General features: G+C 37.4%; 1 protein-coding gene and 1 pseudogene across 1 annotated transcript; both read left to right on the forward strand.

The window, feature by feature from the left end:
• Positions 1-7403: 7403 nt before the first annotated feature.
• Positions 7404-82094, forward strand: Apool (apolipoprotein O like). The gene is made up of 9 exons (XM_042668593.1): positions 7404-7489; positions 49988-50092; positions 60178-60297; positions 64264-64318; positions 66681-66779; positions 71379-71470; positions 72481-72594; positions 72807-72924; positions 81544-82094. Exons 1-9 carry the CDS (start codon positions 7475-7477, stop codon positions 81630-81632), a joined length of 807 nt encoding a protein of 268 aa, XP_042524527.1. The 5' UTR covers positions 7404-7474; the 3' UTR covers positions 81633-82094.
• Positions 82095-115429: 33335 nt separating this feature from the next.
• On the forward strand, positions 115430-119626 carry LOC122098109 (annotated as a pseudogene).
• Positions 119627-144179: the final 24553 nt, after the last annotated feature.

A 144179-nucleotide genomic window follows, 5' to 3' on the forward strand; every position in this document is an offset into this window, starting at 1 on the left:
TAGACCTACTAAGTGAGGTAAGCCAAGCTTAGAAAGACAAACAGCGAATGTTTTCTCTCATATATGGAAGCTAGATCTAAAATACAATGGGACATGATAAATTACGTAGGACTCTAGACACACACATAGTGAGAACAAAAGAAAATACTCTTAGTGGAGGAATGGAAGGGCGCAACGCCTATGTGCCAATGATCATATACAATATTATTTATCAAAATGATCTCCAGCAAATGGAAACAATAGACTTTTTCTTTTTTGTTTTTGTTTTATCTCTTTTTGTCTTGTTTGCTCATTAATCTGTTTGGGGGAGGGGAGGGTAAGGCATAGAATAAAGGGTGAACAATTGTAGCAGTGGTACACGCTAGACCCTTTATTGAAAATGCACTATACAACTTGTGGATAGAGATGGGAGGGAAAATCTGGGAGAGAGCGAAGGAAGGGATGACATTGTCCAAAAAGAAAAGTACTCATAATCCCTGTGCTGGTAACTCATGCTTATAATAATGGCTACTTGGGAGGCTGTAATCTGAAGATCACAGTTTGAAACCAGCCCAGGCATGAGATGAGTCTCTCATCTCCAATAAACTACTTTTAAAAAGTTTGAAATGGTGCTGGGGCTCAAGTGGTAGAGCACTAGACTTGAGCACATAGAAGAAGCTCAGGAACAGCACACAGGCCCTGAGTTCAAGTCCAGGGACTGGCCAAAAAAAAAAAAGTAAAGAAAAGAAAAGTACTCATTACCAGATTTATGTAACTGTAAACTTTCTGTACATCACATTTATAATAATAAAAAATTTAAATTAAAATATTTAAAACATTTAAAATATATAAATTATATTAAATATTATATAAATATAATAGATTTATATATATATACATAAATTTCAGGAAAACAAATATTCTGAGTTCTTCCTTTGAACTTCCTTTTGCACTACTCAACACATTTACTTATAGTTTAGTCAAAATAAAGCCAAAGCTAAGCATATTATTTTCTTATTCTGTGCATGTATTTCGTTATCTAAAAGCTGACTATAAAACCTGAAAAATCAATAATATGTATGCTATTGTGAAATGAAGATGAAGATGCTTCTATTGGAACTAATAAATATAAGAAATTTAATACACTTACATTCTCTATCTTGTGCTACTTTATTTTTGCTGTAATTAGGAACCCAAATCATCTGCATACTTATATTTAGCCTACAGACACTAACATTGCTTAACAATTCCATTGTCCTATCAATACGACATTATTATTCCAGATGAGTCATCTAGGACTGTAAAAGTTACCAATAACTTTACTGTTCATTCCAGAAACATTCTGAAAGAAGCATAAAATATTCATTAAAAACATCAAATAACATTTAATACCTAGTATTTTGTTTGCCTCTAAAGTCTTACCTTGCTTTTCTTCAACAATCTAAATGATTATACATAGCATGATCTTCACTTCATCTTCACAAAGCTTTCTCTATAGAGAGAATTGCATTGTATTAAACAGACTCTTGATGAAATTACCAACAAAACAATGAACAGCCTACAGGGCATGAGTGGCTCACACCTGCAATCCTAGGTACTCAGGAGGCTGAGGTCTGAGGATTATGCTTCAAAGCCAGCCTGAGCAGGAAAGTCCATTAGATTCTTATTTCCAGTTAACCACCTAAAAGCCAGAAGTGAAGCTGGGGCTCAAGTGATAGAATGATAGCCTTGAACAGAAAAGTTCAGGGACAGTGACTGAGCCCTGAGTTCAAGTCCCAGGACCAGCACAGAAAACAAGCAAGAAAGGAAAAGGAAATATACTACCTGATAGTGCATCCCAGTCCAATCCAATGTGTTGATTGGCATACAATTACTCGCAGGAGACTTAGCCAAGTGATTGAAGGCCCTTTAGGCTGTATACAAGCTCACCTCTAAAAATCAGTGATTGTCAGGGTTTGAAGAATGGGGAGGGGATGAAAAGACAGAGTACATAGGATATTTAGGGAAGTGACAATATACTGTATGATACATTACTGGTAGATACCTGTTAGTATACATTTGTTAAAACATATATATATATATATAATACCTATATTGAACCAGTATTGGTGATGTAGCTCAGCTGAAAAATGTTGGCCTGGCCTATGCAGGCTTTGGTTTTGATCCCCAGGATCACAAGGAAAGAAAAAGAAATAAAATAGTGAATCCTCAAATTAACTATGGACTTTGAGTAATAAAGATTTGTCAGTGTAAGGTCACCAGTTATGATAAATCTACCACTCTAGAGCCAGATGTTATACCTGGGAAGGAAATGAAGGTATTAAGGGAGGGAGTGCAGTGGAATGGTGTTTTTTTCTTACTTTTGCTATGACCCTAAATGTTCTGGAAGAATCAAACTTTTTTTTAAATAGGTCCAGGCTAATCATGAGGTTCCATTAGCCAATGGATCAAAAACAGTGACAGTACCAGAGGTTGGAGTGATGTACTTTGATTATGAAAGAGGGCATCATACACCAAGAAGTATATTTAGTTATGGAAAGAGTCACGTAGTCATCATTCATGTGAATAGTATTTTCAAAATATATGTAATAGATGGTTGCAATTTGGATATCTTCACAAATTTCATCATTATTTTTAACAATCTTGAGTCAGGATCCAGGAGAATATTTCTTTTATCATCAACTACATTTGTAAATAAAATGATAAATTAATTTTGGTTCAAACACAGTCTCATTATTATAACAAAACCTTATTGTTGCTTCCTAAATATTTTTTTTCTATTTGTACACTGGTAGTTTACATCAGGTCCCAGAAATTGGTTTATTTTTGCTTTATATATCTTAATGGAGTCAATTGGAGTGTACTATATTTTTCTAGGAATTATCCATATCACCTAAATTTTCAGTTTATTTTATTGTACATTGTCAGAGTAAGATCTCTGTATTTTTCATTTTCTGAGTATCAATAATTAATTTCCCATTTTATGTCTTATTTTCTATATTGGTACCCTCAGCTAGTGTTTTGTTTATTTTTTTCAAAGAACTGGGATTTCGATTTGAAATATAATGTACTCTTTCTCTGTTCTTTACACATAAATTTAAACTTTAAATATGTTACACTTTCCTTCCTTGCACTTTCATTCTTTTCGTATACTTTGTTACTTTTCTAGACTGAGTTCAGCATTAAACTCAGTCTTGTTTCAGTCAATATAACCATGTCTATATATCTGCAAAAGTTGATGTTTATATTTCTGTTTTATAGAATGTGACCTAAAATCTGATCAATATTTGTGAATGTTCCATGTGCCTTAATAATATGTTTTGTATCATAAAGATGTATTGTCTTCAGTATATAGGTAATATATTTGTTGGTTATGTTGTGATATTAATTTTCAATGCTGAATCACAAATTACCACAAAATATCAGCATGGAGCAACCCACCATTATTAATCTCAGTTTCTGTGAGTCAGGAGGCTGAGCATTGCTTATCTGGCTTTTCTGCTTCGGGTCTCATAAGACATCAGTCAAAATGTCAGTCAAATTGCCTTCTCATCTAGAGTCACCACTGGGAAGGAACTAGTTTCAGAAGCTGATTTGTTTTGTTGGCAGAATTAACTTCCTTGTGCTTGTGGTTGTAGGACTCAAAAATCTATTTTTGTGTGTGTGTCCCCATCCCAGAGCTTGAACTCAGGGCCTGAGCACTGTCCCTGAGATTTTTGCTCAAGGATAGCACTCTACTTTGAGCCCCACAACTCCATTTCTGGCTTTGGGGGGATTAATTGGAGATGAAAGTCTCATGGACTTTCTTGTGTGGGCTGACTTTGAACTGTAATCATCAGATCTCAGACTCCTGAGTAGGAAGTGTGAGCCACTGGGTTCCAGTTCGGTTCGAACTGAGGGAAAAATTTTGTTAGTTTGTCAAGCCTATGTGGTTTTGTAATAGTTCTTACCTAGCATGCGATCAAGGACTTGGGTGTGATTGTCAACACCACAAAAAAATGTAATGTGTCATGAAGGAGAGGAACCATCCACTTTGGATAATTGATGAACCCCATTATTGAGGATTTAAAAATTAGAATAAATACTTCTTCAAAAGAAAGGTGGAAAAATAGCCAAGGGTGTGGCTCAGTACTTGAGGTTTTATTCAGCATGCGGAAGGCCATGGGTTTGATATCCAGCATTGCAAAAAGAATGACCATTTTCAAAGGGATGGTGATGTATCTTAGTGATAGAGTGCTTGTCTAGCATGAGGAAATCCTAGATTAATCTCTAAAACTGAAGTTACAATACAAATAGGCATCATCTAGACCAGGAGAAATGCTCCATTACTCTTTTCTTAAACTGTGTTGGGTAGGAGCAAAAACAAATATGGACAAGAGAGAGGAGGGCAAAGTATAAAGTAACTTTGTTCTAAGAAGATGACAAAAAACTATTTTTTATTTCTATACTTTGTATAAGAAAAATTTAAATTTTAGCTTAAAGCTAGTTTAAAAATGTAAGTTTAGTTTCTTTTTTAATATATATTTTTATTGTAAAGATACTGTACAGAGGGGTTATAGTTACATGAGTGAGGTAATGAGTCAATTTCCTATCTAGCATTGTTACCCTCTCCTTTGTTTTTCCCCTACAATCCCTTCCATCCCCACCTCCCCAATTCCTCCCTTTCCAACCCCCCAAGTTATAAAGTTCATTTTCAACATAGTGCCTTGTACATCTCATTGTTATAATGAGTCAGCCTTTATCCTTATTTCAGCATTTTGTTATTTCCCTTCCCCTCCCCAACTTAGAAAAATGTACGTACAAGATGCAGTGCACGGGAATCACATACACAGAAAACAGAGGTTGTACCATTGGGGAAGAACATACAAAAGAAACAAAAAAATCAAATAGTACATTAAAAACAACAGCAAGAAAGATAAAACCTCTTGTGTCCCTATCTTAGGGTTCATTTCATTTAGCATCATCTTATATGTTCATATGTACATAGCTTTTGACCTTTTCTGCTTGTCCTAGACATTTACTAGTTATTGCAGATATGGGAAACCATGGGACCTATGTTTCTTTGGGCCAGGCTTACTTCACTTAATATAGTTTTTTCCAAGTTTTTCCATTTCCTAACAAATGGGGCCATGTCATTCTTTCTGATGAAGGCATAGAATTGAATTGTGTGTATTAATACCACACTTTCTTTTTTGTTTGAGTGTGCAACTGTCTTTATCTTTTTTCTTTTCTTTAAATTGTTGCCTCCTTGGACTGGGAAGGTGGCTCAGTGGTAGAGCGCTTGCCTTGCATGCCTGAGGCCCTGGGTTCGATTCCTCAGCACCACATAAGCAAAAAGAAAAAAGTCAGAAGTGGCGCTGTGGCTCAAGTGGTAGAGCGCTAGCCTTGAGCTGAAGAGCTGAGGGACAGTGCCCAGGACCAGAGTTCAGGCCCCAGGACCAGACCCCCCCCAAAAAAAAATTAAAAAAAAATAAATTGTTGCCTCCTCCTTTGTTTTCCCATAACATCCCTTCCCCTCTCTACCCTCCCCAGCCCCATACCCCCTTCCATCCCTCACCCCCACACGCCAAAGTTGTAAAGTTCGTTTTTTGACATAACATCTTGTACATCTCATTGGTATAATGAGTCCACCTGTAACCCTATTTAAACAGTTTTTTTTCCTTCCCCTCCACAAATTATATTAATATCAAACACAGTGAATGCAGGGCTTATACCCTGGAGGAGGTACATACAAAGCAACAAAGAAATCATCTTATACATATGTTGGAAACAATCACAAGAAAGAAAAGAAACATTTGAATCCTTATTTTGGGGTTCATTTTGCCTAACATCAACTTGTCTGACAGTTTCTGTTTGTCTCAGACATATACTAGTCATTGCAAATAAGGGAAACCTCACTTTCTTGATCCATTCATCTACAGAGGGACATCTATGTTGGTTCCATATCTTAGTTATGGTGAATAATGCTGCAATAAACATAGTTGTGCTGGTAGCCTTAGCATGGCCTTATTTGTGATCATCTGGGTAAATGCCCAAATGCGGGATTGCTGGGTCATACGAGAGCTCTATGTGTAGTCTTTCGAGGAATCTTCATATTGCTTTCCAGAGTGGCTGAACAAGTTTACACTCCCACCAACAATGCAGTAGGGTTCCCTTCTGTCCACATCCCCTCCAGCATCTGTTATTAGATTTCTTGATTGTAGCCATTCTAACCTGGGTGAGGTAGAATCTCAATGTTGTTTTGATTTGCAAGAATGTAGTTTCTTAAAGAGAATTTTTTAATGATAGGTATCAGAAAAAAATATTGGAAAACTCTATAAGCAGACTGTACAAATTCCCCATGAAAAAAGTTTTAAATTCTTGATTGACGATTGGATCAGAAATTGTGGAGCTCACTTACTAGGCAATGATAATGTGAAGAAGTTGATATTGTGGTGTGTGGTGTGTGTGTGTGTGTGTTTGTGTGTGTGTGTGTATGTGTGTGTGTGTGTGTGTGTGTGTGTGTGTGCTGGTTCTGGGTCTTGGATTGAGGGCCTTGGCTTTATCTCTGAGTTTTTTCAGTCCAGGCTGACACACAACCACTTGAGTCACAGTTTTATTTCTGGCTTTTTTATTTTGGTGGGGATTGTTAATTGGAGATAACTGGACTTTCTTGCCCAGGCTTGCTTTGAACCACAATGCTAAAATGTTAGTTTCCTGAATAGGTAGGATTACAGAGTGTGATTTACCAGCACTGTGCTAATATTTTGAACTTTTTTTGTTGGTCGTGGGGCTTGAACTCTGGGCCTGGGTGCTGTCCCTCAGCTCTTCAGCTCAAGGTCAGCGGTCTACCACGTGAGCCATAGTGCCACTTCCAATATTTTCAAAATTTAAAGAAAAAGAAGATAAGTCATTAAAGAAAAAATAAGCTTGTCTGACATTGGCAGAACACAACTGAGCAATATGTGAATGTCTTCATCATTTATGCCAGGCACTGGACACGTTCTAAACTATGGATCAAATAATCACAAAGTTTCGCTCAGATACTTTTACTGAGAGTGTTGGTGTTCAGTAATACAGTTTTAAAATGAATGAAATTGCTCATGCTTTTTTTTTGTGAGTATAAAGTGTGTTAAGGCCATTGAACTTGTCTATTGGGTTCTAATCTATACAAATTGCATATGTCCCAAACAAAAGTCACGAAAAGTTTTTTACTCAAGGAAACAACTGTCAACTGGAGCGAGGATAATATTCTGCAAGTTGCAAGTTTTTTTTTTTTTTCATATTTTTGTTTTAATCACGGACAAGGAGAGCAGCCACAAGAACAAAGAATCTCTTGCAGAAGACAAAAACAGCTGCAAAAGCAGCCAGAAGTGGGGGGGGGGGGGGGTGAGGCCGCGGGGGGGAAGGCGGAGTCAACAGGCCTGAAGCAAAATGGGGCGGGGCTTTAGTAAAGGGAACTATTTTGTCCCTCTTCGCTCTCCGTCTGGAAACTTAGGACGTGAGGGTCTTAGACATGGCGGCCTTTAGGGTAAGTGAAAACAAACTTTTGTGTGAGTGTGTGTGTAAGTGTCAGTGCCGATAATATTCCAGTAACTAAAAAAAAAAGATACTCTTAGATTCTGAAGGGAGCCCCTCAGTAAGTAGTGTGGCGTTGTGATTGAGGCAGAATTGTTATCGGCAATATCTGAAGCCTCTCCACTAGAGTTTTCTCAGCCGGGGGCACTGCTCTCTCAGCCTCCTGCTATGGATTGTTTAAACAGGAGCGACATACAAACCAAAACTGTCGCGTGGCAATGGCCAGCCACACCCGGAACTGCTTCCAGGGTGAAAAAAGAATGCTTGGCATTTTTTTCTCCTTGAGCAGGGAGCGGCCTCATGACCCTTGTTAAAGGAGTTTTTTCAAACTTTATTTGTGGGCGAAACTGACCTGCAGAGAAATGACTCGGTGTCTGCCTAGATTGCGTGTTCATTTGTACTGTGGTTAGTCCACTAACCTGTTTCTTTTGAGTTTTATCAGAAAAGGTGCGTTTATTTGGAAATGAATCAGGGTGCAGGAAGTAAGTCAGCGAACTGTTTCAGTAACAGTGGTTTACAAATGCTTAATGTAGCGCGTTTTAAATGTACCATGTTTTGCTAGGCTTAAAGGAGATATAAATATGAATAAGTTCAGCCAAGTTGATTTTAAGTCAGGTCAGTAGCAGTCTTAATTCATCATTCTCACCTAACTTCTGCAGTTCTTGGAGCTCATACGTTATCTAAAGCATCGAACGTCCTCCAAACTGTCTTCCACTTCCTGCTTGCCTCTTGTATAAACAACTCCCGCCCCCCCCCCCCCCCCCCCACATACCCCTGCCCATGTACTTCCACTAAAAGACGAATCCTCCATTTAAGTGGTGGTGAATCCCCTACTTAAAAGTGTTTATCAGTACTTCATTATCCATATTCTAGGGTCCCAGTATACTCTTGTATCTAAGAAAACCTCACCATACTTGGCTTTCCAGCTTTATGTCCTGTCACACAGAATTTCTTCCCTCAATACTGAACTACTTGCTTCCCCTCTCCTTGCCTTTTTAATGCTCTTTCTGCAGGTCTTTAAGTGCCTTCATCCATCCTCATCTACTTATAGCTCCTTCATCTAACATGTGTATATACACTGTCCCCATTTGTTAAGCATAAAATACTTTTTCTGGGGGAAGCTTTCCCAATCAAACCATCTAATTTTAATAACTCCTATTACCTCAGAGCACATATACCATAATATTTCCTACACAGCAAATAATGCATTATTTACTTGTCCTTTCAACCATCCTTAATTCTAACCTTAACAACAGTAATTATGTTTTTGTGTTTTAACATAATGTTTGTATATTTAATTCCTTTCACAATAATAATACTAGTTACGCTAGTATTAAATATTCAGTAAGTTCCACATAATTAAATAAATGACAGGTAATGAGAATAAAAGACACTAAATTAAGCAGTGGAATTACAACATGTAACACAAACTACAATGATTCCAATTAAGAAAGTGCATTACCTTGGTGTACCTTACAGCCAAGGGTGTAAGGGACAAACTGCACACATTCAATTTGAAGAAAATAATGAAAGGTTTTGTGGAGGATATGCACAGACTGACAGAATGGTCAGTGGGTAAGAGCGAATCCTGTGTTATCAGTGAAGTCTAGACTAAGACTATTTTGTTTGGTTGTTTTCTTTCATTTTGGAGGAGTGTTGAGAATTGAACCTAGGACTTTGAATGCAAGGTGAGTGTTCTACCACTGGAATACATCCCCAGTCTATCAATTTTCTTTTCTGTTTTTTTTCTTATTTGTAGCTGTTTTGTATGTGTATTTGTGCTGGTTCCTGGCACTTGAACTGGTGCCCTGAGCCTTGTCTCTTAGATTGTTTACTCAAGGATACCACTTTACAGCTTAAGCTACACTTCCACTTCCAACTTCTTGGTGGTTAATTGGAGGTAAGAGTTTCACAGAATGTCCTGCTTGGGCTGACTTTGAACTATGATATTCAGATCTCAGATTCCTGAATAGCTAGGATGACAGGTGTGAGACACCAAGCATCTGCTATGACTATATCTTTTCATGGGTTCAATATAACTCTTTCATACATGCCTACATTGTACTACAATCATATTCACTTCCTTCCTGTCCCCTGACACTGTAGTCCCCTTGTTTACATTCTGTCATACTTTTATTTTAAAATCTAAATTCTGCATATAAGGGGAATTAAGAGAGATTTTTCTTTTTGAATCTGGCTTACTCAACTCAACATTATGGAATAGTACTATGCTAATACACTTTATATTGCTTTGTGTCGCCGATCCTGAGGAATAAACTCAAGGCCCAAATGCTGTACCTGAGGTTTATTTTTGCTCAAGGTTAGTGCTCTACCACTTGAACCACAGATCCACTTCTGATGTTTTGCTGAATAATTGGAGATAAGAGTCTCATGGACTTTCCTGCCCAGGCTAGCTTAGAAATGTGATCTTCAGATCTCACACCACTGTAATCCTATATGTGTGTGTATGTATATACATATATGTTCTTAGTGTATTCTAAACAACTTCATATTGCAGACATTATTGTTTCCCAAAGAAAAATTAGGGTTTAAAGTAATCAAATTGTCCCAAGTCATAATGCTTATAATATCTGAAATAAGATGAAGAGTTATAAGTAGTGTTGTCGATTGCAAGAAGTTAAGGAAGGATAAGATACAGAGAAGTGGCATGTATTTAGAACCTACTTTGGACCCTTGCTTTACATATATTTTCACTTTGCCTTCTTGATGGGTGATACACCCATTTCACAGATAAAAAAAACTGACTCAAAGAAAAAGTGCTTGTTCTTAGTGAAACAGCTACTGCTGGAATAGTTAGACTTGAATGCAGGTTTATTTACTTCTAAAATGCTACTCCTTGCTTCCTCTGGAACAGGGGTGTATAGGAAACGTTTAATGATGAAAGGAAGGGAAGAAATCTTAGGGTGGTAATTGCACATTTCAAAAAAGATATGTTAAAAAACAGTTAAGCAAGCTTGGAGACAAGGGAAAATGTATGCCAAGAGCTAGTATAGAGGGAAAGATAATTAGTAATAGTAACGAGAGTGAACTTGTTCTTGATCAATTACTAGGATGTAGATATATCACTAAGCATTTTATGTCAGTTTTCTCACTTATGTTGCGTAGTGGATCTGTGACTAGTTATTATTGCTACTCTCACATTTTTATAGGTGAAGAAACCAAATCCTAGAAAGGCTGTGTGACTTACTCAGACCCACATAGTGCTAAGTGGTAGAGCTAGATCTGAAATCATGTGGTCTGAATGCAGCACCTGGACAATTTTTCATAAAGAGATGGTAAAATCAAGAATATTTGTTTTGACAAAAAGAAGACACATTTGTAGGGTGTCAGTGGCTCATGCCTGTAATCCTAAACACTCAGAAGGCTGAGATACAAAGATCACAGTTTGAAGCCAGCCTGGAAAATGCATTTTTAACTGCCAAAAATCTGGAAGTGGAGCTGTGGCTCAAATGGTACAGCACTAGATTTGAGCAAAAAAGCTTAGTGGTAGTACCCAGGCCCCAAGTTCAAGCCCTGGGGCTGGCACCAAAAAAAAACACACAGTTTATTCTGAAGTCCACAGCCAATGGATAGAAAGTAAAGAAGATACAGAGAAATTCTGAAAAATAGGGGAGGGAAACTGTGGAAACTAAAATTGGATGTCTGTGTCATTTTAGGGTTAAGGTCATGTGCTGAAAGAAAAGAGGAAAAATGTAGAATGTGCCTTTTGGGATATCAGAATGGAAAATACTTGGGAAGAGCATTGCACATGTTCAGTAAGGCATCAGTAGACATTGAATAAAATAATTGATAAGTGCGGACCCAGCTGTTGCTATCTCTGCTGCTTTGACTTTTTCTAGCACTGATCACAGAGAGATGTGGTGAAGGAGACAGTTGGGGATGCTGAGACACTGAGTGCCAGCAAGGTGGAACTATTAGATAACATAGGGAATTTATCCAAATAGTAATCCAGACTGGATAAGAAGAAAGAAGGTGGAAGTGATGACCTAGGAGACTGATGAACATAGAGTGACAAAGAAAAGCAAGTTTCAATTAAGTGTGAGAGATGAAATAGTATTCGATTTTTACTTTTGTGTGTATATGTGTGTGTGTGCATGTGGACATACCTATGCATGCATGTATCAGTCCAGAGGTTGAAACTCAGGGCCTGTGCACTGTCTCTGAGCATTTTTTACTCAAGGCTAGTGCTCTACCACTTGAGCCACAGCTCCAATTCTGGCCTTTGGTTGGGTAATTGGAGATCAGAGTTTCATGGACTTTCCTGCCTGGGCTGGCTTTGAACTAGGATCCTCAGATCTTAGCTTCCTTAATAGCTAGTGTTACAGGTGTGAAATATTCACTCTTGAGGAAATTTCCCAACATTAAGAATGTTGGAGGTAAAACAGTTTCTAATGAGTACCAGGGAAGGTACCTATATTACACATGGCTGAGGTGCAAGGACCACTTGGGGATTAAGAAGCTTAACAAATCATTTATGAAACTAAAATATTAAAAGAGTAATCAGTGTTTATTTTTTAGCCCTAAACTTGAATAACAAGGATTAAGAAAATGGAAATTCTTGAAGGTTGGTAGATAACTGTGAAAATGGATCATACGTTTTGAAAGATGAGAGCTTGTTGAACAGATGTGATGGTGAAACACGATGTAGAATTCATTTTGAAGAGCAAGAATGGCATTGATCTCTCCTAAATTGTTGAAGCAAAGGAAATTGGTATAAGACTAGCTTGCATTGAAAAACATTGGAAGCCAGGCAAAGCCAAAAAGTTACTAAGATGCTTATGTCCAGTAATACAGTAAAAAGCTATAAGTGGAGATGTGGCTTAAGTGGTAGAGTGCCAACCTTGAGCAAAGAAAGCAAGCAAGAGTGTGAGGCCCTGAGTTCAAGCCCCAGTAATGGCACAAAAAAATTAAAAATGAGATAAATAAAAGGAATTGGAAGAATTTAGTAGGATTAAATAAAAGTCGCATTTAATTAGTACCAGAAATGGGTCCCAAAGACCATTTTTTAATAGAAAAAAAGGATTCTACTGGTGTCTCTGGCTGCTGGGTTCCTCCTGCTTTCTTTTTCCCCCAGAGGAAGACATTTTACCCAAAGGAATCCCTTATGTCTGACATACACCTACGGTAAAACTGGGATTAGGGTATTGGTGGTTGCTATGGCTTACCTATTGGTTTCCTTGCTGACAACTCATTTGGAACTTAATCTCGTGTGTTAGTATTAAGAGATAGGATGTTGCTAGAAGGTATTAAGTTATGAGGTCTCTTAATGTGATTAGTGCTCTCATAAAAGAGAGTGGAAAGATTGCCTTTGCCCCTACTGACTCTATAAGGACACTATAAAAAGATACAGTCTTTGAAGTGGAATACAAGCTTTCACCAGAAATGGAATCTGCTGATGCTTTGGATCGTGGACTTCTTAGAATCAGACCTGTGAGCAATAATAAATAAATAATACATTTCTCTATGGATAACCCTGCCTTAAGGTATTTTGTTATAGTATCATAAATGAATTAAAAGAGGTGAAGGGATATTGGGCCCTGATGCCAACAGCAGGATTTGTGGCACAAGGATTTTGAGCAACAGTAGGTCGGGGATCTGTAGGTAGTAGTGATTGCACAGAACTGCCTCAGTAACTGGGAACAGGGAATAGGCGTACTTGCTGTGGCAGTGACATCAGTGACAAAGGTATGGGTCTTGCGAGAGCATCTACAGAATACAGGGTCAGTCATTACAACAATGCCGAACTTTACAACTTTGGTGCAGGGGTGGGGGGGACGGAGAGGATGGGAAGGGATGGGAAGGGGAAACAAAGGAGGAGGCTACAATGTTTGATAAGAAATGTACTTATTATCCTGCCCATGTAATTGTAACCCCTCTGTACAGTATTTTCACAATAAAAAAAAGAAAAGATGCATTGTATTTATAAACTGATTTGTTGAATGGTAATCCCTTTATATAACTACTTAAACATAATAAACACATAATTAATTAAAAAAAAGAATACAGGGTCAGATATCTGGGGCATGCCATGATGACTGCCTTAGGTATATGACATGAAGTTGGCCCAAATCCAGCAATGACAAGGCCCAGCAGAGGCCTGGTCACTGAAGTGGGGAACATTGATAGTGCAGTTCTAAGGATAGCCATTTGTAGCCACAACTCAAATTTCTAGTGAACTACACACAAGAGTGTTAGTACAATAGCAGCTGTTGCTTAAGCCTTAGAGTAACAGATCTACAGCAGTGGCAACATGGCCCAGTAATGGTGAGACATAGCTCTAGGTCAAGACTCAAAAACTAGAAACAGAATTGTAGGAGTATGGCCTCAGAATTGTTATATAAAGGCCCTGAATCATGACCTGGAGATGTGGTACAAAACAGTGACAAAAACATCAAACAACTCTCCATGCACAAAAATACCTTCCTAAGAGATAAGGATTCTAAGTTTACAACCTCTGGCTGTAGCAGAGATTTAAGAAAAAGACTACTGAGGAGATTGAAACGGCAGGTTATACACATTACCCACATCCCCATTCCTTCAACTGCAGGCAGTAAAGCATAGAGAGAAATACCTTCCATATATGCTATGTCCTTCAAAGATTCATGCCACTCTTTTGCAGTAATGAAAATGGTAGAACCTTTAGCTTGTAGAGCCTATTTAAAGGAAGTAAGGTCGTTAAGGGAATGCCCTTGAAGGTGATATTGGGCCACTGGTGAGTCTTTCTCTTTGCTTCTTGGCTGCTATGAGGTAAACAGGCTTCCTTCTCAATGTGCTCCCCAAGAGACTGGACCGAGACCTCAAAACTATGAGCAATGCCAGCTGGACAAGAAGCCTAGACCCTATCTGAAAATATTTAAAGCAAAAAAGCCTGGGGCCTGGCCAAAGCAGTAGAGCACCTTCCTAGCAAGCATCAGGACCTGAGTTTAAACTCTATGTACTATCACATGAAAAGAACAATAAACAGCATTAATAGATTGCATACAAACCTACTCAGGATCCTAGGAAGTGTGGCAATGCCCTTTCTTGGTGATCCTGGGGATTCTAAGTTGACAAAACAAGGGTAGTGTGACCCCACTAATGGCCAGTCATGATTCAGGATCAAGAAATGTGATTGTAGGATGGCACCATGCATTTCTGTAGAAGCTGAAATAATATCTTCTCAATCCTATGTTCTGCTTTCCCAATGCAGAAGTCAGCACTAGCGCAGTTTCCCTTCTTTGGGATTTGGCAGCTTGCCATTGCAGCCACCTGTTCATGTAGCAACAGCAGCACCAAGTGAAGAAACCATGGCTTCATTGACCTCTGCCATATGGGTTGCAGGCAGATGAGGCTGTGGGCTTCTTTACCTGAGACACATCCTACTCAGGGAAGCCACTACTAGCCCCTGGTTGCTTCTGGGTGGGGTTGGAACAACATGGACAAATGCTATTATGTGTTGCCCTCTTTCAGTATCTCAGAGGGCTTGTTTATTTATTTATTTAATTTTCTTTTAGAAAGTATTTTGAGATACACCTACCCAACTTATGACTAAAATTAGAATAGATCCTATCAGATTTTTAAGCATTATTATTTTAACTGGTACAGGTTACAGCTATTTGTGTGGCAATTCAATGTCATACAAATATTCATCATGTAATGGTGAAGATTGTACCTCAGGCATTTATCATTTCATAATAAAAATTTTCAAAATCCCATTTTATAGCATTTTGAAATGTAAATTGTCATATATAGTCACTCTACAGTAGCACAAAGAGTTTCTTACTCCTGTCTGACTTACTCTTAAATCAGTGACCACCTTTTCCCCCATGCTCCCTCCTCTCCCCAGGTTCTTTTTTTTTTTTTATTTTATTTTATTTGAAAACATACTGTACAGAGGGGTTACAATTACATGGGCAGGAAAATGCATACATTTCTTACCAAGCATTGCAGCCTCCTCCTTTGTTTACCCTTCACCTCCCTTCCCAGCCTCCCCCCTCCCCCCCACCCAATCATACCGTCCCTCCCTGCCCCCCACCGACATTGTAAAGCTGGTTTTGACATGACATTTTGTACTTCTCATTGTTGCAACAGGTCCACCTGAATCCTTAAACGACTTGTTTGTCCCCCGTCTCCTCCACATGTTATACTGACATCAAATATAGTGAAAGCGGGGGTTACACTGTGGGGGAGGGACATACAAAGCAACAAAGAAATAATATTATAAATGCGTTAGAAACACATGCATGAATGAAACAAAAACATTAAAATACATATTTGAGGGTTCGTTTTCCTAACATCACATTCTCTGACTTTTTCCGCTTGACTCATACCTATACTAGATATTGCAAATAAGGGAAACCATGGGACCTATGTTTCTTTGGGCCTGGCTTACTTCACTTAATATAATTTTTTCCAAGCCTTTCCATTTCCTAACAAATGGGGCAATGTCATTCTTTCTGATGGAGGCATAGAATTCCATTGTGTATATATACCACATCTTCTTGATCCATTCATCTACTGAGGGGCATCTGGGTTGGTTCCATATCTTAGCTATGGTAAATAATGCTGCAATAAACATAGTTGTGCTGGTAGCTTTAGTGTGGCCTTGTTTGTGGTCATTTGGGTAAATGCCCAAAAGTGGGATTGCTGGGTCATTGGGGAGCTCTATATGGAGTCTTTTGAGGAACCTCCATACTGCTTTCCAAAGTGGTTGAACAAGTTTACATTCCCACCAACAATGAAGTAAGGTTCCTTTCTGTCCACATCCCCTCCAGCATCTGTTGTTGTTAGAGTTCTTGATTTTTGCTGTTCTAACTGGAGTGAGGTGATATCTCAATGTTGTTTTGATTTGCATTTCTTTTATGGCTAGGGATGTTGAACATTTCTTCATGTGTCTATTGGCCATCCTTCTTTCTTCTTCAGAGAAGCTTCTCTTTAGGTCTTTCGCCCACTTACTTATTGGGCAGTTGTTTCTTTGAGGATTTGTTGTTGGGTGGTTTAATTTTTTGAGTTCCAAGTATATTTTAGATATGAGACCCTTGTCCGTTGTATGGCTAGTAAAGATCTTCTCCCAATCCGTGGGCTTTCTATTGATCTTGCTAGCTATGTCATTTGCCCTGCAGAAGCTCTGCAACCTTATACAATCCCATTTGTCCAACCTTTCTTTGATTTGTTGTGTTTCCGGGTCTCTATTCAGAAAATTTCGGCCTGAGCCGAGGAGACCCAGGGTTTCTCCTATTCCATCCTGTAATGTTTTCAGAGTGTCTGCTTTGAGTTCAAGGTCTTTGATCCATTTGGAGTTGATTCTGGTGCAGGGTGATATATAAGGATCTAGCTTTAGTTTTCTACATGTAGTTAACCAGTTTTGCCAGCACCATTTACTGAAGAGGCTGTCTGTCTTCCATTCTATTGTTTTAGCTCCCTTATCGAAGATTAGATGGCTATAGGTCTGTAGGTTCATTTCTGGGTTTTCAATTCTATTCCATTGGTCCTGAGGTCTGTTCTTATGCCAATACCAAGCTGTTTTGATTACTATGGCTTTATAGTAGAGTTTGAAATTTGGTATTGATATTCCTCCCGCAGTGTTCTTTCCGTTGAGGAGCGTTTTTGCTATTCGGGGTCTTTTATTGTTCCATATGAATTTTTGGATTGCCTCTTCTATTTCCTTGAAGAATGAGGGTGGAATTTTGATAGGTATTGCGTTGAATTTGTAGATAGCCTTGGGAAGTATTGCCATTTTCACAATGTTAATCTTTCCAATCCAGGAGCATGGGAGGTTTTGCCATTTTTTAAGTTCTGTGTTGATTTCCTTTTTCAAGATTTTAAAGTTTTCATCATAGAGGTCCTTCACTTCTTTAGTTAAGTTAATTTCTAGGTATTTTATTTTTTGTGGGGCTATTACAAATGGAGTTGCTTTCCTAATTTCAGCCACACTTTTCTCATTGTTGGCATACAGAAAAGCCATGGATTTTTGGGGGTTAATTTTATAACCTGCTACTTTGCCAAAGTTTTGAATCAGCTTAAGTAATTTGGGAGTGGAGTCTATGGGATTCTTTAAATACAAGATCATGTCATCTGCAAAGAGAGAGAGTTTTATTTCTTCTTTCCCTATTTGGATCCCCTTTATGTCTGCATCTTGTCTTATTGCTGTAGCTAGGCATTCTAACACTAGATTGAAGAGAAGTGGAGAGAGTGGGCATCCTTGTCTTGTTCCTGAGTTAAGAGGAAATGGTTTTTGTTTTTCACCATTGAGTATAATGCTGGCTGTAGGTTTGTCATATACAGCCTTTATTGTACTGAGGAATGTTCCATGGATTCCTAATTTTTCCAAAACCTTCATCATAAAGGGGTGTTGGATCTTGTCGAATGCTTTTTCTGCGTCTATTGAGATAACCATGTGGTTCTTATTCTTGCTCCTGTTGATGTGATGAATAATATTAATTGATTTGCGTATATTGAACCAGCTTTGCATCCCTGAAATGAATCCTGTTTGATCGTGGTGTATGATTTTTTGGATGAATTGTTGAAGTCGGTTGGCCAAAATTTTGTTGAGAAGTTTTGCATCAATGTTCATCAAAGAAATGGGTCTATAGTTCTCTTTCTTTGATGAGTCCCTGCCTGGTTTTGGGATGAGGGTTATGATGGCTTCATAGAATGTGTTCGGTAGTGAGCTTTCTCTTTCAATTTCATTGAAGAGTTGGAGGAGAATTGGTGTGAGCTCTGCTTTGAAGGCCTTGTAAAATTCCGCTGTAAAACCATCTGGTCTCTCCCCAGGTTCTTGTAACTGATACTCTATTGTCAACTTCTATCAGATCACCTTTGTTAGATTCCACGTGAATGCCATCATGTGCCATTTGTCTTTGTGTGTCTGACTTTATTTATCATAGTGACTTTCAGCTCCATCCATATTGTCAAAGGATTTCACTTTTATGGCTAAATAGTATTTAATTACACATATTCCATCACATATACATGCATGTATACTATATTTTATCACATATGCATATATATTTTATGGAATTTTACATAGTGAGTTCATTCCTTTCATAACTTGCAAAGTGTGCTAGTTCTTTTGGACCCGTGTTCTTTGATGAGAAATGCACTATATTCACATGCTTTAAGGTGTTATAGAAGGTTTTTCATTCACTGCTTTTCAAGATTTGTATTGTTCTTTCTACTGACTCATTTATTTTCAAAATATTATTTGAAAGCTTGGTTTTAAAATAACTTGCTAGCAACTTGAACCTGTATTTCATATTGATATTTTGCACAGCAGAAGAAATGTTTAAGAAAATAATGGAAAATATTGTTTTGATTTGCATTTCTTTTATGGCTAGGGAGGTTGAGCATTTCTTCATGTGTCTATTGGCCATCCTTCTTTCTTCTTCAGAGAAGTTTCTCTTTAAGTCTTTAGCCCACTTATTTATTGGGCAGTTGTTTCTTTGAGGATTTGTTGTTGGGGGATTTAAATTTTTGACTTCCAAGTATATTTTAGATATGAGACCCTTGTCCATTGTATGGCTAGTGAAGATCTTCTCCCAATCCGTGGGCTTTCTATTGATCTTGGTAGCTATGTCCTTTACCATGCAAAAGCTCTGCAACTTCATGCAATCCCATTTGTCCAACCTTTCTTTGATTTGTTGTGTTTCCAGGTCTCTATTTAGAAAATTTCGACCTGAGCCAAGGAGACCTAGGGTTTCTCCTATTCCATCCTATAATGTTTTCAGAGTGTCTGCTTTGACTCCGAGGTCTTTGATCCATTTGGAGTTGATTCTGGTGCAGGGTGATATATAAGGATCTAGTTTTAGTTTTCTACAAATAGTTAACCAATTTTGCCAGCACCATTTGCTGAAGAGGCTGTCTTTCTTCCATTCTATTTTTTTAGCTCCCTTATCGAAGACTCCGAGGTCTTTGATCCATTTGGAGTTGATTCTGGTGCAGGGTGATATATAAGGATCTAGTTTTAGTTTTCTACAAGTAGTTAACCAATTTTGCCAGCACCATTTACTGAAGAGGCTGTCTTTCTTCCATTCTATTTTTTTAGCTCCCTTATCGAAGATTAGATGGCTATAGGTCTGTAGGTTCATTTCTGGGTTTTCAATTCTATTCCTCACACCAGTTAGAATGGCAAAAATCAAGAACTCTAATAACAACAGATGCTGGAGGAGATGTGGACAGAAGGGAACCTTACTTCATTGTTGGTGGGAGTGTAAACTTGTTCAACCACTTTGGAAAGCAGTATGGAGGTTCCTCAAAAGGCTTCACATAGAGCTCCCCTATGATCCAGCAATCCCACTTTTGGGCATTTACCCAAATGTTTACAAACAAGACCACACAAAAGCTACCAGCACAACTATGTTTATTGCAGCATTATTTACCGTAGCTAAGATATGGAACCAACCCAGATGCCCCTCAGTAGATGAATGGATCAAGAAAATGTGGTATATATACACAATGGTATTCTATGCCTCCATCAGAAAGAATGACATTGCCCCATTTGTTAGGAAATGGAAAGGCTTGGAAAAAATTCTATGAAGTGAAGTAAGCCAAGCCCAAAGAAACATAGGTCCCATGGTTTCCCTTATTTGCAATATCTAGTATATGTGAGTCAAGCAGAAAAGGTCAGATAATGTGATGTTAGGAAAATGAACCCTTAGATATGTATTTTAATGTTTTTGTTTCTTTCATGCATGTGTTTCTAACACATTTATAAGATTATTTCTTTGTTGCTTTGTATGTCCCTCCCCCACAGTGTAACCCCCGCTTTCACTATATTTGATGTCAGTATAACATGTGGAGGAGATGGGGACAAACAAGTCGTTTAAGGATTCAGGTGGACCTGTTGCAACAATGAGAAGTACAAAATGTCATGTCAAAACCAGCTTTACAATGTCGGTGTGTGTGTGGGGGAGGGGGGTATGATGGGGGGGGGAGGGGGGAGGCTGGGAAGGGAGGTGAAGGGTAAACAAAGGAGGAGGCTGCAATGCTTGGTAAGAAATGTATGCATTATCCTGCCCATGTAATTGTAACCCCTCTGTACAGTATGTTCTCAAATAAAATAAAATTAAGTTAAAAAAAAAAAGATTATTTCTTTGTTGCTTTGTATGTCCCTCCCCCACAGTATAACCCCTTCTTTCACTATATTTGATGTCGGTACAATTTGTGGAGGAGAAGGGGAAAAACAAGTCATTTAAGGATAACTGTGGACCCGTTACAACAATGAGAAGTACAAGTTGTCATGTCGAAAACGAACTTTACAACTTTGGTGGTGGGGGGGGGGATGAGGGGGCAGGTGGGAGGCTGGGAAGGGATGTGAAGGGTAAACAAAGGAGGAGGCTGCAATGCTTGATAAGAAATATACTCATTATCTTGCCCATGTAATTGTAACCCCTCTGTACAGTCTGTTCACAATAAAAAATAAAAATGAAAAGAAAGAAAATAATGGAAAATAAAGTAATACAATTTGTTACATAACCAATCTAAGCAGTACAGAAAACCGCTAACTAGGATAAATACCACAATACCATTCCCCCAGGTCTTATGCCTTTACATTACACACATCAGGGTTAAAACTGATGAAAAGAGAAAAATATAGAGAACATCCCCAGAAAAACATACATTTAGTAAAAAGGTATAGCAATAAGAATTACAAGATGTGTCTTAGAAACTAAAGCTATATAGTGTATCTGAAGGGGAGTATTCTTTATAATTTTACTGTGACTCAGTTCTGAAGTTAGACTTCCTGCTTTTCTTTTTTTCCTTGCTTTATTTTATTTATTTTACAGTGCTTGGGAATGAACCAAGGTCCTTGCAAATGGTAGTCAAGTGCAGTACTCCTGTGTCACATCCAACTGAGGTATCTTATTGGTTAAAAAAAATAATAACCACAATATCAATGTCTCCACCTTTAATTGAAAAGGATTTACTTGACGGCGATCTATTCTGGTATTGACACTAACTGTATGTCTCCAGATATTGGCATATTTACTTTAGGTTTGTGTCTTTAATAGCATTATAGGACAAGGTGTCTGATTGTCCTGGATTGGTTACCTTCAGTGTTAACTTGTATGTCAAAGTTTTTATTACATTAAGACTGAATTTTGTAGAGATTCTAGCTGTGTAAAATGTTCAAATTTCTGTTCCAGTGTTTATAAAAAATTGATTACCTTCTAAGTATAGTTAAGGAGCATAAAAAATTTTAACCACTTTTTAAGAAAACAAAATTTTATTGGTAGACAGAATTATGTACACATTTAAATGTTATAACACACACACACATATTTTTTAGCAGGCCAAGCAAAGAAAGATCCATGTATTATAATGCAGTAAGGACTTATAGAACTTGAATGGTGGTATTTAGACGATTAGTACAGAAGATATCAGTCAACTGTATGTCTGCATTGAGCATTGTTACTATATAGTTCAAGGACTTAAAGCAGTTAGGCAGATAAAATTACTGAAGATAGTTTGGGCTTGTATGGGATTGAATTAGTAAAGGCTAGATGGTGGAGTGCTTGAATATTAAAATGTATTATTTTATCTCACTTTATGTTTTTTGTGATAGGCTCTCACTCTGTAGCCCTTGCTGCCCTGGAATTTGCCATCCTCATACTTTAGCTTCCCTAGTGCTGGGATTAAAGTCACGTATCTACAAACCTGGCAGGAATTTTATTTTCAATGTAGTATGAAACCTTTAAAACAAATCCAGGCCAGGTACCCATAGCTCACACCCATAGCTCAATCCTAACTACTCAGGAGGCTGAGATCAGAGGATCATGCTTCAAAGCCTGGGCAGGAAAGACTATGAGATTCTGATCTGCAGTTAACCACCAAAAAGCAGAAAGTGAAGCTGCGGTTAACATGGTATAGCAGTAGCCTTGAGCAAAGAAGCTCAGGGGCAGCTCCCAGGCCCTGAGTTCCAGTCCCAGGATGGTCATGCACATACACACATGCACACACTCATGCATGCGTGCATGTGCACACACAAATTCGAGAATGGTTTATAAATTTTAAAACTTTAAGCCCAATGTAAAAAAGTACAGACATGCCAAAAGGTAATGACAATAGATTGAATACTTTAGCACAGTTGAAATATACAGATGTACCCTCTAACCCTTGTATTCTTCCTCCTCCCCAAACCCTCACATAGTATTGTTATGTATATTTTTAAATTTTTACTATATATACATGTATTCCTAAACCTTATATAATGTTTTCTAGGGGATTTGAACTCAGAGCCTCACACATGATAGGCTGATACTTTATTGCTGAGCCATGCCTGCGTCCTCTATGTTTTTGTATACTTTTAATTTTTTATGTTTTTTGTACTATATACATTCTTCTGCAACTTGTTTTCAATTGACATTGTTCATGATAATTCATGCTTAATGTGTATAACTTCATTAATTTTCATTGGTTCATAGCATTCATTTTTAGCAATAGAACACATTTATTTTTCCATTCCCTTAATGGATATTATTGTTACTTTCCTATACTATTTTCATAAAAATAATAATTTTATGAACAACCATATACATACCTCTTTGGACCCACTTGAGAGTTTCCCTATTTTACCACATAATAGGTACATGACTTCTGGTAGATAGATCACTTAATGCATGCAAACTTCAGTTTTATCTAAATATGGAATAATACTTTCAGAGTTAAACTAGAAAATACTGAACATTCAATGTACAATGTGTACAAGACTATGTTTGCAGTATTTCAAGTGTAAAACCTTTACTAGCTGTTGTTGCTGTGATTTAGAAGCATCTTTATATTCCATGCACCTTGTGTAATGCAATGCTAGTTATCATTCTCAGATCTCAATTTAAGTCTTACATCCTTCATGCTGGTAAAATGATAACCTCTATTTTATGACAGTGAGTATCAGTAGCCTCAAGCAAATAGAACAGGAATTTGTTGTATATTATCAGGTTTTTATTAAAGTGAATATTTACCCACTTGCTTCTTAGAATTATTCTGGTTTCTTTATAGCCATTTTTATTTATGTTATTCTCATGACAAGTAATCTTTAAGATTGTAGAATTGTATTATATTTACTTGGTTTCCATAACATTATATGCTAAATCCTACCCTTTTTTCATCACTCATGCACTAAGCTAGAAATTTGAATGCAAAGGTTACTACAGAGATTGTTTACCTCCAAACTGTCCTATGAAGCGTAAAATAGTTTTCATGGATTAAGAAAAGTATCTTTAAAAATAATCTAAATTGAAGGAGGCAAAATTCTAGTAGAGTAGAAATGAGAGTACCATTTTCATTGATCTTCTAGGAAAATCCAACTGATAATAGTATAAGTTGTACTATAATAGAGCCCTAATCTGTGAGCATTGAGATGCTAAGGATTTATAGCTTAGCTATTCCTGTAGGTTTTTCACAGAGTTTTGATCTCAGTATTTAATTCCTTTGAAGCAGACTGAAATGTTGATGAGCAAGAACCAAATTGAACAGGTACATTTTTGTAGTTTGGTTGTTGTAGTTGGGTTATTTGTTCTTCAGTACCACTATGTTTTCAAAAGTTTTGTAAGAAAACAGGAAAAAAATTTAATTTCCTCTTTCAGCAAAGTATCTGCTTTTCATATACCAGTACAATAAATAATACTGCAGCTGAAAGACTCAGCTGTTCTCAGTAGATTTAATAATACTTTATTCTCTTAGAGATAATCCACCTACTCATTTTCACAAGAAAATAAGTACTCATATATATATGTACATATGTGTGTGTATATATATATATATATACACACACATATATATACATATATATGTGTATACACACACACACACACACACACACACACACACACACACACACACACACACACACATATGTATGGCCCCTGTTAGTAACTCACTGTGATTACTCTAAAACAGGACACCCTTGTGTAAGACTTTTATGTTACTGTCAAGAAATAGCTCTTAGTCTGTATCTCCAAAATGAAACATTAACACCTTTTCTCTTTTCAATTTCAGCTAGAAAAATACAGTAGTATCTCAGTGAAAACAGAAGATGGGTTTATTGGTGCATGTTTATTATTAGAAACTTTATTATCCTTGGGAAACAGTATAGGAGATGCAGGAACACATTCCAGATTTCAGAAATGAAGATATGTTTCCCTGGGAAACAGAGGCAAGACCTGTTCTGTATGAAGTTGGACTAGTTACTAGGATCAGAAAAAATGACACTGGCACTAATGAACATGTTTCAAGTCAGTCTACTGAAGAGCTGTTAAACATGGAGGAAATGTATTTATCAAGTTTCCTGGGGAAAGCATTACTTGGTAATATGTTTTGAAAAGCATCTGTCAAAAGAAGTGGCTGGACTAGAAAATCTTTTATTTCTATCTATCTATCTATCTGTCTGTCTGTCTATTTACTTACTTATGGTCATGGAGCTTGAACTCAGGGCCTGGGTGCTGTCCCTGAACACTTTTGCTCAAGGCTGATGCTGTACCATTTGAGCCACAGCTCCATTTCTGGTTTTCTGGTGGTTAATTGGAGATAGGAGTCTCATGGATACTTTTCTGCCCAGACTGACTTGGAGCCATGATCATTAGATCTCAGCCTCCTGAGTAGGTAGGATTACAACAGTAAGCCACCAGTGCCTGACCAGAAAATATTTTGAGTTTGAAATTGGGAACTTGTGCTTGGTAAGCACCATGCTCCTAGACTAAGGACTACAAGATCTTTAAAAACTCTTAGCATTTTGAGACAGAAATTCTCATGCCGATTAGGTTGATATGTCTAATATACAACCCTTAAGTTTAAAACCAATCTCTCCTTTTACAATTTTTGTTGAACTCAGTAATCACTAGTGTATTCACCAGCATTTCTTAAACTTTTAGGCCAAATTCTGTTCCTTTTATCTATTGTTATCTCTTTTTTTATTGTGAAAATACTGTACAGAGTAGTTACAATTACATGGGCAAGATAATGAGTACATTTCTTATCAAGCATTGTAGCCTCCTCCTTTGTTTCCCCTTCCCATACCTTCCCATCCTCCCAGGCCCCCCTATCCAATCCTCCTCCCCCCCCCCACCAAAGTTGTAAAGTTTGTTTTCCACATAACGACTTGTACATTGCAGCAATGAGATGTACAAGTTGTTATTGTTATCTCTTATCTACTTTTATCTATTATTAGAAGAGGTTAAATATTATCAGTTTTATAGCTCTACCTCTGTTTTATTCACAAGTGTGTGTACATTAGTTCTACAGACTGTGAAATTACCAAGAAAAAAAAATCTTCCTTTATTGAGAAGGCAAAGGAAGAAAGAAAGAAAGAAAGAAAGAAAAGAAAGAAAGAAAGAAAGAAAGAAAGAAAGAAAGAAAGAAAGAAAGAAAGAAAGAAAGAAAGAAAGAAGGAAGGAAGGAAGGAAGGAAGGAAGGAAGGAAGGAAGGAAGAGAAAGAAGTAAACTAACAATTGTAAAACAATTTGGGGCAAATGACTGTAGAAAATGAAAATGTGGGGGGGAAAGAGTTGAAAGAGAAGAAAAGTAGGAGCAGTTAGAGATGGAAAGGGTGGTAAACTAAAATGTTCTTCTGTTCCCCATCCAAATATAGTGATCCAAGTATTTATAAATAGCTCTGTGGTGATGGTATCTTCCTATAGAACAGCTCTTCCGAAAGTAGTCACACACGGAAAGAGAAACTTCCTTTTTTTTTTCTTTCCCAGAACTGAGGACCAAACTCAGGGCCTTGCATTTGCCAGGCAGGCACTCTTGCGCTGAGCTAAACCCCCAGCCCCTAGAGAGAGAAACTTCTTTTTAAATCTTCTTCTGGATCTTTTAGCCTCCTCCACAAAATGAGATCTAATAAAAGGAATATTTCTTATTTTATTATTTTTTAGCACCCAGCTGAAAACAATATGACTTTTTTCTGTCAGTTGTGGGGCTTGAACTCAGGGCCTGGATACTGTCCCTGAACCTCTCTGTGTTCAAGGCTAGTATTCTACCACTTTAGCCACAGAACCACTTCTGGGTTTTGAGTGGTTACTTAGAGATAAGAGTCTCACGGAGACTTTTCTGCCAAGGCTGGCTTTGAACTGTGATGGTCAGATCTCAGCCTCCTGAATAGCTAGGATTACAGGCATGAGCCACTAGTACCCAGCTCAGTATGACTTTTTTATGTGTATGTGTACCACTCTTGGGGCTTGCAATGTTTCAAAGTTTGATACAATAATATTCACATTAATTTCACCAGGAAATTTAATGTGCAAAATAGAATGCTATTTAAAGTAAGAAAAAAAGAATTTTTGCTCTGTTGGCCACTTAGAGATAGTCTTTAGCCATATGCTGGTGCTCACACCTGTAATCCTAGCTACTCATCAGTTTGAGATCTGAGGGACATGGTAGAAAGCCAGCCTAGCTACTCATCAGTTTGAGATCTGAGGGACATGGTAGAAAGCCAGCCTGGGCAGGAAACTTTATGAGACTTTTCGCTCCAATTAACCAGCAAAATGCCAGAAGATGAGCTGTAGCTCAAATGGTACAGTACTAGCTTTGAGCTTAAAAGTTAAGGGAGGGCACCCATATCCTATGTTCAAGCCCCAGGACCAGTACAAAAAAAATGAAGGAAGGAAGAGAAAGAAAGGAACAAAGAAATTTGGGCAAAGAATATGTTTATGAGACTACTTGTCATTCTTCACTCTAGCAAATTTTTGTCTAAGATTTTTGCATCAAGACAAAATGTATTTGTGATCAATTGTGATAAGTTCATTTGTGGTGGGGCTTCATTATGTTCCTCAAATGCTTCAAAGTCTTGGAGCCTGTAAGCACATGCAAAATTTTCAAATATATTTTGAGAGAAGGTAGTTCATAATTTCCCTCAAATTTTCAAAAAATTAAGAACAATATGTCAGTCTTAGAATTTTAAATTGGCTTTAGGATCTTTAGTTTTTTGCCTCCACCAACACTTGTCTCATAAGCTTCCAATACATGTTATATAAAAGAACTTAATACATTCTCTATTTATTCTACTGAATTTACAACTATGGATTGTTTATTACCTAGTTTTCAGGTCTTCAGTTCTACAAAATCCTTTTGATACACATGTGATTACTCATATCAAATCTATATTTTAGTAGAAAAAGTTACACATATAAAATAGGGTATTATATTTGATAAATACCAGATTACTGCCTCATGCAAATAAGAGCTATATGATTCAGAGTAATGACTTTGAGTGAACTAGGCTTTCAGAGAAATACAAGGGTTAGTAAGTATATTTATTCAACAGTGATTTTTGAATGCCAGATATTTTGGATACAGGATTGAGAAGGGTATTCTAGTAGGGAAAATAAAGTTAGTGAGGAATGTGTGTAGACATATTGGGGCTGAAAAACACACTAATTTGCTAGTCAGAGGGAGTATGGACTATGGTCAGAGTGTGTATGTTTGTTGAGTTAGGAGAATAATGCAGTAATTTAGAAAGATTGATTCAGAGGGCTGGAACTGGTGGCTCACACCTGTAATCCCAGCTAGACTTAAACTGAAGTAGGATTGTGGCTTATAATGCAAAGATCCTTGAGTTTAGTGCTCAGTACAGTGAAACCAAAACAAGCCAAAAGATTAATTCAGAAGTTCTGTATTCTTTATTCATCTTGTTTGGAACTTTTATAGCATTTAAATGCTAAACTGATAACAGCTTCAAAAGCATCTCATTGTAGTTTTAATCACTTTTCAAGTAAATAGACGGTTAGATTGTAATTATTTTCTGAATATTACATATGTACAAGTATGCCTGTAAAAGGGTCAATTAAATGGTTTTTAAAAAATCTAATTATTGATTTTGACATTCCTCATTATTTGTCTCAACACAAGTAACATAGACTGACTAGACTAAAGATGAATTGTACTGATCTGATGTGCTGTCATTTCTATAGGATTGTAGTATGTTTATTTGTATACTTACTACATGTTTTATTTTTAATTTTCTAATTCTTAGATTTTTTTTGTTGGTCGTGGGGCTTGAATTCTGGGCCTGGGCCCTGTCCCTCAGCTCTTCAGCTGAAGGCGAGCACTCTACCACTTGAGCCACAGCTCCACTTCCAGTTTTCTGGTGGTTTATTGGAGATAAGAGTCTCACTGCCTTTCCTGCCCAGGCTCTCTTTGAATCCTGATCCCAAGATCTCAGCCTCTTGAGTAGCTAGGATTACAGATATGATCCACCAGCGCCTAGCCTTAGATTTTTATTTATGTAAGGAATTTTTTATACCATCAAGTGAGTGTTACCCAGTAATAATACAGCACAATTTTTAAATGATCAAAAGTTTACAAATTCCAAAACAATTTAGTTCTTTTATAATCTATCTTAATTAAAATAGTATTTGAAATATTTTATAGTATTCAGCAATTTAAAAAGACAGCCATATTAAGTGGAATAGTTATTTGTTCTGGCTAACTTTGATACGCTTTCTCTCTCTTTTTCTATTGTGAAAATACCTTACAGAGGGGTTACATGTACATGGGCAAGATAATCAGTACATTTCTTATCAAGCATTGTTGTCTCCTCCTTTGTTTCCCCTTCCCTTCACATCCCTTCCCCCCATCCTACCCCCAGTTCCCCCCCCCAAGTTGTAAAGTTCGTTTTTCGACATAACGTCTTGTACGTCTCATTGTTGCAATGGGTCCACCTGTATCCAATTTAAATTATTTGTTTATTCCCTTCCCCTTAACAAATTATACCACCATCAAATACAGTGAAAGCAGGGGTTATACCATGGGGGAGGGACATGCAAAGCAACAAAGAAATCACCTGATAAATATGTTAGAAACAATCGCATGAAAGAAAAAAATTTGAATACTTATCTTGAGGTTCATTTCACCTAACATCAACTTATCTGGCCTTTTCTGCTTGTCTCAGACATATACTAGTTATTACAAATAAGGGAAACCATGGGACCTATGTTTCTTTGGGCCTGGCTTACTTCACTTCATAGAATTTTTTCCAAGTTTTTCCATTTCCTAACAAATGGGGCAATGTCATTCTTTCTGATGGAGGCATAGAATTCCATTGTGTGGTCTCATATCTAAAATATACCAGGAACTCAAAAACTTAAATCCCCCAACAACAAATCCTCAAAGAAACAACAGCCCAATAAATAAGTGGGCTAAAGACTTAAAGAGAAACTTCTCTGAAGAGGAAAGAAGGATGGCCAATAGGCACATAAAGAAATGCTCAACCTCCCTAGCCATAAAAGAAATGCAAATCAAAACAACATTGAGATACCACCCCACCCCAGTTAGAATGGTTATAATCAAGAACTCTAATAACAACAGATGCTGGAGGGGATGTGGACAGAAGGGAACCTTAATGCATTATTGGTGGGAGTGTAAACTTGTTCAACCACTTTGAAAAGTAGTATGGAGGTCCCTCAAAAGACTCCACATAGGGCTCCCCTATGACCCAGAAATCCCACTTTTGAGTGTTTACTCAAATGATCACAAACAAGCTTATACTAAAGGTACCAGCACAAGTATGTTTATTACCATAGCTAAGATGTGGAACCAACCCAGATGCTCCTCTGTTGATGAATGGATCGATAGGCTTTTTAAATGTTGGAATTTTAATTATGACTAAAAAATTACAACTCATATATGCTGTGTAATTCCTACCCATCTTTTTTTTGGGGGGGTGGGGTCCGGTCATGGGGCTTGAACTCTGGGCCTGGGCCCTGTCCCTCAGCTCTTCAGCTCAAAGCTAGCGCTCTACCACTTGAGCCACAGCACCACTTCCAGCTTTTTTTCTTTTTGCTTATGTGGTGCTGGGGAATCGAACCCAGGGCCTCATGCATACAAGGCAAGCACTCTACCACTGAGCCACCTTCCCAGGCTGATTCCTATCCATCTTAAACCAGAGGTTTGAACTCTTTCGTCATCACTTACTGTCTTTGCCAATTGTATAGGTGTTATTTAAATAGATGTGGATGGATATTGAACCCAGCAATAACCTTTGTAAATGAAAATAGTGTCTTGTAAAGGTTTCTGGTACTAGATACGATATTAAGTATATACAACTTGTTGTTCTTGTGAGTAGCGTGACATGCTTACTAAATAAAATGCAGCATTTTTCCAGGTGGTTTCTGTCCTCCAAAGAGCTTATGTCAATTTACTCATCTGGCCCATTCCAAATATTATATTTTCTGTGCTATTAACATGTTTTCTAGGGATTTCACAGACAAATGTTAGTCACTTTCCTATTACTAATTTTTTGTGTCCCAATTTTGGAGCTTGAACTCATGGCTGGGCACTGCCCCTTAGGTTTTTCACTCAGACTGGCACTCTACCACTTGAGACACAGCCACATTTCTTTCTTTTGGGTGGTTAATTGAAGATAAGAGTCACACACTTTCCTCCCTGGGCTGGCTTTGAAATGCAATACTCAGATCTCAGCCTTCTTAGTAGTAGGATTACAGGTGTGATCCACTGGCGCCTGGCTCATTACTGTTTTATTATACCACAGGTAATATTTCATCTTGAGATTTATCTTGACATTATTTCACTTTTAAAAGATGTGCTACATTGAGGATTTGTTGTTGGGCGATTTAATTTTTTGAGTTCCAGGTATATTTTAGATATATTTAGATTTGTCCGTTGTATGGCTAGTGAAGATCTTCTCCCAATCTATAGGCTTTCTATTGATCTTGCTGCTATGTCCTTTGCCATGCAGAAGCTCTGCAATTTCATGCAATCCCAGTTGTTCAACCTTTCTTTGATTTGTTGTGTTTCTGTGTCTCTATTACAAAAATTTTGGCCTGTGCCAAGGAGACCTAGGGTTTCTCCTATTCCATCCTGTAATGTTTTCAGAGTGTCTGCTTTGACTCCAAAGTCTTTGATCCATTTGTAGTTGATTCTGGTGTAAGGTAATATATAAGGATCTAGCTTTAGTTTTCTACAAGTGATCCCCTCAGTAGATGAATGAATCAAGAAAATGTGGTATATATACACAATGGAATTCTATGCCTCCATCAGAAAGAATGGCATTGCCCCATTTGTTAGGAAATGGAAAGACTTGGAAAAACTTATATTAAGTGAAGTAAGCCAGGGCCAAAGAAACATAAGTCCCATGGTTTCCCTTATTTGCAATAACTATGTCTGAGACAAGCAGAAAAGGTCACATAAGTTGATTCTAGGTGAAATGAACCCCAAGATAAGTATTCAAATGTTTTTTTCTTTCTTGCAATTGTTTCTAACATATTTATAAGATGATTTCTTTGTTGCTTTGTATGTCCCTCCTCCACAGTATAACCCCTGCTTTCACTGTATTTGATGTTGGTATAATTTGTGAAGGAGAAGGGAAAAAACAAATCGTTTAAATAGGGATACACGTGGATCCATTGCAAAATGAGATGTACAAGACATTATGTCGAAAATTGAACTATACAACTTTGGCCGGGCGGGGGGAGGTTGATGGAGGGGGGTTGGGAGGGCTGGGGGAATTTGGGGGTGGGAGATGGGAAGGGATGTGAAGGGGAAACAAAGGAGGAGGCAAAAATGCTTGCCCATGTAATTGTAACCCCTCTTTACGGTATTTTCACAATTAAAAAAAAAGATGTGCTACAGCGTACTACTTTCTCTTAGTGTTTCTTAATATTTAGATTCAAGAAAATACCAGCTCTTATGCACCATTGAAAATGGTGGTTTGGATGTGGACAACAGAGCAGAAAAATGGAAGAACCTGAGTTCTTGATAAGCCTCTCAATCAACCAGTCTTAAGGTTCTGCTTTCGTCTATGCTTTCTACTATATAGAGAATAGGTATTTTACATTGTTGAAGTCAGTTTGAGTTGGAGATTCTAAAACTTTCATCAAAGATATACTAAATGATATTTTTATCTATACTGGATTATTGTGAAGACTTAAAAGACTTAGTGTAGATAAAGCTCCTTGGACACAGAATGCATTGGCTTAAATATCCTTATGAGTTCCAGTATTGTGAGGTATGGCACAATATTGTACCACTACCAAATTCCAGGACTGGTCCCTATTTGTAATTTTGTTGCAGCTTCTCTTATTTTCGCAGCCATTGTGAGCCTCTGTGACTGTCATTTGTTCTGCATTTATTCCTATTTTTTTTCATCAACTCTTTATGTGTTCCACATAGAACCTAGCCTTTTAGAAAAAAAAAAAAATATAACAAGTAGCCAGTTAGGGTAATTCAGCATTTTGGTCTTTCAGTTGATTAATTGCTAGATAATCAGGGACATCTTTTGGGCCACAGAATACTTCGAAATGATGTTTTGCCTCTTTACTGCTTAAGAACCCTTCTAGGAGTTCTAAAAGCTCTAGTTTAGATCCACTATACTTTAGAGTAAACATGATTTATGAAGGAGAAAAGTTTCCAAAAATGTCCTAGTAGGAAAAAAAATCTCCTTCATTTGTAATCACATACCATACAGGAGAGGATATGATTAAAGTACATTATATGAATATATGAAGATAGCATAATGAAACCATTAGCAATTGTAAAATGGCTGTATTCTGTGGCTCATGTATGTTGTAGTCCTAACTACTTGGCAGATGGAGATTTGGAGGATTATGGTTTGAGGCCAGACTACACAGAAAAGTTCACAAGATCACATCTCAATAAAAAGCTATGTGTGTGTCCTATGCTAGCTATGTAGGAAATATTAATAGAAGGTTGAGGTCCAGGCTTACCTAGGCAACAAGACCTTACTCAAAATATAAGGAGCTCAAAAAAGTCTGGAGGCATAGTTCAAGTGGTAAAGTACTTGCCTAGAAAGTATGAGGCTCTGAATTTAAGCTCTAGTACAATCAAAAAGTAACTTAACTGTGCGTAACTGGTGGCTGATGCCTATAACCTTACCTTAGCTATCAGGAGGCTGAGATCTAAGGATTGAGGTTCATAACCAGTATAAGCAGTGTAGCCTGTAAGGTTCTTATCACTAATTAACAACCACAAAAGTCCAAAAGTGGAGCTGTGATTCAAAGTGGCAGAGTGCTAGGCCTTCAGCAAAAAAGCTTAGGGCCAGTGCCCAGGCCTGAAGTATAAGCCCCAGGCCTGTTGGGGAAATAAAACAAACTGAATGGAAGTGAAAGGGAAGGCTAAGAACAAAACAGAAGGAGTAAATATGATCAAAAGACATTGAATGCATATATAGAAATATGACAAGGAAACTTATTTGAATAATATATACTAGTCAGTTTTTTAACAGTCAAGATTGGTGTTAATTAGAGGGAAATAGTTTTTTATATAATGTATTTTTCTCCTCACTTATTTCAGATTGAGGTTGTACTTGATCAAGTGTCCCTATACGCCTTAATAGGTACTAATATGTTTTATAAATATTATTTTCTCTTGGAGTTCATTTCATAAAATATTATTTTATATGATTATATGCACATAGCATCTGAGCCCTTGTCATCTGCTCTTATGTATGTCCTCCTTTGGCTTTAGTCTGTGAATGTCTAGAGTCTTACATAATTTATCATGTCCTCATATATGTCCTGGTAGATGCCCTGTGTGTGTATTCAATGTGTTTATTTGTGGATTTTTTTTATATTTGTGGATTTATAGTCACATTCTAATTACCACAAATGAGGGAAACCATGCAACCTATGTTTCTTTGACTCTGGCTTACCTTGCTTAACATAATTTTCCCCAACTTTTTCCATATCATTGTTTCTGATGGATAAATGAACTCTTAAGAAAAGGAAACAAGGGAGGGGGGTAGGTGGTGAGGTGAGAAGGAAGGGATGATAGGGGGAAAACAAAAGAGGAGGCAACAATTCTCGATAGGAAATGTACTCATTACCTTGCTTATGTAAACTGTACCCCTCTGTATACCAACTCTACATTAAAAATAAAAATGAGTAATATTTTTTAAATACCATGGTCCTTCTGATCTTCCCCTCAAGTACATTGGATCATGGGAATTACCTGTTATACCTGGCCTTCTTCAGTTTTTGTTTTTTTTTTTGCCAATATTGGGGCTTGAACTTGGGGCTTTGCGTTCTTGCTTGGCTTTTATGTTTGTCACCGTGCTCTACCACTTGAGCCAGATGTCCACTTTTATTTTTATTTGCTAATATTGGAGATAAAGGTCTCTCCAATTTGTCTCCCCAGGCTTGCTTCCAAACCATGATTCTCAGTTCTACTTCCCAAGAGGGTGGGATTAGAGCACTCAGCTCCCCACTTCTGTTCTTTTTTTAAGAGAAAACAAGTGACAGTATCACATCTGCTACCAAATTAAACACTTGTAAACTATTAGTGAAATTTAGAATCATACAACTGTCAGAATTTGAAGAAAATTGGATACTTTGTAGTACAACCTCCATTGAAATTACGGAATCTGAGGCAAAACAAGGGACAGTTACTTGTAAAAGGTCACATAGTGAATATCAGAGCTGTGACTAGAGCCCACGTTATTTATTTCCCAGCCTTGTGTTCCTGCAATAGATACCATAATGACCTTTTTTCAGATCTTCACAAATGAACAAGTCTGTGGGCTCTGCAAAGTACAAAGTTCTATTAAGCTTCTAATAGCTGTCCTTAAGTTTGGTGACTAATCTCAACTTGTTATAGCTCATTAGGTACTGGAAATAGACTCACCAAGTTTCTTAGTCAAATACTGAAAAACATTTGCTACCTGCAATTTTGCAAGCACAATTGAATTTTCTTACAAGTCTCAATTTGAAGGTCCATTTGGCTGTTTGCACAGAATACTTGATGCACAGCTGTGTTCCAAGGAACCAGCATCAGGCTTGTTATCAATGAGTCAAAAATATGGCTACTCTTTCTTTGAGTAAGGAGAAAACATTATCATTTTTATGAACTATATTGATCAAAGGACAAATATTGTGTTTTGTTATTCTGTGAGCACAGGATATAATACAACCTACCCTGGTAAATGAAAGAATGAAAGGCTGTTTTGTCATTTCATGTTCTTGCAATGCTACAACCATTATAACCTACCTGTAGCATTTGCTCCTGCTACCAGACTAATGTTTTAAAATATAGAGGTGAATGTGATTAACAAAGTTCTATTGTAGTGTTATTATATATGTTATATTGTAGTGTTGGATCCAAAAGATAAACATTCTTAAACATTCGCAGGATCACTCTCTCCTCAGACTTGTGTCCCTCTCCTCCTCCCCTTCCCTCCTTTCCACTCTCTCTACCTTCATCTCTCACAAACACATATATACTGTGAACATGTGAACATGTCAACAACATGTTTATTCTTTTTTTTTTTTTTTTGTCAATCGTGGAGCTTGAACTCTGGGCCTGAGTGCTGTCCCTCAGATCTTCAGCTCAAAGCTAGCACTCTACCACTTGAGCTACAGCGCCAATTCTGGTTTTCTGGTGGTTTATTGGAGATAAGAGTTTCATGGACTTTCTTACCCAGGCTGGCTTTGAACCATGATCCTCAGATCTCAGCCTCCTGAGTAGCTAGGATTACAGGCGTGAGCCACCAGTGCCCAGCAACATGTTTGTTCTTGAGAGGCTGTTTGAAGGGATTAGAAGGGTGAATATGATAACTTTGTTTATTTATTTATTTATCAGTTGTGAGGCTTGAACTCTGGGCTTGGACCCTGTTCCTGTGTTCTTCAGCTCAAGGCGAGTGCTCTACCACTTGAGCCACAGTGCCACTTCCAGTTTTCTATTAGTTTATTGGAGATAAGAGTCTCACAGACTTTCCTGCCTGGCCTGGCTTTGAACCAGGATCCTCAGATCTCAGCCTCCTGAGTATCTAGGATTACAGGTGTGAGCCACCGGCCAGCTTAAACATGATAACTTTAAAGAATGAACAGATACAAAAATATGTTGTATCTGTCAATGAGGATGTCAAAAGGAAACTCATTGAAAGCTGTTGATTAATAGTGGGTAGGAGGAATGGGGTAAGTGAGAGTAAGGGAGAAGGTCAATCTGCATAAACTACTATATGTATGTATATGCACATGTGAAATACCATGTTGAAGTTCCATTAAACAATAAATAAACACACAAGAAAATGTGTCCTATATGGAGAGTGTTTACTAGTGGGAGGAGGAGGACAAACAGAAGGTGGAAGATCATGAATACAGTCGAAGTACTTTATGTACATGTGTGAAGATGGAACAATGAAGCTTGTTGAAATTGGTCTGGAAGCCAGGCGCCAGTAGATCATGCCTGTAATCCTAGTTAATCAGGCGGCTGAGATCTGAGGAATGAGGTTTGAAGCCAGCCCAGGCAGCAAAGTCTGTAAGATTCTTACCTCCAATTAAATCACAGAAAAAGCTGGAAGTAGAGCTGTGGATCAAGTGGTAGAACACTAGCATTGAGCAAAAGGATCTCTGGCCCAGGCCCAAAGTTCAAGCCTCAGGACTAGAAAATAAAAAATTATAAGAGAGAAAGAGACAAAAGAAAGAGAAAAAAAGAAAGAAAAAGAAAAAAAGAAATCGGTCTGGAGGGGTTGGGAAGGTGGCTCAGTGGTAGAGCACTTGCCTTGCATGCCTGAGGCCCTGGATTTGATTCCTCAGCACCACATAAGCAAAAAGAAATTGGTGTGGGAAGACGGAGACGAGAGTGACTGATACCATGAGTCTTTTCCATATAGACTTGTCAAAATAAAACCCCCTTGATGCTAATAGAAATATGAAAAAATCCATATTTATTAACTGCCAAAAATCAATAAAAGATAAGGGGCAGTTACATTTCTCAGCCTAAGTATTTTATGTTTTATTTTTCCTATGTTATAGAGGTTCTCAAACTATCCGTGGAAAATAAGTATATATTGTGTCCCTGATCTCAATGAGTTAATAGTGTATTGTTAATTCAGTAACTAGTTCTAAATGCAACAAGATGCTCAAGTAAGAGATAGGGAGAAGTAAAAGTAAGATTCCTTACATAGATTGGAGAAAAATTATAGAGAATATGAAAAGAACAAAATGATTTTAAGTACCATATTCATAAAGAGGAGACCAATTTATTTTCTTGAGCCAGGATAGTGATCTGATTGACAAAATAATATCTTGAATTGGCTAAGAAACTGAGAATGACAGTGATGAAGATGGTGTTAACAGCTAAAGTATATTGAGTCCTCTCTGTGTATCTGGGAAATGGGTAATACATGTGTGGAAATTGACACCAAGTATGATCATTTGTTCAAAGCCACATTGTGAATAAGTAGTTGAGATAGAATTTGAATCCAAGTCTAATGCTGAAATCTCTACTCCTTTCAATGCTTTGTCAAACAGATAAGAAGGGCCTGGCCTGGGTTGGTAGTCCCTGTAGTATCTTGTGCCTACCAATACCATAACAATCAATACCCTTAGGCTACTGTTCTTATATGACTGTGTACCTATCTCCTATTGTACTGTGATTAAGAGAAGATGAATCATATCTTAGTCATCCATGTTACTCCAGTGCAGTGAAATTGTAGAATATATACTTTAGATAATGTTTACTTTCATTTTTTCTGGTGTTTCTGCAGATTAAAATGCCTCCCAAATATGCTAGAGTGATACCTACTGTTCTTAAGTGAGATAGCTTTAATGTGCCTTATAAAGAAATATACATTGATGAATTTCATTTAAGCACATTACAATGTGAGTGGCTATGAGGTCAATGCTAATGAATCAATAAAATGTATTAAATAAGGTGTCTTGAATCAAAAATGAACAAGAATTATATATCGATTGGTTGATGAAAATGAAACCAATGAATTATAGGAAGCTAACTCTGCATTTTCCCCAGGAGCATTGGTTCACAGTAATATTCTAGAACATAACTATCCCAAATAACAAGGACCAACTATATTTTTTTTATAGAAACACAATTATAGTCTTATGAAAATTGGAGAGTTATATGATGTAAATTTTTCGTCTTGCTATTTGTAAATCTCTATATGTCAATCTCTAGGATCTGTTATCTTTTGGATGAAGTCAGTTTTATCTCAATGATATTAAATATGCCATTTATAATTTTAGACTTACATCATTTTATAGTTGTAAATTGTTTTAAATTATGGATTCTCGTTTGTGTGAAAGCTAGATCATCTCTAGTGCTACTTAATTAATGAAAACCTTATGAAGCTAAGCTTTTTAATACCCTCAAACTCTTAATACCTAAAAAAAATCTTACCTGAATTTCTTTTTTCTTTTTAAGTTTTTTTATTGTGAAAATGATGTACAGAGGGGTTACAGTTACATGACTAAGTTAATGAGTACATTTCTTATCAAGCATTGTTGCCTCCTCCTTTGTTTTTCCCCAACCATTCCTTTCCTCCCACTTCCACAATTACACCCCCCCCCCATTGTAAAGTTCATTGTTCAACAGTGTCTTCTTGTACATCTCATTGTTACAATGGGTCAACCTGTATCCCTATATAAACATTTTGTTTTATCCGTCCCCTCCCCACATTATACCAACATCAAATAAAGTGAAAACAGGGGTTATACCGTGGGGGAGGAACATACAAAGCAACAAAAAAAAAATCACATGGTACCTTATAAATATGTTAGAATCAATAACAAGAAAGAAAAAACCACTTGTGTCCCTATCTTGGGGTTCATTTTGCTTAACATCATCTTATCTGGTCATATGTACATACCTTTTGACCTTTTCTGCTTGTCCAAGACATATGCTAGTTATTGCAAATAAGGGAAGCCATGGGACCTATGTTTCTTTGGGCCTGGCTTACTTCACTTAATATAAGTTTTTCCAAGTCTTCCATTTCCTAACAAATGGGGCAATGTCATTCTTTCTGATGGAGGCATAGAATTCCATTATATATATATGTATTATATATATTATATATATATATAATACATATATATATCACATTTTCTTGATCCATTCATCTACTGAGAGGTATCTGGGGTGGTTCCATATCTTAGCTATGGTAAATAATGCCGCCATAAACGTAGTTGTTCTGGTAGCTTTAGTATGGTCTTGTTTGTGATCATTTAGGTAAATGCCCAAAAGTGGGATTGCTGGGTCATAGGGGAGCTCTATGTGGAGTCTTTTGAGGAATCTCCATACTGCTTTCCAAAGTGGTTGAAGAAGTTTACATTCCCACCAACAATGCAGTAGGGTTCCCTACTGGCCACATCCCTTCCAGCATCTGTTGTTATTAGAGTTCTTGATTATAGCCATTCTAACTGGGGTGAGGTAGTATCTCAATGTTGTTTTGATTTGCATTTCTTTTATGGCTAGGGAGGTTGAACATCTTTTCATATGTCTTGGCCATCCTTCTTTCCTCTTCAAAGAAGTTTCTCTATAAGTCTTTAGCCTACTTATTTATTGGGCAGTTGTTTCTTTGGAGATTTGTTGTTGGGGGATTTAATTTTTTCAGTTCCAAGTATATTTTAGATATGAGACCCTTATCTGTTGTATGGCTAGTGAAGATCTTCTCCCAATCCATGGTCTTTCTGTTGATCTTGCTAGCTATGTCTTTTGCCATGCAGAAGCTATGCAGCTTCATGCAATCACATTTGTCCAACCTTTCTTTGATTTGTTGTGTTTCTATGGTCTCTATTGAGAAAATTTTGGCCTGTGCCAAGGAGAACTAGGGTTACTCCAGTTCTGTCTTGTAATGTTTTCAGGGTGTCTGCTTTGATTCCAAGGTCTTTGATCCATTTGTAGTTGATTCTGGTACAGGGTGATATAGAAGGATCTAGCTTTAGTTTTCTACAAGTAGTTAACCAATTTTGCCAGCACCATTTACTGAAGAGGCTGTCTTTCTTTCATTCTATTTTTTTAGCTCCCTTATCGAAGATTAGATGGCTATGGGTCTGAGTGTTCATTTCTGGGTCTTCAGTTCTACGCCATTGGTCCTGAGGTCTGTTCTTGTACCAGTACCAAGCTGATTTGAATACTGTGGGTTTGTAGTAAAGTTTGAAGTTTGATATTGTTATACCTCCAGTACTGTTCTTTCTACTAAGGATTGTTTATGCTATTTGGGGTATTTTATTGCTCCATATGAATTTTTATATTACTTCTTCTATTTCCTTGAATGAGGTTGGAATATTGATAGGTATCACATTGAATTTGTAGATAGCCTTGGGAAGTATTGCCATTTTCACGATGTTAGCCCTTCTGATCCAGGAACATGGGAGGCTTTTCCACTTTCTAAGTTCTGCTTTGATTTCCTTTTTTAGGTTTTTAAAGTTTTCATCACGGAGGTCCTTCACTTCTTTGGTTAAGTTAATTCCTAGGTATTTTATTTTTTGTGGGGCTATTAAAAATGGAGTTGCTTTCCTGATTTCAGCTGCCCTCTTCTCATTGTTGGCATACAGAAAAGCCATTGATTTTTGAGGGTTAATTTTATACCCTCCTACTTTACCAAATTTTCAAATCAACTCTAGGAATTTGGGAGTGGAGTCCGTGGGATTCTTTAAATACAATATCATATTATCTGCGAAGAGGGAGAGGTTTACTTCATTTTTCCCTATTTGGATACCCTTATGTTTGCATCTTGTCTTATTGTTGTAACTACATATTCTAATATTAATTGAAGAGAAGTAGAGAGAATGGACAACTGTGTCTCATTCCTCAGTTTAGAGGAAATGGCTTTAGTTTTTCCATATACAGCCTTTACTGTATTGAGGAATGTTCCATGGATTCCTATTTTTTCCAGAGCGTTCATCATAAAGGGGTGATGGATCTTTTAAAATGCTTTTTCTACATCTATTGAGATAACCATGTAGTTCTTATCCTTGCTCTTGTTGATATGATGAATTATATTAATTGGTTTGTGTATATTGAACCAGCTTTGCATCCCTGAAATGAATCCTGTTTCATCATGTATGATTTTTTTTGATGAAATGTTGAAGTCGATTGGCCAAAATTTTGTGGAGAAGTTTTGCATCAATGTTCATCATAGAAACGGGCCTATAGTTCTCTTTCTTTGATGAGTCCCTGCCTGGTTTTGAGATAAGGGTTATGATGGCTTTATAGAAATAATTTGGTAGTGAACTTCCTCTTTCAATTTTATTGAAGAGTTGGAGGAGTATTGATGTGAGTTCTGCTTTGAAGGCCTTGTAAAATTCTCCTGTAAATCCATTCCATTCTGGGCTTTTTTAGATGGCAGGTCTCTTATTGCTGTTTCTATTTTGATGATTGATATAGGTCCGTTAATTTGGTTTAATTCACCTTGGTATAGTTTTGGCATGTCAATACTTGCTAGGAAATTGTCCATTTCTTCCAGATTCTCAAAGTTATTAGCATAAAGGTTTGAGACATATTCCCTTATAATGTTCTGAATATTGGTTGTTTCTCTGGGGAAGTTTCCATTCTCACCTCTGAGTTGGTTTATATGGGTGTGTTCTCTTCTTTTTCTGAAAAGATTTGCTAAGGATCTGTCAATTTTATTAATTTTTTCAAAGCACCAACTCTTTGTTTTGTTGATTCCTTCTATGTTTTTTTAAAAAAATTCTGATGTGTTTAATTCTGATTTAATTTTAATTATTTCTTTTCCTCTACTGGATTGGGGTTTAGCTTGCTGCTCTTTTTCAAGGAGGTTCAGATGTCTCATTAAATTGCTGGTTTCAGATCTCTCCAATTTGTTGATGTAGTAACTCAGAGCTATGAACTTGCCTCTGAGTACTGCCTTTGCTATGTCCCAGAGGAGCTGGTAATTTGTGTGTTCATTTTTGTTGAATGTTATGAACATTTGAATTTCCTTTCTAACCTCTTCCATGTGATTCAACAGTGTGTTGTTCGGTCTCAATGTGTTACAGGACTTTCTTTGGTGGCCTTTGTTGTTGAGTTCTAATTTTATTCCCTTGTGATCTGAGAGAATGCAGGGCATAACTTCAATGTTTCTGAATTTGGACGAGTTTGCTTTGTGACCTAAAATGAGGTCTGTTTTGGAAAATGTTCCACATGCTGCTGAGAAAACGTGTATTCTGATGTTACTGGGTGAAATATTCAATAGATGTCTGTTAAAACTAGTTGATCTATGCAGTCGTTTAGATCTGCGGTTTCTCTGTTGAGTTTTTCGGAGTTGATCTATCTAATGGGGATAGTGGTGTGTTAAAGTCCCCGACAATTAATGTCTTTGGATCTATGTGAGATTTGAGCGAAAATAGTGTTTCTTGGATAAATTTGGGTGCTCCTTTATTTGGTGAATAAATATTTAGAATTGTAATATCTTCCTGAAGGAGAGATCCCTTAATTAGTATGTAGTGATCTTATTTATCTCTCTGTTTTAATTTGTTGTCTATTTTTTCTGATATTAGGAATGCAACTCCCGCCTCCTTATGGGGGCGGTTTGCTTGGTATATTTTATTCCAGCCTTTCACTTTCAGAATATGTTTGTTTTTATGGGCAAGGTGTGACTCTTGAAGGCAGCTGATAGAAGTTTCTTGATTTTTAATCCAACTAGACAGTCTGGGTTGCTTGTTTGAGAGTTAAGTCCATTAATGTTGAGAGCTAGGAGTGAAGGGTGTTTGGTAGTTCCAGCTATGGTATCCACTTTCTTGGGGCTGTGACAACTAGGTTCTTCTCATGCTTCTTGGATTCTGAGTTTGGGTGTGGTTTCTTGGCCTTTATTGTGGCCTTGTTGGTTTTCTATGTGCAGGACATCTTTAAATATCTTTCGTCTTTCATAGGGCTTGTTTGGTGGAGATATATTGTTTCAGTTTTTCTTTGCTATGGAAGTTTTTTTTATTTGACCTTCCATTATGAAGGAGAGTTTATCTGGGTACAGTATTCTTGGTTGATAGTTGTTTGTCTTTAGGGCCTGGCATATATAATTCCAGGCTCTTCTTGCTTTAACTGTCTCTGCTGGGAATCTGAGGTTAATCTTATTGGTTTCCTTTTATATGTAATTGGTCTTTTCTTCTTGACAGCTTTAAATATCCTTTCCTTGGTCTGAATTATCCTGTGCAGATTATAATGTGACAGTGGGATGTCCTGTTCTGTTCTGGTCTATTTGTGGTTCTAAAAGCTTCTTGTATCTGAATAGGCCTATCCTTTTGCATGTTTGGGAAGTTCTCTGCTAGGATCCTGTTGAATAAATTTTCCAGACCATTAACTTCTGTCTCTAAGTGCCCCTCTAATACCCATTATCCTCAGATTAGGCCTTCTGATGCTGTCTTCCAGATATTGAATAGATCTATCATATTTCTTGGATTTGTCTTGAATAGTTGTATGTTTTTTCTCTATAGTATCTAGGCTGTCTTTAATCCCTGAGATTCGATCTTCTACATGGTCTAACCTGCCGTCAAGATTTTCTACTTTGTTTTTTATTTCCTTTCTTTCTAAATGGTCAGCTTTGATGGCTTCAAATTCTTTGTTGGAGCTTTGTTTTAGATCTTGTATGAACTTCTTTACTTCCTTAATTTGGTGTTCAGTGTTTATTCTCAAGTCACTTAGTTGATTGGTTATGGTTTCCTTGTGCTCCCTGTCCTTCTGACAAGCTCCATTCAACATTCCTTTGTGGTCTCTGTGGATTCCTTCAGTTGTCTGTTTATGGATTCCATGAATGTCCCTATTGTTGTCTATTCTCATCCTCTTCATGCAAGTCCTCTATTACTCTTTGATTAGTTTCCTCATGCTCACACAATTCCTGTAGTTCTCTTTGACTGTTCTTAGCGTGCTAATGCAATTCCTGTCTTTCTCTTTGACTGTTCTCAGCCTGCTCACACAACTCCTGTATTAATTTTTAGTAGCTTCCTCACGCTCAGATTTCTGTATTAATTTTTGGTTAGCCTCATCATGCTCATGAAGTTCCTCTATTAATCTTTGGTTAGCCTTGTTTCACTCTGTATCAAGCTCACACTGAGTCCTTTGCAGGTTTTCAGTCTTTTCATTCACCATGTTTACTAGTAGTGCTTGTAGAGCGTTTTGGAAACTTTCCTCTGTATTATTCATTAACTGTTCTCTCACCTGATTATCATGAGTGGGAGTTGATATACCTGGACTTGCCATTTTTCTTGTGTTTTGCCCATTTGGTATTAAAGTAACACCAATTTTGTGCTACAACACTATTTTAGGCAAGCATCAACCAGAGTCCTGAGTTGCACAGTCAAAATGGCTGCAGATACAATCTAGTTCAACAGATACAATCTATTCAACATAAAAGAACTATGGATTCATGGGCTAAGACCATCAATGAGGGATTCAGAAGACCAGAAACTAATAGGTTTAGGGAGAATTGTGGGGAAAAATAGGTTTAGAGGGATGTGGAGAAGTAAAAGGAAGGAGTGAATTTAACCAGATCCTAATCTCAGAGAAGAAATGGATAGAACAGAAAGGAAGGACAGAGATAAATAAACAAGAAAAATGAAAAAACAAAAATTTAAATTTAAAAACACCTAAAAATTATGCAACTATAAAGAAATGATATTGGGAGAAAAAAAAGGATAGGATGAGAAGAGAGAGATAAAAAGGAAAAATAAAAAAATTTAAATGGAATACGTAAAAATTATATAGTTATAAAGATATAATACTACTATTAAGGAAGTTAAGCCTAAGAGGTTGTGAATTAAGTAATAAATTTCTGAATTAAGTATGTACACAATGAGGGATAAGATCTAATCATCGAGGACGGGTATATATCTGGGGATGAACAGAACAGCAATTAAATCACTGAAAAAAGAAAGGAAAAAAAATGGGCCAAAAAATTAAAAGAGATTTTAAACACACACACACACACACACACACACACACACACACACACACACACACACACACACACACACCTAAAATAAAAATTATGAAGGAAGAAAACATTTAAAAAAAATTTTAAAGTTGGAAAAAAGAGTTCTTTTATTTTTTGGGGAGAGGTGGGGGAAGAACTTGTATCTCCTCTGTGTCCCTAACCAGTCTCTTGATGGAGTCTCTGGTCTGCCTGTAGTATTTGGTTTTCCTGTGGCTTGATTGGTTTTTCAAATCAGTTTGTGTGAGCAGGTAGAAAGAAGCTCTACCTTCCCAGGACTTTGTGATCCTTGTCCCAGACTAGTTCAGTGGGAGGTAGATCTGCTTTGAGTATCAAAAAAGATGGAGATGGCTCTTTCCTCTAGCTTGGAGTTTCTGTGATGAGGCTAGGTTGTGGGTAGGGTTGAGGCCTATCAGTAATCAGTAGCATTTCCCTGAGACACTCACAGAGCCCAGCCTGGAGCCATTCTCAGGGTTTCTGTTTACTGAGTTTCAATTGTTTGTCTTTCACCCTTCCTGCTGTCTAGGCTGAAGTAGGGAGGGGCAGACTCTGGCTCTGTTTACCCAGTGAAGAAAGTTACTGCTTTTGGGGCAGTGCTGCCTCTATCTGGGAAGGGCAACTTTCCCATGGGTGGAGCTCAGTCTGGCAGGTCTGGTCAGGTTGTATGACTTGTGGAATGGCTCCTATTGTTTTTTTCCAAGGCCTGAGTTGGAGCTAGCTGCATTGCTGAGGCCTTTGTCATTATCAAAGATGGAGATTTTCTCTGGTGGTGGGGGAGGTGCTACCTTCCCACTGCTGCTCCATGAGAAGGGGTGAAGATGTCTTGAGGGTACTCATGCAAGTCCCTGGTCTGCGATCAGCAGGATGAAGATTTCTGCTCCTTGTCAGTTTTTGCTGGTGGTGAGTAGAATCCACTTGCACACCACGTCTGGCACGTTTGTCCTGGTCTCTCTCTGTTGATACGGTGGCCATTGCCATGGTGCCATTGGTATACTTGTGTAATTCTCTAGACTAGGACTGTTCACTGGAACACTAAGACTGCTTTCTATGTGAGAGCTTATTTAGCCTCCAGCTTTTCCTCCACCATCTTCTTCTCTCGCTCTTACCTAAATTTCTAAAGTCAGAGTTTACATTATTTCTATAAAGAGATAGTGAAACTTTGCAAGATATCTAAGGTCTCTAATTGCATATTCTTTGCTTTTGTTTCTTACAAATCTTTAAATGTGTGTTTGTTTTTTATTTGTTTGTTGGTCATGAAGCTTGAACTCCAGGCCTGGGTGCTGTCCTGGAGCTCTTTTGCTCAAAGTTAACGCTCTACCACTTTGAGCCACAGCACCATTTCCAGTATTTTTGAGTAATTAATTGAAGAGGAGAGTTTCATGGTAACTTTTCTTCCCCTGGCTGGTTTCAAATCACAATCCTCACATCTCAGCCTCCTGAGTAGCTAGGATTACAGTCATGAACCCACCTGCACCTAGCTAAATGTGTTTTAAAAACATTTTTAGCTCAGGATCCAGTCCAGAGTTAACTCAGTGCTATAATCTACCAATATGGATTCTGTGCTGAAGTGAGTGCTGTTAGCAATTGCTCTTTAGATAGTAATGCCTGCTTGGCTGTTGTAACTGAGAGTTGAAAAGTCCTTGCCTCTGTCTCTGATTTTCATTTGTTATTGGAATTTTCATTGTACTTTTTATGGAATATAGTGTTACAATGTCATACATGTAAACAATTTGTAATAGAAGTTAAAGATAATGCCTTCTTTTCTTAGAAATCTTAGCTTTTTTTGTTGTTTAGAGGAAATAAGCATGGTGGGTTTTTGTGGTTATTATAGTCCTCATGAGAGCCTGATTAACATCAAATACATGTGAGAAGAAAAACAGTGAATAAGCCCAGGCTCTTAACTTCTCTACTCAGAAATCAGAAGGAATAGAAAGCTGTAATTAATTGCCTATTTGCCAAGCACAGACTACTTTATATAACTCCTTATCTAGTCCTCATGATAATCATAAACAGAAAAGTATGAACACTTTTTCAGATACATAAACCTAAGACCTAATTGAGTCAGCCCTGCCCACTAGAATTTTCTGTAATTATGGAATTATATTGTAGCTATCTTTTGCTCTATGTTATTGCTGTTGAGAAAGTGAAGTGGGGGTAATGTAACTAAATTTTTATTTAACTCTAATTAAATGTACTTTCAGTTTGTACAAGTATATGTGACTACTGACCACCATACTGAACAGCTTAAATCTGAGATCTTAAGCAACATGCCTAATTTTAATTAATAACTTTCATAACTGTGCTTAAAAACCAGATCGGTGCAATTCATAAGTTCATATATTTTTCCTATCATGCCACATTTCCCTATCAGTAAAAGTCAGAGTGTCTGGGAAAATAAAAAGAATGGGGAGAGGCTAACCCTACTGACTATATGCTGAAACTGTTAGGTTATAGAAAAATTGTTCATATATTAGCATATTTCAATAGTGTTTTTCTAGGGCTGGAAGTGAGGCTCAGCAGTATCAGACCAGCCTAGCAAATATGAAGCCCTGGCTTTATACTCCAAGTAATGCAAAATAAAAAGTTTCCTTGTTCCATTTACACACAAAGGGGTATCCATGTATATATTGTATGTATTCCCTTCTACCTCTTTGCTGTGCTTTTTAGTTTCATGTAATTCTTTTTTGTTAATCCTTCCTCTTATTTGCTAAGCTACTGAAGTTCTATTAAGAAAGTTCTTGTCTATGCCAATAATTTCTATTGCTTTTTTCTGTTATTTCCTGTAGTAAATTCAATGTTTTGGATCTTACATTAAGATCCTTGATCTACCTTGAATTAATATTAGTACAGAGTAAAAGATAGGGGCCCAGTTTGTCTTGTGTATGTGGATGTCTAGTTTATCTAGAACCATTTGTTGAAGAGGCTCTTTTCACCAATTTACATTTTGGGTTCCTTTACAAAAAATCAGATGGCTATTGCTGGGTGGAATTGCTTCTCAGTCTTCTAATCTGTTCCACTGGTCTTTAGGTGTGTTTTAGTGCTTTTATAATGTTTTTGTTACTATGTGTTTATAGTATAATTTGAAGTGTAATATTATAATAAGTCCAGCATTGGTCTTTTGCTCCATTGCTTTGGCTATTCGGAATCATTTTGCTTTCATATTAATTTTGTCATTTTTTTCTTTTTATGAATAATGACACTTGTAGTATAGTGATTTTCAAATTATTGATTTATTGATCCATGATTGATTAAGTTTATTCCTAAGGATTATATTCTGAGGCCCTCTGGCAGCTATCAGAGAAAGAGCTGGAGAAGAGGGGGAAGGGGAGGGAGAAAGAGTGATCAAATCAAAGCAGTCACTGCTGCATTTCTAGATAGAACAGGAGTTACTCAGGTAGCATAGCTAGAGCATTTGATCAGATAATAAAATCATGGTGCATACTTACTCCTGGTACCTGAAAGGTGACCCATGTCTCAGGCCTGCCTGCTATGGCTTTTCCATGGCAACGTTTTTCCTTTTCCACTTAGGCTACTAGTTAATAGTTTCTTTTAGAACATAGGAAACAAATGGGTGAGCTCAGCTGGTACCTTGCTATGTATTTTATTTTATTTGTCTTGGGATAAAAAGCTTGACCCCAGGTGATTTGTGTCTAGCAGCTTCATGCTTGCTTTCCTTTTGGTCTGTGTGAGGGTAAGGGACTCGGATATCTTGGAGTGGCTTCATCTATTCACAGGCCCATGGTTATGTATTAAGCCTTATGTGAAGATTCTGTGAAGTTTTCTCAGGAATCAAATGTATCTGCATCCTACCCTGGGGTTGGTTGAACAGTGGCCCTCAGGAAGTAGTGCTGGCTGTAGACAAGTTTACCCACTTGTTTGTAAGGATCTGGGCAAGAGGGGTCTTTTGCCTGATTCACTGCAGGATTTCTTCAGAAGACACATATTTGCCTCCTCCTACTGGGCAGTCCTATGCAACAACTCTCAAGATCGAAATCATTTGGGTTCACAGGCTTGCTCCTCTGTCAATAACCCCTCCCCACAGGACACTGGGACAAAGAATGAACCAGAATCTGACTGGTTGTCCAGGCAAGGTTTGCCTACCTGCACCTACTTCTCTGTGCTGATATTTTTGATTAGTGACTCTTGACATAAGCAATGAATGAATAAATGAACAAATTTTATTACTTATTTTTTATATTAATGTGACTAGAATTCAGAGCTAAGGCACTGTCCCTAGCCTTTTTTTTTTGTCAAGGCTAGCACTCTACCACTTGAGTCACAGTTTCATTTCCTGATCTTTTGGTTGCCAATTGGAGATAAGAGTCTCCTGAACTTTCCTGCCTTGGCTAGTTTCTAACCACAATTAGTAGCTAGGATTATAGGTATGAGCGACTCGTGCACTACTTAATTATTTATTTTTAAAGGGATCAAGTAAAGTATATTTGGAGAGGTAGGGGCAAATCCAAGGCTCAATTTTGTCTCCTTGTTTCAATATTATATCAACTTCTCTATTATGTTCAACCTATCTCTTATTGTAGACAGAGACCTCCAATTATACCTTTGGTTCATGACACACTAGAGAAATACTGTCTGTCATCTTGATCCTCCAAAATAGACTATTAGCAATCAGAAAAAAAATGTATATACAGTCCTGTCATCCAGTAGAAGGGATTTTTCAGAATTATATTTAAAAATGAGTATTTAATATTGCACTTGTTTTTAATTATTTAAAGGAAAGCACTAGTGTTCCTGAGATGCATTCAAAATTTACCAGGAAATGAAAATGAAGATTTTTCACGAAGTCTTTTGATGTATCTTTCTCAGATGGGAAAACTGACAACCATACCTGCAGGTCTGCTATATGCATCTATAAGTGTGCATGCAGCTAAAGAAGAGGAACCCAAAAAGCAGTTCGTAAGACCTGAGCAGGTAATTTGCCTACAAATGTTTGTGAATGTTGTTTTGCATAATGTAAAAGCTATGTAGTGGGTTTTTTAAGTTACCTCTATTTATCCAAAATATACTTTGTCTTATGTACATTGTATAAGTAGAAAGAGTTATGTTTTCTCAAAATAAGTAGTATATATGATGCAAACATTTAGTATATTTCTAATATCAATTAAAATAATTGATTATTTTTCTTCATGACTAGTTAACAAGTAGTACAAAGTCTTAGAACTTCTGCTCTGCTTGCCTGCATGCTTTTTCTTTATGGTCTGGACCAGGGCCTTGGTCTCTTGCTTGGCTTTTTACTCACACCTGTCACTCTACTTACTTAAACCACTCCAATTTTGTTGGTTAATTGAAAGTAGAGTCTCACAGAATGTTTTTTCTAGGCTAGCTTTAAACCACGTAATCCTCAGATCTCAGCCTCCTGAACAGTGAGGATTACAGGTGTTTGCTACCTGTGCACAGTAATCTGTTTCTTTTTTAGAATTTTTTTATGTTTTTCTTAATATATATTGTTTATTGTAAAGATATAGTACAGTGAGGTTACAGTTACATGAGTAAGGTAATGAGTCCATTTCCTATTGAGCATTTTTATACCCTCCTTTATTTTTTCCCTACCATCCCTTTCCTCCCCACCCCCTCAACTCCTCCCCTCCCCCAAAGTTGTAAAGTTTGTTTTCAACATACTGTCGGGTACATCTCATTGTTATAATGGGTCATCCTGTATCCTTATTTCAGCATTTTGTTATTTCCCTTCCCCTTCCAAAATTAGAAAAATGTATATACAAGATGCAGGGCACCACAATCAAATAAAGTGACAACAGGGGTTGTACCATGGGAGAAGAACATACAAAGAAACAAAAAAAATCACATAGTATATTATAAGTACATTAAAAAAAAAACAGCAACAAAGATAAAATCTCTTGTGTCCCTATCTTGGGGTTCATTTTGCTTAGCATCAGGTTATATGGTGATATGTACATAGCTTTTGACCTGTTCTGCTTGTCCTAGACATATACTAGTTATTGCAGATAGGGGAAACCATGGGATCTATGTTTCTTTGAGACTGGCTTACTTCACGTAATATAATTTTTTCCAAGTCTTACCATTTCCTAGTAAATGGGAAAGTGTCGTTCTTTGTGATGGGGGCATAGAATTCCATTGTATATATTTACCACATTTTCTTACAACTTTGGGGGAGGAGGGGGGAGGAGGGGCTGGGGGGAAAGGGAGGCAGTGCAATGGGAGGGCAGGGATGGTAAGGGGAAACAAAGGAGGAGGCAACAATGCTTGATAAGAAATGTACTCATTACCTTGCTCATGTAATTGTAACCCTTCTATATGGTATTTTCACAATAAAAAACAGTAATTTTTAAAAAAATTTAATAACAACAGATGCTGGAGGGGATGTGGCCAGAAGGGAACCCTACTGCATTGCTGGTGGGAGTGTAAACTTGTTCAACCACTCTGGAAAGCAGTATGGAGGTTCCTCAAAAGACTTCACATAGAGCTCCCCTATGACCCAACAATCCCACTTTTGGGCATTTACCCAAATGTTCACAAACAAGACCATACTAAAGCTACCGGCACAACTATATTTATTGCAGCAGTATTTACCATAGCTCAGATATGGAACCAACCCAGATGCCCCTCAGTAGATGAATGGATCAAGAAAATGTGGTAAATATATACGATGGAATTCGCTTTTAGAATTTTTTAATTTACTTTTGTTATCTTTAAGTAGTTTTGCAAAGGAATTATGATTTAACAAAGCAGTTTATGAATACAATATATCTTGGACAATGTCACTCCTTTTAAAATTCTCACCCATCCCTCCCCTACCTACCCTTTCCCTTACTTTCTTAATTTTGTAGCATATGCAATGGATTTCTTCCCGTCTTCATCTGTCTACCTCTTCCCCTATCACCCCACCTTACCCCTTATGATTTCCTGGTGTTTTATTTTGCCAAACTTTTAGTAGTCTGATTTCTTTCTTGAAAAATATGTACAGACACACCAAACATTAGGAAGCCTCAGCCTAAAAAAATCATTAAGATTGTCATTTTAGAAGTGACCTTATATATTTTCTGCTTCACCCTTCTATATATACAACGGTAGTCCCCTTTGTAGCAGGCACACTCAATGACCCATTTTCCATATGTGTAAAACAGTATAAAGAAATCTAAGAAGTCCACTTCATTTTCTGGAAGCTGTCAAACAACTTAAGGATTTTTTAATGACCCATACTAACTTACCTCATACTGTCTTCTCTCTATTGATGTTATATTTCTGTTACTGATGTTATACAGAAATATTCTTATTTCACTTAAAAATATAGCCCTTCCAATTATACTTAATACTTTAAGTAATATTTTGCTTCCTGAATAAACATATTAGTTCCTTTAATCATTGCTCCTGTGAAATAGTGAGTTCCTTCACTGTTGTTTTCACCTTGCACACAAGTTCAAAGTGGTTAGATTTTTATTTCAGGAATAAATTTTTTTGGTGCCCATACTGGGGCTTGAACTTAGGGCCTGGGCACTGCCCTTGAGCTTTTTTTACTCCACGTTAGCACTCTACTACATGAGCCACAGCTCTGCTTCTATGTTTTTGACAGTTAATTGGAGATAAGAGTCTCATGGACTGGCTTCTAAACACAATCCTCAGATCTCAGTCCCCTAAGTAGCTAGGATTAGAGGTTTGAGCCACCATTGCCTGGCTTCCAGGGATAAATATTTTTATATCACTGATTGGAATCAGAATCTTTCTCTTGTTCTACATATATTTTTATTAATGCTGCCTAAAATTATACTGGTTTTGTTTTGTTTTTCTTTTGTACCAGTCCTAGAGCTTGAAATCAAGGCCTGGAATACTATTCCAGTCTTTTGTGTTCAAGGCTAGCACTCTACCACAACTCTATTTCTGGCTTTTCATTGGTTAATTGGAGATAAGAATCTCAAGGACTTTATTGACTGGGCTGGCTTTGAACAATACACAGTGATCATACTGTCTTTTTATGTTTATTTTAGTGCTCAATGTAAATTATGCTCATAATCAGTCTTTGGCCATGACATAAAGAACCTGAAGTTTTCTAAAATGTCTTAAACTCTTAGGCTATGTCTTTTGCTAGTCTCTACTTACTCATTTGGATTCTTTGGACTTAGTCACCTGCATAATTATACCTGTTTAAATTTCTTTTTTTTTTGTCTGGCTGACTTACAGTGCCAGCTTGTTGAATAGTAAATGTGATTACTGATTTTTTTCACCATTGTGCTATACGTCTTTCAGCCTTGAATCACACTTAACACTTAGCTACATATATAGCAACTTATTCTTCTGTAAGATGGACCTGCACCTAAACTCTGAGTCAATCATTAAGTAATTTGAAATCATTGGTCAGAATTTTTTTTGTCAGACATGGGGCTTGAACTCAGGGCCTGGGCACTGTCCCTGAGCTCTTTTTTGCTCAAGGCTAGCACTTTATCACTTTGAACCACAGAGCCACTTTCTGTTTTTGAGTTGTTGATTGGAAATCAGTCTCATGGGGACCTTTCTGCTGGGGTCGGCTTCCAACTGTGATCCTTAGATTTCAGCCTCCTGCATAGCTAGGATTATAGCTGTGAGCCACTAGTGCCAAGCTGATCAGAATTCTTAAGAGCAACATAAGTATTCTGTTGTACTACCATAAAAAACTCATAAACTTTTAGAAATTTCAAATATTTCATGATTTTATAATTAAAATGGAACCATCTCATGCTATTTTAAATGTATATACACATATAAATCCTTCTATAAATTGTTTCCCTAGGATGAATTTCTAGAAGCAGAATTTGTAGGTCACAAAGCACAAAAATGAGATGTACAAGTCGTTAAGTCGAAAACCGAATTTTACAACTTTGGCAGCGGGGGTGGAGGGGGAGAAGATGGGAAGGGGTGGGAAGGGGAAACAAAGGAGGAGGCAACAATGCTTGATAAGAAATGTACTCATTGCCTTGCCCATGTAATTGTAACCCCTCTGTATGGTATTGCCTTGCCCATGTAATTGTAACCCCTCTGTATGGTATTTTCACAATTTAAAAAAAGCACAAAAAAAAGACATACTGATATACTAACATGAACAGTAGTAATATTCATATATTTAGCAGTAACAACAAAATAATCATTTCTCAATCTGAGGTGCCACTCTAAGTGGTGGATGATTTTAGTCATTTTCATTAGCAACCTACAATAGACTGACTTATCTACACGCTTACTCTCAGTGCTCTTTCTTCTTATTAATCTTAGGTGTTTTTAAGCCTTTCTATATATATATGCATTTGTAGGTGGGGAGCTTGAAATGAAAGTGAAGAAATAACTAGCATTTCCCCTAATAGCTGAATTTACATATTTAAGAAGTAAATTAGAATGTATTTTCTGTATTATAGAATGCACCATATTCCTGGCTATTTATTGTATTCCCTAGTACATTTTAAATAGAACTTAATTGGATTACTTATTAAACCAAGCTGGTTGACAATCAGCTACATGGTAGGGACTATTTATAAGTCGGGATCCAACGGAGGAATTTATGAAGAGATAAAAATGTGGTTTACATGTAGCATTTCCAAGTACTTTATGATACAAGGTGAGCTATCCCTGTTAAATCTGTTTATAATACAATCTCTACTTAATGAAAAGAAAACCAGAATACTTAATGAAAGAGGTGTTATGGTTTATTTGAATCTTTTAGTAAGTTTGTAGCTAACCACAAAATCCTTTTCTTAGTTCAGCTCATCATATTAAACCATCATTATAAAAAATGTCAATATGCTTCTGCCTTATTAAGTGCCATCTCATGAACATAATTAAATCTCCCTTTGAGAAAATTCTGCAAGGCCACAGGGTAACCATTTGTGAACTGTGAAATTTACAGTATTCAGGTCTGTATAATAACTGGTACTTCGGCTGCATATATACAACCTGCCATAAATATCTCTGGTTGCTTTCGTTGTTTTCTTAAACTTTTCAATGACGTGGATTTGACCTTTTTTTTGTACCAAGAAGTAACTGAGAAGAAAATTATTGATTTAAGAATTGTAGTTACTTTGGTTCAATTTAATTCTAAATGAGGCTTTTATACCTAACAGAATCATAATTTGTAAGTACAGACAGATTGCATTTATACAGTAAGTGGCATTTAAGTTGAAAGCCTCCAGTCCTTAGTGAGAATGCTCTTCTGCCAATGGAGACTATGGTAACATCCCATGTGCTGGTTCCTAAAATAGTCACAGGAGAATTGATATCCTTTTACAATAAATAACTATGCTTGAATGTCCATGCCTTAGAAAGAAAATAGTTTAAAGCATTGGTTCTTAACCATTCTGACCTCTTGGTGAATCTGATAAAGCTTTAGATAGTCTTCCTAAAAATGCATGTGAATAATTTTGTTTATAATAGGCCACATATAAAGAACTTCTTTAAAAACTTGTAATCTAATGTATAATGGGACACAAATTCAGAATCAGAAGATTCGTGTGGGATAGAAGAAAGAATAAAAGTATATAAGAATTGAGCATTGTGGTACACACTAATCCCAGCACAGAGGAAGCTGAGACAGGATTGCTAATTCAAAGACAGCCTAGAATACATCGATCATGTCTCAAAACACAAGGGGAATTCAGGAAAGCAACTCCCTTTGTAATAACCCCACAAAAAATTAAATACCTAGGAATTAACTAAAGAAGTGCAGGAGCTCTATGATGAAAACTTTAAAATCCTGGAAAAGGAAATCAAAGCAGAACTTAGGAAGTGGAAAAACCTCTAATGTTCTGGATTGGAAGGATCAACATTGTGAAAATGGCAATACTTCCCAAGGCTATCTACAAATTCAATGCAATACCTATCAATATTCCAACCTCATTTTTCAATGAAATAGAAGAAACAATCCAAAAATTCATATGAAACAATAAAAGACCCCAAATAGCAAAAATGATCCTTAACAGAAAGAAGTGCTGGAAGAATATCAATACCAAATTTCAAACTCTACTACAAAGCCATACTAAATCAAAACAGCTTGGTACTGGTACAAGAAGGGACCTCAGGACCAATGGAATATAATTGAAAAACCCGGAATGAACCCACAGACCTATAGCCACCTAATCTTCGATAATGGAGCTAAAAAATAGAATGGAAGAAAGACAGCCTCCGTAAATGGTGCTGGCAAAATTGGTTAAATTCCTGTAGAAAACTAAAGCTAAGGGACTGGGAAGGTGGCTCAGTTGTAGAGCGCTTGCCTTGCATGCCTTAGGCCCTGGGTTCGATTCCTCAGCACCACATAAGCAAAAAGAAAAAAGCCAGAAGTGGTGCTGTGGCTCAAGTGGTAGAGCGCTAGCCTTGAGCTGAAGAGCTGAGGGACAGCACCCAGGCCTAGAGTTCAGGCCCCAAAACTGGACCCCCCCCAAAAAAAGAAAAAAGAAAAGTAAAGCTAGATCCTTATATATCACCCTGCACCAGAATCAACTCCAAATGGATCAAATTGTCCTCGAAGACAAAGCAGACACCCTGAAAACATTACAGGAAGGAATTGGAGAAACTCTGGTCTCCTTGGCACAGGCCAAAATTTTCTCAGTAGAGACCCAGAAATACAACAAATCAAAGAAAGGTTGGACAAATGGGATTGCATGAAGCTGCAGAGCTTCTCCATGGCAAAGGACATAGCTAACAAGATCAATAGAAAATCCACAGATTGGAGAAGATCTTCACTAGCCATACAACAGACAAGGGTCTCATATCTAAAATATGCGTGGAACTCAAAAAATTAAATCCCCCAACAACAAATTGTCAAAGAAGCAACTGCCCGATAAATAAGTGGGCTAAAAACTTACAGAGAAATTTCTCTGAAGAGGAACTAAGAATGGCCAATAGACATATGAAGAAATGCGCAACCTCTCTAGCCATAAAAAATGCAAATCAAAATAACATTGAGATACCACCCCACCCCAGTTAGAATGGCTATAATCAAGAACTCTAATAACAACAGATGCTGGAGGGGATGTGGCCAGAAGGGAACCCTAATGCATTGTTAGTGGGAGTGTAAACTTGTTCAACCACTTTGGAAAGCAGTATGGAGCTTCCTCAAAAAACTCCACATAGACCTCACCTATAACACAGCAATCCCACTTTTGGACATTTACCCAAATGATCACAAACAAGACCATGCTAAAGTTAACAACACAACTATGTTTATTGCAGCATTATTTGCCATAGCTAAGATATAGAACCAACCCAGATGCCCCTCCATAGATGAATGGATCAAGAAACTATGATACACACACACACACACACACACACACACACACACACACACACACACACACACACACACACACACACACACACACACAATGGATTCTGTGCCTCTGTCAAAAAGAATGTCATTGCCCATTTATTAGAAAACGGAAAGACTTGGAAAAAATTATATTAAGTGAAGTAAGCCAGGCCCAAAGAAACATAGGTCCTATGGTTTCCCTTATTTGCAATAGCTAGTATATGTCTAGGACAAGCAGAAAAGGTCAAAAGCTATGTACATATGACCAGATAAGATGATGTTAAGTAAAATGAACACCAAGATAGGGACACAAATGTTTTTTTTCTTTCTTGTTATTGTTTTTAACATATTTATAATGTACCATGTGATTTTTTTTTTGTTGCTTTGTATGTTCCTCTCCCATGGTACAATGCCTGGTATAATGCCTGTATTTCATGTTGGTGCCCTGCATCTTATATATACACTTCTCTAATTTGGGGAGGGGAAGGGAAAAAACAAAATGCTTAAATAGGGATACAGTTTGATCCATTGTAACAATGAGATGAACAAGACACTATGTTGAAAAATGAACTTTACAATTTAGGCTGTGGGGGGGGGGGGTAGGGGGGAGTGTAATTGTGGAGGTGAGAGGGAAAAGAGGGTAGGGGAAACAAAGGAGAAGGTAACAGTGCTTGGTAGGAAATGTACTCATTACCTTGTTCGTGTAACTGTAACGCCTCTGTGCAGTATTTTTACTATAAAAATGTATTAAAAAATAAAACACAAGGGGCTGGGGATATGACTCAGTGATAGGGCACTTGCTTAGCAGGGACAAGTCCCAAGTTTGATTCCCCAGCACGACAATTAAGAGAAACACTTAATGATAAAGCTTGAAATTGAGATATAAAGAATGGACACACTGATGACATGATGGACAAGCTTTTAAAAAAAATTATTTATCCCTAATATAGGCTGTCTTATAGGAGAGAAAACTTCACGACCTACCAGACATCATATGTTTTTTTTCTGTGTGTATATCACTTTTAATATAGTATATGAATGTATGGCTATTCCTAATTACATAGAGTTGCCAAATGGGTGAATTTATATCTAAGCATTAATCCAAAATGAGAAACAATAAATAAATAAGTAAATAAATAACCAAACAAAATGAGAAACATGCAACTGAAAAGTTTTACCACACCGATAACTGTCTTAGATTTAACTTATTTTTTCTTAAATGAATGGGTAAAATTTATGTATTTACTTTATACAACACAGTGTTTTGAGGTGTATATATACTTTGTGGATTGACTAAATCTAGGTAAAATCTGCTTTACCTCATATAATCATATAGTTTTTTGTGCTGTAAATATCTTACATCCAATTTCTTAATATATTTCAAGAATACAGTTTTTTTTTTGTTTTTGCCAGTATTGGAGGTTGAACTCAGAGCCCAGGCACTGTCCCTTACCTTTTTTGCTCAAAGCTTGCACTGTACCATTTGAGCCATAGCTCTATTTCCAACTTTTTGATGGTTAATTGGTGATAAGATAAATTGCTGCTTTGGCTGGCTTTGAGCCACAATGATCAGATCTTAGCCTCCTGTGTAGCTTGTATTATAGTTGTGAGCTACCAGTGCCTGTCTTAGAATACTACATATTCTTAACTGTTACCTTGATTCTCAAGTATGTCTTTATCAAACTTAGAAATATGCTATACCTGAGCATAACAGAAAGGAAAACAATGCTTAAATAAATGAGTCCACCTGATTATTTTTCATAATGCTTTTGTGTTTTCTAAAATATTAACTACAGTCAAAAATGTTTATTGGATATGTGAAAATGCAAATAACAATAGTAATACAATGATAAACAACCAGGTATCTTTTTAAGTGAAAAGAAAAACAGAATGAAATCTCTTGTGTTCCCATTCTATTCCATTCTAAGGACCATTGTTCTAATATGTTATTTCCTTTTTTTTTTTTTTGTCGGTCGTGGGGCTTGAACTCTGGGCCTGGGCGCTGTCCCTCAGCTCTTCAGCTCAAGGCGAGTGCTCTACCACTTGAGCTACAGCGCCACTTCCGGTTTTCTGGTGGTTTATTGGAGATAGGAGTCTCATGGTCTCTCCTGCCCGGGCTGGCTTTGAACCTCGATCCTCAGATCTCAGCCTCCTGAGTAGCTAGGATTATAGGCGTGAGCCACCAGCGCCCGGCTTGTTATTTCCTTTTTAACTTTATAATTTTATCTTGTTTATGTTGCTAAGCAACCTGGGACTTTTAGTTTTATATACTTGAATTGTTTGTTGATGAAAACATACTTGTATGCAATTTTCTGTATTTTACTTTCTTTGCTTAACCTTATATTCCAGAAATTCACCCACATTTTTCCATGTTGCTATAATTTTTATATTTCCCCTAATTCATAATACTCCACTGCAGGGATATAACCCAGTTTATCCATTCTCCTGTTGGTAGACATTTGATTTGTTTCTGGATTTTTGTAATTAAAGTTTTTCCTTGAATATTATTCTGCATATCTTTGGGTACACAAGAATGATGATTTCTCTATAGCTAGGATTAAAACTACTGGCTCACACCACATGTGGTGTCACTGATTTTATGGCCTCATAATAATATTTCTAACCAGTTCACTACATCTTCCTGAAATTTAAGATTTTATCAGCACATTTATTGGGTTGATGGTAATTCCTGTTCTGCCAAACTGCTGGGAAAGACAGTGTGTTTTGTATTTTTGACTTGAATTTTTCTTGTCTCTAGCTCCCTATATATACTGCACCACCTCTTCAGTCTAAATATGTTCATGAACAACCTGGTTATTTACAAATGGGCTTTGCATCCATCCGTACTACAACACTTTCTTACTTTGGCTGGTGCAAGGTAAGTCTCTTATTTGTTTTTATTTTTCTTTTATTCTTCATGTTTTAAAAGTATCTTCATGGGACCTATGTTTCCATGAAGATACTTTTAAAAAATGAAGATATATGTCTGGGGCAAGCAGAAAATGTCAAAAGCTGTGTACATATGACCAGATAAGATGATGTTAAGGGAAATGAACCCCAAGATAGAGACACAAGTGGTTTTTTCTTTCCTTCTGTTGTTTCTGACGTATTTATAATGTACCATGTGATTTTCTTTGTATGTTCCTCCCCTACAGTATAACCCTTGTTTTCACTGTATTTGATGTTGGTACCCTGCATCTTGTATATACACTTAATCTAATTTGGGGAGGGGAAGGGAAAAAACAAAATGCTTAAATAAGGATACAGATTGACCCATTGTAACAGTGAGATGCTCAGGACATTATATTGAAAAATGAACTTTATAATTTAGGTGGGGAGGGAGGGAGTGTAATTGTGCAAGTAGGAGGGAAGGGATGGTAGGGGAAAAACAAAGGAGGAGGTAACAATGCTTGATAGGAAATGTACTCATTACCTTTTTCATGTAATTTTAACCCCTCTGTACAGTATTTTTACAATAAAAATGTATTTTAAAAAGTATCTTCAAATAGTTGCAAAGTGGTTTCAATTCAACATGACAATTTATGAGTACAATGCATCTTGACTAATAGTGCTTGATCAGAGAGATTTCTTATTGTTCTAGTAACCTATTCATTGATTCAAAAAACTACCCATGCATTTAATGGCTTGAAACAACAGTGATTATATTATGTCTCATGACACTGCATTAGGAATATGAGCAGAATTCAGACAGGTGAACCTTCCATTGCATGTAATATTAACAGTAGATACTCCATGTTATGTACTTGGCAAGATGGTTACTCTATTTAGTCCAGGGAAGCTTTATTTGCTTTTTCTAGAACCTTGTCAAGGATGACTGGAAGGCTGGACTCAGCTGGAACTATTGACAAAAATAGCCACACATGATCTCACATATAGTGGCTTCAAGGTAGATAAGTTACATACGCTGTTCAAGGCTCTTAAGAAATCAATGATTAAGAAGCCCTGGATGTAGAATTTGCTGAGCTTCTCATCCATCTTCAAATGTCAAATCAACAAGCACTTGTATAGCATTTTTATTTAAAATCAAATCGCTAAAATCATCCTGATTTTAAGGTAGGGGCACTAGATGTTACCTTTCAGTAGGAGCAAAGAATTGGTAATGATGTTTAACTTATTATATTGCTGCTGCATAATGTGGTTTAGCAAGTTTTTTGCCACTTAGTATGTACAAATCACTTTTTGTCCTCTGCAGAGAGTTTTTGAGGTAACTTGTCAATTATTTCTTATGTGGCTCAGCAAAATATTGTCCCCTTCTTGGGTTATCTCAGAAGACCATTTTAACTAGAAACAGCTTTTGAGCAAAGTAGAATCCACCAGACTTTAGACTTCAGTCAGTATTTGCAAAGGCAAGGGAATAAGCTGATAGCATACTGACACTTCATTATCATCACCTAAGCTTACTTGTGTCAGCATATACTCTAATTTATCTTAGTGATAATATCAATAGCAGTGTTTTTATGATTGCAATGATCCAAGTTTTTCCCCCAAATACAGACTTGATTGTGAGCCCTAATCCAATCTTATGTAAAATAAAGTTCTAAGGAGTCTATGAAAAATAATATCTGTAGGTAAAAGCAACAAATCAACGAGCTCTGGTTATTCTAGATGATTCTTTGAACATTTGATGAATACATTGTGTTGTATTTTTAAAATTCATGATTGTCATGCAATTCTAATAGTACTGGTTGTTCTACACTCCCTTAATGGTTTGATCTCTGAGGAAAATATCCTAATTATGGTCTGAATCATGCTCCTCAGGCTATATGCCAGTAGCTACATGAGTCAGACTTAAGTCCTCCGAGACCTAATTTTCTGTAGTGTTCTCAGATGTGTCTTCAGGGAAATCATTGTTCCTGAGAGATCTTTAAATTGCTATTGTAACTGTCACCCAATTTAAGACTGAAAGAACATTTTCTTCTGTTAATATCCTGAAACAAAGAGGTTGAAGGGCACTTTCGGATGCATTTCAGCTTCAGTGTAAACAACTTTTCCTCTCTAATTTCTTCTAAAAACATAATCTATTCCTTAAAAACGTATGTCAGCCTTAAATTACATTCTACCTGAAACTAAGACATTCAATCCATGTTCCTACGCTTTAGTGTTTTACTACTTAGGTAGCATTGCCCCCTGGTGGTGAAAATAAATTCCTAACTGACGCTAAGGAATTTTTCCCCAGATTAAATAGGTATTTTAATTTCAAAAGTAGAAATTTCTCAAGATAATCCCTCAAAATAAATATGTAAGTGGTAATTAAATACTATGCTTGTTTTTATAGCTTTAAACCCAGGACAAATTTCTGCATCTCTAATCATTAAACTAAGAGACAAAATTACTAAACCAAGGAATCCCAATAGCAATAATCTATTTCTTTGCCATCTAATTTAATGATGTCTGTTTTCTGCTTTGTAAATCTTTATTGATTTTAGTTTTTTATTGCTATTGTAGAGATGATGTACAGAGAGATTACAGTTACATAAGTCAGATATGAGTACATTTCTTTTTTTGTTTGTTTGTCCATGTGGGGCTTGAACTCTGGGCTTTGGGCACTGCCCCTCAGCTCTTCAGCTCAAGGCTGGTGCTCTACCACTTGAGCCACAGCACCACTTCCAGTTTTCTGAGTGGTTAATTGGAGATAAGAGTCTAATGGACTTCCCTGCCCAAGCTGGCTTTGAACCGTGATCCTCAGATCTCAGCCTCCTGAGTAGCTAGGATTACAGGCCTGAGCCACCAGGGCCGGCTGAGTACATTTCTTTTTGAACAGTATCACCTCTTCCTTCGTTTTCTCCCAGTTTTTCCCTCCTGACCCCCTCCCCCACAATTTGTATAGTTGATTTTCAACATAGTATGTAGTGAGTAACACTGCTGAATTAGTTTACCCTTTGTGCTACCATTTCTTTCTTCCCACACCCCTCCCCCAAACAGATAAACTTACATACAAGACAAAAGGTACAGAAATCAAAAACAGCGACAAAAGAGTATAAAAAGCAAAAAAGTCAGTTTATAGCAGATAGTTCAGAGGAGACCATATGTTTTGATTGTGTTTTCTTGTTCATACAATAGAATATAGCATGTTGTTGATTAAGTTGTTTTGTGACATTTTTTTTTCTTATGTGTGATGATACCTGTTGCTTAATAAATATAACTGTCTTGGGTTAAAATAAATTGGTTAGAAACAGGTAAATGGAAAGATTTGATTTAAACCTTTAATCCCTCTAAAGGATTAATATAATCCTGATTTACATTCCTATTTAAAACCAACGTGGATACTAGACTGTGTAGGACAATTTCTATCCTGAGATAAATGTCTTATTCAGGGTTTTTTCTCACCCGAATTGCACACTAAGACATAGTTAGAAGATAAAACTTTTTTTCTATTTTGTGTCGGTTTTTTTCTCCAAAAATCATTATGTTGCTGCTTTTGTATGTTTATTAATCACATGATGCTTCTGTACTGATGTATACCTCCCTTCATGGTTTATTTAAATTCCAATCCTTTTTCTAATCTATTATAAAATGAGATGATAAATCTTTATGCTTTTTTCAATATGCTTTCTGTGAGCTGATTTGGTTACTTCATAGTCATTACTTTACCCACTTATATGAGAAAAACAGTAAACAAGTATTATTCATGTTAAGTGGAATAAAAAGCAAGAAATAAAAGGAAGCCAAGTTAAGCTAGTTGTGAATAAATGCTATTTGGATTTGGGTATAATGCTAAGTCAACTTTTTAATATAATCTTGGAATAAAATTATCCACAGCTTCAAAAACATAGATGTCATAGATGTCATTTTTCTCCCCATTCCCCTCTTTCTTTTCACTTAGGATGTTTATATTTTCATGAAAAATGGAATAATGGACACAGTACAATTTGGGAAAGGTAGGTGAACCAACCATAACCATAATGAACCAACCATAATTAAAAATGTTCTCTTATGTTTTAAAATTGCAATACTTGAGTGTCAGAAAAATAAGTATGGTCTATTATTCATTACTAGGCTTTTTTTTTTTTTTTTTAACAAACTCGGAAAGTACTTTGTAGTGTATTGATAATAATAAAACAATGTTATCTACAATTTTGCAATTATTGTGTGCTAAGGCATTGTACAGAGCACTTTATATAGTTTATATCATTTAATTTTATCATAATTCTGTGATTATTGCTATCATAATTCCAGTATTTCCATATTACACATGTGGAAACTGAGGGCTGGAAAGGTTAAGTAGCATAGCTAGTAAGTACCAGTGCCTAGATTCAAACTGAGGTGTGTTTTAACTCTATAGTTCATATTCTATACTTTTTTTTGGGGGGGAGGGTCTGGTCGTGGGGCCTGAACTCTGGGCCTGGACGCTGTCCCTCAGCTCTTCGGCTCCAGGCTATCGCTCTACCACTTGAGCCTTCCAGCTTTTTTTTTTTTGCTTATGTGGTGCTGAGGAATCGAACCCAGGGCCTCAGGCATGCAAGGTAAACGCTCTACCACTGAGCTACCTTCCCAGCCCCATATTCTATACTTGTAAAGAATGTATCAGAGAAATGTCTCCACTGATTCTAAGCACTTTTAATTAGTTATTTTCTATTAAAAATAACACTGTTTTTGCTACCAATGATAACCAACCACCTCAGAAATTATATAATAAATTTACCTCAGAATGCTTACAGTTGGAAAGAAATTATATTTGATTCTCTAGTTTGTTAAGGGTGTTTGGCATCTGATATATCTTTCAATATTCTAGGCCTACCCTAGTTGTCAAAACAAATATGTATGTGGGACACAAAGATCGGTGAAAATCTTCTTTTGTGTATACTGGTCCTGGGGCTTGAACTCAGGGCATTTTCACTGCCCATAAGCTTTTTTGCACAAGGCTATCATTCTTCCACTTGAGCCATACCTCCACTTCTAGCTTTTTGGTAGTTAATTGGAGATAAATCTTGTATGCTTTCCTACATGGACTGGCTTTTAACCACAGTCCTTAGAACTCATCCTCCTAAGTTGATAGAATTGCAGGCATGAGCTATTAGCATCCAGCTCAGTGAAAACTTTTAAGAATTTTCATGAAGTTGTTAGCCTATATATATGAATCATTATGTAATGGATTAAAAATTAATTCAATATTATATTTCTCATTAATCTTTTTTTAAAATGTAATATCTATTAAGTTGTACGAAAAGTATTTTTTTGATACAAGGAAGGTTTCATGTGACCCAGGCTGGCCTCAACCCATTGTCCTCTTTAGCCTCTTGAGTCCTGACGATTAAAGGTGGACACTACCACATCTGACTATCCCTCATCAATATTTAGCAGTAGTATTAAATATTATATATATAATATATTGTAGAAGATGTATTTCAGGAATCAGAAACTATTTAGATATATAAAAAGAAAAATATCTGAATTTTTTATTTTTTGTTGGTTGTGGGGCCTGTACTCTGGACCTGGGTACTGTCCCTCAGCTCTTCAGCTCAAGGCTAGCACTCTACCACTTGAGCCACAGCGCCACTTCTGGCTTTTTTTTTGGGGGGGGGGGCTCCTGTTGTGGGGCCTGAACTCTGGTCCTGGGCGCTGTCCCTCAGCTCAAGGCTAGTGCTCTACCACTTGAGCCACAGCACCACTTCCGGTTTCTTCTGCTTATGTGGTGCTGAGGAATTGAACCCAGGGCCTCATGCATACAAGGCAAGCACTGTACCACTGAGCCACCTTCCCAGCCCCTGGATTTTATTTTTTAATGTTTATTTCTTTTTTGTCTAGTCTCAGTCCTCATGTTGCTCATTGGTTTTAACCACAATCAGTGGCTACTTTGAGGTTATTGAGCAATAATGACAAGAAAGGCCCACTGAGTAGTTTAACAAAAAATATTCATTTTAAAATAGATCTTACCAGTGTGAACAGATAAAGGCAGAACTATTTATTATAGGAATATAGTACTTATACAATCAGAAATTTATAGTAATTCATATTAAGCTGTGTTTTCTAGCATATCTCCTTAAAGAGTAATAAGCGTTAGTATCATAAAGACAAAAATTGCTAAATCAATTATAACAGAAATTTTATTTTGTAGTGAATATCTATTATCATAAATTTTTTAGGTTGCTGCTAAAATCATTTTGAATAAATCTTTTGAAGGGTATTTCAACCATTCACTGGTACCTTATTGCCTACCATTATTAAACAAATCTATAACCTTTCCGTATTATAAAATGTACACCTGTAGTCATTTATATATTAATTTTAACTTTTTTTGAGATGCTTATGTCTACTTGAAAAATCCTCCTCGAGATTTTCTTCCTAAAATGGGTGTGATTACAGCTTCAGGATTGGTAGGTTTGGTTTCAGCAAGAAAAGGTAGGTTTTAAAAATATATTCTATCCTTCAATGAGTGTATTAATTTCTAAATTTTGCTCTCAGAGTCTATATTAAATAATATTTCTTGTGAAACTTTTCATTCTTTAGAATGCAGTTTTTACGTTTATGATCCAAACTGACAATAACAAATATAGTCTGGAATAGAGAACAACTGAAACTCTCATACACTGCCAGTAAAAAATGCAAAATGATATAGCTGCTTTGGATAATAGTTTGATCATGTTTCCTGGCAATCCCATCCCTAGGTGATCAAAATTCTATGCATAATATGAAAAACTGGTATGAAAACCTTGTATATAATTATTTGCTACAGCTTTACTCATAATCATGAAAGGCTGGAAAGAAGCCAAATACTAAAACACATTAATGAGTAAACTAAATTGTGGTGTATCAATACAAAGGAATACTATTCAGCAGCATAAAGGAAAAAGCTACTGATATATAACAACCTTCAGTTGAAGAAGCCAGCCTATGTATTATTCCATTTAAATAACATTCTCAGAAAGATAAAACAATAATGGGAAAGAACAGAGTGTTGGATGCCAGGGGTTAGGAGTGAGGAAAAAGTGCAACTACAAAAGGATAGCATGAGGGGAAAGCAAGATATTCAGTATAACCACATTATTTGTACTAATAGTTTAGGTACTAATTTGTACTAATAGTTTAGGTACCATGAGTCACTGTTGTTATTTTGTGAATGTTTATAGCATTATACAGAACTGCTGACTGGTTGGATTCTCGATGCTAGCCAGAGGCCAGCCTTGCCAGCAGGCCTTTAAAATGAGAACAGTCTTGGAATGCTTTGATAACTCTTTTTCTTTCTGCACATGTTAAGCAATTCTGTTTCATAAGCCATGGTGAATTTTCTTTGTATTATATCATTTGTTTATTTTTATTATCTTTAAATAGTTGTGCAAAGTGGTTCCAACATGTCAGTGTATGAGTACAAGGCATCTTGACCAATATCACCCCCTTTCATCATTCCCTGCCATTCTTCCCAACCACATCTATCTCAAGATGCCTGGTTCCAATTTCACACATGCACATTAAATATTATGACTGTAACCATCCTCTATTCCTCCACCCACCTCACCTTAAGTGAATTTTGGTTTTGACCATCTCTTTATTTATGTTTGGACCTTTCAGCTTTTTCTGGTTATTTATAAAGTAGATAATAGGTAATTATGAATTATAGCCACCCCAGTGTACTAGACAGCACTAGAATTTATAATGTCTGTTTAACTTTGCTGTTACCCTGTATCCAACTTCCCATTTTCTCCAGCTCAACTATTGAAGAAAATTGTCCAAAATTTGTTACCTGATTTCTCAGTTAGAAACTAATAGTCCTATGAGAAAGTTTGTAAGAGAAAGTATTCCTTAGATCATTCACCATGTTTCTAGATGTCAGAGCTGAAATAATGTAACCAGTGTTTTTCAGACTCCATGTCTCAAACTACTAGTAAGTAGTGAAATAAATATAGTAGATTTCGAGATGTATTTTATTAAAAGTAAAAACAGAGCCAGGCGCTAGTGCCTTATACCTGTAATCCTAGCTACTTAGGCTAAGTTCTGAGGATCATGGTTCAAAGCCAGCCCAGGCAGGGAAGTCTGTGAGACTCTTACCTTCAGTTAACCACCAGAAAACCAGAAGTGGCACTGTGGCTCTAAGTGGTAGAGCACTATACTTGAGAAAAAAAGCTCAGGGACAGCAAGCCCCACGACTGGCTAAATAAATAAATAAAAGAAGAAAAAAATAAATAGAAAAAGATAAAATAGAAGAGAATACCAAGTATCACAGTGCTTTGTACTTTAATATGGGTAAATATCTTGACACATTTTTTTCTTTCTTTTTTTTGTGGTCTGGGGTTTGAACTCTGGGCCTGGGCACTGTCCCTTAGCTCTTCAGCTCAAGGCTAGTGCTGTACCACTTGAGCCACAGCACCACATCTGGCCTTTTCTGATTATGTAGTGCTGAGGAATCAAACTCAGAGTCTCATACATGCGAGGCAAACACTCTACCACTGAACCACCTTCCCATCCCCAAATATCTTGACACTTTTGTTTCAGTGAATTATATGTTTGTGTAATATGTTGTAGATAATCATGTTAAATTTGGTTTTAATATGAGTCATGGCAAAATGTTTGAAAGATGTTGATTTTATCTAACTCTGTTATAGGTAGAGGTCTAAAGAAATGAAATCACTTAGTTGTTTATTAATATATAGCACTAATTAGTGATTGTATCTAGAGTCCTTCTCAAATTATTATAATAGGACTATTGAAACTAAATCAAATATATTATCTTACAGACTGTCTTTTTTTGTCGGTTGTGGGGCTTGAACTTGGGTTCTGGGAACTGTCCCCAAACCTCTTTGTGCACAAGCCTAGCAGTCTACCACTTGGAGCCACAGTACCATTTCCAGTTTTTGAGTGGTTAATTGGAAATAAGAATCTCATGAGGACTTTTCTGCCTGGGTTGGCTTTGAACCATAATCCTCAGATCTCAGCCTCCTGAGTAGATAGGATTATAGGCTTGAGCACTGGTACCCAGCTACAGACTGACTTTTTGTATTAGATAAAAAGATGAAAATTCTGTTTTCAGCTTTTAACATCGAACAAGAAAAATTTGTCCTTCCAAGTTCAGGAACAGCATAATGAAGGGGATTTGGTTGAGTTAAAGGAAATTATTCATGAGATATTGAGACTGTAAATTCAAGACATAAACAATAGACATTACAATAATTATGAGCACGACTAAAGAAACTACTTGGGATATATTTTAAGTTAACCTAGACCCTTTCAACCCATACCACAATAAACATATTCTAGATTTTGAGGAAAACTACACTACAATTTGAAACAGCTTTTCTACATATTTTTCCCAAACACAGTCTTTCATAACCATGATGTTAGTAAAAGACTTCCAGAGCTGGGAAGGTGGCACAGTGGTAGAGTACTTGCCTTGCATGCATGAGGCCCTGGGTTCAATCCTCAGTACCACATAAGCAGAAAAAGCCAGAAGTGGTGTTGTGGCTCAAGTGGTAGAGCACTAGCCTTGAGATGAAGAGCAAAGGGACTGTGCCCAGAACCAGAGTTCAGGCCCTATGACCAAAAAAAAAAAAAAAAGACTTCCTTGATAATGGTTAAGCCAGATAATAAAATATCTCTGGTTTATAGGTTTCCCTAAACTGCAGTTACCAGAAGACATTACCAGTTATTTTTTTCACCTTAGTCTTTATTGATATGCCACATAGGCAATTTTCTTTCTCTTTTTCTTTCCCTTCCTTCCTTCCTTCTTTCCTTTCTTTCTTTTTTTCTTTCCTTCCTTCCTTCCTTCCTTCCTTCCTTCCTTCCTTCCTTTCTTTCTTTCTTTCTTTCTTTCTTACTTTCTTTCTTACTTTCTTTCATTTTTTTTTTTTGGTGCTAGCCCTGGGGTTTGAACTCAGTTCCTGCCTGGGTACTCTCTGTGAGCTTTTTGGCTCAAGTCCAGCACTCTACCACTTGTTTAACACCTCTACTTCCAGCCTTTTTAGGTGGTTAATTGGAGATAAGAGTCTCACGGACTTTCCTGCCTGGGCTGGCTTTGAACTGCTATCCTCAGATCTCTGCCTCATGAGTATCAAAGACTACAAGCAAGAGCCACCAGCACCTAATGGCAATTTTTTAAAGTAGAGTTTGCAAAAGTCATCTGAGAAAACATAGTACTTGCACCAGTTTAAAAACCCATCATCTAATTACCTAGTCATATTTACAGTATCCAAGATAACCAGAAAGCATTTAGGAGACGTATCATTTTAAAACATGTCTGGTGGAACTGAGTTTTAGTGGTGGATTTCCAGCTATTCTACAGAACTTTCTAGGGTTCAGGGACATATTTATGAGTGGTATGGGGATGAGGGAAAAGGCATACAGAGAGGATGTGATATTTTTCTTCCTGCACCTAGGGTTAATTCAAAGAAATTTGCAAATATTTTTTAGGAAAAGTTTTGTATAAAAATGTGTTGAATGACTGTCAGGTGCTTAGTTAAGCACTTTTGCAGTGCATTAATTATGTCAAATTGCTTTAAATATTACTTTAGTGTTCCAAATCACTGACATGAAGGAGTTATATGCTCAATAGTCATTTAGTTCTTTCACCTTCCTAAGTACTTAATCTAAGAACATATAAAACAGTCCATTTCCCTTTAAAAACATGGTGTCACAAGCACAGTGGTCAATTAATTCTTTAATATCTTGCTTTGTTAGATATTTGAAAAAATATGTTAAAACTTTAAGTTTCTTGGGAAATGAAAATACCTAGCTTTTTTTTTAAAAAAAAAAAAAAAGAAGAAAAGTCAATTCCTTTTGTGTAGATAATATTAAATTGAGAACATTTTTCTGACATTAGACCTGATAGCTAAGAGCTATTAATTGAATTGAGAGCCTTGGAGGTATTTTAGGTACCATGTTAATTGGTATTATTATCTAAAGAGTAATTTAACACAGGGTGACATCTTAAAGGAAAGGAAAGAATAAGAGCATCAAGGCTCAGGTTGGTGGCATGTATTTAGAGTTGGGTAATTTGTTTGCATTTCTTAGGTTCTAGGTTTAAGAAAATTGCCTATCCACTAGGACTGGCTACATTAGGAGCAACTGTTTGCTACCCAGCTCAGTCAGTAATAATTGCAAAGGTAAGTTCTTTAATGTGATAGAAAATGTAGCATCTGTTTAAACTCTCAGTGGTACAATATTTAAATATAACACAGCACCTTCAACATTTAATTTTCAGATACATATGTTCAATATCAATACTTTTAAGTAGTTGTAAAAGGAATTACCATTCATAAATACAATGCATTTTGATTGATCATCATTCTCCAATCCCTCCCCATCCCAGCATATCAATTCTTCTGCTGGCAAAATCATATTAGCAACTCAGCATGGTAAATACCATTCTTAATTACATGATCATAACAAATAAAATGAATTTATTTAAATACAATTGAACAATATAAGAGCAGGCTTTAGGATTTAAGTTCAGAGATAGTGAATTAGAATATATGGGGAGAAATAGCACTGCATTGTTGGGCTGTATAAAATTCAACTTTTAATTAATAGAAAATTACATCGACTGGGAGCTCTTCAGCTGAGATTAACATAATTCCAGGAGCAGCCAAATGATAGATTACAGAGGGTTTTGAGATTAAGAACATATACACACATGGACAGACTGTTTCGAAACCACCTGGAACAAAGAAACACCTTCCTTAAATGTCTATCATAGGTTTTTTTTGTCATTTTCTGGTGATCTTACTTACAAATCTAAAGGCTCTCTAAGATTTGAAGAGTTTCAGTTTGTTTGTTTATTTGTTTTTTTACAATGCTAATCATTAAACTCTGGTCCTCACACTAGGCAAGTGTTGAGTATTGTACCAATGAGCCACTTACTCAGTTCCAGTTTTATTTTTAGCCCATGTTCATGATCAGAACAGACAGCTTTGGAGCACCCAAGTTTTTCCTCATTTCCTTCTTCCCTCATTTATGAACACTGAAGGTTTCCTACTTATACTTTATCTAGACCTTTATATTTTTATTATTGATTGTGATCTAAATGTTCATATAAAATACCTGATAGGAATTTTTTAAATCTTTTTATTTTATCTTTAAAATGCATATCTGACTCACTTTTTGTTTGAATTAGATTACAGGGAAGAAAGCATATGCTACCAGCCAGTACATTTATGGAGCTGTTAAATCGTTGTGGGCAACAAGCAACAAAAATGAATCACTCTCTGAACCTAAAGAAAAAACTAAGGTAGAGTTTAAATGGACAAGAAAAGTAGACATTGAATTTTGTCTGGCTCCTGTTAGGCCTGTAATGGTATTACTACTCAGATACCAAAGAAGAAAATGAAAGTAAATGAGTATGATAGCAATACTTTGGCACAATATCATTTTAGTATATTCTATTGTCTTATAAATAAAATGGTTTAACTTCTAAATAAAAACATCTTTTTTTGTAAACAGCTAGGAAGTCCCAATGAAACAGAAATGCCTGCAAAAACAACTCAAGTCCTGAATCATTCAGTGCCTTTACCAAAAGAACTCTACTCTAAAACAAAGACCAAATCAACATTCACCTCAGGTTTGTTTGGAATTATTCAATTTCATTTTTTATTAGCTATTTTTATAGCATTATAGTTGGAAGTTTGAATATGTGTTTTCTTTATAAATGTATTCTCTTAGTTATATGTGTACTTTATTTCTTTTTAGATTATGACTTTAGATCTAGAATTTTTATAACTACCACATATTCATAACACAGATCTTTCTGTATGAGGGCAGAGAGGAGAACTGACAGGTTGATTGAATGAAGCATTTAATAGCACTTTATAAATGGGAACTATTTTATTAGGAGAAAAATGTGCCTTTCTAGAGTTTATCAATTTTTGCAGGTATGAATCACAATGACATAAATACATATCAGCTTCCATTTCTCTTGCTATTTACATGTCAGTTTACTTGTCAGTCTAAGTTTCCACCATCCATAGTTTTACTAACATTAGGTACCAAGAGAAATTTCAGTATCAAATCGAAATAACAATAATTCTATTTATCATTAATAATACTCAATATTGGTAATTAATACTTTGTGAAACCAAATAGTGGCAGTTATAGTTTCTAAGAAAATACTACAATGATTTGTACTATGATCAAAAAGAATGTAGCAGAATGTTGAATACCGTTTCAACCATATATTCACATGAACCTACCAGTCCCTGGTTTGCTAATATGAACACTGTACATAGGACCAACTAACAGGACAGAAAAATAGGAACAATAATATTCTCTACCCTTTCTCAAGCATGGACTATGTCCCAGTGCTGTAAGTCTATTGTCATTCAGTCTTTACCCACAATGCCAAACAATTAAAAACTCTGAGATATCAGTACCTCTTATTTTAAGATGAAAGCACTGACAAGGAGCTTAATAACTTTGTTCCCAATCATACAACTTAGCTTAGGGCTTCCTGATACTAAAGTACAAATTTTTCCATTACTCATAGATTTCCTAATTTTAAGCCAGTATTTAGTCTGTTTCAAGATTCTCCTCTCTTATTTAAAAACTATCGCGTGGGTGCACCTTGGTGGCACAGACCTATAATTCTAGCAGTTGGGGAACTATTCAATAGTAAATTTAAGGAGAGTGAATTTGAAGGTAGCTTTGGCTACACAGCAAGATCCTGTCCCTAAAACACTAAAAAGCAAACAAATATATTAATAATAATGAATAAATTCACCAAATAGCAAGCCTGATTTGTTTTGCTACTTTCTTCTGTTGGTTTTCCTTGCTAATTATGACAAGTTGCACAGGTAATAAACTACGGTTGACCATAGTCCCAAAGGATACAAAGGATCTAGACTGTTTTCTAAGTGCTTATTCATTCTAGAGTATCTTGGTGAGTATCTTGGGACCAAAATAATGCCTACCTAATATCTATCTACCAAAAAGCCAGATGTGGAGGTGTGGCTCAAATGATAGACTGCTAGCCTTGAGTGAAAAGCTAAGGAACAGTTCCCAGGCCCTGAAGCCCCAGGACTGGTGCCCGCACTTACACACACACACACACACACACACACACACACACACACACACACACACACACACACACACACACACACACACACACACACACACACACACACACACACACACACACACACACACACACACACACACACACACACACACACACACCACCAAATACAAGATCCAAAACCTCTGTAGGGTAAAACCAAATTTTAGTGCTAAGGAGAAGGAAACTTATCAACTTGTCAATCAGAAACTTGGGAGTGCCATACCTAAAAAACAGGAAGGAACCAGAGGATTAATGACTGACTCACTAAAGCTATAACTCATCCAAACTCAGATCAATGCCTTAACTAGATTGAGATGGTAAGTGTTTCTCTCTTCTTTAAAGAGAAAAGGGAAAGGAAGATGCTGGATGCTAGTAGCTCACATTTGTATAGCTAATTCAGCTCAGGAAAATGAGAATACAGCTCATGGTCCGAAGCTAGCCCAGGCAAAAAAAAAAATCCTCAAGAATCCCATCTCCAGTTAACTAGCACAAAACTGTGCTGGAGGGGGAAAACAGAGAGATTGAGGGAATGGTGACATTGTCCAAAAAGAGATGTACTCTTTAACTAACATATAACTTTAACCCCTCTGTCCATCACCTTTATAATAACAAAAAATTAGAAAACTGTTAATAGTTTTTATTTAAAAGCTATTGAAATAATAAATCATTATCATCTTATAATTTTACACATCTTTATTCTTTTTCTCTGTATGATAACACCACCTTTAAAAAAAAATCTGCTAAAAATCTGGGTACTGGTGCATCATGCCTGTAATTCTAGGAGAAACCTGAGATTTGAAGCCAGCCCCAGCAGGGAAGTCCATGAGACTCTTAACTCCACTTAACCACTAAAAAGCTGGAAGTATATCTTTGGCAACAGTCTTAGAGTTCCAGCTATTGAGCAAAAAAAAGTTCCCTAAAAAGAGTTTAACACAAAACTCTTATCAAAGATCAGAAACATGATAAAAAAAAAAGGCAAAGAGAAGCGTCATGATAAATAAAAAAGGCAAAGGGAAGCATCATGATAAAAAAGGCAAAGGGAAGCATCATAATGCCTAGAGCATTGAAATTCAAGAAAATATTTCCCTGTTGAAAATATTTAACAGAAAGTACAATCCTTAATTACTTTGATGAGCATGAAATGATGCTTTTCTTTTTATATTTTTTTTAAATTTTGCCAAGGTGAGGTACAGAGGGGTTACAGTTATATACATAAGGTAATGAATATATATCTTGTGGAACATTGTTAACTCCTCCCTTGTTTTTCTCCCATTTTCTCACCCCCCCCAGTTTCCCCCCCCACCGAGATAATGCTTTTCAAAGATAGAAATTGTATGTCCTAGGCCAATTAATCTAAATCAGAGTGAACTACAATTACTTGAGAGTTTTTTTTCCAAAATAACCCTATACTCTACCTAAAAATTATAAATATAAATTCCAGAGATGAGGCTTATAAACATTTCTTTTAGGAAAATTTCTCCAGGGAATTATTTCTCTAATTAGTAGTATCTTACATACGGGTGGATAAATTAAAATCTTGAAATCTTTTCAGGAATTTTGAGGAATGGAGTTCTAATGGCAAAAGACCTTTGCAATCCAGGAAATTCAAATGAATGGAATCTTTGGCCAGATTCTGGACAAGAATATAAATTGAGGAAGTAAACAGAAGCAGTAGAGAACTTAGCAAATTTATTACACTAAAAACTGTTGATATATAAAGACACATAGGAGCTGGGAAGGTAGCTCAGTGGTGGAGTGCTTGCCTTGCATGCATGAGGCCCTGGGTTCAATTCCTCAGTACCACATAAGCAGAAAAAGCTGGAAGTGGCACTATGGCTCAAGTGGTAGAGTGCTAGCCTTGAGCTGAAATGCTGAGGGACAGTGCCAAGGCTCAGAGTTCAGCCCCAGGACCGACAGAGAAAAAAACAAAAAAGGATACATAAAATTATCACATCTGGAGATGAAAGCAAACTTTTCACTTCTACTAAGCAATTACTTCCGGCAGGAGGCATTTGAAATGCATTTGAGAAAACATGATGAGAGCGAAAGTAATGGCGGACTCTTAAGCTTTTTGTAATAAGACCCCTTCACAGAGTAGTTTTCAAATGAAAAAAGCACATAGTAATATATGATTACCTTGGTTATCTTTAAATGTAGAAAGCAATAATATGTAATAATAGAATTTAATACTATTTTTCATGTAACAGTAATTTTACATAGTATAAGGTAGTAACCATAATGCAATTTTAAAATATATGTGTGTTTCCTTTGTGATGTAAAATGTAAGGTACTTATAAAACTGCTTGGTTTTGTTGCCTATATTTGTTACTGAATAAAATGCCTATGTTCAGATTAGTGAAGATGAAGACATATTTCCTCATCCTCTAGATGCACTACTTAAAGAAAATAATATATAATCATTTTTTAACTATCAAAAAAATATCCCCATCCCAGTTAAAGGATATCTTGGTCCAAAATAGACCATCAAATGCACCTGAGGTTAAGAATTCCTAATCTATGGAGAACGACAGTGCTGTTATGAGTAATGAACACTTATGACCTGGTTGTATTTTTAATGTTTACTCATGTTACTTATAAGTATATCACAGTTTATGGAATCTAAAATGTCTCTAAAAAAGATATTCATAGGAACTGAAAGTATAGCTGTTGGTGGTAGAGCACAACTTTGAACCAAAAAGCCAAGAGGAGCTCACAGCCCTGAGTTCAAGCCCCACTACCACCATGTACAAAAGGGATATTTTAAAAAATGACATAAAGTTAAAGTAAAAACAGGTATAAGATAAAGCATTCTACTATAATTTTTCTCCCTCATTTTTTTAATAAAATGTGAAAAGTTGGTAACTATGGTCCCCTGTAATCATGTTTTGAGGCTAGCCTGAGCACAAAGAAGTTTGTGACACTCCATATCAACCACTGGCGAGGTTTGGTGGTGGCACATGTCATCCACAAGTAGAAGAATCTTAGCCTAGGCTGACCAGACATAAAGCAAAATCCTACCTTAAAAATAACCAAGGAGCCTGGCACCAGTGGATCATGAGTATAATCCTAGTGGCTAAAATCTGAGGATCACAATTTGAAACCAGCCCTGGTAGGAAAATCCATGAGACTAATCTCCAAATAACCACCAAAAAGCTGTGGCACAAGTGGTAGAGTGCCACCCATGAGCAAAAAATCTAAAGGACAGCATCTAAGCCCTAGGTTCATGCCCCAGAATCAGCACACACCAAAAAAGGGCAAAAACAGGGCTAGAAGCATGGTTCAACTGGAAGAGTGGCTGCATGGCAAATGTGAAGTCCTAAGAAAGAAATAAACAAAAAGAAATAACTGAAAATGAACCATTCCTTAGGGAAAAGTATGGCTCAGAAATGTAAGAAATCATTTACACATTAGTCACATTGGGGAAAAAAAGCATATTAAAATTTTTTTAACTTCAGAAGAAATACTTTTACTATTATATTATAAAGCAAATATAAAAAATAGTTATCTCACTGGGTGCCAGTGACTCACACCTGTAATCCTAGCTTACTCAGAAAGATAAGATCTAAGGGTTGCAGTTCAAAGCCAGACTGGACAGGAAATTCCACGAGACTCTTATCTCCAGTTAACTACCAAAATGTCGGAAGTGGCGCTGTGGTAGAGTGGTAGAGTGCTAGCCTTGAGCAAAAAAAAAGCTCAGAGAAAGTGCCCAGATTCTACACAGGCATGGTACCCAGGTACAGCACAGAAAAAAAAGTGATCTCATTCCCACTCACCATGCACACAGTATGTACCACTAGGCATCCATTATCTTTAATACTAAAAAATATATGAGATTGTTACTATAACTCCTATTTTCAGAAGTGCCAGGGTTGTTGTGTTGGGTTTATATGAACTTGGCTTCAGTCCTGACTCTGCCTCTTAGCAGCTGAATGACACTGGTCAAGTTACTCTCTGAATTAAAATTTCTTATTTGGGTAATAACTATAACATAGTCACACAATGCTTAAGAACAAGGATGCATTTTGAGAAATGTGTCATTAGATGATTTCACCATTGTGCCAACATCACAGTGTACTTAGACAAACTTAAATGGTTAGGTCAGGATTCAGTATGGCTACTTACTACAATCAGGAGACATGGTGAAAGCAAAGTATTTAAAGCTGCAGCTGGCATCAAATAACATACTGATATAGTAAGCATTTTATAACTAGCAGGAGTAAAGTTTGATATAATCATTAAAACATAGTATTTTATACATGTAATTCAGTAACAGCATTTATCATCATTATCAAGTACTATTTACCATACAGAATTATATATGGCTATACTTTTGATTGCCAGAGGGTAGTTTTGTTTACATCAGCATCACTCCAAATGTGAAATGTATTGGAGTTGCATGTGACATCACTAGGTGCTACAAATATTTTAGCTCAGTTATAATATTATGGGACTGACTTTGTATCTGCTGTATGTCATTGACCAGTATATTATTACTGCATATGTGACTGTATAAAAATAATGTTTAGGTCATGTGTGAAATAATGCATGAAAATAGCATTCTGAGTACATATAATCATTGGATCAGTTTCACCATTGATAAACACATTGCTAAATCCATGAAGCAGTTCTCATGAAATCCATCACTAATACAGATTTAACTCCCTACTCCTTGAAGTAATCCCTTGATTGTAGTCAGTCTCCTATAGTCCCATAGTTTTAAATGTTATCTATATATTAGTCTAGGAATATAAAATTTATAAACCAGTCAATACCTCTTCTGAACACTATACTCACATTGCTAGCTACTTACTCAGTATTGATATGCAGATGTTTAGCAAGCAATTCAAATTTAACATATCTGAAATTTTTTTAAATAAGTTTTTTATTGTAAAAATACTGTACAGAGGGGTTACAGTTACATGAGCAAGGTAAGAAGTACATTTTTTATTAAGCATTGTTGCCTCCTCTTTTGTTTTTTCCCCTACCATCCCTTCCCTCCCACCTCCTCAACTACACTCACCCCTTCCCCCACCCCCACCCTCCCACCTAAATTGTAAAGTTCGTTTTTGAACATAGTGTCTTGTACATCTCATTGTTGCAAGGGGTCCACCTGTATCCCTATTTAAACATTTTTTCCCTTCCCATCCCCAAATGATACCAACATCAAATACAGTGAAAACAGGGCTTATACTGTGGGGGAGGGACACACAAAGCAACAAAAAAATCACATGATACCTTAGAAATACATTAGAAACAATAACAAGAAAGAAAAAACCACTTGTGTCCCTATTTGGGGGTTCATTTCGCTTAACATCATCTTATCTGACCTTTCAAATAAGGGAAACCATGGGACCTATGCTTCTTTGGGCCTGACTTACACAACAGATGCTGGAGGGGATGTGGCCAGAAAGGAACCCTACTGCATTGCTGGTGGGAGTGTGAACTTCTTCAACCACTTTGTAAAGTAGTATGGAGGTTCCTCAAAAGACTCCACATAGAGCTCCCCTATGACCCAACAATCCCACTTTGGGGCATTTACCCAAATGATCACAAACAAGACCATACTAAAGCTACTAGCACAACTATGTTCATTGCATCATTATTTTCCATAGCTAAGATATGGAACCAACCTAGATGCCCCTCAGCAGATGAATGGATCAAGAAAATGTGGTATATATACACAATGGAATTCTATGCCTCCATCAGAAAGAATGACATCGCCCCATTTGTTAGGAAATGGAAAGACATCTGAAATTTAACATCTGCATTTCCACAAAATTGCTTCTTTAACATTTTGTCCTATCTCAGTAAATACCAGCTCCATTGTTTCAGATTTGGGGTTAGTTTCCTTTTCACAACATATTTTCACAATATACTCAATCCATTTAGGAAATCTTGTCCATTCTACCTTCAAAATTATAAGGTCTAATCCTTTTTTGTCACCCCCACTACAGCTGTCACCCAAATTAAAGCCCTTAGCATCTCTCCTGGAATATTGCAACTGCTTCTTCACTGGAATGTCTGCTTCCACCCTTACTTCCCTGCAGTATCTTTTCTCCATAACCAAGAGTGCTCCTTCCTTCCTTCCTTCCTTCCTTCCTTCCTTCCTTCCTTCCTTCCTTCCTTCCTTCCTTCCTTCCTTCCTTCCTTCCCTCCTTCCTTCCTCCCTCCCTCCCTCCTTCCCTCCCTCTCTCCTTCTTTTCCTTTCTTTCTTTCTTTCTTTTTCCTTCCTCCTTCCTTCCTTCCTTCCTTCCTTCCTTCCTTCCTTCCTTCCTTCCTTCCTTCCTTCCTTTCCTTTCTTTTCTTCTTTTCTTTCTTTCCTTTTTTTCTTTCTTTTCTTTCCTTTCTTTCTCTCTCTCTCTTTCTTTCTTTCTTTCTGGTGCAGTTCCCTGAGGTTTTGTACTCAAGGCTAGCACTCTACCACTTGAGCCACAACTCCACTTCTAGCTTTTTAGTACTTAATTGGAGATTAACCACTCATGGACTTTGCTGCCCAAAGTGATGGCTGGATTCCAGCAGTAGCTAGGATTACAGGCATGAGCCACCAATGCCCAGCAGCAAGAATGATCTTATAAAACAACCTGTCGCTTCTCTACTCAAAATTGTCTGGTAGCTTCTCATCTTAAATAAAAATGATGGCTTTTGACCTAGTCTGATCATATGTCACTCATTGTTCCCCATCATCTTATCTGCTTTGTTGAGCCACATTAGTTTTTCAGGTATGCCCTGGGTCCATTTCAATTGATGTATGCTCATCCTGGAAGCCATTAGCCACACATACCAATGGGACACATACCCCTCAACACCTTCAGTTCTTTGCTTACATAGCACTTTTGCAGAAGACTTTCCTGGCCATCTTGTGTAAAACTATAAGTCACTTAAACAATTCCATATGTACCTGCCTGCTTTATACACACACACATACACATTAAATATATCATTCATATATATATATATATATATATATATATCATTGTATATACATTATCTGATATATATTAAGATATTGTGTGTTTCACCCATATTAGGTCCTTGTCAACAGAAATGATCACTTATTTCATTGATAAGTCCTCTGTACCAAACTAAGTTTGCTAAATGACTTGTTTGTTTTTAATTATTTTTCAGGTACTAAACAGTTTATATCTGACCCAAAGCTTATGGATCATGGACAGTCCCATCCAGAAGATGTAGATATGTACAGCACTAGAAGCTGAAATAGACTGCACAGAGAGACAGCATAGAGAACCGCAATATGTATGAAGTTGTAAATGATGGTTTAAAAAAATCATGTACTGGGCAACTGATACTTAGACTGTGCCTTGAAGTGATTCCCTAACCTCTTCAAATGCACAGTCAAGTAAGTGATGAAAACACAAATTGTGAATTCAATCCAACAATATGAAAGGATTGATGACACAGCAGAAGTAGAAATAGTATGATGTATTTGATGACTTGTAAGGGAATTTACTAAAAAACAAACGAGAATGAAGATGTGAACATCAATGAGACTAAAATCTGAAAATATGTATGTGCATCTATACATATGTATCTGCTTCGGGTTTCCAAATGTCAGTTGGATTAGAATGGTGTATAGAAAGATGGGTGTGTTCTCTGTTTTGTTGTTGTTGATGTTTTCATTTCTCTTAGCTGCAATAAAATACCCATATTTTATGGCATGTGAGTTTGGCTTTTACTAATTTTGACTCCTCTTAAATATTTAAAATGTTTGTATTTAAAAGAACTATATATTACATAACTCCTGTAAGCCTTTCATACCTGTCAAAGTTCACTGGCCTTCCTACTTTATAGAGTAGAAAAATATAATTACTAGACATAACCATTGCCAAATACTTTTCATCTTCTAGACTTAGTGTTACATTTCCATTTCCTGAGAGTAGTGCTTCATAATATGCTCCTGATCTCATTCATTCCCATGTTTTTTTTTTTTTTTCAGAACTGTATTTCATCTTTACTGTCTTTGCTTTTTTCACTCATTTCTTTTCCTCAACTTCTAAATAGCTTCAGCTTTCCTATGTCCAAAAGCAACAATATCAAGACAAAACTACCTCTTCCTTCAAGGTGTCTTTTCTCTTGAGCATCTTCCTATGGTTTCCTTATTTTATTTTATTATAAAGATGCTGTACAGAGGGGTTACAGTTACATGAGTAAGGTAATGATTACATTTCTTGTTGAGCATTGTTAACCCCTCCTTTGTTCTCCCACTATCCCTTCTCTCCCCCACCTCCATCACTTCTCCCTCCCTGCCCCAAAGTTATAAGTTCATTTCCAACATACTGTCTTGTGAGTCTCATTGTTGCAATGGGTCCATTCTGTGTCCTTGTTTCAGCATTTTGTTACTCCTCTTCCCCTTCCCAAATATGTACATATGACCATATAAGATGATGCTAAGTGAAATGAACCCCAAGATATGGACACGAGGTCTTTTGCTGTTGTTTTTAATGAACTATGTGATTTTTGTTTCCTTTGTATGTTCTTTCCCCTATGGTATATCCCCTGTTGTCACTATACTTGACACTATACCCTGCATCTTCCTATGATTTCTATACATCTGTAAAAAGTAATTTCCCAGCCAGGCAGCAGTGACTCAGGCCTGTAATCCTACCTGCTTAGGAGGCTGAGATCTGAGGATTGCTGTTCAAAGCCAGTTCAGGCAGGAAAGTCTGTGAGGCTCATCTCCAATTAACCACCAAAATACCAGAAGTAACACTGTGGCTCAAAATGGTAGAGCCCTAGGCTTGAGCAAAAAGGCTCTGGGATAGCACTCAGGCTCTGAATTTAAGCCCCACAACTGACAAAAAAAGTAATATCCCTCTCTTCCTTGCTTTCAATTTTTCTGTAATTTGCAACATCCTGGCCTACACACATAAATTTTTTAAGATAATTATTGACTCTCACTACCTCCTTGAAACTCACCCCTCCTTTTGCTCTCTGTTGTTTTGTCTTGTCATTCTCCATTCATCTCTTGCTCTTGAAGCCCTTATATATGGAGGTTCCTCAACTTCAATCCTTGTTTATTTTTCATCATATATATACTCTGATTTTCAATCAACTTTAATGTCACTACTAGTAATATTTTAATATCCACATTTCTCCTGTACTGTAGACCAACTTAGATATCTAATTATTAGCTAAATCTACCTAATATCCTTTCACTATCCTAATATCAATATGTCTAAAATTAAGTGATGTCAGCCTCCCTCTCATTTCTTTTTTAATTTTTTAGTTTAAACAGTAAATATTTTTTTAGTGACACTCTCCATCTGGTCCCTCTCATTTCTTTTTGTTTCTTTCTTTTTTTTGCCAGACTTTGGGGATTAAACTCAGGGGCCTGTGCATTGTCACTGAGCCTCTTTGTGTTCAAAGCTAGTGCTCTACCATTTGAGCCCCAGCTCCACTTCTGGCCTTTTCTGAGTCATTTATTGGAGATAAGAGTCTCACAGACTTTCCTGCCCACACTGGCTTCAAACAGTGATCCTCAGATCTTGGTTTCCTGAATAGCTAGGATTACAGCCATGAGCCACCAGTGCCCGGCTTCATTTCTTATTTCTCAAATTATTTCTGCTTTCTCTAGTGCTCTTATACCTCTTGTTCAAGCATTCATTGACACATTCCTGGATTCACAGTCACTTCCTGGCTATTCTCACAACTAACATTTTTCTATCTTCCTTCAGAATGTGCTCTGTTTGCAAGTGAATCAGCTAAGAGTATCTTAAACAAAGATGGATTCAAAGCCTGGTGTTAGGTAAGAGAGGGTTTGTGCAGTGGTTCCTAGTGCCACCAAGAGTCTGGACTTTTCACATCCCACTCTAATGTCCATAGCATGCTGCATTCTCATCTGGTCACAAGATTGCTGCTGTATCTTACAAGAGCACCTACATATTGAAAGAAAGGGCAAAGCAGATGTGCAAATATATAAAAATATGAAAATGATGCTTCTGACTTTTTTTGACCTGCTTGCTACTGTTGAGATATCCTTCCAGCTTGTTGCTATGCTGTCCTACCTGAGATGACAATTGTGCACCACCATGCCCTGCTTATTCTATTGAATGGGAATCTCATGGACATTGTTGTCCAAACTGGTCTAGAACTACTATCCTCTTGATCCCAAACTCCTCTATAGCTGGGATTACAGATGCACACTATTGAAACCCAGTTATTGGTTGAGAAGTGGGGGTCTCTTGAAATTTTGGCCTTTACTGGCATCGAAATGCAGCCCTCAAAATCTCAGCCTGAAAGTGGGTAGTACTACAGATGCAAGTCACTGCATTTCTGACTTTTTTTCAGAAAAGTTACTGTTTTCTTCAGGCACGAGTAACTTTATACTTGCAGTCCTAGCTATTCAGGAGTCTAAGATCTGAAGATCACAGTTTAAAACTAACTCAGACAAAAGATGAATAAATGCAGCAATAGTACTCACTAGACACTATGTTGAAAATGAATTTTACAACTTGTGGGTGGGGCTGGGAGGGAAAAAACTGGGAGAGAGCAAGGGAAGGAATGACATTGTCCAAAAAGAAATGCACTCATTACTTGACTTATGTAACTAACTTCTCTGTATATCACCTTTATAATAATAATAATAAAACAATTTTTAAACACTAGCACAGGCAGAAAAATCTGTTCAGACACTTACCTCCAATTAACCAACAAAAGGCAGGAAATGGAGGTGTGGTTCAAATGGTAGTGACAGCCTTGAACAGAAAAGCTAAAGGAGTGTTTGCCTGGAGTTCAAGTCCAAGTACAGATGTGTGTGTGTGTGTGTGTGTGTGTGTGTGTGTGTGTGTGCGTGTGAGAGAGAGAGAGAGAGAGAGAGAGAGAGAGAGAGGTTGTCTTAAAATTGCTCAGAATTCTCTGTATATCTAAATCAGAATTCAGATGGCCACATACTTAGCTCAAGAGAGCTAAATACATGGAAATTCCTTGGTAAAAAAGGAAAGTACTAAGGGATTTGGACATGGATGTTGAGTTTGATCTAACATACAGTTTCTGCTACTTAAGTCTTCTAGCCTATCTGTCAAGACAATTATCTATCAATAATTAGCCATCTTTCTAAATTCTTCAGTAGCTCAGCATTGACTGTGGAGTCAAGTTCAAGCTCCTTAGCCAGACACAAGGCCCTTTTTGTCTGATCTAAGATTACTATCTAATCTTATCTTCATTCTTACACAACCCACTGCCAAGGTATGTTATACTTATGACATAGCATTTGCTTAGAAAACATGCATTCCTCGTTATGCCTCTTGTTCTCTGCCTCTGCTGTTTCCTCTTAAAATGTTTGTCTTGTATACCACAAAATAATTTCCTACCCATCCTTCAAATCCAATTCTAGTGTCAATTCTTAATTTTCCAAAGTAGAATTAGGTGTTCTATACCCCCTTGCATGTAGCATATATAGATGAAATTATCCACACAATTAGTATTTCTCAGAGTCATGTGAGTATAGCTGAAGCATACTCTTTGCCTGTGAAATCCATGTACATAGCAGGAATTCACATATTCTATGATACCAGTTGCAGCTGGATATAAAATACCAAAATAATTATATTTCTACAAGAGACTCACTATCTACTGGGAAGGAGAAAAACATACAACAGAGCTATATGTGGAATCTTCCCTATGTACATGCAAAAATCTTTACAATGTCTTTTTTTTAATGTTTTAAAATGTGAAAAAAATCAATGTCCTAAATTTGGTGAAATATAGATAAAAAAATTAGCCCAAAGAAAAGTATAAGTGATTTTTTTTTTTTTTGTCGGTCGTGGGGCTTGAACTCTGGGCCTGAGTGCTGTCCCTCAGCTCTTTAGCTCAAGGCCAGCGCTCTACCACTTGAGCTACAGCGCCACTTCCAGTTTTCTGGTGGTTTATTGGAAATAGGAGTCTCACGGTCTCTCCTGCCCAGGCTGGTTTGAACCGCGATCCTCAGATCTCAGCCTCCTGAGTAGCTAGGATTACAGGCGTGAGCCACCAGCGCCCGGCTTAGTATAAGTGATTTTTGAATTACCTACAACTGAGCTTATCCACATTTGTTACTAGCCATTAGAATATTCATTTGTATAATGGTTAATTAACTATCTGCAAAATGTGCTTCAGAATGAAATATCTACAAGATTATTATGATTACTTGCTGTATTTTACACTATTCAGCATCAGACTGCTGTTAGGTGACATTCAAACGTGGAAGCCTATGTTCAGATAAGATGTTGTACGGCTTCTTTCATTCTTCCCCTGCTATAGCCTGCAGATCTTCTCTGGTAAATCTGAACAGATGCCAGCCCTCAGCAAAGGAGAGGTCTACAGCTCCTCGATGAGTATAATAATCAACAGAATCTTGGTTTGAAAGGACAACGAGAAAATGCATGTAGCCACACTGGGACCTAATGGCTATCTAGTAAAAACAAATAAACGAAAATTACTTTTATTGGAAAGAAGTCTCCCTTAACATTTTAATGAAGAGATATTCTATGTAACAAATGATATGTGCATAAGACTTGTAAGTAATATAATAATTAACTTTTGGTATACACTATAATTGTAAACAAAGAGAAGTCCCAGCTTTAAAACCCCTCTCTTTAAGATCCCCAAAGTGATTTGCAAAATCATTATTCTACAGAAAATATGTACCTTTAAAATACATTTTCTCATGTATTGCCAAAATAAAAAAAAATACCTTTTTATAACACTGTGATTCACATCATGGACCTATTTTATATATAAACTTGTCTTGTAACCTCCTAGTGATATGGTTACAGACAAATTTTAGTTTAATATTGCTTATATAGTATTTGTGTATCTGTTTTGAAAATCCAGTTTAATTTCAATAAAAAATTTTGAAATATATATGTCAGATTTATGTTTAAATAGTGAGGTTAACTATACTGTGTTAAATAATAGTTGATGAAGAGAAGGATAATATGAAGTCTATCAATAGTAATTATAATACTTACTTGACTTATTTTTCTTAGCATTTCAGTTCCAATTCCTAAATCTGTTAAATAGATAATCACAAATGAAAACTTTTAAGTTGAAAAGTACCACTAAATTTATTTGCTTTACTTCAAAGAAATAAAATGTTAAACTACTCTGTATCTGGTTGATATATATATATATATATATATAAATTCAATTCATGAATGCATTTCATATTGTTTTCCTATTGGTACATAGTACAAATGATAATACAAAAGAATTAGGTTGACTTTTACAATAAGTGAAGAATTGAGTCACTAATGTTCTATGACAGGTTATATATTTCTTGTCTATCGCTAATAAACATATTAAAATGTTAAATCACATTCCCAAGAAAAAAGTATACCTGTCAAAGCATGATTTACTCAAAAGTTGATGAAAACTAAGAATATTTTTCTCATCTGTGATCTGAGTCCTTCCTACACTAGGATAGTGATCGGGGTCATGAAAAATAATTGAATTACATAAATAACAGCATATTTATACTAAAATCCTATATCTCCCCTCATTACACTAGGCCTTTTTAAATTTTAAGGTATTCATAAGGAATATTGTTATCACAGTTTTACCTTGGTAACCATGGATGACATAAAAATCTTCAAGATAAAGGACCTTGCCTATCCACAAATCATAGGTGAAGTAGTACATGGCAAATCCAACTATTTCTTTTGCTAGGAAAAGAGAAAAGGGACACAATTATATTTTTATTTAACACACTTATATTATGAAGGGGTTTAATTATGTTTTTGTACAGTAAATATTAAACATTCACCTCCTCCACCATATTCTCATTCCCACCTCCCCTTTCCCACTTTGTAAAGTAGTATTTGAGGGTTCATTATGCTATATTCATACATATGTGTATATATATTTATATATACACAAATATATACCCATACATTAATATATTTTATAATATTTGTAAAATATGCACACATACATATTAATACATTAATGGCATATAATAATATATTCTTAATTATATATATTAAACAAATATATCTTTAAATATAAATATATGTATATATTATGTTAATGTAATATGTGAATATATAATGTATTAGTATATATTAGTAATATATGTATTCTATTAAATAATTATTGTATTATATATTATACATGAATATATTATAATATATAAAAATATATAATAATTACATTATATTCTCATATATAATATTCAGCATATAATATATTACATATAATATATAATTATGGATTGTACATTAACATATTAGTACAAGTAAATGTGTAAGTATAAATATACATATATATTTATAATACATCCTTTGATCATCTTGAAATGTTCCCTTCTTTTTCCCCCTTTTCCATGGCTACACCTTCCTAGTTAGCCTTTACCTCATAATACGATATCTTTGGTTTTTGCTTTAGCTATTAAAGTAATGTTTACTGAAAAAGTTATCAGTATGTAAATATATAATATAGAAGGTTTCATCCTTCTTTATACAGCCTTCTAAAGGATAAGCACTCTTACAGTTTGATGTAAGTTATTCCATGTTTTATTGTTCATATAAGCCTAAGTATATACCACTCATTTTCTTAAAAATAAAGGACTGGGTTTGTACATACATACTCCTCTTTTTAACTAGTATTTTTATTAACTATAAATACACTTTGTTTTGAAGATATAGAAAGAATACTCCAGACTATATTGGAAAAAGGAAGTTTAGTTTACCTGATTTTTTTTGTTGTTGGAAAACTTCAGCAACCAGGCAGTAAAAAAGAGGATTGACCCCAAAGCCATCCCTGAGTAAATCTAGAATATCAATTCACAAACAATGCATCAGAAATTTATAACAAGAGAGAGGGAAGATGTCAAATTAGGAAGCACCAAGAATTCCTCTCTCCACTTGGACAGAAAACCGACAAAAACTGTCCAAATGGAATACTTTCGAACTGTAGAGGCGTTTATTTGAGCACTTGAATATTCAGGTGATTGTCTTACAAATTCTAGTTAATTTAGGTCAAATTCAGCCAAAGTGTGGTACCAGCTACATACATACCTCCTGTCCTACTGAAGGTTGTTGTGAGGTTGACAGTCTGTATTTCTGGAGCTGTTTTCTGGAGAAAGGGTGGACCATAAAGTTAATGTCCTCAAAATCATGGGGTTTATGGGTTTGTTTGTTGTCCTGGTGCTGAGGCTTGAACTCAGGGATTAGGTATTTGTCCCTGAGCTTTTTTGTTCACAGATAGCACTCTACCTCTTGAGCCACAGCTTCATTTCCAACCTTTTCGTGGTTGAGATAGTCTCACAGACTTTCCTGCCTGGGAGGCACAGATCTCAGCCTCCTGAGAAGCTGGATTACAGCCGTGAGCCACCAGTGCCCAGCTGGGTTTTACGTTTTAACTATACAGTGCCACTGTGATCACTGGCACAAAGGCTTAGAAGTTGATTACTACATTATTCCAAACTGCCAGCTAATATAGCTTCTAGGAATATATAAGGTAGCTCAACATAAGGGTTTTTTGGACAGTCAAAACAAAACCATAAATAAAAGGAAGGTTTAGAAAACCACTGCAATTGACTAGAGAAAGACACTGACTCAGAAAAAAACCTAAGAACACAGTAAACTCAGGCTGATTTTTGACAATAAGCCTCTGCAAAAATTGAAGATTATAAATCCTGAGAGTCAAAATGTTCCAACACAAAATCAACAAAACATGCAAAAAAGCAGTAAATGAAAGAAACAGGAAACAAGAATACACTGTAAGGCAAATAGAAAACTGGCAGATGTGCATGGTCTCATGAGTAATTAAATGTGAAAAGATTGAACATTCATTTCAAAATACAAAGATTAGCAGCATGGATAAAAACTTTTAAGCAAGCATCAGAAACTACATATTTTGTCTAAGAAGAACACTATAGAGTCATTGAAAAAAAATAGGTTGGAATGGAATGATGGAAAGAAGTTGATTTCATACAAATAAAAACCAAAAGAGAGCTTGAGTGGCTATTATAATACCAAGAAAAACAGACTTTAAGCCAAAAATCATTATGAATCAAGGACATTATGTGCTTACAAAGGAGTCAATTCACCAGAAAAATATAGAAATTATAAACATATAAACAGTAAACATCAAAACATCAAAATACATGAAGCAAACATTGATTGAACTAAATGGAGAAAAGTAGATCACTATTATAGTACAATTGAATGAGACTTTTAATACCCACTTTCAATAACATAGAACAACAAAACAAAATTAAGCAACAGATAGCATGAAGAAAACTGTGGAATAATTGGACCTAACAAACATACACAAAATATTCTACCTGAAAACAAAAAATGAATACACATTTTTCTCAATTGTATTTGGAAATTTCTCCAGAATTAGAACATATTTTAGGCTACATACCTAGTCTTGATAAATTGTAAAAGATTGAAATTGCATAATATCTCTTCTAATGAGGATGGGATGAATCTTACTAAGTGGCTTGAGGAAAGAACTCTGTACCCAATTCCATATTTTGGCAGTAAATCCCTCCACTCTCATGCAAGTAGGTTAAAATGCTGACCAAATTTTCTATCATCTCCTTCGCTGATCCAGTGGGTTACAAGTACACAAGATCAGAAGGAAAATCAGTGGCAGAGGAGACTGCCATAAACATTATCCCTAAGTGGCTGTCATGAATCAGTACTCCTATCACCATGCAGAGCATGCTGGGAAGAAAACATTGGAACTTTTCTGTAATTTGGTGGACTTTACTTCAGGAAGAACAAACCTAGGATGTAGGGGACCCCGGCCTCATGTGGTAAACCTATTGATTTGAGTAAAGTATCCCACAAGGGAATAAATGGAGCCACCTAGGGCAGTTCTTCCTCTCCTCTATCACAACAAAAGAGACCCTGAGACAAAAACCAGCATTAAAGACTTTTTCTTATACCTAGGGCACTGCTAGAACACCTGGGAAAAATATACATTTCAAGAGTCAGAGTGGATATTGTACGGGGAACCTTACCTAATGCTTTGCTTTAGTACCATGTCTATCAGGTTGTTGGTATTTAGTGGCTGTCTATTAATAGGACCCTGTCCACCCGGTCCATGGGAAGTCCTATTGTACTCTGATTCCTTGATGTATCATATACAGACAAAACAAGGAATCATGTTATCTAGGAAGATGGTAGAATTGTCACAAGTAAACTTTCTGGGTGTCTCTGACCAAAGAGATTCAGGGTCCCAGTACATACCTCACCTCAAGAAATCCACACCAATTAAACTTTAAACAGATACTCATTCTAATACAGAAGAATTCACAAAACAGAAATGTAAGAACAGAAAACAGTGAAGATTTCAGTAGAGCTGAGTAGCTGCTGCCACAGGCCTGCTGCACAGGGAGATTGAGAGCAACACACCTGAATCTCCACCAAACAAACTTCAGAAGCTCACCCTACTTAATACTGAAGAAATCAGAAGAAACAAGAAAGATGGCACCAAAACAATAGGGAATTACCATAGCTCTCTAACCAAACAATATCTCAACACACAATTCCCCCAAGAGATCGACCACAAACAAACAAGCAGAGAATCACAGGAACTGAAAAAGTTATAATTTACATACGCAAGTATGAAAAAAATCATGAAAGCCCCTCAACCACCCCAAGCCAGCAGTGTGGATAAGGGGCAAAAGTGGCACCCACTGCCAGGGACTCCAGAACACCAACGGACTGCAGAACTCAGAAACAGAAAACTTCCACAGAGCTGGACATGGACAGAACAGAGACTGAGACCAGAGGTGAGCCACCATGACATCACACCTGGAGAGCTCCCACAGTGGCCTAGCATAACAGAGTGTAGTGCCCTGGCAACTGGTGAGCTGCAGCACACAAAAACAAACTTCTGCCACAACACAGCCAGTTAGCCACAGCATCGCCAGTCAGCCCACAGCCAGTACCAGGACCACTGAGTCTCTTGCCAAGGATGCCCCCACCCCACACAAATGAGACCAGCGCTGGCAATGACCCACAGAGTTTGACCCAGACCCCTCAATCTCCTCAAGAAGGAACACCACACTTGAAGAGGACAAACAGATCAGAGACCTGCTTCAACCCCTACTCCACCAGTTGGCTTCCAATGGAAGGCCACAGGGAGTCATACTTGGCAGGCACTAGGATGCTGCATCTTCCATAGCCCAGCCTATCAGGAGAGTGAGCTGGTCGGGAATGATGAGGGGGAATGATTTCATAATAGAGGCATGGAAAACTTATTCAGTAAGATAATTACAGAAAACGTCTCCAGTCTTAAGAGAGAAAATCTCACCCTTATAACAGAAGCATATAGAAAACCCAGTAGACAGGACTCTAGAAGAACACTTCTAGACACAACTTAGTAAAACATTAGACTTGAAGAGAAAGCAATTGATTTTAAAGGCTGAAAAATCAATGAAGGAACAATATTACAAGAGAAAGAAACTCAGAATCACTGCAGAGCTCTCCACAAAAACCCTCAATGCAAAGAGAGCCTGGAATGGTATTATCCAAACCCTGAAGGTCAACAACTGCTGTCCCAAACTAGTATACCCAGCACAGCTATCATTTACATTTGACAGTGAAACTAAAACCTTCATGACAAACAAAAACTAAATGAATTCATGAACACTAAATGAGCACCAAAAAGAACACTAAAGGAAGAATACAATCGGAAGAAAACAATCAAAATCAAGGAAACACATCAGACAAAATCATTAGAAGACTAATTTAGTAATCGCAAGACAAGGAAAAAAGCAAAATACAGGAAAACAAGAAAATGACAGGAAACAACACATCTTTCTATAATAATCTTAATCATTAAAGGAATCAGTTCCCCAATCTAAAGAACTGTGGATTAGAACAAAAAATAAGATCTATCCATTTGTTGTCACCAAGAGACTCATCTCAAAAATTCCCGAAGTGAACTAGGAGGACATAAATGAACTAACCTAAATAAACCAATATCATAAAACGAGATAGAGGAAGTAATCAAAAGTCTTTCAGCAAGGAAAGCCCCAGACCCAAATGTATTCACTGCAGAATTGTGTAAAACTTTTCAGTGAAATAGAAGCAGAGGGAGAAAGCTATGAAGCCATTATCACACTCATCCCAAAACTAGGCAAGGATCCAACAAAAAAAAGAGAACTACAAACCAGTTTCTCTGATGAACACAGATGCAAAGTTCCTCAATAAAATATTAGCCAACAGAATCCAGAAACACATAAAGAAATCATACATTATACCAAGTAGGCTTCATCCCACAGTTGCAAGACAGGTTTAACATATGCAAGTCAATAAATGTAATTCATCACATCAACAGAGACAAGGTCAAGAACCACATGATCATCTCATTAGATGCAGAAAAGGCATTTGACAAAATACAACATCCATCATGTTAAAAGCTCTAGAGAAAATAGGAATAGGTAGAACATTCTTTAAAATAATTAAAGCCATATGTGACAGCCCAACAGCCAATATACTAAATGGGGAAAAGCAAAAACATTTCCCCCAAAATCAAGAATAAGGCAAAGATGCCCACTCTCTGTACTCTTCAATATAGTTCTGGAATTCTTAGCCAGAGAAATAAGGCAAGAAACAGACACTACAGGGGTCCACATAGGGAAAGAAGAAATTAAACTATCCCTATTTTGGGGGGGGGGTCCGGTCATGGGGCCTGAACTCTGGGCCTGGGCCCTGTCCCTCAGCTCTTCAGCTCAAGGCTAGCACTCTACCACTTGAGCCACAGCGCCACTTCTGGCTTTTATCTTTTTGCAAATGTGGTGCTGAGGAGTCGAACCCAGGGCCTCAGGCATGCAAGGCAAGCGCTCTACCACTGAGCCACCTTCCCAGCCCAACTATCCCTATTTTTAAATGACATGATCTTATTCCTAAAGGACCCAACAAACTCCACTCATAAATTTGTAGAACTAATTGACTATTTTGGCAAACTAGCAGGATACAAAATTAACCCATAAAAATCAGTAGCCTTTCTGTACACCAAAGATAAACAATTATAAAGGGAAATCATGAAAACAACCCCATTTACAATAGCCTCAAAATTAAATATCTGCGAATTATCCTAACCAAAGATGTAAAAGATCCATTTAGTGAAAACTATAAAAAATCTAAAAAAATAATTCAAATAAGACACAAGGAAATGGAAATACCTTCCACATTTGTGGTTATGTAGAATCTATATTGTGAAAATGGCCATACTGCCAAATTCAGTGCAATCCCCATCAAAATCCCACTTTGTTCTTTCCTGAGATACAGGAATCAATGGGTGAAAAAGTACAACAGCAGAGCCCACAAGCTGCACTGGACATTGATGAAAGTGAACCAAGCAACTAGTGGGCAGAAACGGGAGGTAGGGAATGGGAGAGAATGAGGGAACAGATGATATTAAGCAAAAGGAAAGAAATGTACTAATTACCTGATGTATGTAAAGGTAATCCAATTGGATATCACCCCTAAAACAACAATTAATTTTTTAAAAAGAAATCACTCCTCAGGAATATAAGAAGTGAAAACAGGAAAAATCTCAGAATCAATTTGCAGAACCCTGATGAGCAGCTCCTGCTGCTGTGGCCATACAACATAAAGCAGCAGAGGAGAGAGAAAGGGGGAGAGTGACACACCTGAATGGCCACACCAGGGGGAAACCTCAAACAGCGGAGTTTGAGACCAATATCTCTAGACACAGATCCCACACCAGGACTCCACTGGCCAGCTCAACACTGATTCTAGAATCTGTGTGTACCTCATTGTGGAACCCTCCCTTGGTGGAATAGGTTCTTTTGGTGATTCAAAGTACACTGACCAGATACCCTACCTAAGAGGAGGGAACATATTTGAAGAGGGGAAAGACACAAACTGTTTTCCCACACTTTCAATGACTACCTGGAAAAGACCCCTGGGACATAGTACTGCCCCTGCTCCAGCAAACTACAGCTCCTGCCAGTGGACCCCTTGGAGAAGCACACAGCCAGGGAGACACCTTGGAAAACCACAGTAGGACCCATCCTCACACAGGAATGATGGCTATAAACCATTAATGGCAGTACAGAACAGACCTGACCGCTGACACATTGAGTAGGGAGCCTCTTTTCTTTGTTTATGTTTTCTCTTTCTCTTCCTGAGTTTTTAGAGAATGTGAACCACCAAGTTGGAAGTTCTTGGTCTACTAATATGATTTGAGATATATTTACACAATTTATAATCAGTTCTTTGTAATATATACATATTTAATATCCCATTCTTCTTTCTCTCTTCAAAAGTAGAAATGAGGGGCCTGGGAAGGTGGCTCAGTGATAGAGTACTTGCCTTGCATGCATGAGGTCTTGGGTTCAATTCCTCAGCAATACATAAGCAGGAAAAGCCGAAAGTGGCACTGTGGCTCAAGTGGTATAGTACTAGCCTGGAGCTGAAGGTCTGAGGGACAGTGCCCAGGCCCAGAGTTCAGGCCTCATATCCAACCCCTCTCCCAAAAAAAGTAGAGCTGTAATTAGACAAGAGACAGCAATTACCTTAGGCTTTTTAGAGAAGGCAGCATAACCCAATTTCTCTTGACTCCTTCTTCAATATAGAATACAAAATAACTTTTCTTTCTTTCTTTTCCTTTTATTATTTTTTTCTTCTCCCTCATTTATATCCTCTACCACACTCATTCCCTGTCATCTCCCCATTCGTTTCTAACTCCACTATAAACTTGTAGCCCTCACTCATATATATCCCTGAACACTATTCCTCTCTATCTCAACCTTACCTCACAAACTTAATACTTTCATCCAATAGTCAAATTTTAACACTACAATTCCTCATAACCACTGAACTCTACATCTTCACTCAGCAATCCACACAAGCCCTGAACCCAGATAAGTAAATCTCAACAAAGGAACCGAATGCCAGCTTCTTAGTCAACCAAGAAAACAAGAAACAGCCTATTTAGAAGACAACAGCTTCCCAAAAGAAAACCAAAAGTGTGTTCAAATGGGCAGAATACATCACAGAAATACTAGAAATATTCAAATCTAGGGAAATGCAATGATCACAGAAAACAACTAGACAACAGAGAAAGAAATTGGGACCTAGAAGACACTTCACAAGATGCACTAAAAGCATTGCTGATCAATTTAATTAATGAAAAGTGTGGAAGTATATACAAGACAATTTGTGAGCATGATGAGACTAACCAAAGAATAATGTAAGAATTTCTGGAGAGCACAAACAAGAAGCTAAATGAATTCCAAGAGATGTCAAAGGAGTCCAATGATAAAGAAGCCATCCAGGTAAAGGAAGTTAAGGAAAATACAAACAGTAGCTATGTGAAGATTTTCTTAGAAATCCTAAAACAATAGAGGGGAAGGGGAAAAACAAGTCGTTTAAATAAGGATACAGGTGGACCTGTTGCAACAATGAGAAGCACAAGTTGTCATGTCGAAAACGAACTTTACAACTTGGGGGAGGGGGAACGATGGGGGGGAGGGAGGATGGGAAGGTAAACAAAGGAGGAGGCTACAATACTTGATAAGAAATGTACTCACTATCTTGCCCATGTAATTGTAACCCCTCTGTACAGTATTTTCACAATAAAAAAATAAATAAAAATTTTAAAAAAGAAACCCTAAAACAAAACTTCAAAAAAGAGAGAGAAGTCCTCAGAAAGGACAAAACAAAAAATAGAGAATTAAATAAAATGGAAAGTCTTTGTGGCCAAATAGATGAAGTAGAAGACAGAGTCCCAGAGCTAGAAGACAGAGCAGATCAAATTGAATGATAGGAGATTATTATACAGAACAAACCCAAGAAACAAGAGAGAAGCTTCAGGAACTACAAGAAAATTCAAAAACCCAATTTGAGACTGATAGGTAGCCAGGATGCAGAAAGATAGCCAAGTGGACAGTAAACATATTTCACAGAATCCTAGCAGAGAACTTCCTAAATTTTAGAAAAGAAAGGCCCATTCAAATACAAAAAGCATTTAGGACACCCAACAGGCCAGATCAGAACAGATCATCTTACAGTCACATTGTAATAAGATCAATAGAGACCGAGGGATGGATACTAAAAGCTGTCAGAGAGAAAAGTGTGATTACTTACAAGGGAAAATCAGTCTGAATAACTACAGACTTCTCAATTGAGACCATGAAAGCAAGAAGAACCTGGCATGATGTATTCTAAACCCTAAAATCAAATAATTTCCAACCCGGAATACTGCACCCACAAAAGCTATCCTTCATAACCAAATAACAAAATAAAACATTCTATAACAAAAAAAAAATCGACAAAATTTATACACATCAAACCAGCACTACAGAAACTACTTCAAGTTGTCCTTCATACAGAAAATCAACAAGAATATGATATTGGCAGAGAAAATACTCCTTAGCAGACAATCAGATAAATATAGTCAGAATGGAGGAGGACAGCTTCTAAGAAGGGAGAGAACTTGGCAGGTATTACCAGACACCTCTCAGTCCTAACCCTCAATATTAGTTGACTTAAATCTCCAATTACATGACACAGACTTACTACTTACATCAAAAAGCAAGACTTGTCCATCTGTTTACAAGAGACTCATCTTGCTGATAAAGGTGGACCCATTGAAACAATGAGATGTACAAGTCGTTATGTTGAAAAATGAACTTTACAACTTTGGTGGGCGGGGAAGGGGGCAGGGGAAGGAATGGGAAGGGGAAACAAAGGAAGAGGCAACAATGCTTGATAAGAAATGTACTCATTACCTTGCCCATGTAATTGTAACCCCTCTGTACTGTATTTTCACAATAATTTTTTTAAAAAAAGCAGACACATTCTCAAAGAGAAAAGTTGAAATAAAATCATTCAAGCAAATGGCCCAATAAACAGGCTAGAATAGCGATTGTGATGTCAGATAAAAGAGTTCAAATTAAAGTCAGTAAGAGAGACAAAAAATGTCATTGCATACTAACAGAGGGAATTCTACTACAGGAGAATATGACAATTCTAAATATCTATGCACCAAACACTAGAACACCCAATTAAAAGTACACATAGATCAAAACACATTGGCAATCTATTTTACCCTTACCAAGGAAGACAAACTTTTTTTTTCTTTCTTTTCTTTGTCTGGAAATGGGGTGCCATTTCCTTACTCTATTAACTCTGTCTCATCTTTTCTATCCATTTGTCATCTCTGATATTATCACCCCTCTCCACAACAACAGAATTATGTACCTATTCAAGAGTATATAAGACAACTACACTTATCACATTCCATTCCACTTCTCATCTTTCTTCCTATATATGTCTACTCTCTTCTTTGTGCCCATCCGGGGGCTTGAATGCAGGGTCTAGGTGCTGTTCCTGACTTTTTTCTCTCAAGGTTAGTGCTCTACCACTTGAGCTACAGCTCTACTTTTAAATTTTTGGTAGTCAATTGGAAATAAGAGTTTTATGGACTTTTCTGCTCAAGCTGGTTTTGGACTGTAATCCTCAGATCTCAGCCTTCTGCGTAGCTACTATTACAGTTGTGAGTCACTGACTCCTGAGTCTCCCTACACTGGACATTCTTATCCTTCTAGCCTCTTCTCATACCACACAAAATCCCTAGCCCCTGGTATATACTGTATGTTTGAGTGCAAATTTACCCAAAAATATCTAACTGTTCATAAATATCTCATTGAATTTTGAATAGGAGAAGTTATTAGAGCTGAGATACATCCTCAAGCCAGTAGCAATACAAAACTAATCAACTCAGTTAACATCCAATTCAGTGATAGCATACAGAATAACCCAACAGGAAGACTTCAGGCAACAAAAAGCTCAAACTTTAAAGGTCTTCAAATGAATACATCCACAGAAATATGTGAAATATGTGAAATATGAGAAATCAAGAAAAGATAACACCTTGAAAATCCAACATTTATACAATAAGCAATCACAATAACAGCAAAATGAAGGAATCCATACATATTGAGCTCAAGGTATAATTGTAAGAATGTTAAAAGAAATGAAAGAGCATTGTAAGCAACTAGACAAACTCAAACACAACAAGCAAACTGTAGCGATTTGATAAGAATACACATAAAATGTTAAATTAATTCTAAGCAAATACAAATAAATAACTGAGCTCAAAGAGAACACAGCTAAACAGTTAAAAGAGATCAAGGGAGATATAATAAAATTTCAGCCAAAATCAATGAAAACTAAAACACTTTACAAAGAAATCAATGAAACAAAAAGTTTCTTCTTCCAGGGATGCAAAGCTAGTTCAATAGTAATGTAATACATCACAACAAAAAGAGCAAGGATAAGAAACATTCAATTATCTCAATAGATGCAGAAAAAGCATTTGACAAGATCCAACACCCCTTCATGATGAAAGCTTTGGAGAAGCTAAGAATCCAGGGGACATTTCTCAATACAATAAAGGCTGTGTATGACAAACCTACAGCCATTATTATACTTAATGGTAAAAAGCTAAAGACATTTCCTCTAAACTCAGGAACAAGACAAGGATGTTCTCTCTCTCCATTCCTCTTCAACTTAGTATTAGAATGCCTAGCTAGAGCAATTAGACAAGATGCAAACATAAAGGGGATCCAAATTGGGAAAAATGAAGTAAAACTCTCCCTCTTTGCACATGACATGATCTTGTATTTAAAGAACCCCAGCTACTTAAGCTGATTCAAAACTTTGGCAAAGTAGCAGGGTATAAAATTAAACCTCAAAAGTCAATGGCTTTCCTGTATGCCAATAATGAGAAGAGCATAGCAGAAATTGGAAAAGCAACTCCATTTGTAATAGCCCCCCCCCCAAAAAAAATACCTAGAAATATCTAGAAATAAACTTAACTAAAGAAGTGAAGAACCTCTATGAAAAAAAACTTTAAAAATCTGAAAAAGGAAATTAAAGTAGGTCTAAGGAAGTGGAAAAACCTCCCATGCTCCTGGATAGGGAAGATTAACATCGTGAAAATGGCAATTCTGTCAAAGGCTATCTACAAATTCAATGCAATACTCAACAACACCCCAACCTCATTCTTCAACGAAATAGAAGCAGCAATTCAAAAATTCATAAGGAACAATAAAAGACCCCAAATAGCAAAAATAATCATTAGCAGAAAGAAGAGTGCTGGAGGAATAACAATACCAGAGTTCAAACTTTACTACAAAACCATAGTAATCAAAACAGCTTGGTACTGGAACAAGAATAGGCCTGAAGACCAATGGAATAGAACTGAAGACCCAGAAATGAACCCACAGAACTATAGCCACCTAATGTTCAATAAGGAGGCCAAAAATATAGAATAGTCTCTTCAGTAAGTGGAGCTGGAAAAACTGTTTAAAACAACTGTAGAAAACTAAAATTAGATCTTATGTATCACCCTGCACAAGAATCAACTGCAAATGGATCAAAGACCTCGAAGTAAAAGCACACACCCTGAAAATATTACAGGGAAGAATAGGAGAAACTCTAGGGCTCCTTGGTACAGGCCAAAATTCTCTTAATAGAGACCCAGAAACTCAACAAATCAAAGAAAGGTCAGACAAATGGGATTGCATGAAGCTACAGAGCTTCTGCATGGCAAAGAACATAGCTAGCAAGGTCAATAGAAAGCCCACAGACTGGGAGAAGATCTTCACTAGCTACACAACAGACAAGGGCCTCATTTCATACTTAGAATTCAAAAAATTGTCACCCACAAACATGTTCTCAAAGAAACAACCACCCCATTAATAAGTGGGCTAACGACTTAAAGAGAAACTTCTCTGAAGAGGAAATAAGAATGGCCAATAGAAACATGAAGAAATGTTAAACTTTTCTGGCCATAAAAGAAATGCAAATCACAACATTGAGATTCCACCTCACCCCATTAAGAATGGATATAATCAAGAAATCTAAGAACAGATGCTGGAGGGGATGTGGACAGAAGGGAACCCTTTTGCATTGTTGGTGGGAGTATAAACTTGTTCAGCCACTCTGGAAAGCAGTATGGATGTTCCTCAAAAGACTTCAATACAGCTCCGCTATAACCCAGAAATCCCACTTCTGGGCATTTACCCAAAGGATCACAAACAAGGCCACACTAAAGCTCCCAGAACAGCTATGTTTATTACAGCATTATTTGCCATAGCTAAGATATGGAACCAACCCAGATGCCCCTCAGTAGATGAATGGATCAACAAAATGTGGTACATATATACAATATGTACATATATGCCTCCATCAGAAATACTACCACCACCCAATTTGTTAGGAAATAGAAAGGCTTGGAAAAAAATCATATTAAGTGAAGTTACCAGTCCCAAAGAAATTTAGGTCCCATGGTTTCCCTTACTTGTAATAATTAGTATTCATATAGGTTAGTTTTATCAGATGAGCTGAAAAGCTCAAAAGCCGTGTATATATGACATATAAGATGATGGTAAGTGAAATGAACTCCAAGATATGGACACAAGAGGTCTGTATTGTTACTTTTTAAATGTACTATGTGATTTTATTATTTTTGTTGTTGTTGTTTCCTTTGTATGTTCTTTCCCCTATAGCATATCCCCTGTTGTCATTGTATTCGATTTTGATACCTGACATCTTGTATATACATATGTCTCATCTGGGGAGAGGAAGGGGAATAACAAAACGCTGAAACAAGGACACAGGATGACCCATTGCAATGAAAATATCTACTGGACAATATATTGAAAATGAACTTTACAACTTCGGATGGGGAAGGGGAGAGGGGGAATAGGAGTATGGGAGCTGGGGAAGGGAAGGGATAGTGGGACAACAACAAGGAAGGGAATGGGTAACAATGATTGACAAGTAAGGTACTCACTGCCTTACTCATGTAACTGTAACCCTTCCATGCAACATCTTAACAATAAAATAAAAATTAAAAAAATAAAGATCTTATGAGAAAAGAAAAAAAGTTTCTTCTTCAAAAAGATAAACAAAATTGATTAAAAAAAAACTATTAGCCAATCAGACTGAAAGGAGGAGAAAATTCATCCAAATAAATAAAATTAGAGGTAGAACATGAGGATATCACAATAAATCCAAGTGAAATCCAGAAGACAATAAAAAGTTTGAAAACTCTTTATTTGAATATACTGGAAAGTCTAGTAGAAATAGATATAGTTCTAGATAACCTTAACATATCGAAATTGGTCCAAGAAGAGACAAGCACCTCAATATATGCATAATATTAGCATATGGCAATGGTTGCATAGCAGTGAATACCACTGAATTTTACTACAGGGTGTGTGTGTGTGTGTGTGTGTGTGTGTGTGTGTGTGTGTGTGTGTGTGTGTGTGTGTGTGTGTGACCCACAGATCTTTAAAAGTTTATAGCAAGCCGGGTGTCAGTGGCTCACACCTGTAATCCTAGCTACTCAGGAGGCTGAGATCTGGGATCACGGTTCAAAGCTAGCCCTGTCAAGAAGGTCCTCATGAGATTCATCTCCAATTAACTACTCCCAAACCAAGACGTGGAGCTCTGGCACAAGTAGTAGAGTGTGCTAGCCTGGAGCACAAAGAGCCTCTGAGACAGTGCCCAGAATCTGAGCTCAAGGCCCACAACCAACCAAAACACATTTATAATAAAAGTAGAGAAGGTATCAAGTATTTATCTGCCTCTAAGTATAGAAGGACTTTCAAGGTTAGAAAACAGGACTGAGGTCATTATGAAACTTCTGCAATTAAAAGATACTGCAATTCTAAGGCTGGAATACAGAGTATACGTTCTGTTGCTATTGTTTTGCTCATTGTTTTCAACATTAACTGTCATACATTCCTCCAGGGCAGTATTTTCTTAGAAAAAAATAATATATGGTTTCAATACTGTCATACTGCTTTTGTTTGAATACTGCTTTCATCAGTGTCCATTACTGTCAAGCTTGTGTTTCCTGATAGTTCCTGTAGATTAGCAAAGTGGCTGTTGAGTGAAACATTCAGATAATGTTCATTACCAAGTGTAAGCATAAGAATTTGTGACATAGGAGGACTGATCCAGTCTGCAGCTCAGAGTTCACACTATGATAGCACATAAGATAAGATAGCACATAAGATAAATCATACTCAGTTCCTTCTGATTCTGTCACCCAGTATTATAATGAAACCACTTATCTCCTTGGAAGAATGTTCTCGAGTTATTACATGCATTCTGAAGTGTGCAGCCTCAAGGAGTTGGCCTTTACCATACTCTTTTTTAAAGATTTTAAATTTTTATTGTAAAGGTGAGGTAAAGCGTGGTTATAGTTACATAAATCAGATAATGAGTACATTTCTTTTTGAACCATGTCACCCCTCACTCATTCTCTCCCAGTTTTTTTCTCTTCCCTACTTCCTTTCCAACATAGTGTCTAGTGAGTTTCACTGCTAAATTGGTTCACCCTTTGTCCCACCATTTCTGTGCTTCCCATTTCCTTTCCCAAATCAGATAAACTTATACTCAAGAGAAAAGGTACAGAAATAAAAAACAGCAAGAGAAGGGAATCAACCAAAGAAAAAAGGAAAGAAGGTTAAAAAAATAACAGTAAGCAACTACAATAAAAAAGCCTCTTGCTGGGCTGGGAAGGTGGCTCAGTGGTAGAGTGCTTGCCTTGCATGCATGAGACCCTGGGTTTGATTCCTCAGCACCACATAAGCAGAAAAAAAAGCCAGAAGAGGTGCTATGGTTCAAGAGGTAAAGTGCTAGCCTTGAGCTGAAGATCTACATTTCTTGGAATTCATTTCATTTTATATGATCCTATGTACATAGCTATTGAGCCCATTTAATCTTGTTCTAAGAATATCCTCTTTTGTTCTCACTTTGTGAATGTTTAGACTGCTGTTGAATTAATCATGTGCAGGTATAACATTCCCTACATGGTCCTTGCTATTTGTGATTTTATATACGTTGTTCATTTGCTTTCTTAATCTTCCCATTACTACCTTAAAAATTTCTCAACCATCATAAACTAAGCATCTGTCTATTAATATTGTCAGCTATGAAATGTGAGAAATACTTTGCAACTACTTGAAATGATGTCTCTTTTGTCCATGGAATCCTGTCAAGCTTCTAACAACATACTGGGTGTACAATTATATTTTTTTGGATCATCAACACTTCTTGTTCCCTATTTTGAAAATCATTTGTAGTCAGTGACTTCAGGAGAAGTCTAAGAGCTAGTTATATCAATTATATGTTAAAATGGGAGAAATATAAAATCATAGTGCATGAAAAACCTATCAAATTGATGCCATATTATATTATATTATACTATTAATATTAACATTAATAGTACTAGATACTATTAATGGGATCAATGTTATGTCCCTAAAACAAGTGCTACTACATGTCCAAGTGCTAGTACTGTGTGCATACATTCATCCTTCTTTCACTTGCTCTGAAAATAGCACAAAATATCTTACCTCCTGCTGTTATCTTCACTGTGTGCTGCATATCATCGGAGGCAGCCAATTCCTGTCAATGCAGAGAAAACTTTCAGTTTATGATTTATTAAACAATTCTTAAGATGATAATCATCATGACATCTTTATTGAGCATGTATGAACATGTAATATCCTAGGAAGTATTAAAAGTGAGTCTGAATTAGTCCCTGTCATCAAGAAACTTCAAATGGAAGACAACAATGCAACAAAAAAATAAAGAGAGCTAAGAGGTGGCCCGTGCCTGTAATTCAGCTACTTGGGAGGCAGAGATCAGATCACGGTGCAAGGTCATCCTGGTCAAAAAGTTAGCAAGATGATATCTCATCCAACAAGCTGAGGATGGTGGCACATGCTTGTAATTCTAACTACATGGGAAGAGTAAGTAGGTGGATCATGAGCTTGGGGTATCCTTGGCAAAAACGCAAGGTTCTGATCTGATTAATACCTAAAGCAAAAAATTCAGTTAGAACTCAATTGGCAGAGCTTCTGTCTAAAAAGTGTGAGGTCCTGAGTACGAATTCCAGCATTGTCAATAAACAAATAAAAATAACTAGTTAACTAGTGTTGCTCTTTAATTAATATGAAGGTCAATTGATTAGATTAATAGCTTTGAATGCAACTAAAGAGTGGGAAACCATGCAAAAATAGTTTCTAAATATTCAGGTTAGATATTATATGTGACATAAGCATCACATACTCAACAAACAAGCTGTACCATGTCTGCTTGTAAGGCATTTTTGCAAATTGAACTTTCAACTTTTGAAATACTGCTTTTTTATAATCTTTTTATACATTTAAATGAATTCTTTGCTTTGTGGTCTGTGTCTTGCACTTAGAAAGTTATATTAAATATATTCACTCTTTGACAGGCACAAGTGATTCATGCCTGTAATCCTGTAATTTTAGCTACTAAGGATCATGGTTCAAGGCCACAACCATAACCCTAGCTACTCAGAAAAGCCAGAAGTGGAGTTCAAGAGGTGGAGTGCCAGCCTTGAGCAAAGAAGCTCAGTGACAGTTGCTCAGGTCCTGAGATCAAGTTCCAGGATTAACACACACACACACACACACACACACACACACACACACACACACACACGGGGGAGGAAAAAAGAATGGGTGGGGATTAACTAGCTGCATACAGAAAATGCTTGGAACAATTTTTGTGTTAGGACAGTACATAAAACTTGAAATACTCTCACCTAAGGAATTACTGTGATGACCAATCTCTAATCAACTCCTTATGGAGTTAAAAAATTGATATACAATTAAAGAAGAATTCAAGCTGCCAAATAATCACAATATACCGGACTGTGATGCCAGCAGAGAAAATAATTTACCTTTTCCATTCTTTTTCTCCAGTGAATATGTATTAAATTACTACCAAGAATCTTCGGATTGTTTGGACCACATATCTACTACATAAAGAATATGCACTGTTACTTTTCTCTGGTTCTTTTATATGACTTGTTGAGGTTGTGCATCACATAAATGATTGCTCTCAGTGCTCCAGAATTTGAGTACAGTGACTATGGCTATTGATGTGTCCCCCTTTACTACAGTATAATAATTGCCATTTAAATAAACATTTACATAAGAAAAAATTAATTCAGCTGCCTCGATTTCTGGGGGCTCTCTGTGAGTGGAATTCTGGAATCAAGGAACTCAGATTGTACAGAAATTTTGGTGTGTGTGACTACTGTTTTCTAGGAAGCCAGCCATCAGATTCCACAGGTAGGTATGGTCTTAGAAGCAAGATTTCCTACTTCAAAATCTTAGTCATGAATACCTGAAATTTTGTCACTGGTAGATCCTTTGTTAAATTACACATTTCTTTTCTGTAAAATCTTCTTGAAAACATCTTTCTCAGGAGGGACAGCATATTCAATCTCTAATGACAGGATTCCCATATGATTATTTCAGACTTCCTCCCACTACACAACAAGCAATTTACATGTAAGTATTGTTTCTGAATCATTACAATATTCCCAGGTAAGAATTGCACTAATCTTCATTTGGGGGAGGGATGAAGATTAGGGAGATTTAGTGACTTCTAGAAGGTCATAATTAGCAAAATATAATTTGCACCCAGACTATGCCTTCCTTACTCTCTTTCAGAGCTGCATTAATACCATAAAAACCCCAGTAATAAGTAAAAACAGGCTTACTTTAATCAGACGCAGGATTTCTCCGCAGTCTTCAGGCTCTGCGGGTCTTATTTGAAAAGAAGTAGTGCTTTGTTGTGTCTTAGGTGATTGGCTCCTTCCTTGTTCACTTGCATTTGATTTGCTAGTGCTTGGTGGATTCAAGTTTAGATAGTTCTTGCTTGATTGTCTTGGCTTTCCTTGTTCAGTTGCATTCGATTGACTAGAGCTTGGTGGATTCAAGTTTAGATTGTTCTTACTTGATTGGCTTGGCCCGGATTGACTTGCATCTGATTGACTGCTGACGCTCAACCTATCAATGGTTAACTGGCTCATGTCCAGCTTGGTCATGATTGAACGGATGACAACTGGGCTCCTCAAAGCTTCCTGGCTCTTACTTAGTTCACTCGTATCTTGGCAATTTTTGCATGATGGTACCTCTGCTGGAAACCACTTATTTGCTTGGCTCCTTTCTAAGTGGCTGGTACCTGGCTGACCTGAGATCGGATTGCTCATACCTGGTTGCCACAAGCTGGGATGACTCAAGCTTTTCTGGCCTACTTCTGATTGTAACATATCAAGATATTTCATGTCTAATTTCTTCATATCATGAAGACTTATGCTTAGTCGATGCCTCTCTGGTTGGTTCATATCAAACAAGCACGAGTCTGGCAGATTTGTACCTGGCTGATTTGTGTCCGTTTGTTCCCTACCTGTTTGGGTTGGTTTGTTCACTTCTGATTCGTTCTTGCCCAGTTGATTCATGTCTTGACGGATGAAGATGACTTGGACCAAGGCTGGTTGATCTAGATGAATGGTTGGCAGATGGTTGGTTGGTAGATGATTGGTTGGCAGAGAATTAGTAGGCCGATGGGAATCGCAGTGAAACAGATGTGGAGAGAGGCTGTCGACTGTTTCCTGTTGTTCTTTCTGTAATTCAAACATTGAAATAAGTCTATATGAAGATGAGAATTGGAAAGAAAAGAAAAAAATCTCTACTTGATACCTTCAATCGGCTGGAGTTGACTTTAGCAGCAATGACAGCCAAAAGTTTTGTGGGATTTCACCTTGTCATGTGGCCTTTCTCAGCCAGCAGTCTCAAAGGGGAAGAAGAAAATGAGCCTTGGCAAGATTTGCCACCCTACTTCCTGCAGTGTGACCTCATCAGTAATGATGAAGTCACAATGCAGGTAGTGCTGCTCCCCTATATGGTGAGGGAGGGAAAAGGTAAGGTAGGACAGGAGCCAATCAGAGAGGGTTTGAGTAGGACTTTATTCCCTCCTCTCTATCAGTTTAAGCAGATGAAGCAAGACCCTAGGATTCCCGGAGGTTATGTTTGGCAGTCCTCTAAGAGTGCCTGTCATTTTAACCAACCAATTCTGACACTAGTCCAAGCCTAATGACCTTTTCCATGTCTCAGTCCATGTAAATACTTTAATTCCTAGCCTGTTTTTCAGATTAGTAGACAGTAGAACATTTTATTTTTTAAATGTTTTTTTATTATGAAAACAACATACAGAGAGATTACAGATACATGAGCAATGCAATGAGTACATTTCTTAGGAAACATTCTTGCATCCTCCTTTGTTTTTACCCTACCATCCCTTCCCTCCCATCTCCACAAATATACTCCACTCCCCCCCCTTAAATTGCAAAGTTTGATTTTCATTGTTGCAATGGGTCAACCAGTATCCCTATTTAAACAATTGTTTTTTCCCTTTCCCTCCCCAAATTATACCAACATCAAAAACAGTGAAAATAGGGGTAATACCACGGGGGAGGGACATACAAAGCAACAAAAAAATCACATGGTACCTTATAAATATGTTAGAAACAATAGCAAGAAAGAAAAAAATGCTTGTGTCCTTATCTTGGGGTTCATTTCACTTAACATCATCTTATCTGACTTTTTCTATTTGTCCAAGACATATACAAGTTATTGCAAATAAGGGAAACCATGGGACCTATATTTCTTTGGGCCTGGCTTACTTCACTTAATATAATTTTTTCCAAGTCTTTCCATTTCCTAACAAATGGGGCAATGTCAGTGTTTCTGATGGAGGCAAACAATTCCATTGTGTATATATACCACATTTTCTTCATCCATTCATCTACTGAGGGGCTTCTGGGTTGGTTCCATATCTTAGCTATGGTAAATAATGCTGCAATAAACATAGTTGTGCTGGATGCTTTAGTATGGACTTGTTTGTGATCATTTGGGTAAATGCCTAAAAGTAGGATTGCTTGGTCATAGGGGAACTCTATGTGGAGTCTTTTGAGGAACCTCCATACTGCTTTCCAAAGTGGTTCAACAAGTTTTCACTCCCACCAACATTGCAGTAGGGTTCCCTTCTGGCCACATCCCCTCCAGCATCTGATATTATTAGAGTTCTTGATTATAGACATTCTAAAGTGGTATCTCAATGTAGTTTTGATTTGCATTTCTTTTATGGCTAGAGAGGTTGAGCATTTCTTTATGTGTCTATTGGACATTCTTATTTCCTCTTCAGAGAAGATTCTCTGTAAGTTACTTTAGCCCACTTATTTATTGGGCAGTTGTTTCTTTGAGGATTTGTTGTTGGGGGATTTAATTTTTTGAGTTCCAGTTATATTTTAGATATGAGACCCTTATTCATTGTATGGCTAGTGAAGATCTTCTCCCAATCCTTGGGCTTTCTATTGATCTTGCCAGTTATGTCCTTTGCCATGCAGAAGCTCCACAACTACATGCAATCCCATTTGTCCAACCTTTCTTTGATTTGTTGTGTTTCTGTGTCTCTATTAAGAAAATTTCTGCCTGTGCCAAGGAGACCTAAGGTTTCTCCTATTCCTTCCTGTAATGTTTTCAGGGTGTCTGCTTCGACTCGGAGGTCTTTGATCCATTTGTAATTGATTCTGGTACAGGGTGATATATAAGGATCTAGCTTTAGTTTTCTACAAGTGATTAACCAATTTTGCCAGCACCATTTAATGAACAGGCTGTCTTTCTTCCATTCTATATTTTAGCTCCCTTATCAAAGATTAGGTGGTTATAGGTCTGTGGGTTCATTTATGGGTTTTCAATTCTAATTCCATTGGTCCTCAGGAATGTTCTTGTGCCAGTACCAAGCTGTTTTGATTAGTATGGCTTTGTAGTAGAGTTTGAAATCTGGTATTGATATTCCTCCAAAACTGTTCTGTTAAGGGTCATTTTTGCTATTCGGGGTCTTTTATTGTTCCATATGAATTTTTGGATTGCCTCTTCTATTTCCTTAAAGAACGAGGTTGGAATATTGATAGGTATTGCATTGAATTTGTAGATAGCCTTGGGAAGTATTGCCATTTTTACCATGTTGACCCTTCCAATCCAGGAGCCTGGGAGGGTTTTCCACTTTCTAAGTTCTGTTTTGATTTCCTTTTTTAGGTTTTTAAAGTTTTCATCACGGAGGTCCTTCACTTCTTTGGTTAAGTTAATTCCTAGGTATTTTATTTTTTGTGGGGCTATTACGAATGGAGTTGCTTCCCTGATTTCAGCCACCCTCTTCTCATTGCTGGCATGCAGAAAAGCCATTGATTTTTGAGGATTAATTTTATACCCTGCTACCTTGTCAAATTTTCGAATCAGCTCGAGAAATTGGGGAGTGGAGTCCTTGGGATTCTTTAAATACAAGATCATGTCATCTGCAAAGAGGGAGAGTTTTGCTTCTTCTTTCCCTATTTGGATCTCCTTTATGTTTGCAACTTGTCTTATTGCTGTAGCTAGGCATCCTAATACTAGATTGAAGAGAAGTGGAGAGAGTGAACATCCTTGTTTCATTCCTGAGTTAAGAGGAAACAGCTTTAGTTTTTCACCATTAAGTGTAATGCTGGCTTGTCATATACAGCCTTTATTGTATTGAGGGATGTTCTATGGATTCCTAATTTTTCCACAGCCTTCATCATAAAGGGTTGTTGGATCTTGTCAAATACTTTTTCTGTATATCTTGAGATAACCATGTGGTTCTTATCCTTGCTCTTGTTGATGTGATGAATTACATTAATTGATTTGCTTATATTGAACCAGTTTTGCATCTCTGGAATAACTCTTGTCTGATCATGGTGTATGATTTTTTGGATGAATTTGTGAAATCGATTGGCCAAAAGTTTGTTGAGAAGTTTTGCATCAATGTTCATCAAAGAAATGGGTCTATAGTTCTCTTTCTTTGATGAGTCCCTGCCTGGTTTTGGGATGAGGATTAGGATGGTTTCATAGAAAGAGTTTGGTAGTGAACTTTTACTTTCAATTTCATTGAAGAGTTGGAGGGGAATTTGTGTGAGTTCTGCTTTGAAGGCCTTGTAGATTTCTGCTGTAAATCCTCCTGGTCCTGGGCTTTTCTTTCTTTCTTTCTTTCTTTCTTTCTTTTTTTTCTGGTTTTGGGGCCTGAACTGTGGGCTGTCCCTCAGCTCTTCAGCTCAAGGCTAGTGCTATACCACTTGAGCCACAGTGCCACTTCCAGCTTTTTCTGCTTATGTGGTACTAAAGAATCGAATCCAAGACCTTGTGCATGCAAGGCAAGCACTCTACCACTGAGCCACTTTCCCAGCCCCTGGGCTTTTCTTAGATGGGAGGTCTCTTATTGCTGTTTCTATTTCAGTGCTTAATATGGGCCTGTTAAGTTGGTTGAACTCATCTTGGTTTAGTTTTGGCATGTTGATATTTGCTAGGAAATCATCCATTTCTTCCAGGTTATCAAACTTATTAGCATAAAGGTTTGATAAGTATACCCTTATAATGTTCTGGATCTTCGTTGTTTCTATGGTGATATTTCCATTCTCATCTCTGAGTTTGTTTATTTGGGTGTGTTCTCTTCTTTTTCTGATAAGATTTGCTAAGGGTGTGTTAATTTTGTTAATTTTTTCTAAGCACCAACTCTTTGTTTTGTTGGTTCTTTCTATGATTTTTTTGGATTCTAATTCATTCTATTCTGATTTAATTTTAATTAATTCTTTCCATCTATTAGATTGGGGTTTAGATCGCTGAACTTTTTCAAGAAGCTTTAGATGTCTGATTAAATTGTTGGTTTCAGAGTTCTCCAATTTGTTGATGTAGGAACTTAGAGCTATGAACTTGCCTCTGAGTACTGCCTTTGCAGTGTCCTAGAGGAGCTGGTAATTTGTGTGCTCATTTTTGTTAAATATCATGAACATTTGAATTTCCTTTCTAATCTCTTCCATGACCCACTGGTGATTCAACAGTGTGTTGTTACAGGGCTTTCTTTGGTGGCTTTTGGTGTTGAGTTCTAATTTTCTTCCCTTGTGGTCTGAGAGAATGCATGGCATAACTTCAATATTTCTGAATTTGGACAAGTTTGCCTTGTGACCTAAAATGTGGCCTATTTTGGAAAATATTCCATGTGCTGCTGGGGGAAACGTGTATTCTGATGCTGCTGGGTGAAATATTCGGTAGATATCTGTTAAATCTAGTTGATCTATGTAGTTATTTAGATCTGCAGTTTCTCTGTTGAGTTTTTGCCGAGTTGATCTACATAGTGGGGATAGCAGTTTATTAAAGTCCCCAACAATTAATGTCTTTGGAGCTATGTGAGATTTAAGGGAAAGTAGTGTTTCTTGGATGAAGTGGGTGCTCCACTGACCTTCTGTTATAAAGGAGAGTTTACCTGGGTACAGTATTCTTGGTTGTTAGTTGTCTTTAGGGCGTGGCATATATCATTCCAGGCTCTTCTTGCTTTAATTGTCTCTGCTGAGAAATATGAGGGTTTTCTAATTGGTTTCCCTTTATAGGTGATTGATCCTTTCTTTTGACAGCTTTAAGGATCCTTTCCTTGCTCCGAATTCATCCTGTGTGGATTATAATGTGATAGTGGGATGTCTTGTTCTGGTCTGGTCTATTCGCGGTTCTAAAAACATCTTGTATCTGAATAAGCCTAACTTTTTGCGTGTTTGAGAAGTTCTCTGCTAGGATCCTGTTAAATAAATTTCCTAGACCATTAACTTCTGTCTCTAGGTGCTCCTCTACACCCATTATCCTCAGATTAGGCCTTCTGATGGTGCCTTCCAAATGTTGAATAAATCTATCATATTTCTTGGATTTGTCTTGGATAGTTGTATGTTCTTTCTCTATAATATCTAGGCTGTCTTCAATCCCTGAGATTTGATCTTCTGCATGGTCTAACCTACTGTCAAGATTTTCTACTTTGTTTTTTTTTTTAATTTCCTTTCCTTCTAATTGGTCAGTTTTGATGGCTTCAAATTCTTTGTTTGAGCTTTGTTTTAGATCTTGTATGGGCTTCTTTACTTCCTTAATTTGGTGTTCAGTGTTTATTTTCAAATCACTTAGTTGATTGGTTATGGTTTCCTTGGACTCACATTCCTTCTGATGGGCTCCATTCATCATTCCCTTTGTGGTCTCTGTGGATTCCTTCAGCTGTGTGTTTGTGTATTCCATGAATGCCTGTATTGATCTTTGTCTGCTCTCATCTTCAAGCAATTGCTGTATTACTCTTTGATTAGCTTCCTCATCCTCATGCAATTCCTGTCTTTCTCTTTGACTGTTCTCAGCCTGCTCATGCAATTCCTGTATTAATTTTTAGTAGCTTCCTCGTGTTCAGGAGATCCTGTAGTAATTTCTGGTTAGCCTCATCATACTGGTGAAGTTCCTGTATTAATCTTTGGCTTACCTTGTCTCACTCCCTATCATGCTCACACTGAGTCTTTTGCAGGTTTTCAATCTTTTCATTCATCATGTTGCCCAGTAGTGTTTGTAGAGCTTTTTGGGAACTCTGGATTATTCATTAACAGTTCTGTCACCTGATTATCCTGAGTGAGATACCCGGACTTGTCATTTTTCTTGTGTTTCTCCTGCTTGTTCTGCCCATTTGATATGAAGGTAACCCCAATTTTGTGCTAGAACACTATATTAAGGCAAGCATCAACCAGAGTCCTGTAGTTGCACAGTCAAAATGGCTGCACATACAATCTAGTTCAACAGATACAATCTATTCAACATCCAACAACTATGGATTAATGGGATAAGAACATCAAAGAGGGATTCAGAAAACCAGAAATTAATAGTTTTAGGGAGAATTATGGGAAAAAATAGGATTAGAGGAATATGGAGAGGTAAAAGGGGAGTGAATTTAACCAAGTCCTGATCTCAGAGAGGGAAATGGATAGGACAGAATGATAGGAGAGCGATAAAAAAAAAAAAAAAAAAAAAAAAACAAGAAAAAAATAGAAATATAAATTTTTAATTAAAAATGAAACACTTAAAAATTATGTAATTATAAAGAAATGATATTGAGAGAAGAAAAGGATAGGATGCCAGGAGGGCAATGATAAAAAGAAAAAATGAAAAAATAAAAAATAAAAATTCTTAAAATTGGAATACTTGAAAGTTATATAGGTATAAGGAAATAATACTACTCTTAAAGCAGTTAAGCTTAACAGGTTGTGAATTGAGAATAAGTTTCTGGATTAAGTATGTACACAATAAAGGATAAGGTCTAATAATCAACAATGAGTATATATCTGGGGATGAGCAGAACAGCAATTAAGTCATGCAAAAAAGAAAGAGAAAAGAAAAAAAAGAAAAAGAAAAAAAGGACCAAAAGGTCAAAAGAGATATAAAAAAGCACACACACACACACACACACACACACACACACACACACACACACACTCCTAAAATTAAAATTATGAAAGAAAAAAATAATAGAAAACAATTTTTAAAAATAATAAAAAAATAGGTAGAAAAAAGAGTTCTTTGATTTTTTTTTGGAGGGGGGGAAAGATCTTGTATCTCCCCTGTTTCCATATCCAGTCTGCTTGTGGTGTTTGGTTTTCCTGTGGCTTGATTGGTTTCTTAAGTTAGTTTGTTTGAGCAGTCAGAAAAAAGCTGTGCTTTACCCAGGACTTTGTGATCCTCCTCCCATGCTAGTTCAGTGGGAGAGCTGCTTTGAACAACCCAAAAGAGGGAGATGGCTGTTTCCTCTAGCTTGAAGTTGCCGTGAATTGGCTAGGTTCTGGATAGGGTTGAGGCCTATCAGCAAGCAGTAGCTTTCCCTGAGGGGCTAGCTCCTGAGACACTCACAGAGCTCAGCCTGGAGCTCTTTCTCAGGGTTTATGTTTACTGAGTTTAAATTGTCTAGGCTGCAGTAGGGGAGGGGGGCAGCCTCTGGCTCTTTTTACTCAGTGAAGAAAGTCACTCCTTTGGGGCCAGAGCCTCTCTGCCTAGGCAAGGTGACATTCCCCTGGGTGGAGCTGAGCCTGGCAGTTCGAGTCATGTTCTTGTGACCTGCTAATGGCTCCAATTGTTTTCTTCCAAGGCCTGAGTTGGAGCTAGCTGCTCAGCCAGGCCTTTGTCAGTATAAAAAATGGAGATTTTCTCTGGTGGTGGGGGAGGGGCTACCTTTCCACCACTGCTCCTTGAGAAGGAGTGAGGATGTCAGGCTTCTACTCATGCCAGACTCTTGTGCCATTGTCCCGGACTTTCTCTGTTGTCATGGTGGCCACTGCCGCAGTTGAGGCTACCAGCAGTTGCTCAGATCTGTCTCCTTGATCAAGCTGCCTGGATTTTCCTTCTCTGGCCAAACTCTCTGTACTGTGATAGCACACTTGGTGTGATTCTTTAGCCTAGGACTGTTCACTGAAACACTAAAACTGCTTTCTATACCAGAGCTTGTTTAGCTTTCAGCTTCTCCTCCTCCATCTTCCTCCAGTCTTCTAGTAGAATGTTTTAAAAGGGTTGTTCTGGTTGATGCTCAAATGTTGAATTCACAAAACATTTATTTAAAGACATAGAGGTTACAGCTACTGTCTAGTTATTTTTTTTTAAGTATTACCTGGGAACCACTTTATATTTTCTCATTCTATTGTATAATCTCTGTTATCTAATTCTGAGGAAATCAACCCCAAAGACTGGTCACCTGCCCAAGGCTTCATGACAGTATGATTCACTTTATGATGCTAGAGAAGCAGAATTCAATCCTGAGTCTTTCCTCCTTTCTTCTCAGGACTGTCACCTTTCTCAATACCATTCACCTTATACTCATAACCTTTCTCCAGCTTCAGATGTGGCCCTTTTACTCCCAAATCCCCTTAGTATTCCTTCCCTTATCATTCAGCCTACTGGGTTGTGTCCTCTGAAATATATATTATGTAGCTGATGTTGATACTGTTTTGCATGACACTTTTGTAACATTTTTCAATAATACTAGAAAAGTTTGGTTGAAGCTATCATAAGTCTGCTACTGTGCTGGGTTTTACACATCTATCATCTCACTTTACCTTTACAGACAATGCAAATATAGACAGGTGTACTGATATGCCTAGTATTATCAATATACTAAAACTTAGAAATATTAACTGATTTGTGTAAGTCTAGTAAATACACCAGTGGGGCTGGCATCCAAGATCCTTATATACGGGAAAGTTCCAATAAAACTACATTCTAATTACCATTAAGTTTAAACCAGCTAGAAAAGCAATTAGAGACACCTCTTCTGCAAATGACAGGCAAAGCAACTCACATTATAAAGCCACGTCAAGTATAATACAAACTAGATGTATGTACATTGCTGATCCTGCTTCACAGTTTCTGTTACAAAAATGAAAACTCAAATTTAATAAGTATTTCTTGTGTTCTCAAAGAGTGTTCTAAGGAACACTTGAATTAATCCTAACAATCCCACAAGTAGATAATACTATTATCTCCGTTTTGCAAAGAAACAAATTAAGAGCCATAGATTAAGTAACTTGACACTGATCACAGCTAAATGGGGAGGTAAAGAAACCTGTTATTTTCTTTCTGAAATGCTAGGAAAGAGGCTAAGTAATCTTGTTGCTTGCTTTACAAACTCAATCAAATTGTATATTTATTGTAAGTATGATGTTTGGTTTTAGCTTTATTACACAAGGCACATGCTACGTTTTCAGTGAAAAGATTATGTACAATTAAACAATAGTTTAATGATCAAGAAGTAGCTAATAAATTTCTTTCTCATCTTGGTTCATAAACCTTAACATCAGTTGGAGACCATGTTCATGTTTCATTTTGTTTTTCTTTAAAATATTTTGGATCTGAACACAGTTTAAAGAAATACATTCCATATACACTCTTGCTGAATGAAGCTACAGTACTTATCCCATATTGGAAATCCAGAATAAGACTATTCATCAGCTATTCATGGATATGTGGAAGTTAGATGTAAAACACACTAGAATATGATAAATTATACAGGATTCTAGATACCCACATATAGTGAGACTGAAAGAGGATACTCTTAGGAGAGAATCACAAAGGCACAATGCATAAGCACCTCTTCATATTTTATAAAATAATATACATACTGAAACAAACTCCAAGATATGGAAACAAGAGACTTTTCTTTCTTAGTTTTTGGTGATTCTGTCTTCTTCCTTAAAAACGGTGTACTCATGTGTATATCTTTGGGAGGGTAGGAGGAAAGGCACAGAACTTTAGGGAAAAAGGGTGAAAAAGTGCAGTAGTGGAGCTCACTGGCCATTAATAAAAATGAACTATAAAACTCATGGGTGGAGATGGGATGAGGGACTGGGAGAGAATGTGGGAACAGATGACACTACAAAAGGAAATGCATTCATTACTTGACTCACATAAATGTAACCCCCCTATACAACACGTGTATTGTGACAATAAAGTAAATTAAAAAACAAATCTACTATACCCATGAGCTATGAAAGGGGCAGGGTGTGGGAGGGAAGAGTAACAAAAGCGGCAATAACAAATCTTTGTCACCAGGTGGCAGTGCTGCTCAGTTTAGGAAATGAAAGTCTAACTAAATACTATTTCATGAAATTTGAGGTTTTATTCTCTTCCAGGTATCATTAGATTGTCTCTAAATGCCTAGTTTTAGTTTTTTATGCTGATTTATTATATATAGTTAAGTGCTTAGTTTAGCAAACCAAGACCATATAAATTTTATCTCTCAAACTTCAAAATTTTTGTTCATACATTGTCTGCCCTACTGAAATATTTTGAATTAATGTAACCTTAAAACCTAGATCTAAATATATGGGAATGACTATACACTTAAATTCTAATGACTACAGGATATATGATCCCCTTTCCTGATGATGCTAAATAAATTCATCTTGGTTTCATCTAAGTGAATACTTATAGTTGACAAAGGCACTTGTATAACTGTCTTCTATAGCAGGAAGATTTTAAATTTTTGAGACTACCCCTATATCCTTGAGCTATTTTCATGGTGTGTGTGAGAGAGAGGGGGGAGGGAGAGAGAGTGTGTGTGCTGGTACTGAGATTGGAATTTAGGGGGCCTGGACCACTGTGAGCTTTCTCACTCAAGGTTAGCACTCTGCTGCTTAAGCCATAATTCCACTTCTGGCTTTTGGGAAATTAATCTTTTTACACCTCCTGTAAAATGCACACAGAAATGAAGGAAAGGAAGAGGGATAAGTTAGGTTTGGGACTAGAGGAGCATTTAGCAAGAATTCAGACCAAAACAAACCTGATAAAAAGGAAATATAAGGTAAAAGTATTTTGAAGGCTTTGCTCAATGAGCAACACTTTTTTTAAAAAATAGAAATGCATCTTGATTATTTCCAGTTTGGAAATACCAAACAATGTTCCAGTGAGCATGTTAATACAATATATTTTCAAATAAAAATTTTGCTCATTTGTGGAATCTAGATGTAAAATAAAATAATGATAATGCTGCTGATGATTATGGTAATAAATAATAAAAATGACAAGACACAGGTTGTAAAAGAGGGATCATCTGGGAGGATCAGGAGGAAGTGGCAAAGGAAAAGATACTGAGCTGTGAAGATGATTAAAGTCCTTTACACACAGAGAGAAAGAGAAAGTAATAAAACTCATCAAACACCAAGGAAAAGGGGAAGTAGAGAGTTAAAATTATAACAGAGAAGTTGTAAGCATCTATGTAATTATAATGAAACCTTCATAGTACTGGTGCATGCTAATTTAAACATTAAATTTAATAGTGGCAGGCTGTGGGGCTGGGACCACCTGTTAGGTGTTAGTGACCACACCCATGGAAATGCTAAAGATCTAATTGCAGGATGTAGGCCACATTGCTGCCCAGAGGAAGATTTTGGCTGCCCAAAGCACAGTTGTCATCCAAGGGGGACCATAGCTTTTGGTGGACGCTCCAGCTGTTCCTCAGCCCACAGCCATGATATGACATTGCTGGCCTCTACAATGGGACTGAGGGCTACGCTGCTCAGGGATTTCCCCTTCTTCAATGTCTACTTCCTTCTCTTTGCCAATCTGAACCAGTTGGGCTGCCCAGCATGTGAGGAGCAGTCACCCTTCTATGTGCCCTTTATGGATAGCTGGGTAGCTGCAATCTGGCTACTGTGGCTGTCCATCCCTGTGATGTGGTGAAGATGGTCACTTCAGCAAGGCATCAGCTAGAACATGTATTCAGGTTTCCTGGACTGTGCTAGAAAGAGCTGGTGGCATGAGGGCCCATTTGCCTTCCTGATGGGTGCCTACTGCCATGCCTTCATCATCACCCCAATGTTTGGCATTGCCCAAGTGGTCTACTTTCTGGACATTGCTGAGTCTCTGCAGGGGCTGCTGCAGAACCCCCATAGGCCTGAGCCCACAGTGGCACCCTCTGTCCCCCGCAGACCATCAGCTAGGGCCAGAGAAGCTCAGTTAGGCCAGGCCTGAGTGAAGGAACGTTTTACCCCACCTTGCCTCATCAACAAGGGTGGCAGGAGAAGGGTTGCAATATCCACGTTGGGGCCACTCACAGGCTCCTATGGGGTCCTGAACAGACATCCATTGGGATCAATGTCTTATTTATGTAGAAAATGAAGAAATTTGTATATTCCTCAAGCCAGTCCCTCACCCAGCCCTGCCTGGCCTGAAGACACCCAGGGACAGAGTTGGTCTCTGGGCTGGGGCCCCCATGTCTGGGCTAGGTAGGTTGATCCAACCCCTGAGTCCACCAGCTTCTGTCTCCTAGGCTCTCCTAATCTCAAAAAATACATCTCTCTCTCTCTCTCTCTCTCTCTCTCTCTCTCTCTCTCTCTCTCTCTCTCACACACACACACACACACACACACACACACACACACACACACACACACACACACACACAAAAACCTTATTTATAGGACCTACTGCACTTATATGGCTCTACTGGTCCTTCTGTTCATAAGTACATCCAACACTGCCTGCTCCTCTCATCTTGGCCAGTACTCTGCTCTGCCTCCTGGCCAGCCTTGCAAAAGAACTGGGATAAGGAGGGAGGGGGTTCCCCTGTCCTATGTTGAACCCAGATTTCCAGGTTGCTGGGGATCACACTGTGTTGTTTTTTGTTTTGGGGTGTTTGTTTTTGTTTTGTTTTATTTATTGTTTTTTTGCCAGTCCTTGGGCTTAAACTCAGGGTCTGGGCACTGCCCCTGAACTTTTTTTAGCCAGTACTGGGGCTTGAACTCAAGGGATAGGCACTCTCCCTGAGCTTCTTTTGCTCAAGGATAGCACTCTACCACTTGAGCTATAGTGCCACTTCCTGCTTTTTCTGTTTATGTGGAACTGAGGGATGGAACCCAGGGATTCATGCATGCTACACAAGTACTCTGCCACTGAGCCACATTCCTAGCCCTCACACTGAGTTTAGATTCCCAGAACTGCCCTCTTATACACACACACACACACACACACACACACACACACACACACACACAGGGAACTTCTGCTAGATCCTGGGACCTTCACTGAAGGTGAGACCTCGACTCTATATGTCTTGTATGCCTGTGTTGTAGAGGTGCATTGTGCCTCCCCTTACTCAGTTGATCTGGCTGCTTGAGATGGGGCTCTGAAAACAGTGCTGCTTCTCCTGCTGTGGCCAGGCACTGTTTGCTCTGTGGGCTGTGTGTACCCCAGCCCATCTATTGACCTCATCCCAGAGTTTATCTCTCCAGCCTTTCTCCAGAGACACCTAGCCCCTGGAAAATGGAAAAGACATAGAATATGGATCCTGGGGACACCTTCTCTGCTGGTGCACAGCCCCCCAGGGCCCGCTCTACTCTTTAGACCTTTTATACCCCTGTCTTCCCACTCCTGCACCCTCCATGTGAATTGAGGCAGGTACCCTTTTAGCTCAGGCCTTGTGTTAGTGATTGACTCTGAAGTGCTGGTGCTGTGTCTCCAAACCTAGCTCTCCCAGTTGAGACTCCTTACCCCGTGACACTATCTAGGATTCAGGTCAAGCCCCAGTTCATGATTGCTCCTGGGAGCTTCCCCTTCCAGACATATCTGTACCTTAAACACTGTTGCTACTGCTGTTTACAGAATTATGTTTTTTGCTTTTGAAGAGTTTTAAAGAGTTGTAATTTTTTGTGTGTCTTGTCATGTAAGAGAATCAATAAATACTCTAAGTAAAAAACAACAAACCTAAATTTTAAAATACCACTTTAAATATCTTTAGGAAACCCTGGAAATTTTTATCAGCTGATGAAACTAAAGGTTTCTAAATATGTTGTCTTTGATATATAGGGCATTTAGGTAAAATATTGGCTACAATGTACAATCTCAGTACATACATGGTGAGTATCTGAACACAATGTTTATTTTTAAAAAGTATTTTTAATCAGGTTACTAGTAGCTTGTGCCTATAATCCTAGCTACTCAAGAGTCTGAGGTCTGAGAATCAAGATTTGATGCCAGGGGCTGGGAAGGTGGCTCAGTGGTAGAGCGCTTGCCTTGCATGCATGAGGCCCTGGGTTCGATTCCTCAGCACCACATAAGCAAAAAAAGATAAAAGCCAGCAGTGGCGCTGTGGCTCAAGTGGTAGAGCGCTAGCCTTGAGCTGAAGAGCTGAGGGACAGCGCCCAGGCCCAGAGTTCAGGCCCCACAACCAGACCCCCCCCCCCAAAAAAAAGGATTTGATGCCAGCCCTGGAAGAAGAGTAAGATTCTTTTTTTTTTTTTTTGGGTCTGGGCCTGGGCGCTGTCCCTCAGCTCTTCAGCTCAAGGCTAGCACTCTATCACTTGAGCCACAGCGCCACTTCCGGCTTTTTTCTTTTTGCTTATGTGGTGCTGAGGAATCAAACCCAGGGCCTCATGCGTGCAAGGCAAGCGCTCTACCACTGAGCCACCTTCCCAGCCCTGAAGAGTAAGATTCTTATCTCCACTTAACCAGCAAAAATGCTGGAAGTTAGAACTGTGGCTAAAGCGGTAGAGCACAAGCCTTAAGTGAAAAAGCTAAAGAACTGCGCCTAAGTTCCAGCATTCAAACACACACACATGCACACACACACACACACAAGCAAACTTAATATGCTTTTATTGTAAATTATGCAGATATTTTAAGGAGAATCAGAGAAAATAGAGAAAAATTATCCTTAAAAAGATGTTTTAAATGTCATTAATAACAATTAGTGATATTTATTATGGTTTTTTTTTGTTTTGTTTTGTTTTTTTACCAGTCCTGGGACTTAAACTCTGGGCCTGGGCTCTGTCCGTGAGTTTCTATTTCTCAAGGATAGTGATCTACCACTTGAGCCACAGTGCCACTTCTGGCTTTTTTTGAGAATATTGGAGATAAGAGTCTCACAGACTTTCCTGCTTGGACTGGCTTGGAACCATGACTCTCAGATCTCAGCATCTTGAGTAGCTAGCGTAATTAATGTTATTTTAATGTCTAGATTTTATATGACTATCAAAGAATAAAGTCAGGTTTCATATATGTTTAAATTAAGTGAATGAGGTACTAAAAGGAAAAAAAATCAAGGGCTAGAGTGGAATGATTCAGAAAACTTTGATGAAATGAGCTCACCATTTTGATTCTTACTAAGAAATTGGGTAAAATTTAAATCCTGCTTTCCCTCCTTTCAGTCTTTCCTGTGAGCTGCCACATAACTCAATTAAATGTCATTTGATGATTTTTTTGAAAATTCTTTTTTTAATGTCTTCAGCTATTGTTACTCTTGTGATCCTACTCTGTGGCAGCCTTTCTTTCCAGAGCATAGCTGAGGAAAAGCAGCCTCAGGAGTACTGCTGGGGCTCCAGAGGGATTTTCTGTTCTCTTCTCTTTATTTGTATTCACCAATCTTGCTAACCTTTCACCATTTCTATATTATCTTTCTGAAATATCCACAGCTGAGAAGCAAATTTCAGCTCCAAAAGAAGCATAATAGCAGTCTCTTTCCAGCTTAGATAAAATAATAATAATAATAATTTTAAAGAAAATGACAATTCAAGCAAAAATCTCTTCAAAGGAATATGATCCTGGGATGAAAAAAAGCCCTGACGACTTAACAAAGTTGATAGTATTGAGAATGATTTAGTTTGAGATCATGAGGGAACACCCAACTACAGGAAGCAAATTTAGAGTTAGTACATTTCCAGAGGCTGATTTGATGTTGATGGTGTTCAATGAGAGAGTTCTACTTCATTTGAACTATGGAATTCACAAAAAAGCAATAAACTAACTTAGGCAGTATCTTGGACTACCATGAAAAGGTTATTACTATGAATATTATACTTAGCTAAGAAATACCAGATGCTAGCGATTTTGCAGTCTACTCCTTGACAGGCTCCTTTTTATCTCTGAGCCTATAACCAAAGAATGTATTCGTCTGTTATAGAGACTGACAAAGACAGGTAGGTTCTGCTCAAGTTAGCTCTGGGCCCTGTATAGCATTACTGACTTGTTCATGATTCTCTTAACTTTCAGTTGGCTGGCTTGTACAAAATCTTGGAACATAATCTTGGAATTTAAATTCCTTCTAATATAGAGATAGTAAAAGAACATTGAACTTTGAAAAATAACTAAAATAAACATGGAACAGAAGCAAAACAAAACAGTCCAACAATTTTATGCTTGTTAGTAATTTTAAGGTCTTAAGAAGCTTCATCTCCAATAAGCCTCTGTCTTCTTATCTGAAAAATGGGAATGATAATATGTAGTCAGCCTACTTCAAAGCTCACAGAGTTGTGATAATCTATTTAAATGAAAACAAAAGTACTAGAAAGTCCAAATATAAGGAATTGCTACTAAATTTAGAGAATGACTGTGTATTTGCATGCACATAAAACAAGAAATAATTTACAAGGATATGACAGAAAGTAATTGAATGGTACTTCCCATCTTTTTGACCCCTTTCTCCACACTTTTGCTTAAACCCTTTCGATTTCTGGTAGCTCACTTGGATGCTGTCATATGCTCCCCATTTCATAGGCAGTCTTACCCACTACCCAGCACACCAAATACCTTAAATGCTAAGGGAGAGATTGGCTAAAACTTCCACAGCCTTAGTCAGACAAAAGGGATACATTCTCGAGATCTATTGCACAGCATAAGGACTGTAATTACTAACAATGTGCAGTATACTTTAAAACTACTAAAGGAATAGACTTTAAATATTCTTGATACACAATGAAAAACATAGGGATACATTAATGTGATTTAATCATTCTGCAATATATATGTGCAACCAAACATTATAGCTATATATCTTGGAGGTAGAGATGGGAGAATGAATAATGGGGGAGAAAGATGGAAAGGGTGACACTGATTAAGATGCACTATACTCATAACCTGACTTTTGGAATAGTGACCTCTTTGTGGAAGTACTAAATAATAAAATATTTAAAAAGGAAAATATTTCATGGACACCGTACATGCAAATAATTTCCAATCTGTAAATTAAAAATAAAAAGATAAGATAGAACAGAACATAATTACTCTTTTAGTGTGTGTGTGTGTGTGTGTGTGTGTGTGTGTGTGTGTGTGTGTGTGTATGTGTGTATGCCAGTTATTGGGGCTTGAACATAAGGCCTGGGCACTGTCCCTGAGCTCTTATGCTCTGGGCTAGCACTCTGCCCTTGAGTAACAGCTACACTTCTGGCTTTTTGGTAGTTAATTGGAAGTAAGAGTCTCAGGGACTGTCCTGCCCTGGCTGGCTTCTAAACTCAATCCTCAAATCTCCACCTCCTGTATAGCTAGGGTTACAGATGTGAGCCACCAGTACCCTGCAACATATCTACATTTTAGACATATTATTTTCCCTTTCTGACCCCAGGCCTTTCCCCTCTCATATTTAGTCAAGTGTCTCTTCTTGACATGCTATTACTCATTAATTCCTAACTTCCAATTGTTGAGTTAATACATAGTTTTATATATTATTTTTCTTTATCAATAAGCAAAATGCTTTATTTGTAAATTGCCAAGCAAAATATCTAACAGACTTAGAATTAATCAAACTTTGCCACCATTTTAACTAATTAGTTCTTAGAAATTGTTTCTGTTTTAATTTAGATGTAACTTTTTTATGCCAGGGCTGGAGCTTGAACTCAGTGCCTGAGCAATATCCCTTAGCTTCTTTGATCAAAGATGGCACTCTACTACTTGAGCTACAGCTCCAATTCTGTCTTTTAGGTAGTGTGCGCCATTTAATTTCCATGTGTTTGAGTAGTTTCTTCAGTATGCTTTGTTATTGAGAACTAGCTCGATTCCACTGTGGTCAGATAGAATACAGGGTATTATGTCAATCCTCTTGTATTTTCTTAAATTCCTTGTATGAGTTATGATATGATCTATTTTGGAGGAAGTTCAGCCTGAGAAGAATGTGTACTGTGTTTTTGTTGGGTGGAAAGCTCAGTAGATGTCAATTCATTCCACTTGAGATATGGGATCATTTAATTTGGAGGTTTCTTTGCCAATCCTCTGGTTGGTAGTCCTGTCCTTTGGTGAGAGTGGAGTATTAAAGTCTCCTAGTATTATTATAGTTGGATCTATTTTATTCTGTAAGTCTGAGAGCACTTGCTTAATGTATTTGGGTGCACCAGTGTTTGGAGAGTATAAATTGATAATGGTGATAATTAGATTGTTCCCTGTATTAATATGTAGTGTCCTTCTTTGACTTTTTGTATTGATTTTAATGAAAAGTTTATTTTGTCAGATATAAGGATGGCAACTCCTGCTTTCTGGTTGGGAGCATTTGCATGGTAGATCTTCCTCCATCCCTTCACTCAGAGATGTTTTTATCTATGGCTTTGAGATGAGGCTCTTGAAGGCAACAAAAGGATGGATCTTATTTTCAGATCCAATCTGCAGTTCTTTTTCTTTTGATTGTTGAATTGAACCTATTAATATTTATAGTTATTATAGAAAGATGTATTGTGTCTCCCCTGTCATTTTCCTGCTTTCCTAACTTTTTCTTTTTCCTTTCCTCCTATGCTTACCAAGTTGGACTTCTAGTGATATCTGTCTGACAAGGATCTCTGATCTTGATTGTTTTATTCAGTTTGTATTAACCCTCTTAATATTCTTTGTTGTGCTGGCTTATTGTTTATGAATTCATTTAGTTTTTCTTTGTCATTAAAAATTTTAGTTCCTCCATCAAATGTGAATGCTAGCTTCTCTGGGTTGGCAGTTAGTGGTTCTCAGGGTTTGGATGCTACTTTCCCAGGCTTTCCTTGTATTCAGTGTCTGTAAGGAGAGGTCTGCAGTGATTCTGATTTTTTCCCATTACAGTACAGCTCCTTCTGTTTTTTTTTTCCTTGTGCAAGATTATTTATTATTCAGATCTATCATTTTTACTATAATACGCCTAGAAGTGTTCCTTCTGGGATACTGCTTGTTAGGTGTACTGTATGCTTTTGTTATGTACTAAGATTTTCTCTAAGATTCGGGAAATTTTAGGTAGTAATCTTATTGAATAAGTGTTGCATGTCTTTATTCTGGTATTCCTCAACTTTGTCTACCCCAATTATACAAACAAATTTCTTGGCACCGTCTGCTTCTTGTTGGCCTTCCTTTTGACATATTTTGATTGTTTTCTCCATTTCTGTACCTTTTTTTCCCAGTTGCTGTATTTTGTCTTCAGTGGCTGATATTCTATTTTTCATTTCATTCACTCTATTAACTCTGGCTACCATTGTGATTTGCATGGAGAATATTGAACCATTTATGATTTCTATGTCAGTTCTCAGAGTATTAATCTCATCTTTTAGTGAGCTTTGTACTGCATCTACTGTTAAATGAATCTCTTGTTTGAAATCCTGTATCTCTTGATAATTGATTTCTTTGTTCTTTGAATTTCTAATACAGTTCTCACTTTAATTCTTGAGACATTGCCTCTATCATCTCTTGGATGTAGCATTTGTCTTCCATTTCTTTTTAGCTTTCACTAGAGTTCTACCCTGGTGGCTGCTGGCCTTTGGGGATGGTTTGGTATTTTGGCTATTGATGAATGTTGTAATTTTTTGCTGTGATTTTTGCATGGAGATTCAGGGATTATTGGAGATCAATCCCAAACTCTGACTGTTTGGTCAATAGGTGGCTGTCTTAGCTTGGTTCTGGGTTGGTTCCTGGATCAATTGATGAAGCTTGCTCTCAGCCCTAGGAGAGAGAGTCTTTACCTGGTCTCAGTTCTGTTGGGGGAGAGGCCAACCTCCAGCTGCTAGTCTGACCCACATAGGGTTCATTCTTGTTAGATTCTGGTGGGCAGACACATTACACCCTCTACTGAGGCATTCACTCAGTTCCTGACTTCATTCAGGGACATGTGGTTTAGACAGCTCAGACTCTTGCCTGGGACACAGGTGGGGCTCATTCAGCTGCCTGCTGGAGGTTATAGGCAGTTCACATCTTCACCCAAAGACCAGCAGCCTAAACTGCTCATGCACCCTCTCAGGGGTGCTCTTGGCAAAACCAGGTGGGCTTGGGGAATTCCACTAGCTGCTGGAGCCTGCTAGGCATTCCTGACTATAATCAGGTGCTGGTGGCCTGAGCTATCCTATCCTCAGCCCGGGACACACAGATGAGGCTCTGGTGGGAATTGGGCTTCTTGTTTTTCACCTTCAGGGGCACATTTCTCAGCAGCATAGTTTCCTGCTTCAGCCAGGGATGGGCTGTGGAGCGGCTGACCTCCAGCTACTAGTCTTTTCCACTTAGGGCTCAGTCTTGTTAGCTTTTGTTGAGCAGGCACACTCCTCTGCTGAGGCACTTAGCTCCTGACTTCATTCTGGACAGGTGGTTTAGGCAGCTCAGGCTCCTGGTTCCCAGGCCTGGCCCTGGATCCTGGTCCCCAGCACAGGACACACTGGTTGTGCTCTGGTGGGACCTGGGCTGCTGGGTTTCCTGCCCAAGCCACGTAGTTTGGATTTCTTCCACTGCTGGCTTTTGTGGCCGACAGGTGTTGTCCCTGGCTTGTTCGTTTAATCTCCCTCCAGGGGCACTATTGGTCAAGCCTAGGAGGTGGATGTGCTCCACCGATTGGTGGGGCGCTTGCACAGTTCCCAGCTACAGTGGGTCCTGTAGCCCAGGTGGTAGGATGACGTGGGTCAAGCTCTGGGGGTTACCACCAGCACTGGTCTCCCTTCGAAGGGGAAGGCCATCCCCTGTGGGGTACTCACTTACCCTGGAATTGGTTGGGAGCTGTCCAGCAGTGCTGTGACGGATCTCTGATTCTGTGTGCTGTAGGTCGATGGTCACCACCACATTCTGGGGTCCATTGAGATAATTATGGACTGAGCCAGGTGGTGGTGATGGCTCCACGTCTATATCATGCTGTCTCTGCCTGTTTATGGTGTCCAGGGTGCTATGGGCAGTTTTTGCACTGGCCTCCTACAGACTTCTGTGGTCCTGGGGTCCCAGCCGCAGGCTAGGCAGCTTGGGCAGGATGGTGCAGAGCCGCTCCACCAGCAAGAGGTAGGAGAAGGGCCTCTGCTCAGGTTCTGAGCTCTGAGGTTTCTCTGTTTACAATCACTGGGTCCGGTTGGGACACCTTGGGAGTCTTCGGACCTGGCGTTCTGTGGACCACCCACTGTGGTTCTCAGTATAATCCTTTTTGAACAGTGTTATGCTCTCCCTCATTTCCTCCCACTTTTCCCTCCACGATGTCCCCCCCCACCCAAGTTGTTAAGTTCATTTCCAAATATTGTCTAGTGAGCATCTCTCCTGAATTAGTTCATCCTTTGCCCCATCATTTCTGTGATTCCTCTTCCCTTCCCCAAATCAGATAAACTTATATACAAGATAGAGTACAGAAATAAAAAATTGAAGCCGGGCGCTGGTGGCTCACGCCTGTAATCCTAGCTACTCAGAAGGCTGAGATCTGAGGATCGCGGTTCAAAGCCAGCCCAGGCAGGAGAGACGGTGAGACTCCTATCTCCAGTAAATCACCAGAAAACCGGAAGTGGAGATGTAGCTCAAGAGGTAGAGCACTCGCCTTGAGCTGAAGAGCTGAGGGACAGCGCCCAGGCCCAGAGTTCAAGCCCCACGACCGACAAAAAAAAAAAAAATTGTGAAAAAGGGAATAAACCAAAGAAAGAAGGAAAGGAGAAAAGAAAAGAACTGCAAACAGTGCAGTAAAAAAAAAAAAAAAAAGCTTGTTTCCATTTCTGGAGTTCATTTTGATAAGCATCATATGCACATAGCTATTGATCCATTGTGATCCTATCCTAAGAATATCCTCCTTTGTTCTCAGTGTGCAAATGCTTAGAGTGCTATTTAATTATGTCCAAATATAATTATTTGTCTATACTATCCATTGGATTAAATTGTAGATTTATAGACATATTTAAATTGCTACAAATGAAGGAAACCATGCAGCCTATGATTATTTGGGTCTGACTTTCTTCAATTAATATAATTTTTTCCAAGTCTTTCCATTTTCTTATTAATGGTGCAATGTGATTCTTTCTGATGGGAAACAGAATTCCATTAAACTGAAGAGTTTCTGCATGGCAAAGGACATAGCTAGCAAGATAAATAGAAAGCCCATGGAATGGGAGATCTTTACATCACAGAAGGGTTTCATATCTAAAATTTACGTAGAGGGCTAGGAATGTGGCTTAGTGATAGTGTGCTTGCCTAGCATGCATGAAGCCGTAGGTTCTATTCTTTAGTACCACATAAACAGAAAAGGCCAGAAGTGCTGCTGTGGTTCAAGTGGTAGAGTTCTAGGCTTGAGCAAAAGCTCATGGACAGAGCCCAGGCCCTGAGTTCAAGCCCCAGGATGGGCAAAATAAATGAATATATAAATACGTAAATAAAATATACTTGGAGCTCAAAAAATTAACCCCGTCCCCCCAAAAAATAAATGCTCAAAGAACGAACACCCCTACTGATAAATGGGCTAAAGACTTAAAAAGAGACCTAAATGGGCTAAAGACTTAAAAAGAGACTTCTCCAAAGAGGAAACAAGAATGGCCAATAGACAAAGAAATGTTCAATGCCTCTGGCAACTTTACAGACAGTTAAAAATTTTTTTTAACATTTTTATGAGAATCCCAGGTACTATTCTCAGAGCCTCTCACACACTTGCTTGACTTTTTCTCTCCTATCTGGTGCATTATCACTTGAGTCATAATTCTAGTCTTTTTGTCGATTGAAGTCTTGCTATGTAGCCCATGGTAGCCTCGAATTTATAATCCTTCTGCCTTAATCTATCAAATTCTGGGATTACAGGGATGTACAACCACATCTGGATTAGTAATAGTCTTTTATTTGTGTGTGCTGACACTTGAACTTGTACTCAGAGGCCTCATGGTGACTCAGTTTGCTTGCTTATAACCAGTGTTCTACTACTTGAGCCATGCCTTCATCACTGCTTTCTGCTGCTTATTTTGGAGGTGGAGTCTTGCAGACTTTCTGCCTAGGCTGGCCTTGATCCATGATGTTCTCATCTGATATTCTCTCTCTCTCTGTCTCTTTCTGTCTCTGTCACTCTGTCTCTGTCTCTGTCTGTCTCTGTCTCTGTGTCTGTGTCTCTGTGTCTCTCTCTGTCTCTGTCTCTCTGTCTCTCTCTATCTCTCTGTCTCTGTCTCTCTTTTTCTTTTTCTCTCTCTACTAGTCCTGGGGCTTGAATGCAGGGCCTGGGCATTGTACTTAAGCATCTTTTGCTCAAGGCTAGTACTCGACCACTTGAGCTACAGTGCTACTTCTGGCTTTTTCTGAGTAGTTTATTGGAGATAAGAGTCTCAAATACATTCTTTCCCAGGCTGGCTTTGAACCCTGATTCTCAGATCTCAGCCTCCTGAGTAGCTAGGATTACAGACATGAGTCACTAGCACCCAACTCTGATTCTCATTAATAGGTAAGCATGAGTCATCTTTGCTGGGCTCTAATATGTAATAGTCTTTTTCTCAGGAGGCTGAGATCTGAGGATCAGGGTTCAAAGCCAGCCTCTTGAACTCAGAGTCTGGGCACTATCTTGAGCTCCCCCTACCCTTTTCTCAAGGCTAGCACTCTACCACTTGATCCACACTTCCACTTCTGGATTCCCTTGTGGTTAATTGGAGAGAAGAATCTCATGGACTTTCCTACTGGGCTGTCTTTGAGCAGTAACCCTTAGATCTCAACTTTCTTAAGTAGCTATGATTACAGATGTGAGCCCCTGGCCAGGCTCTAATAACCTTTTCATGGAAATTGTATGCAAGATTTTAATAAATAAAATAAGCACATACACAACAGAGTAAACTGCGATTTTTCAGTTACCATTGAGGATAGGAATGCTTATATTTAATATATACATACATGTATATATGTATATATATTTCTCTGTTTTCTGACACAATGTTGAAAATGAGTTATAAAACTTGTAGGTGGGGGGACTGGGAAGGTGGCTCAGTGGTAGAGCACTTGCCTTGCATGCATGAGGCCCTGGGTTTGATTCCTTAGCACCACATAAGCAAAAAGAAAAAAGCCAGAAGTGGCACTGTGGCTCAAATGGTAGAGAGCTAGCCTTGAGCTGAAGAGCTGAGGGACAGCGCCCAGGCCCAGAGTTCAGGCCCCACGACTGGACCCTCTTCCCCCAAAAAAACTTGTAGGTGGGGACAGGAGGGAAAACCTGGATGAGAGTGAGGGAGTGACATCGTCCAAAAAGAAATGTACTTTTACCTGACATATAACTGCAACCTCTCTGTATATTACTGTTATAATAACAATTTTAAAAGTTTTAAAAAGAAATATAGGATCCATTGTGAGCCAGCATCTCAAGGCCATCAGGGTAGATGCTGCCTTTATTGCTCATGCTCCACTTACATCATAGCTGAGCAACCTCCAAAGGCCGCTGCCATGTGTTTTGTACCTAATGGATAATATAATTCACTGGATAAGGCTTTCAAGGGCATTCTTCTTCTAAGGAATAGTAGAACATATCTTGGGTTGTCCCCAATAGTCTCTCCATAATTCAAGATCTTACATTCTCTGGGAGTCGCAGAAGTAAGACCTAGACTATTTCAGACACTTGCTCCACATCTCATCTCAGGACATCACATTCCCAATTCCTTCTACAGTAGGGTGTGTGTGTGTGTGTGTGTGTGTGTGTGTGTGTGTGTGTGTACTGGTCCTGGAGCTTGAACTCAGGGACATTGACCCTAAGCTTCTTTTGCTCAAGGTTACTGCTCTACCACTCAAGGCACACCTCCACTTCTGGGTTTTTGGTGGTTAATTGGAGAGATGACTCTCACAGACTTTTCTGCCTGTGCTGCTTTCAAACTATGATCCACAAAATCTCAGCCTTCTGAGTAGTTAGGATTATGGGCATGATCCTTTTTTTTTTTTTTTTTTTTTAGAAATACAGGAATGAAGATGTTGTTGGAGGGTCTGGACCAAATAAGGCTAGCTAGAAACCATCCAATATAAAAAACATGCTATTCATCATTTTCTGCACTAGGGATACACTGATTTGCGAAACCCACATTGTGTCTGTCTTCATGGGATCAGCATCATAGTGAGGGAGATAAATTATAGTTATCTGCTTAACTAGTGAAAAAAGATCTGATAAATAACATAAATAACCATGGAGAATTGAGTATAACAAAGGTATTTGATTAGATTGTGGCTTTGTTTTAGTGAGGAAAAGTGACAGTTAAACTGAATAATAGATAGCCAGACAAAATATGAAGGCAAAAAATAAAAAAAATACCATACTGCTGGGTGCTGATGGCTCACACCTGTGATCCTAGCTATTAAAGAGGGCAAGATCTAAGGATCATAGTTCAAAGCCAGCCCAGGCTGGAAAGTCTGTGAGACTCTTATCCCCAATTAACCACCAAAAAAATGGAAGTGGTGCTGTGGTTCAAAGTGGTAGAGCACTAGTCTTGAGCAAAAGAGCTCAGGGACAGCACCCAGACCATGAGGTTAAGCCCTATGACTAACAAAATTTTTTAAATATACTATATCATTTTATTCCTAAGTGTGTCTCTTTTTTCCACTTAGGAAAATGTGTGTGTGTGTGTGTGTGTGTGTGTGTGTACACTTGTGTAAAAAAGAATAAAAAGAAAATTTCTTGCTGCTTTATGTAAGTGTTAAATATCACTTTTGAACTATGAACTCATGAGAACATATCTCAAAATCAATGTGTAATGACCCATAGGAATGTGCTTCACCAAGCATCTTTTAACAGTACCATACTATTCACTGTACAGATATCAGATGAAGAGGAATCTATATATAAATAAGCTCTCTCTCTATATATACATATATATAATATACTGAATTGAATGCTTAAGCACTTCAAAAATGTTTTATTATGAAATGATTTTTTTCTTTAAAACATATCCATGTCAGGAAGTTTACAATAATAAAGCTTTTTCACAACCCAGCTAATTCATTTTTGAATCATTCCTTTGAAAAATTCATCATTGCTATTCAGTGTCTTAAATTTCATTGCCTAAGACTATAGCTTCAGGGATGATTTGTATAGTTTGTTAAATTTCAATGCCTAATTTTAAAAAAAATCATCAACCTCTTGGTATTTAGTTGACTGCAAGAACAAAGAATTGCCTGCTCAGTGATGGAACTCCAGGCATTCAAGTATGCTGCACTCATTACAATCCTGTTACCCCTGGTTCAGAAAGTCTCTTCATGGATAGAAAAAGATTTCAGGTCTATTTCAGCACAGATGCAGGCTGCCCTAAAAGATCTCAGTAGTCTCCAAATTGACCTAGCCTCACAAAGTTAATGTAATAAATGTATAATCAAAATGGATTTTGGGTTCCCTTCTCTTCATTGCCCCTAATCCTTCTCCAAGCCATTCACTTTCTTCCTCCAAAATTTTTGATGTGTTACATCTTCCCTTCCTCCTCCAAAGTTTCCCATACAGTTTTCTTAACTTTAGCCTTTCCCATGAAGCTTAGTCTTTCCATGAATCTAGATCATTATTTTACTTCTGTTCCATTCACATATAAAGCCTAAGGTTTCTGGAATTGTTTTAATCATGATAGACATAGTAATTCCATTTAATCCTATTTATAATCCTATGATACAAGAAATACTATTAGCCTCATTTTGCAGAGACAGAAGGGATGTTAAATGAATAGTAGCTTTACAGTTATGTAGTCTAAAACTATCATCTGCTTGTAACTACTATCCGGGATTTTTGCTCAGTATGAGACATTCACTCATACTACTTCCATTTTACTGATATGCTTCCTGTAAATAAAAAATACATCACTTTAGAATGTGATTTATGTAATTGTTTTAGGACCATTGATTTGAACACTGCTCCTCAAGGAGCAGTATCATTTCCTGTCATTTGTTTAGGTCTCATACCCGGTAGAGTGGAACTGCTTGCCTAAAAAATGAACTAGCTTCCAGGAGTTAAAATTTCCAACAGGAGTCTCTTTTTTCTGTTTTGGTTATGCTAGTATGTACATAATAAGAAACTTATTCACTGTAATTAAAAGGACTCATAAATCAAAGTTCAAAGATATTTTTGAAACATTGAACAAATGACTCAGGAAATATTTTAATTTACCCACCTCAACCTCCTAAAATTTTAATATACTCTTTTAAATATAATTTAAATAATTTTTATAAGCTCTTTTAATTTTAATAAACTCTTTTAAAACAAAAGCATAAAAATTTAAAACTAGATTTTTTGTTACTCTCTGACTCAGATTTTTTTTTTTACTCTCTAACTCAGATTTCTATGCAGTCTATTGTGACTTAGTGTTGCTGTTTCCACAGCGGGATCTGGGAATGCAATGTCTGGCTTAGGTAGGAAGGGACTACACCATGTGGATATAGACAAAGTTTATTGAAACATCACATGCTTATATACAGCACACAAGCAGGAGAAGTAAATCTTCAGTCGGGGGCAGAGAGTTAATCTTAAACAGTTTTACAGGGGCACAGACAATTAGAGTTTAACTTTAAGTCAGTAAGCAGGAAAAGCTAATCCTTGTCAACAAATGTGGAGCAGTTCCAGTAATCAAGGTTGTAAAAGTAGGTAAAGCACAGGTGGGTACACAAAGGGGGTCTCGAGGCTTGTTCTATGGGTTAACTAGGAGAAGCAGGTATGGCACTTTCCACAAACCATCACCTGAGTCTGGCGCAGGGCACAGAACCTTTGCCCTGCATGGAGGAAGGGGTGTCCCTTCCTCCCCCAGAGGAATGCATGTCCAGATGCACCCTCACGGCACACAGGAGCTCATTTGGGGTTACGCAGGTCGATGTTTCTAACAACTTATTAAGCAATATCCAGTCAGAACACTTGAATTCTAGTCTCAGCTCTAATATTCTAATGTTTCTGGTACTTCACCATATTAATCATGATTATTTTAAGTTCTTGATTTGATCATACCCATATCTTAGATTAATTCTGATTCTTGGTTTTTCTCTTTAGATTGCAATTTTCTAGCCTTTAATCATAGCTTGTAAATTTTCATTGAAACCTGGACACAGTATATATCAGGTAAAAAGAGCAAATGTGACATGTTCTGTTTCAATAGATAAGAATTAAATATTTACTATTAGTTGTAGTTGTGTTATGAGACGCTAGTTTCCTCTGTTCTTGATTTCTTGATTTTCTCTTTCTGTTATAAATGTTCTTTGAGAAACCTTTAATAGAACCTGTGTTTTGCAACTGTCTAATTTGAAAAACACAGTTCTTTTCCTGCAGTCACATTAATATGTAAACACGATATTGAAAGCATGAGGGCCACTTTAAGACATGGAGCCAGTAATTTTTTGTTTATTTTTTCCCTTAATTTACTTTATTATTTTTTTAGAGGTGATATACAGCAGGTTACCTTTACATACCTCAGGTAATAAGTAAATTTACTTTCACATATTACATCTGTCCCCCCACCCTTCCCATTTCCACCCACAAGTTGCATAGTTGACTTTCATCAATGTCCAGTGTGCTCCATTGATGTAGTTTTTCACCCTTTTCCTGATTCTAGTCCTTCCTCACACTCTCCTACTGATGTGAATGTAAGCACACTGTATATATGGTAAAGTATGTAGAGTCATCAGGTAAAGAAAAAGCAAATTAAGAAAAAAGTCCTTTGTGTCCTTAACATTGGAATTTGTTTCAGTATGTATTATTTTATACATGTATGAAGAGGTGCTTTGATACTGCATCTTTGTGATTCTCTCCTAAGACTGCCCTCTTTTGGTCTCATTGTATGTATCTATTTTGTATATTTTGTCATATCTCAGTGCCTTTTAGATCTAACTTGGACATATTAGGGAGAACATGCACCATTTTGTCTCTCTGATCACCTAACATAATTTGTTCTAGGTCCATCAACTTCCTTGCAAATGACATTATTTTATTCTTTCTAGTGGCTGTGTAATATTCCATTGTATATAGGCACCACATTTTTTGGATCCACTTATATATTGTGGGGTATCTGAGTTGTTTCCATATCTTGGCTCTTGTGAGTAGTGTGGCAGTGAACATGGATGTGCAACTGTCCTTATCATATCCTGGCTTGTGATGCTCAGAGTAGATGCCACGGAGTAGTATGGCTGGGTTGTAGGAAAGGTCTATGTTTACTTTTATGAGGAATCTCCAGACTGCTTTCCAGAATGGTTGTATTAGTTTACATTCCAACCAGCAGTACAGTAGGGTTCACTTCCCCACACATCTCCACCAGCATTTGTTGTCTGAATTCAGAATATTGGCCAATCTAACTGGGGTATGATGGTATCTCAGGGTTGTTTTGATTTGCTTTTCCTTTATGGCCAGGGATGATGAACATTTCCTCACGTGTTTCTTTGCCATTCTTATCTCTTCTTCTGAGAAGTCTCTTCTTAACTCCCTTGCCCATTTCATAAGTTTGGGAGAGGTTAGTTTCTTGAGCTCCTTGTGTATGTTTGATATTAGGCCTTTGTATTATTTGTTGCTGATAAAAATCTTTTCCCAGTTGGTTGACCGTCTTTCTAGTTTAATAGCCATGTCTTTAGCTGTGCAGAAACATTTTATTTTAATGTAGTCCCACTTGTTGAGTCTCTCTCCTATCTGTTGTGGTCCTGGCACTCTATTCAGGAAGTTCCTGCCAATACCTATAAATTCTAATGTCTCTCCCTAATCTCTCTTGCAGTAGTTTCAGATTTTCTTGTCTGCCTTCTTTCAGGGTGCATTCACATGGAAGATCTTTTTCCATCCCTTCACTCAGAGTTTGTTTTCATCTTTGATGATGAGATGAGTCTCTTGGAGACCACAAACGGATAGACCTTGTTTTTTTTGTGCTAATGTGCTGTTCTTTTTCTTTTAATTGAAGAAATGAATTTGTTAATGTTTAGGGTTATTATAGAGAGATATGTTTCCTGCCACTTGCTTGATTTCCTGTATTTTGCTTTTATTCATTGTCCTGTGCTTACAAAATTAGTCTTATTGTGATTTTGTCTAATATGTTTCCTTGATTTTGATTGATTTCTTCATATTGTGTTCCTCCCTTTAGTATTCTTTGTAATGCTGATTTAGTGTTCATGAACTGCTTTAATTTTTTTGGCATGGAAGGTTTCAGTTTCACCACCAAATGTAAATGATAGCTTCTCGGGCTACACCAGTTTGGTTGGCAGTTGTTGATCATCAGGGCTTAGATTATACCATTCCAGGTACTCCTTGTATCAAGGGTTTGTGTGGAGAGATGTGTAGTGATTTTGATTTTTTCATTGTAATATAGCCCCTTCTTTGATTTTGCTACATTAAAATCAATTTCTTGCTATTCAGGCCTAATATTCTTACTGCGATTTGTCTAAAAGTGTTTCTTTTGGATACTTTCTATTAGGAGTTCTGTATGTTTCTGTTAGGCAAGTGAGGTTTTCTCTCTTAAGGTTGGGGGAATTCTCTGTTATTATTTTACTGAATAGGTTTTTGATGTCTCTACCATTAAATTCTTCCCCCTTGTTCATCCCAATTATGCATAAATTTGATTTCTTGGCTGAATCTGCCAATTCCTGAATTTCCTTTTGGTAGGTTCGGAGTGGTTTTCCATAACTATGACTTTTTGTTCTAGTTTCTCTTTTATCCTAGACTCTTGATATTCTGTTTACCATTTCGCTTATTCTGTTACCTATGGATTCAAATGTGGGTTGTATGGTAGAAATTGAACTTTTTATGCTCCCAGATCAGTTCTCATAGTGTAAACTTAATCTTTTAATGAGTTATATTGCATGTCTATTTTTATCTCCATATATTTTTGGTAGTCCTGGATTTTCTTTGTCATTTCCTCTTTGTTCTCCTGAAATTGTTTTTGCATATCCCTTTTATTTCATTGGACAGTTCTGTCATCATTTATTTAATGGTTCTTTTGTCCTCCATCTCTTCTTCACTCTTACTGGGGCTCTTCCCTGGATTGATGTTGTCCTGTTGGATTTGATTCCTTGTCTTGAATGCTCATTAATCTTACAATCTTTCTTTGTGATTTACACATTTGGATTCAGTGACTGTCAGGGCCATCGCCTGAGCTTGGCTTGTTTCTGCTGGTCAGGTGGCAGACCTTGCTTTCCCCAGGCTAGCTCACACTGGGTAGGCTATCCCACACTGGGTCCTCATGCCTGTTAACTCCTCTGCACATTCTTGGCCCTGGGTTAGCTGAAAGGAGCTTGGTTCAGTTGGCAATGGGGGATGAGGTTATATTCAGGCCTCTGGGATGGGCATGTGCTTTGGAAAGGATTGGCTCCCACAGGTATGAGGGAATTTGCTCTTTGGCCCTGGGTTGGCTGTCGTCCCTGAGGTGGCCAACACCTGCCTTCTAGCTAGTGTACATATGTGTGCATGCTTCATGACTCCCAACCAGGAGTGGTCCACCAGCAGCTGGGCACTCAGACCTGCTTGCTGTAGAGAGCTAGGGAGTCCAACTTCAGGCCTCTGGGATGGATGGGATGGGCATGAGGGCACGGATTCCCATGGGTTTACAGGATTTTGTCTGTGTTGTTTCCAAGTAGGCCCTGTTTTTCTGATGATAGCCAGGGCTTTGGCAGACTAACGGTCCTAGCGCTCACCCAGTATGAGTCCCAATGTCCTCCCACTGGAAGCCAACAAGTGGGGGTGGAGTAAGGAAGGTCTGTGGCCTCTTTGTCCCCTTGAAGTGTGGTGCCCATTCTTGGGCAGGAGGGAGAGGGATCATGGTCGAGCTCTGTAGGTCACGACTAGTGCTGGTCTCATGTGAGTAGGGTACTCACTGATCCTGGATCTGGTTGTGGGCTGACCAGTGACACTGTGGCAAATCTCTGTGTCTGAACACTGTAGTCCCCGCTGGTCGGGTCAGGAGTCCTGGGTTGTCGCAGAGCCATTCTCTCCACTCCTCTGTGGAGCCACTTTCACAGCTCAGCCTCCTTGGTTGTGGGCTAATCAGTGGCATCGTGGAAGCTCTCAGGTCTGGATGTGTGGTGCCTTGCCTCTGGTCTCTGTCTCTGTCTGTGCTGTCTGGGTGTGGCACTGTGGGAATTTTCTGCATCTGGATGCTGCAGTCCACTGGTTGGTCCTGGAGTCCTAGGTAGCTTGCAGGGCACTCTCAAGGTTTAGCCATGCTGTTAGCATGGAAAGGGGGCACGCTCTAATCAATTTTCTGTCCTTTTGTGTACATGTTACGAGTTTTTTTTCAGTTCCTGTGATTCTCTGCTTGTTCTTATATTTGTTGTGTTCGATCCCTTGGGGAGAAGTTCATGTTAGGGTCCCAAATATTTTTGGTTATTTCCCTATTGTTGGGAAATTCCCTATTGCTTTGCCACCATCTTCTTCCTGTTGATTTTTAGTTTGTTTTTGTGGACCTACTAGGGCTTGAATTATAGGCCTCTTGCTTGCTCAGCTTTAGGCACTCAGAAGTGGCTTTCTACCACTTCAGCCACACCTCCAGTTCTGGCTTTTTGATGGTTTCTTTGCAATAAAAGTCTCATAGATTCATCTGCCTGAGCTAACATTGAGCCTTGATTCTCAGATCTCACCCTCTGGAGTAACTACAATTATATGCCTTAGCCACCAGCACTCAGCTCCAGGAGCTTTTTAAAACTGATATTATAGTAAGTGTACATATTCAAAGGATGAAGTCTACTATGTCAACATATATGTACAATGTATAAGAACCAAATCAGAGTAATTTGAATACCATATCACCTTAAAACATCATTTCTTTGTGTTATAAACATCAAAAATAAATTCTTCTCTCTATTACAAAAAAGACAACATATCATTTTTAACTACTGTCACTGTACTACATTATAGAGTTCTTCAATTTATTCCTTCAAACTAAATAAATTTTTCTACTCAATAGCTAACTACTTTCTTCTCCCCTCACGCTCTTTCTCAGCCTTTGACATCCCCAAACAGTCCCACAGTCACACATATGTGTATATGTGTTTATATACACATATGTGTATATAAATGTATATACACATCTATGTTTATGAATAACTTTTAGGACTAGATTCTGCATATAAGAGAAACATGAGCTTTGTTTTTCTAAACTTGATGTACTGCATTTAACATGATATTTTTCAGTTCCATTCATATCTTTTCAAATGCCATAGTTTTATTCTATATGACTGAATAATACTCATGTATGTGTATGTGTGCATCACATTTTTCTTAATGTATTCATCTTTTGAAAGGCATAAAGGCTGTTTCCAAGGCTTGGCTTTTGTGAATAGTGCTGCAATAGCCATAAATTATGCCACAATTGCATTTTGGCTTATATTCCTTCAGATATATGCCTGAGTAATATTGCTAAATCATATGGCAGTTCTACTTTTGGTTTTTTGAGAAACTGCCATTCTGTTTTTCATGGTGGGTACCCAAGCTAATTTTAACAACAACAACAACAACAAAACCAAAGCATACATTGAAGTAAAGCTGGCCTGCTCAAAAAAAGGTCCTCAGAAAATGAAATATCCACATGCACAAGACTGAAACTAGGTCCTTATCTTTTCCTAGACTAATGTCAAAGTATATCAGGGATCTTATATAAGACCTGAAACATTGAAACAGCTATGAGGGAGAATAAGGGAAAACACTAGAGTATATCTCCATAGGCAGTAACTTCCTGAGTAGAAATCCCATAGCTTACAAAATGAGAGGAACAACTGATACCTCAGATTTCATCAAACTAAAAATCTTCCATACAGAAAAGGAAACAGTCATAGACTGAATCCACAACCTACATAATGAGAGAAAATCTTTGATAGACAAACATACCTGGTATAGATATCTATACATATATAACTAGTATATGCAGAGAGCTAAAATGAACTCCATAAGAATCAATAATCTAATTAATAACTGATGAAATGAACTAAATAGGTAATTTTTTTATTGTGAAAATACTGTACAGAGGGGTTACAATTACATGGGCAAGATAATGAGTACATTTCTTATCAAGCATTGTAGCCTCATCTTTTGTTTCCCTTTCCCATCCCATCCTCCCTCTGCCCCCCCCCCCAACCCTCCTCTCCGCCTTACCAAAGTTGTAAAGCTCATTTTCAATGTAACAACTTGTATGTCTAATTGTTGCAATGGGTCCACCTGTATCCTTATTTAAAAGATTTGTTTTTTCTCTTCCCCTCCACAAATTATACCAACATCAAATACAGTGAAAGCAGGGGTTATACCATGGGGGAGGGACATACAAAGCAACAAAGAAATAATCTTATAAATGTGTTAGAAACAATCACATGAAAGAAAAAAAACATTTGAATACATATCTTAGGGTTCATTTCCCTAACATCAACTTATCTGACCTTTTCTGCTTGACTCAGACATATACTAGTTATTGCAAATAAGGGAAACCATGAGACCTATGTTTCTTTGGGCCTGGCTTACTTCACTTAATATAATTTTTTCCAAGTGTTTCCATTTCCTAACAAATGGGGCAATGTCATTCTTTCTGATGGAGGCATAGAATTCCATCGTGTATATATGCCACATTTTCTTGATCCATTCATCTACTGAGGGGCTTCTGGGTTGGTTCCATATCTTAGCTATGGTAAATAAGGCTGCAATAAACACAGTCGTGCTGGTAGTTTTAGTGTGGTCTTTTTTGTAAACATTTGGGTAAATGCCCAAAAGTGGGATTGCTGGGTCATGGGGGAGCTCTATGTGGAGTCTTTTGAGGAACCTCCATACTACTTTCCAAAGTGGTTGAACAAGTTTACACTCCCACCAACAATGCAGTAAGGTTCCCTTCTGTCCACATCCCCTCCAGCAACTGTTGTTATTAGAGTTCTTGATTATAGCCATTCTAACTGGGGTGAGGTGGTATCTCAATGTTGTTTTGATTTGCATTTCTTTTATGGCTGGAGAGGTTGAACATTTATTTATGTGTCTATTGGCCATCCTTCTTTTCTCTTCAGAGAAGTTTCTCTTTAAGTTTTTTTTTTTAAATCATACTACACATCGGTTTATTTTTTATTTTTTGTTTATGTGGTACCAAGGAATTGAACCCAGGGCCTCATGCATGCTAGGAAAGCACTCTTACCACTAAGCCGCATTCCCAGCCCCTCTCTTTAAGTCTTTAGCCCACTTATTTATTGGGAAGTTGTTTCGTTGAAGATTTGTTGTTGGGGGATTTAACTTTTTGAGTTCCAGGTATATTTTAGATATGAGAACCTTGTCTGTTGTATGGCTAGTGAAGATCTTCTCCCAATATGTAGGCTATCTATTGATCTTGCTAGCTATGCCCTTTGCCATGCAGAAGCTCTGCAGTTTCATGCAATCCCATTTGTCCAACCTTTCTTTGATTTGTTGTGTTTCTGGGTCTCTATTAAGAAAATTTCTGCCTGTGCCAAGGAGACCTAGGGTTTCTCCCATTCCGTCCTGTAATGTTTTCAGAGTGTCTGCTTTGACTCTGAGGTCTTTGATCCATTTGGAGTTGATTCTGGTGCTGGGTGATATATAAGGATCCAGCTTTAGTTTTCTAAAGTGATTAACCAGTTTTGACAGCACCATTTACTGAAAAGGCTGTCTTTCGTCTATTCCATGTTTTTAGCTCCCTTATCGAAGATTAGATGGCTATAGGTCTGTGGGCTCATTTCTGGGTTTTCAATTCTATTCCATTGGTCCTGAGGTCTGTTCTTGTGCCAGTATGAATAGGTAATTTTTGAAGAAAAAATAAGTACAAATGACCAGTACATACATGAAGAAATACTCAACATCTCTGGCAATAAAAGAAATGCAAATCAAAATAATATTGAAATTTCATCTCACGTAAGCCAAAATGACCATCATCAAGAAAACAAACAACAGATACTGGTGAGTTTTTGGAAACATGAAACCATAATACACTGTTGGTGGGTTTGTAAACCAGTGAAACTAGTAGTGAATGTGGAGACTCCTCAAAAAAACAAAACTTAGCCAAATGCAGACGGCTCACACCTGTAACCCTAGGTGTTCAAGAGGCTAAGACCTGAAGATTGTAGTTTAAACCTAGCCCAGGCAAGAGAGTCTGTGAGACACTTATCTCCATTTAACTACCAGAAAACAGGAAGTGGAGCTGTGGCTCAAAGTGGTAGAATGCTAGCCTTCAGTGAAAAAGCTCAAGTACAGGACTCAGGCCCGGAGTTCAAGCCCCATGATCCACTAAATACATAAATAAATAAAATTAAAATTAAAAACTACTCTATGATATAGGAATACAAATCAGGCATTTATCCAGATGATTACAAGAGAAGATACATCCAAGGCACATTCCCACTCATATATATTGTAGCACTGTTCATTATAGCCACTGTTTGGTGGAAATTTACTACACTTTGAAGCCCCAAATAAGTGATATCTCTACTGTTAACATTCCCTCCATACCAATGGAATAGAACTGAAGACCCAGAAATGAACCTACAGACCTATGGCCACCTAATCTTTGATAAGAGAACTAAAAAAATAGAATGGAAGAAAGCCTCTTCAGTAAATGGTGCTGGCAAAATTGGTTAATCACCTGTAGAAAACTAAAGCTAGATCCTTATATATTACCCTGCACCAAAATCATTCCAAATGCATCAAAGACTTCAAAGTCAAAACAGACACCTGAAAACATTA

The sequence above is a fragment of the Dipodomys spectabilis genome, unplaced genomic scaffold (assembly GCF_019054845.1).
Source record: "Dipodomys spectabilis isolate Male_0828 unplaced genomic scaffold, ASM1905484v1 ptg000459l, whole genome shotgun sequence".
Taxonomy (NCBI): domain Eukaryota; kingdom Metazoa; phylum Chordata; class Mammalia; order Rodentia; family Heteromyidae; genus Dipodomys; species Dipodomys spectabilis.

Excerpts from the sequence above, each read along its gene's own strand:
- Apool (XM_042668593.1), top strand. Across the intron at positions 50,093-60,177 it reads AGTTCGTAAGACCTGAGCAG|CTCCCTATATATACTGCACC; the intron begins GTAATTTGCCTA and ends TCTTGTCTCTAG. Across the intron at positions 60,298-64,263 it reads CTTACTTTGGCTGGTGCAAG|GATGTTTATATTTTCATGAA; the intron begins GTAAGTCTCTTA and ends CTTTTCACTTAG.